This window comes from Plecotus auritus, assembly GCF_963455305.1.
Source record: "Plecotus auritus genome assembly, chromosome: 5".
In the NCBI taxonomy this organism is placed as follows: Eukaryota; Metazoa; Chordata; class Mammalia; order Chiroptera; family Vespertilionidae; genus Plecotus; species Plecotus auritus.
Genome location: NC_137776.1, coordinates 168,213,081 through 168,340,592, shown reverse-complemented (window position 1 = coordinate 168,340,592; position 127,512 = coordinate 168,213,081). Strand labels below are relative to the sequence as shown.

General features: G+C 39.9%; 1 protein-coding gene, 1 long non-coding RNA gene and 1 pseudogene across 11 annotated transcripts; 2 read left to right on the top strand and 1 right to left on the bottom strand.

The window, feature by feature from the left end:
* Positions 1-17,485: 17,485 nt before the first annotated feature.
* Positions 17,486-22,373, bottom strand: LOC308249166. The gene is made up of 3 exons (XR_013960683.1): positions 21,486-22,373; positions 20,698-20,855; positions 17,486-17,764 (listed from the first exon to the last, which is right to left on the bottom strand). It is a non-coding gene; the product is annotated as an uncharacterized lncRNA (long non-coding RNA).
* PTBP3 (polypyrimidine tract binding protein 3) lies at positions 21,789-104,273 on the top strand. Of its 9 annotated transcripts, none has more exons than XM_080670021.1 (15): positions 21,789-22,014; positions 25,059-25,092; positions 46,398-46,473; positions 54,996-55,165; positions 59,224-59,370; positions 75,206-75,370; positions 84,913-85,023; positions 87,051-87,225; positions 93,656-93,733; positions 93,987-94,126; positions 94,380-94,413; positions 97,388-97,480; positions 98,237-98,453; positions 103,155-103,232; positions 103,381-104,273. In XM_080670021.1, the coding sequence occupies exons 1-15, from the start codon at positions 22,007-22,009 to the stop codon at positions 103,511-103,513; spliced, it is 1,659 nt and encodes a 552-aa protein (XP_080526147.1). In that variant the 5' UTR covers positions 21,789-22,006; the 3' UTR covers positions 103,514-104,273. The 9 variants fall into 9 exon arrangements, with proteins under 9 accessions (XP_080526147.1, XP_080526149.1, XP_080526148.1 ...); XM_080670020.1 differs by having other exon boundaries at positions 21,802-22,014; positions 46,398-46,482; XM_080670023.1 differs by lacking the exon at positions 25,059-25,092 and having other exon boundaries at positions 21,794-22,014.
* On the top strand, positions 66,263-67,743 carry LOC308249702 (PDZ domain-containing protein GIPC1-like; annotated as a pseudogene). Its single transcript has one exon. The product of its transcript is annotated as a PDZ domain-containing protein GIPC1-like (transcript).
* Positions 104,274-127,512: the final 23,239 nt, after the last annotated feature.

The window sequence follows — 127,512 nt, the reverse complement described above, 5'->3', positions numbered from 1 at the left end:
CGTTTGAGTCGTGCTTTAGGACCTTGACTCTGCCTTGGGAATGCTTTGACTCCCTGACTTTTCTCCTGCCACGCGCAAACCTGGGCGTCTGTCCGGCTGCACGCCCTCCCTTGGAGGCTGCCTTCAGGAACGATTTTCCTCACAGATACTTCAGGTCCGAAGCCCAGTGAGTGTCGCATTTCGACCTTGCGGGGCTGTAGATGGCATTGGTGAGGGGGAGCTTCTGGATCAGAGCTCTTTGCAATAGTCACACCAAAGAATTCAGTTAACTCTGATTTTTTCACTCTTAGCCTATCTCAGCGAGGCAATCTCCAAACTCAGTGACCGAATAAGGTTAATTCTGGATCAGAGAAACCTAGATCGCTGCATAGGTAAACACCTAAACTGCTGCCTCGCACAACAGTTTCAAAACTACAACTAAAAGACAAAACGGACATTATCCAGAACCACAGGAAGGCTGGCTGAGTGGAAATTCTACAACTAGAAGGAAAGCGAAAAGCACACTGAGACTCAGAGGAGCTGCAGGAGGCAGAGGTACTGAGACGCGCGTGCGGAGAGGACTGGCAACTGAGTGCGGTGCTGGCTTTCTCAAACGGGAGGGAGACAAAAGCTCCCAACTGTGCTGAACTCCAGTTCCAAGTGAGACTCTGGGGACCCAGATTCATTCGGGGAGAAAATGGACTGTCTGGAAGCGGGCAGAACTCGAGGGCGGCTTTCTCTCAGAGGTGCTTGCAGCGATTACCACGCGACACTAAGACACAGCGGCCTATTAGGACAGGGCTGACGGGAAACCAAGGCTGTCTGCTCCGCCCTGAGACTCTGCCCCATTCAAGCTGAGCACAGAGGCTTCTGCAAGTCTTGTCCCATAAGGGTGTCTCCAGGACAGAAGTTCTCCCAGCGTAGACACAGCTGATCCTCACAGCCAATTGGCCTGGAGGTCAATTCCTCCCAGTGATACCAACAACAATCAAGGCTTAACTACAACAAGACTGTGCACACAGCCCAGAAAGGGGTGCACCAAGAGTGTCCACCTCAGGTAACTGGGGAGGCTGAGCCACTGGGCCCTATAGGACACCTAGCACACAAAGCCATTCTATCAACTCAGGGAAGCAGCCAAAATGCGGAGACAAAGGTATTCTTTAAGAAGAGGAAGAAGAAGAAAAAGGTAAAGATAAAAATTATGAACAACAAATACATGTCTATCAACAAGTGAATCCAAAAATCAAGTGAATAAAAAAACTGATGAACAGAATAAACTGGTGAATATAATAGAATCACGGGCATAGAAAGGGAGTGGACTGACAATTCTCAGGGGGAAAGGGGTGTGGGAGGTGTGGGAAGAGACTTGACAAAAAGCGTACACCTATGGATAAGGACAGAGGGGGGAGGTAAGGGCAGAGAGTGGAGTGGGAACCAGGTGGAGGGGAGCTATGGGGGGAAAAAAGAGGAACAACTGTAATAATCTGAACAATAAAGATTTATTAAATTAAAAAAAAAAAAGAATACCTTTCAGCATTTCATATAATACTGGTTTGGTGGTGAACTCCTTTAGCTTTTTCTTATCTGTGAAGCTCTTTATCTGCCCTTCAATTCTGAATGATAGCTTTGCTGGGTAGAGTAATCGTGGTTGTAGGTTCTTGCTATTCATCACATTGAAAATTTCTTGCCACTCCCATCTGGCCTGCATAGTTTCTGTTGAGAAATCTGCTGACAGTCGTATGGGTGCTCCCTTGTAGGTAACTAACTGTTTTTCTCTTGCTGCTTTTAATATTCTCTCTTTGTCTTTTGCTCTTGGCATTTTAATTATGATGTGTCTTGGTGTGGTCCTCTTTGGATTCCTTTTGTTTGGGGTTCTGTGTGCTTCCTGGACTTGTAAGTCTATTTCTTTCACTAGGTGGGGGGAATTTTCAGTCATTATTTCTTCAAATAGGTTTTCAGTATCTTGCTCTCTCTCTTCTTCTGGTACCCCCATAATTCGGATGTTGGTACGCTTGAGGTTGTCCCAGAGTCTTCTTACACTATCTTCAAATTTTTGGATTCTTTTTTCCTTTTTGCTTTTCTGGCTGAGTGTTTTTTGCTTCTTTGTATTTCAACTCTTTGACTTGATTCTTGTGGTCCTCTAGTCTGCTGTTAGGTGTCTGTATAATATTTTTTATTTCAGTCATTGTATGTTTAATTTCTAGTTGGTCCTTTTTCATATCCTCGAGGGTCTCGCTAAATTTATCGGCCTTTTCTAGGAAATTCTTGAAAAATCTTAAAAACTGTGGTTTTGAACTCTATATCCAGTCGTTTGTTTTCCTCCATTTCTTTCATTTGTGATCTGTTTCTTTGTCTCCACATTTTCACTGCTTCCCTGAGTTGGTAGAGTAGCTTTGTGTGGTAGGTGTCCTCTAGGGCACAGTGGCTCAGCCTCCCCAGTTACCTGAGGTGGACACTCTTGGTGCACCCCTTTGTGGACTGTGTGCTCAGCCTTGTTGTAGTTAAGTCTTGATTGTTGTTGGTATCACTGGGAGGAATTGACCTCCAGGCCAATTGGCTGTGAGGATCAGCTGTGTCTACGCTGGGAGAACTTCTGTGCTGGAGACACTCTTATGAGACAAGACTTGCAAAATTGCAAAAGCCTCTGTGCTCAGCTTGGATGGGGCAGAGTTTCATGGCGGAGCAGACAGCCTTGGTTTCCCGTCAGCCCTGCACTATGAGGCCCCTGGGTCTCAGTGTCCCTCGGTAATCGCTGCAAGCACCTCTGAGAGAAAGCCGCCCTCGAGTTTCGCCTGCTGCCAGACAGTCCAGTTTCTCCCCGAATGAGTTGGGATTCCCAGAAACTTGCCCAGAACTGGAGTTCAGTGCAGTTGGGAGCTTCCTTCTCCCTCCTGCTTAAGAAAGCTGACTGAGCACTCAGCCGCCTGTGCATTCAGCAGTCAGTCCTCGCTGCGCGCACACGCCTCCGGACCTCTGCCTTCCACAGCTCCCGAGTCTCATTGTGCTTTCTCTTTTCCTGACAGTCCAGATTCCCCCCAAATGAGTCTGGTTTCCCAGCGTCTCGCTCAGGACTGGAGTTCAGTGCAGTCGGGAGCTTCCTTCTTCCTCCAGCTTTAGAAAGCCAGCCGCGCACTCAGCCGCCCATGCACACAGCCGCCCATCCTCTCCGTGTGCTAGTCTCCGTACCTCAACCTTTTGCAGCTCCTCTGAGTCTCAATGTGCTTTCCTCTTTTCTTCTAGTTGTAGAATTTCCACTCAGCCAGCTTTCCTGTGGTTCTGGATGGTGTCCGTTTTGTCTTTTCGTTGTAGTTTTGATATTGTTGTGCGAGGCAGCAGTTTAGGTGTTTACCTGTGCCGCCATCTTGGTTTCTCCCCAAAAGGTATTCTTTAAGAAGAGGAAGAAGAAGAAAAAGTAAAGATAAAAATTATGAACAACAAATACATATCTATCAACAAGTGAATCTAAAAATCAAGTGAATAAAAAAATCTGATGAACAGAATAAACTGGTGAATATAAAAGAATCAGAGGCATAGAAAGGGAGTGGACTGACAATTCTTGGGGGTAAAGTGGTGTGGGGGTGTGGGAAGAGACTGGACAAAAATCGTACACCTATGGATGAGGACAGTGAGGGCCGGGTAAGGGCAGAGGATGGTGTGGGAACCGGATGGAGTGGAGCTATGGGGGGAAAAGGAGGAACAATTGTAATAATCTGAACAATAAAGATTTATTAAATTAAAAAAATTAAAAAAAAAGATTGTGCTAATAATTTACACCAAGATTTCTCAACCTTGCCATTATTGACCTTTTGGGTTCAATAATCCTTTGTTGTAGGAGTCTACAGTGTACTGTAATGTGTTTAGCAGCATTCCTGGCCTGTATCCACTATATGCTATTATTTTATTTATTTATTTATTTATCTTGTTAATCCTCATCCGAGGATATTTTTTCGTTGATTTTTAGGGAGAGTGGAAGAGAGAGGAAATGACAGATAGAAACATCGATGTGAGAGAAACACATGGATTGGTTGCCTCCTGCACGTGCCCTGACCAGGGCTAGGGCTGGGCCCGGGGTTTGTGCCCTTGACCAGAAGTGAACCCTGTGGTCTGCAGGTCGACACTCTATCCACCAACCCAAACCAACTAGGGCTCCACTGTATGATATTATTCCCCTCTCCTAGTTTTCTTTGTTCAGTGTGGCATAATATACATAACAAAATTTACCATTTTAACTATTTGTAAGGGTATATTTCAGTAGCATTGAGTACATTCACATTGTTGTGTAACCAACACTTATCATCCATCTCCATGCCTTCCAGTTTTAACAACTAAAAATGTCTCCAAAAATATTAAGTGTTCCCTGGAGGGCAAAATTGTCCTGGTTGTTTACACCATCACAGAGTTGAATGAGAAAGCCAAAATGTCAATATCATGGAGGAGGAGGAGGAAGGGGAGGGGGAAGAAAGGCAAAGGATCTGCAATAGATTAAAGAAGACTAAAAAGACATTACAACTAAATGCAACTCATGATCTTGTATTGGATCCTATATAGAAAAAAAAAATTGCTATGTTAACACAACAAATTGGAATATGTACCAAATTAAAATATTGTCAATGATAAATTTCCTGAATTTGATAACTTAATGTGGTCATGTAAAAGAATGTCTGGGTTCTTAGTATGAATATTAAGGGGTAAAAGGAAGTGAATATGTACCAATCCTCAAAAGTGTGTGTGTGTGTGTGTGTGTGTGTGTGTGTGTGTGTAGAGGGAAAGAGGGTGCTAAAACAGGTGCTTTGGGGTAAAGATATACGAATTCTTTAATTATTACAATTCTTCTGTAAACTTGAATTCAAACTAAAAAGTTTTGTTGTAAGTGAATGAGAATGCTTATTGCTGAGATTATTGATTTGTCTGCTCATGCTTTTCAACTCTGGTTCCCTGCTAATTTTGATCATCAATGCTTCAGAAAAGGTAACCATAACTACTGCTCTGGATAGCATATTAATTAGTCTAGGTCAGTGGATCTCAAACTTCACTGTGTACCAGAATCATCTGAAGAGCTTTGCAAAAAATGGATTAATGGACCCGACCTCTGGAGTTTCTGATTCACTAGGTCCTGGACAATAGAGTTGAAGAATTTGTATTTCCAACAGGTTTCCAGGTATTGTGAATGCTGTTGGTTGGGGCACAAAAAAGTGTTGGCCAGAAGTGCCCAGCCTTGCTTGCAAATTGGAATCACTTAGGGATCTTTAAAAAATTCTGATGACTGGATCTTACTAGCAGGCATTCTAATTAAATAGGAAGTAAACTCCCGGGTAATTCTAATACTCAGCCAAGATTGAGAATCACTGATCTTGGTCCATGTAACTTCATTCCTCTTGTCAATGCCTTGTTCAGAAGTGGGCATATTATCCAATGTGACAAATGCCGGGGAAAAGTTTTCTTACTTTTAAGAAAGACCACAGAATTGCCTCTTCTAGATGTTATTTCTGGATATGATGCTTGGAACTGCTGCATCTATTCAGTAACGGTAAGAGGAAGTAGCTTTCCCCTTTCCTATAGCTCCTTCAAAGGTGAACTTTCTTCTATAATATACATGAAGGAAAGGTTGGGGGTGGGGGCAGTTGTCTCAGAATCCTCCTGCTAGTTTTCTAATACACTCACTGCTCCCAGGTACACTGGGTTTTCCTCACTCTGAGGCTGGCCATATCTTTGAATTCCAGGAAACATCTCCCTCAGTAGACAAACCAATCCCTGGCATGAGGGCTTGCAGTGGAGTGGGTGCGTGGATCATGCCACGTTTCCCTTTTTTGCTCTGTTGGTTTATTTACTACACCATTCCCACACAACTCTTTGCCAATGAGTTGAGTTGAGGCTTACAAAAGTGAATTAGTATACATCACTGATTTTTTAGTCATTGTGCTGCAAGAACTTTTAAAACATACAATACCTGACTAGTTAGGGCACTGACCTCTTTTCCCTTAGATTGTCAAATAAAAAAATGACAATAGTCAACACAGCAATAGCTGCCCGGTGTGAACTAATCAAAATTATACCTCTTTTTGTTGTTAGAGGGACAAAAATATATTTTTGTTGGGCCGCAGAATTTTAATTATTAGTTTATGTGTGCCATGGGATGAAAAAGGTTGAAAATCGCTGCTATAGATATAAAAAGTTAACTTTATATGACTACTGCTATGTGAGAGACTACTATTTGCCTACCCATTACACATTCTTCACTTCTTACCAACGTCTATTATTAGAGGTGGCACTATGCCCAGTAAAAACACTGCATCTCCCAGCCTTTCTTGCAACTAGGAGTGACCATGTGACCAAATTATGGCTCTTGAGACATAAGTGGAAGATTTTGGACTTCTAGGGAAGCTTCTTTAAAAAAGCTTCTACCCATTTTGTGAGCTTAAGAATGAAAGCCATTAAACAACAATATTGCCATATGCTCACATAATGGAACAAAAAGAGATTGGCATCTTTGATGAACATGGAATGTCATAACAACCCTGAAACCACTACTTCTGGAATTTTGCATGAGAAATAAAATTTTACCTAATTTAAGGCACTATTATTTTTAGTTTTCTGTTATATGTATTACAATCTAACTCTTAATGATCCTCAAGGCAAAAGTATAAAAAATCATATAAACCATTGCAAGGGTCGCTCCTGAACATACCCAGATCCCTACTTTGCTCTGGCTTCATATCTGCTTTCATCTCTGCTTTCATGCCTGAGAGCATGAATTTTGTTCAAATTTCCTTATTTAAAATGTGCTTTAATATCTCCACCCCCTTTCAGGAGATCCCATGCCCCACTCATACATCGATTGGTTGCCTCCTGCACGAGTCCCAACCAGGGCCCAAGCCGGGGAGGAGCCTGCAATGAAGGTAAGTGCCCTTGACCCAAATTGAACCTGGGATGCTTTGGTCCACAGGCCCGATGCTCTATTCACTGAGCCAAATCACTAAGGCTGAATTATTCATTCTATTTAGATTATGACTTTAGCAAGACAGTCCAAGGTGGGTGTGGTTTCTAAGCCCAGTTCCCTTGGAGATATTTCCACCTAATTCTTCCTGGTGTCCTCATTTAATAGTAACTATTATGTCAAATACACCCACATATTTTTGATATTTCCACCTAATTCTTCCTGGTGTCCTCATTTAATAGTAACTATTATGTCAAATACACCCACATCGCCCAAAGTCGGGCATTAATTCTGAGACACAGTACTCTACTTAGAGTACATGAACTCTTTCCATGCTGAGAAAGAAACATTTGACTCTTCTATCATCAATGTAGCTTCACCTCTGCTCACTATAAAAATAGCATTTTAGCCCTAGCTGGTTTGGCTCAGTGGATAGAGCATTGGCCTGTGGACTGAAGGATCCCGGGTTCGATCCCCGTCAAGGGCATATGCTGGGTGTGGGCTCAATCCTCAGTAGGGGGCGTGCAGAAGGCCAGCCAATCAATGATTCTCTCTCATTGATGTTTCTGTCTCTCTGTCCCTTTCCCTTTCCTTCTGAAATCAATAAAATATATTTAAATAAATAAATAAATAGAATACAAAAATAAAATAAATAAAAGTAGCATTTTATTTTGCAGGACAATGTCAGTCCTCTTATATCTTCTAGCTTTCAAACTGTTCCTACTACCAGGCATTTAAAAAAAAGAATTTAAAAAAGGACATTCAAAGTTAGCTTAAGAATCAGGTCCATGATTGAGCCATCTCTTAATGGCCACTATTTTGCTATACAAAGATCAAGCTTTGGAATTAGCCCCATGTCTTTACTCTGTGCCAACTTATTCTTGAAGGTGTCATCCTCCTACTAACCTTTCCTAAATTAAATTTTATTGTTGAAAGTATTACAGATGTCTCCTTTCTTTCCCCACTAAATTAAATTTTTGATTAAGGTTTCAGACTCCCACTGCTCCCGTTGGAAAGGCTACATGAAGACTTAGGATCCTTTGACACAGTAATCCTCTACCTCCATGAGTGGGGGTAGGATTAGGGAGGAGATGTGCTTTTCTAGTTACATTAATAACATATTCTCATAGAGAAATGTTCCAGATTGTTCTTTAGTATTGTTTTTCTATGACTGACCTTTTGCTTATTTGCCTGTTCAAAGTTAGATATTTGCCTTCCCTGTGGGCTCATCAGTTATGGTAAACATTTTTTAGAACCATATTGGGGAGGGATAACAGCTCTATCCAGTTGTCTGGCATCCCTGGAACCTTTCCACTGACTTTGTAGACTATGATCTGCTTTTTGCATAAGGCTATTGTTTCAACAAAGGACAAATAAGGAAAAAGAAAATAAATATACTCTAACCAATATATTTGGTTCCTTGTTAAGTACTTATGTCAAAAAATTTAGAGGGAAGGTTTGAATTAATGATCACAGTGAAGGCCTTGTTCTAATTGTAAAATAAAATTTATAAAAATAATTAAGTAAATAAAAATAAAAAATATTTTTAAAAAAATCCCCACTTAGAGTAATGAGTTACAATCTCTTCCAATCTAGTTTTTAAATGCTATAGAGTAGTGCTATAGCTACAGAATTTTCTGGGGAAAGATTCTTAATTCATTGAAGTTTCATTTAGAAAAATAACAGAATATATAAAGACCCAGGAAACAGATAACCCATTATCCTTTCTGAAAAGAAAATATTGAGGATGTAATTTTGCCTACTGAAAGATGAATTTTAAAAACAATATTGTCAATGAGAACTCCCCTAAACCAATAATTACATATAAAAATATGAATATTTATAAAATTTAAGGTAATAGTTATAATTTTTGATAAAAAATTTACATAATGTGAAACTAATATTCTGACAAAATTGACAATAAAGGTAAAGGAGAGAGTCATCAGAGTTGGTGTGAGGGCTAATTTTTTATTTCTCAGAGTGTTCATTTTTGCTCCTGAAGTTGATGATTTATGTATGTTATTTAACTCTTAAAGATAATTATTAGTGGAACCAACACTAGATCTTCTAATTTACCAGAGAAAGTTGTTATAATTCTGATACTAAACTTTAAAAAGTAGAAAGGAGCTCTGTTGAACTGTAAAAAAAGGAAAAGTTTTAAAGGAGGAAAAGGGGCAAAAAAAGGAAATTATTAGTAAAAGATGCATTGTCTCAGGCTGGGTCACTCTCCTAAGGGGAACAGAAAGGTTTTATCTGGTAAATAGAGGCCCAGTGCATGAAATTCGTGCATGGGTAGGGTCCCTAGGCCTGGCCAGCGATCAGAGCCGATTGGAGCCTTCCGGCTGCCGACTGTGGCCTTCCTTCGTTCCACACCACCCCCTAGTGGTCAATGCCCATCACAGCGAGCGATCGGACTCCTGGTCTCCCAGACGAACTCCCCAGGGGACACTTTGCATGTTAGCCTTTTATATATAGATAGATAGATTAGATAGATATAGATATAGATATAGATATAGATATAGATATAGATATAGATATAGATATAGATATAGATATAGATAGATTACCTCACTAGTGCTGACTAGGTAATTCCAGGTTAACTGCTTAAAGGTTAAATTCCTAGGAGTGGTTGAAACTGCAATTAGATTAGGATTAAGTCTTGGTTTGCTAATGTGGGGCTTAGCACAAGTGAGTCCATTTTAGGCCTGTTGTCTCTTTTTTAACACTGGAAATAAAAGAAAAGTTTCCCTTTGGTGTTAGTATGCCTTTTACACCCATACTTGGTAATATCCCTTTTTATAAAATGGAGAAATAGGTCTCTGGCCCAGAGTCTTCAAGAGATAATAGTATCAACTTAGAATTTAATATTGTTTGCATTGTATTTAGTGACAGCTCTTATGGCAAATGATACTGGTTTTCCATTTATGATAGTGGTATAAAATTTCCTTTTAAAATAAAATAATTGCTCTGGCCAGGCAGCTCAGTTGATTAGAGCATCGTCCTGATATGCCAAGGTTTTGGGTTTGAACTCTAGTCATGGCAAATACAAGATTCAACCAATGAATACATAAATAAGTGGAACAACAAATCAATGTTTCTCTCTAAAATCAATTTTAAAAAGTGAAAAAGTGATGTTATAAAAAATATTTGAAGAAAAAAGTAAAGTGATTTAGAGAAAAATGTTGAGTAAACAAGAGTAAAGATGATACATGGATAGAACAAGAATCATGGAAATGGTATTGGGATGACCCAAGTTTAAGAAACTCCTTCAGGCAGATGTTTCTTAAGTGGGCCTGTGAATACATTCATGGCAGTCTGAGGGTTTTCTGCAAGAATGTTTCAATTTTTCACATTTGTGTTTATAAAGTTATATAATTATATTCTAGATCATGTGGATAACTATCTTACAATAAAGTGAGGCCATGTAAATTTAGTGCCTACCTTTGTATATACATTTGCTTCCTCACACATTAGTGCCACTTTGTCATGGGCTAATGAGAAAAAAAAAGAGAGCTTGATAAGTAACTGATGTATTTGATTCACATAGAAGGCAAGTGATATAACATTCTAAGAAATGCAGGTATATAGAAAGTTTTTAATACAATTGAGTTATTGTCCCCACTATAATGAAGTTATATCCATGCAGATATTCAGCTAATATACAAAGGTTGGCCTTACTAATTATGGACAACATCTATTTTGAATGGTTGGTGTCCATTTAGTACCAGTTATTAAAAATCTTGAGTATCACCTGTATCATTGGTCAAAGAACCCTTGCTGTAGGAATCAGCACTATAGTCATGTTGTGAGCAAGGATTTTTGTTTTAGCCAGACAATTTTACCTTTTAAAATTAACAACTGTTAATTTAGATTTCTATTGATTTAAAATTTTTACATTTAAGTTAAAAATCTATTTTAGTTTATTGTTTATAAAATCTAGTCTTGTTTCTAAATATTTAACTGCCATTATAAGAAAACTATTTAAGTCAATGCTGAAGAGTATCTTCTTTTTCTTGAAAGTTGAGGTGTAGAGTTTACATGGGGTATATTCTTTTTTTTTTTTTTAATCCTCATCCTAGGGTATGTGGAGAGAGAAAGAGAGAGAGAGAGAGAGAGAGAAACATAGATGTGAAAGCGAAACATCGATGGGTTGCCTCCCTTAAGTGCCCCAACCAAGATGGAATCCACAACCTAGGTATGTGCCCTGACCAGGAATCGAACCCACAACCTTTTAGTATATGGGATGACACTCCAACCAACCCAGCCACCTGGCCAGGGCTGGGTGTATTCTTTAAAAAAACACACAAAACTATAGTTAAAATCTGTAGGAGAGTAGGGCTACAGCTTAAGTTTGTTTTGTGTGTTTTTTAAAAATATATTTTTATTGATTTCACAGAGGAAGGGAGAGCAAGACAGATAGAAACATCAATGATGAGAGAGAATCATGGATCAGCTGCCTCCTGCATGCCCCACACTGGGACGGAGCTACAACTCCGCATGTGCCCTGACCAGGAATTGAACTGTGACCTCCTGGTTCATAGGTTGACGCTCAACCACTTGAATAGCTTGAGTTTTTATTCTATATAAGTTTCAACATGTGCATTTCCACATATGTAAATTTTACCTAAAAAAAGTAGAAAACAAAAATGAGTAGAGTGGTAAAGAAGGGTAAAGTTATAGATGAAACAAGAATGTCAAAATATTGATGTAGACAGTCCTGAAGTAAGACTATCAGAAAACAAGTGAGAAGAAAGAAATTGTTGTAGATATTAAGGTTGCCCATGAGAAAAAGTAAAAACAAACAAACAAAACAACAAAAATGTGTAGGGGCAAAGCAAAAATTCTGTTTCAGTTCTCAAGAAGTAGATGGCCTAAAGATAAATCTGGAAAAGTACATTCTGTGGGCTCAGGTGGCAAAAAAAAAAAAAAAAAAAAAAAAAAAAAGAAAAAGCTAATGGGAATATATTCTACCTTGGATTTAGAAATAAACGTATACTAAGGGTCCAACTCTTAGTGCAGGGGCTGCAGAAAAATCTTAACTCTTTACATCAATGATTCTCAAAATTTGGTTCCCATACTATCATCAGAGCAGCCTCTTTGGGAATCTGCTAGAAATGCAAATTATTTGGCCCTATCCCTGAGTCAGAAATAATCAACTCCTGTTTAACAAGCACTCCAAGTGATTCTTTTGCATATTAAACTACTGCTTACATTGACAATTTATCAGTGATTTTAAATGATCAGTGATTGGTAGTTGGGAATCATTAAATTATTCCATTTATTATGTTTGAAATAATAATAATTCCTTAATAAAAGGTCATAAAATAGAGGACATAGTCACATATTACTTGTAAAATAAAAATGGATCCATATATTTGAGAAATGGTAGAGTAATGCTTCTCCAATTGTGGTGAAGGACCATTTAAAAAAAAATTCCAATCTTGCCCTAACTGGTTTGGCTCAGTGGATAGAGCGTCAGCCTGTGGACTGAAAGGTCCCAGGTTTGATTCCAGTCAAGGGCATGTACCTTGGTTGTGGGTACATCCCCAGTAGGAGGTGTGCAGGAGGCAGCTGATCGATGTTTCTCTCTCATCGATGTTTCTAACTCTCTATCCCTCTCCCTTCCTCTCTGTAAAAATCAATAAAATATATTTAAAAAAAAATTCCAATCTTCTGTGTCCTAATACTTTTGCAAAAATACCATAAAAATAAATAACTAAAAACAAATAAAGAATATTAATCCTACATTTTTATTAGTAGATTCAATAGAAATAATATTTCTCTGTCAAAGTGCTATTAAAGTTTCTACTCACTTATTCTCATATTCCCTTCTTTTCTTGGTAGGGACTAGTAGCACTTTATAGATCAGCTGGTGCTGATTCATGGTCTAGACTAAATACATGATTCTCGAATGATGTTCTGCTTTGTGAGCTCATAATAGTAATGCAAAATAATAAGTAGCCCTCTACCATGTCTGTTCAATGCAAAATAGTAATGCAAAATAATAAGTATAAACATATTGCATGTGCTACTGTTTTTACTTTTTATGTATCAATTCATTTAAACTTTCCAAAAAAACTATCAGATAAGTACTATTTATTATCCCCTCTTTATACTTCAGGAAGCTGCCACACAGAGAGGTTAAGTAACTTGTCTTAGTTCACTTTTAACTAGTACTGGTCTATAAACTTTTTTGTTTTGCTAAAAAATTCTGACAAATCAGGAAATGGGGTTTTAGGAGGGGTGGTGATGCAAAAGAATGAAGCCATGGGGTAGATAACAGTAGTGTCCCCATCCCATGCCTGATATCATCTACTGAAGCGGACAGACTGGCATATTCAGAATGGGTGCATGAGCCCTCTACCATGTCTGTTCAATGTAGATGTTTATCTCATCAAGCAGCTCACTAATATTGACCTCAAAGTGATCCTCCATATCACTGAGGATCTTAGCATCATTCTCACCTGACACAATTATGATGGCCAAGCCTTTAGGGCCAAATTGGCCTGCTCCGGCCACATGATGTGGGTAGGACTCACAATACTCACGTATGTCGTTTTTAAAGGCAGTATTCAATAGCTTCATGTCCATGCCTCAGCCAAATAGGTTGGTAGCCACGGGAATTCATCACTGAAAAATTTTAAACTGCTGATACTGAGAAAGCCTCTCTTCCTGGGGCAACCCATAGTGGATGGCAATGGCTGGTTAGTTCTCCTCCACCAGGAGCAGGGCCAGGGCAATGTAATGCTGCATATTGCTTCACAATAGTTTAAGATTCTAACTGGCAAATCTGGTTCTAGCTCACACTCTTAACCACCATACAGTACTATTCATTTATATTGCCTAGGCAGAGGGGTTACTCTATTTAACTCAAATTATGCCCTTTTTCTAGTTCTTTGATAAATAAAGTTAGTGAATAGGATTCTCTTTTTGTGGGAGTTGGCGTGGGGGATGGGTGTCTCAGCTTGAAATTAAGCAGAATCAAATGTACTCAAGCATATCTGAAGAGGTGTGACGAACTTCATTTCCAGGAGATTTACTTCTAAGTGGGACCCAGGAAACACCTTGATAAGAACCCACTGCCAGAGCAGAGAGTGGGATGTGCCAGTTTTAAGGACAAAAGCTCAGTAGTTAAGGGTACCGATGTAGTGATAACGGCTCCGATTGTTCTCTGGCCTAGCCCCACAGACTCATGCCTAAATATAAAGGATTTCCTGTGAATAAAAATGGAAAGAGCCAAAACCGGTTTGGCTCAGTGGATAGAGCGTCAGCCTGCGGACTGAAAGGTCCCAGGTTCGATTCCGGTCAAGGGCATGTAACTTGGTTGCGGGCACATCCCCAGTAGGAGGTGTGCAAGAGGCAACTGATCGATGTTTCTCTCTCATCGATGTTTCTATCTATCCCTCTTCCTTCCTCTCTGTAAAAAATCAATAAAATATATTTTAAAAAAAAAATGGAAAGAGCTGTTTTATTAGAAACTTGGAGGCACTGGGACATAGTTGGTATAGTATGACAAAAGGACAGAAAAGAAATTCTCCTCTCTTCAGAAAAGTGCTCCAGAAAATTGGCATGGGCTGTCATTTCCTACTATGGACAGTGACAGGAGACAGCACCTTCAGTGCAACATTGGAATCCTCTGAACCAGGCGTTGGACATGTCAGGAGCTTCACATAAAGATGATTATATTAGGGCCACACACAGAATGAGGAAAATGGGCATGACTCATAGTGGTGGGGAGGTCAGTGAGTATGTAGGAGAGGCTTTCAAGCCTCAAATAGCTGGGAAAGACGGTGAAGGAAGACTCATAATTCAACAGACTGGGCAAGGTCTGTCAGACTCAGTGTCAGCTATTATAACTAGTTTGATTTACCAAGGTGCTACAGCGTGAAAAATATGAGTTATAATCCCACACATTTTCCTTGAACCTTTAAAGTCTGTTATTCCTTAACTATTGAACAACCAGTATTGAGAAAACTCTCTGCAAGATTTCTTATTATTGTTTTATTTTATCTTACTTATAGATTCACAGGAAGTTTAAAAAGTAGCACAAAGAGGTCTGCATACTCTTCACCCAGTTTCCTCCAACCCAGTTTCCTCCGATGGTTAACATCTTAATAACTGTAATAAAATAGGAAATTGACATTGGTATGATCCACAAATCTTACTGAGATTTTTCCAGTTTTACATGCACTTGTGTGTATCTAAAGTTCCATGCAATTTTATGTGTAGTAGATGTGTATAATCAAGATATAGAACTGTTCCATTACCACAAACATCCCCCTTGCTATTCCATTGTAGTCACACCCAACACCTTTTCTCCCCATACCTTCCCACTCCTCGCAACTACTAATCTATTGTCCCGCTCCATAATTTTGTCATTTTGAGAATCCTAATAAAGAGGGAATATGCTAATTGACCATCACTCTGTCACAAAGATGGCTGCACCCACAGCTGAGGCCAAGTTCCCATAAGGAGCCTTAACGAGCAATCAGCAGGAACCTGAGGCTATGCCCTCCCCTGCCCCCATGGGGCTTGACAGGGGACCTCAGGCCGCACCCCCCACCCGGCAGGGCTTGACAGGGGACCTTAGGCCACACCCCCCACCCTGGCATCAGGCTGGGGGACCTGAGGCCGCACCCCCCGCCCCAGTGCCAGGCCAGGGAACCTCAGGCTGCGCCCCCCCCACCAGGTGGGGCTTGACAGGGGACTTCAGGCCATGTCCCCCACCCGGCACCAGGCTGGGGGACCTCAGACTGCACCCCCTGCCCGGCGGGGCTTGACAGGGGATCTTAGGCCACGCCCCCTGCCCCAGCACTGGGCCAAGGGACCTGAGGCTGTGCCCCCCTGCCTGGCTGGGCTTGACAGGGGACCTCGGGCCATGCCCCCCACCCAGCGGGGCTTGACAGGGGATCTCAGGTCATGTCCCCCACCTGGCGGGGCTTGACGGAGGACCTCAAGGCACACCCCCTGCCCCAGTCTGGGCTGGGGGACCTCAGGCTATGCCCCCTGCCTGGGAGGGCTTGACAAGGATGGGACTGGCCAGGTCTGGATCTAGCCCAATGCAGGGCGGGGGGTGGGGTGGGGGTGGGCAGCCTGGCTGGGTCTGGGTCTCATGCGATTTTGAGGTGCATGTGGGTGGGCAGGGACTTGACTCTGGGTCCCATGGGGTGCCCCAGACTCTGACAGGAGGAAGGTTTTCATATACATTTTCCTAATTTTCTTTCATGTCTGACACTTCTATTATAGAGAAAGGGCAAGTCGCAATATTAAATTATTTCCTCTAATTAATCCCCTTTTAATGTGCACGAATTTCATGCACCGGGTCACTAGTGTTATATAAATGGGATCATGTGGTATGAAATCTTTTGAGGTTAGCTTTTTCACTCAGTATAATTTCAGATGTTTCTATTTTAGGAAATACAGGTTAATGATTATGACGTTATATTTGTCTTGGATAAAATGATATAAAAATGTCTACCTCCCAGATTTACCTAATAAATGGTCTTATTTCTGACCTATACAGATATTTTTATATTGCTTTTTTGTCTCAAGAAGTCCTAACTATAAATATAAATAGGGTAATGTTAGTTAAATATTAACTACCACTGCATAATGGAATACCTTAAGGGAAATGTTCAGAGGTTGTATTTTGTCTAAACATCATAAATGTGGGGGTATCTTTTGTCAGATAAAGGTGTTTCAGAGGAATTTCTTAGACAAATTAGAATAAAAACACAAGGAAGGCAAACTGTTAGACAATTTATAAACTAAATTATTATGACTGTCTTATATCTCTTTTTTTAAAAATATGTTTTTATTGATTTCAGAGAGGAAGGGAGTGGGGGAAGAGATAGAAATATCAATGATGAGAGAGAATCATTGATCGGCTGCCTCTTGCATGCCCCATACTGGCAGTCGATGGAGCCCAAAACCTGGGCGTGTGCCTTGACCGAGAATTGAACCAGTGGCCTCTTGGCTCCTGGATCGATGCTCAACTGCTGAGCTACACCCACCAGCCAGGCTAACTGTCTTACATTTAAAAAGTATAGAGCAATTAGCAATACAGAATGCTACCTTTTTCACCATTAAGAAACCAGTAGTATACAGAACATAAAGCTTTCATGCCATGTCAGGTCACGTGAGTGATATTTGATCAGTCAGAAACTCAGAAACCTTTACTGAGGACATGGTTTTTCCATGCCTTCTGAAATCTGGGAATAGCCAGGATTCTAAAAGTAGTCTTAGAAGACCTAAATTCCATTCTCTCCCCTGTTTTTGAATCAGATGGACTCACAAACCTATGGAGTTCAGTCCATGAGAAGTCTTGAATTTATGACCAAGAATTAGGGGAGAGAAAGGTTTCACCTTTTTGTTTTCTTTGTGATCTGTTTTCTTGTATCTAGCCTTCTATTGTTAAAACTACATGCTAAGTGGTTAGGAAATGTCGTACAGTTTTGTTCATTTTAGTCAGGTACATTGTCTTTACATTGGAGACTTTTCAGAGTTATTGTTAATAAGGACAATGAATTTCAGACAGACTCACATTTATTTATTTTTATTTTTATTTTTGTTAAATCTTCATTCGAGGATATTTTTCCATAGATTCTTAAAGAGAGTGGAAGGGAGGGGGAGAGACAGAGAGAGAGAGAAACATCAATGTGAGGCACATCAATTGATTTCCTCCTGCTCGTGCCCCAAGCAGGCTGGGGATTCAGCCTGCAGCCAAGGTATGTCCTTGACAGGAATTGAACATGGGACCCTTCAGTCAGTGGGTGGACACTTGATCCACTGAGCCAAATCAGCTAGGGCAACATTTATTTTTTAATATTGAAGCCATCTTAAGGAGTAGAGCTAAGAGAAAGACAAATTTTGTTTTTTAAGTAAAGTATAAATTGACACAGCCTTTTGGGAATCATTTTGGCAATATTTATCATATTTGAAAATGCTTATACTCTGTTCTGCAATTCTACTTCTAGGAATCTATTTTTCAAATATAATCATATGTATGCAAAGATGTTCATACATATGTGATATTCTTTGCAATATTGTTAGTTATTTTAAATAATTAGAAGCAATGAAAATTTCCACTGTTTTGTAAAACGTTAAATCATGGTACATGAAACTATGAAATGCCATGCAAGATTAAAAAAGAATGAAGTGGATGAAAAATATTGATGTGAAAAAAAATCTCCAAAATTATCAAGTGAAAAGAACAAATGAAAAATGGTGAGGGTTTGGAAGGATGAATAGAGAATTGTTGTATGGTTATCATGGGCAAGGGGTGGCCTGTGAAGAAAAATAGTTATAACTTTCTAATATTTAATACTTTGAATTTTTCAAAATGAGCATGGATAATTATATATATACTAGAGGCCCGGTGCACGAAATTTGTGCACAGGGGTGTGTGTCCCTTAGCCCACCCTGCACCCTCTCCAATCTGGGACCCCTCGAGGGATGTCCGACTGCCCGTTTAGGCCCGATCCCGTTTAGGCCCCTACCAGGATCGGGCCTAAACGGGCAGTCGGACATCCCTCTCACAATCCAGGACTGCTGGCTCCCAACTGCTCGCCTGCCTGCCTTCCTGATTGCCCCTAACTGCTTCTGCCTGCCAGCCTGATCACCACCTAACCACTCCCCTGCCAGCCTGATTGATGCCTAACTGCTCCCCTGCCAGCCTGTTTGCCCCTAACTGCCCTCCCCTGCAGGCCTGGTCACTCCTAACTGCCCTCCCCTGCAGGCCTGGTCCCCCAACTGCTCTCCCCTGCTGGCCTGGTCACCCCTAACTGCCCTCCCCTGCAGGCCTGGTCCCCCAACTGCTCTCCCCTGCTGGCCTGGTCACCCCTAACTGCCCTCCCCTGCAGGCCTGGTTCCCCCCAACTGCTCTCCCCTGCAGGCCTGTGTCCCTCCCAACTGCCCTTCCCTGCAGGCCCAGTTGCCCCCAACTTCCCTCCTCTGCCAGCCTGGCCACCCCTAACTGCTCTCCCCTGCAGGCCTGATCAACCCTAACTGCTCTCCCCTGCAGGCCTGGGTCCCCCCCAACTGCCCTTCCCTGCAGGCCTGGTCACCCCCAACTTCCCTCCTTTGCTGGCCTGATCACCCCCAACTGCCCTCCCTTGCAGGCCTGGTTCCTCCCAACTGCCCTCCCCTGCAGGCCATCTTGTGGCAGCCATCTTGTGTCCACATGGGGGCATCCATCTTGTGTGTTGGAGTGATGGTCAATCTGCATATTACTCTTTTATTAGATAGGACTAGAGGCCCGGTTCGTGCACGGGAGGGGGGTGGGTGAGAGGAGGGGAGAGGGGTCCCCTCAGCCAGGCCTGCATCCCTCTCACAATCCTGGACCACTGACTCCTAATTGCTCACCTGCCTGCCTGCCTGGTTGCCCCTAAATGCCCCCTGCTACCAGCCAGGTCGCCTCCAACTGCCCCCTCCCTGCTGGACTGGTCGCTCCTAACTGCCCCCACCACCAGCCTGGTCACCCCTTACTGCCCTTCCTGCTGGCCTGGTTGCCCCGAACTGAACCCCTCTGCTGGCCTGGTCACTCCTAACTGCCGCCCCCCCTGCCAGCCTGGTCGCCCCCAACTGCCCCCCCACCGGCCTAGTCACCCCTCACTGCACCCCCCCTCCACACTAATTACCCCCAACTGCCCCCCCTGCCAGCCTGGTCCCCCCAACTTCCCCCCCTGCTGGCCTGATCGCCCCAACTGCCCCCCACTGCCGGCCTGGTTGCCCTATGCAACCTGCTTGTTCAGTCGTTTGGTCGTCCCTCACTAACCCCCCTGCTGTCCTGGTCATAGACAGCCATCTTGTGAGGGTGTGAGGATCAATTTGCATATTACCTCTTTATTATATAGAATTAAATATATTTTTATTGCCTTTAGAGAGAGAGGGAGAAGAGAGAGAAATATCGATGTGAGAGAAAAACATCACTCAGTTGCCCCCTACAGGGATGAAGTCGGAGACCTGGGCAAGTGCCCTGACCTGAATGGAATTTGGGATATTTTTGTGTACAGGAGGATGCTCAAACAACTGAGCCACACCAGCCAGGGTTCTCATTATGTTTTTTGTGTAATCAACAGACTATATCCCCCATACAACAACAGCAAAACTGTATCAGCTACTTATCTTGCTGATATTTTTAATATCCATCTGGCAATTTACAAATTGCAACTTAATATTTGGATTTAACATACAAAACAAAATATGGTCTGGCTCAGTGGATAGAGCGTCGGCCTGTGGACTCAGGGGTCCCAGGTTCGATTCCAGTCAAGGGCATGTACCTTGGTTGCGGGCACATACCCAGTGGGGAGTGTGCAGGAGGCAGTTGATCGATGTTTCTCTCTCATGGATGTTTCTAACTCTCTATCCCTCTCCCTTCCTCTCTGTAAAAATCAATAAAATATGTTAAAAAAATATATATATATATATTTGACCTTTTTGGAATGAGGGACTGAGATCAGATACAGTACTCTAAAGGTACCTGAGATATTTGAAAATTGTTTTTGGCCAATAAGTAAATAAATAAACAGAACCACAGAATCCATTCAACCATGAAGGCTGAATGGGTACCCCTGCAGTGCTTGACACATAGTAAATACTCAATAAATATTGGCTGAATGATGGGTAAATAGACAGCTTAAATCTTTTTAGTAGCAGCCACTTATTTAAAAGCATACCTGTGCGACATTTGTCTCTCATCTTTATAGCTCAATCTGTATTTCTATCTCCCTTCTTCTCTCTCTAAAATCAATTTTTAAAATTTAAATAAATAAATAAAAGCATACCTGTTACTTGAGCTTCTTGTCACTTGCTTTTCAAATGAGAAAGCAGAGAGGGAGCAGCCCTTCTTTCTGCTTAGGAGGCTAGGAATTTGGTCCAGGACAGAGTTTACTGGCTCACGTTTTGGTGACCTGTGACTTGAAGATATCATTCAATTTCAGAACTAGATAGAATATAAGAGGGAAAATTATATATATTACATAAAATTATGTATAATATACATAAAATTATAGATATACATAATTTTGCTCAAACTAGAGGAAAAGGCGCTAGTGGCTGTGAATATGGGCAAATCACCGTATTCGTGTCTAAATCTTTATCTGAAAAACGGAAATCACTCTCATAGATTTTTGTTGCTTGTTTTTTTACATGGAGAAAAAAGGAAAACTTTTATAAAATGCTGGCATTAGGGTGGTCATTCCATATTGTGCAATGAAAGTTTCAGATAAATTAAATCTCAGACTGTGGGGTCGAAAAGCCCCCGGAGACTAAAACTACAAGAAAATCAAATGTTCCCCAGTTCGGTGGTCTCTTCAAACTCATTCACCTTAATCGCAAACACACCCGGTGCGGGTCCCATAGTCGACTCCCAGCGGGCAACCGGCGGGTCCCGCACTGGCTTGAGCCCCCGCTGGGGTCCCGAGCCCGGGCTTCCTCGAACTGCAGCGCCCGGGACTCCGAGGACGACAGCCCACGCCTGGCCTCCGTGCTTGGCCAGGGCCGAACCACCGACAGTCTCGCCCACCCGGGATAATTACACCGCGGTTCGGAGGTTCTCGCGGGACATTCTTACCTACTCTCCGGAGTCGGGTTCCAAGGTTTTTCCAGCCGGTAGAGGGAGGTATCCAAGACAGACGGCCGAATGCAGAGAAGCCGGCGGGAGGGCGGGGCGGTAAGCGGGAGGCACAAGGCGCGCGCTCCCGTGGACACTGGAGGGAGACGGCGGGCGGGGCGCACGCGCGCGCCGGGACAAGGGGCGGGAGGCGGGGTCTTAGGAAGCCTGCAGGCAGAGGGCGCCCTGGAGCCGGGCTGGAGGCCGGCAGGGGGCGTGGCCAGGGGAGGGCGTCAACGCTAGGGGGCGGGGCGGGGCGAGGCGGGGACGCGCTTGCGGGGTGGGGAAGGCGGGGGCGCGGCGGTGGCGGGAGCGTCCCTGGTTTCCGCCCCTGTTTCCCACTCTCCTTCCACCTCCGACCGCCGGGGCTGTGGACAGGCTCCGCTGGCCCGTCCCCCGGAGCCGCCCTGCTGTTGCCGCTTCCTCCCTCCGCTCGCGGTGAGCCCGGCAGTCTCCGCACTGTGTGCTCCCCCGTCTGGGCCATGGATGGGTAAGTGCTCAGCGGTGCGGCGGTCGTGCGGGGCTGCGCTTGTCTCGCTTCCTTTCGGTTCAGGTCCGGACGCGCCGAGGCCGGGGAGCTGGGTGCGGCACCGGCGGTCGGAGGAGCGGCCCCGGCCGAACCCGACGGCCGGGCTTCCGGGCGCCTCCTAGGGAGCTCGAATTGTGGAGGGGCGGTCCGCCACAGCCTCGCCTTCCCCCATGGGGCGCCCCCGTAATATCCGCCCCTCACACCGGGAAGTGGAGGAAAGCCCCGTGGAGCCGCCGGGGGTTGGGGGCCGGCCTCCGCACCGAGGGTCGGGGAGCCCTGCCCGGCCTCTCGACACTTCCTCTCTGAAAATGGTGCGCGGCGCTGGGGGAGGCGGAGGCGGCGCTCGGGGCGGGCGTCCTCCCGCTTGGGGAGTTGCTGTTTACCGGCGAGGTGGGGCGAGCGCTGGAGCTTCCCCTGGCGGGGAGGCGAGTGGCCGCGGAGAGGCGGACGGCGAGTGCACGCGTCGTTACACGTCTGGGCGGCGACCCGGTCCCGAAGCCAGGGCCCCACGCGGGTTTCGGCATGCGGGGGAACCGGCCGAGGTCCCCGGACTTGTGCTGTGAGCTGTGTTAATGATTGCTGTATACCAGGCGTTTGGAGAACCATGGACGCCTCCTCCCACCCCCAAGAAACTTCGTGAATTCGCTGCCATGTATGCAAAATATTGTATAAGTGCAATTTCCGGGGAGCCTTCAAACGCTCTAAAAGTTAATGAGGTCTGTGATCAAAGTAAAAAGATTTAGAATTATCGATATAAATATTTCTCTTGGGGATTCAGTGTTATGGGGTGGGACCTGACAGATATTTTAATATTTAAGGAAACAACTGGATTAGGATCTTCGTGAATTAAAGGTCGTAGTATATGTACATCAAGAATTTTTAAAATTTTCCAGCTCGATTAGCACCTGCAGATCACTTATTTAGGCATTCGAAGCTTTGTTTGGACTTTTACGTGCTTTTGATGATACGATTTCTAGAATCGGTTGTAGAATATGTAGAACTTGTTTGAAACAGTAAAAGCCGTGTACATGTTGCCATATAGTCGATGATTGTTGTCATGCTGTGTAAAGACGGTGGAATCCTACAACAATTTTTACCTTTATTAGATTTCATTTATCCTAGTTTCGTAATATTAAGTCTAAATGATTATTGGATTAACTCATTTGAATGCATATTGTACACTGCTACAGACATTGGACGAAGTTCAGTTTTACACTTCATTTATGGTTGGATGTTCTTTCAAGTATTTTTTATTTAATTGAAACTTTATTGTTTAATTGAAGCTTCTCTGGGAGATTTGAAAATTCATTTCACATCACCTTACTCAATTACACTTTGTATGTGTGCAAAAATTTGCTATTTTGTGTAATTATGCCACTGGTTTTAGTTAGGGAGGCTGTGAAATTAGTATTTCATTATGTATAGTGAATTGTAAAACGGTTTGACTTGAGATATGAAAGTAGGTTAGCTTTTTGTATTGGAAAATTTAAAAATAGAGGATAATATAGAGGACTGTTGGGTTATGCATTTTGGCTGTTAAATTTTTGGACAACATGAAGTGCAAGCTTACTATTTTGGACAGTGTTTTAAGTTCGGTTCACTCTATATGTGGTTTTAGAGCTAAGAATGAGTTTAATGATTTAAATAAGGGCAATAAGGTACTGAAAGGTAAGTTCATTTGGGAGATCAAGTAGGTGCATGATTTACTATGTAACAGGACCAGTACCACAGTATATTACATAGTCTTTTTTTTTTATGCACAAACATCAGTTATTTATCACATTTAAAATTTAGACAAATGAATTTCAAGTTTCAAAAGTCTATAAGGAAAAATAAGTCTACATGGTTATTGTTTAAAACAATTGAATTTGCATTATTAAACAGTCCAGAGTCATAAATTTGTTTACTTTCATTAAGTAATGATGATATTATGGGTTATTAACAATATATAGCACTTACAGTTTTCTTTTAAGAGATATGTAGACAAACTTAGGTGAAGACAGTTTCTTTGGAGTTAGAAGAGATGGATTTTTGTTCAGCAGAACTTTATAGGGGTTTTTACACCTTGGTGTGAAGGAATGTGGTTTTGACATAGTGAATTTTGGCTTTCAGGAGGCTAATTAAATTTATACATTTTGCCACAGCCTGAAAAAGATCCTTTTTCATTATTTTGAATAGTTAGAAAACAACAAACCACCAGTCAACATCTTTCTAGTTCCTCCTCAAATCCCACTGTCTTGTGTGTGTGTGTCTACGTGTGTGTGTTCATTTCCTCTTGAGGTAATTTATATTTAAAGTTTTTTCCTAGTTAACTTTTATTTAAATATACAATTTATTTTAAGTTAAATTAACTGTTACTATTCTTAAAATTTTATATTTGTTTCAGATGTATATCATAATGGTTAGACAATTATATAATTTACAAAGTGATCCTCTAACACAGATTTGATGTGGTAGATTTTATTTAAAAGCCAGTCTTTGAAAAATTTGATATCTGAAATTTGATGTGTTCTGAGAGACTATCTTAGTTGAATTTTGGTGAGCTCTTTGGGTGCTATATGCAAATTTGCAAAATAGCTACTATTTCTGTAAGTCCACTCACTGGTTTTGTTTCATTTAAAATTTTAGACTGGTCATTTATACCAGTGATTTAAGAGAATGAACTTTGGTGATTTTAAGTTGTGGTTTGGATTTATTAAAAAGAGGTAAATGGATACTCATAATCATTTTATTAAAGCACAACTATACTCTTCTAAATACTAAAAGAGAATTTGATTTATTAGTTGTTTCTTACATTTCTATTGAAGCTTTGCTTTTACATCATGCTTTTGCTAGGCTGTCCCATCACTTTTCTTTGTATTAACATTTCACAACTCATCGCATTCTTATTTTTATTATTTTTATTATAATGCCTTTTCTTTTTTTTCTTTAATCTTATTATCTGTCTTTTAAAAACTTGTTCTCTAACTTTGTTTTCCATTTTCTCTTTTACTTTTTCCATACAGTGTTGTTACAGATCTTATAGCAGTCGGTTTAAAGGTAGGAATCTTTTACTATCCTTTAATAAGCATTTTTAAATTTTAGTTTTGGCATTCTTTTTTCCAATGGTGAAATCATCTCACCTATTCATAAAATGATATGTTTTACTGTTGATAATAATCTCTTATTTTCATGTAGCTCCATACTAAGTGCTCTTATAGCTATTTTTGGATTTTACATATTTATTAAAGAGAGGCCACGATATTATCTTGTATATCTAAAATGTGAACAAAAAGTTTAGCCCAAAGTTTCAGTTGAACCATCATAGTGGGTGTTTATTTTGTTTTGTTTTAGCAGTTACATGTAACCTAGGTTCAGATTTATTTTGCTATTGTGTCCTTTTTTATATCTTCTCTTGGGTATGCTTATAAGTAATACAATTATATAACAGCAGCTGAAGTTTCTTCAATTTATACTATGTGCCAGCTGCTTTACATGTATTTTCACTAATTATCATAACAGTTCTTCAAGGTAGGTATTGATATTCCCATTTTAGAGATGAAAAAATAGGTTCAGAAAATTTGTATTCAAGGCATAGTGCACCAGAGTTCAAACCCATGTCCTCCTGGCTCCAGAGCCTGGCTCCCTTTCCCACCCCCCCACCCCCATTATATCTAGCTGCCAATAATGAGGATTGAGGATTCTGTCTTAAAGGTGAAGAGCAGGAGAGCTGGATAATATTTCACAGTAACGCTTCTTCTAAGTTATAAGTCATTTTAGTTTTATCAAAGTCTTCTCATTTATTGGATTCTAAAGTATAAATCAAGTAAGCAGTGTTCAACAACATGAGGCTTTTACAATATAAATGGGCGTTTTAAGGTTCCCTTTAGCGGTTTGGTGTTTGGTATAGCTGAGTAACTTGGTTCTAGAAGCTACTTACAGTTCAGATCAGTGCAGAAAATAGAAAGAAATAATTCATAGTTTTATTGTATTTTATATAACATTGTTACTACTTTTTATCTATCAACTCTCTCACTGTCAGTTTCCACACTCCCCCCATTTGCATTTATTGGGTTTGTTGGTGGCATTTATATTCTTAAAACCTTAAAAAATAAACATAAGTACAGCATACAGCATTTGAGATTAACAATAGTATGTCCAAGATTACATAATTGGGAACTATTGCTTATATTATCTTTCGAAGTTGGTGGAGTTACTTGCTTTGGCAAATTTTGAACATATTTTATAACTTGAAAATAAATGGAGGAGCCTCTTTTGGTGGGATGTTTCTCCCAGCCCCCCTTTGTTTTCTTCTGATATACTTAAGTCATTTTCTCATTTGGGGATGATAGAGATTAGAAACTGCAGGAAGGAATATTTAAAGTGAATGTTGTTTTGGTCTTATCAGAAATGTAACTTAAGATTCTAGAGTTTGGTAAAAAATGAATACATGAGGCATTTTAAAAACTTAATATATATATATATTTTTAAAAGCACAATCATTTTGGTTTGAGGAATTATGCTTGAAGTATTGTCATGCCTATTTTCTTGTGGAGAAAAATATATCTTGACTAGAATTCCGGTGCACGAAAATTGTGCAGCGGGGGGGGGGGGGGGGGGGGGCGGTCCCCTCAGCCCAGCCTGCACCCTCTCCAATCTGGGCCCCTCGAGGGATGTCTGACTGCCTGGCAGGATCGGGCCTAAATGGGCAGTCAGGCATCGCTCTCACAATCCAGGACTGCTGGCTCCCAACTGCTCGCCTGCCTGCCTTCCTGATTGCCCCTAACCGCTTCTGCCTGCAAGCCTGATCACCCCCTAACCACTCCCCTGCCAGCCTGATTGATGCCTAACTGCTCCCCTGCCAGCCTGTTTGCCCCTAACTGCCCTCCCCTGCAGGCTTGATGGCCCCCAACTGCCCTCCCTTGCAGGCCTGGTCCCTCCCAACTGCCCTCCCTTGCTGGCCATCTTGTGGCAGCCATCTTGTGTCCAAAGGGGGGCAGCCTTCTTGTGTGTTGGAGTGATGGTCAATCTGCATATTACTCTTTCATTAGATAGGATGGTAACTAAAAGAAAAATTTGAATGTTAGGCACAGGAACTGGATTTGAATACATGATTTGGATTTCTGACTACCTTTTTTGCAGCAAGCACTTTAAAAACAAAGATCAGATCCTACTCTGAAGAAAAGATAAGTTGATTAGTTGATTCACTAGGCAGTCTATGCTTTTATAGCCTTAAGTACTATAAATAGGTTTAGAAAAGTTGTGTTTAAGTCATGGTGCTTTGAATACTAGAGATTTCATATATAGAGAGATTTCTCATAAGATGTTCTGCTTTCTTGGTTCCCATCTAAGAAAGTTTAGTTATCAATTAATAGGCCAATAAAGACTCATATTTTATCTAGATTACTAGAGGCCCAGTGCACGAAATTAGTGCACGGGGGCGTGGGGCGGTTCCTCAGCCCAGCCCGCACCCTCTTGCAGTCCAGGAGCCCTCGGGTGCCCGACTGCCATGAGGCGGGAGAGGCCCCTGCTGCTGCTGCTGCGGCCCCTGCTGCTGCTGCTGCCGCCGCTGCACTTGCCAGCTGTGAGTCCAGCTCAGGGCTTTTGGCTGAGCAGTGCTCTCCCTGTGGGAGTGCACTGACCACCAGGGGGCAGCTCCTGTGTTGAGCATCTTCCCCCTGGTGGTCGGTGCGTGTCATAGCGACCAGTTGTTCTGTTCAATCTGCATATTAACCTTTTATTATATAGGATATTATATAAGATGTAAACCCAAATTAGTGAATTTAAATAAGTCTTTTAAAATGTCAGTTATTTATCTTCCTCTATTTGCTGTCTAAATATAGTGACTAAACAAATAGTTGTAGCTAGTGCCACGAGTGGATTCCATATGTTGCTTCATAGGGGTCAAGCATTTGGGATCCTTGCTCATACTTGATATTGCCAGTCTTTACATTAGCCATTCTAGTGGGTTTAACTAGAATTTGCGTTGACCTTTCACGCTTATACCCTTTCATGTGATCATTAGCCATTCACTTACCATTTTCCTGTGACTGTTAAGTCTTTTGCCTATTCTTTTCAAGTAGGTTTCTTGTAGATAACATATAGGTAGGTCTTTTAAGCCACTCTGACAATCTCTTTTAATTGGTATATGTAGACCACTCTTCAGGATATGATTAATTTAGTTGGATTAATATTTACCTTTTACATAACTGTTTTCTATTTATTGACTTGTTTTTATTTTCTTCCTCTTATTATTTTTTTGCCTTCTGGTTTTTATTGAGTATTTTATATCATTTTTTTTATCCTCTCTTAGCATATCCTATCTAATAAAGAGGGAATATACAAATTGACCATCACTCCATCACAAAGATGGCTGCACCCACAGCTGAAAGGAAGTTCCTATAAGGAGCCTTAATGGGCAATCAGCAGGAACCTGAGGCTACGCCATCACCTGCCCCCGAAGGACTTGATGGGACCTCAGGCCGTATTCCCCACCCAGCAGGGTTTGACAGGGGACTTCAGGCCATGCCCCCAACCCTGGCACCAATGGTCTTAGGTGACCCTGCTAGCGGTTCTCAACCTGTGGGTCATGACCCACAGGTTGAGAACCGCTGCTGTAGAGCCTAAGACCATCTAAAACACAGATATTTACATTATGATTCATAACAGTAGCAAAATTACAGTTATGAAGTAGCAACGAAAATAATTTTATGGTTGGGGGTCATGACAACATGAGGAACTGTATTAAAGGGTCGCGGCTTTAGAAAGGTTGAGAACCACTGCTTTAGAGCATTCCCAATGTCGTCTTCTTGTCCTTTATGACATTGTTATTCGTCATTTCATTTAATCATATGCAATAATCATCCAATACATTGTTAATATTATTGTATTAAATGAAGTTATCTTTTAGATCATTTAGGAATAAGTATAAAATAATTTATTTTACCTTCATTTATTTCTTCTCCAACAGTCTTTCTTTCCTTATGTAGATCCAAGTTTTTGATTTATATAATTTTGCTTCTCTCCAAAGAATTTTTTAAAACGTGTTTTGCAGAATCTACTGACAATAAATTCCCTTGGTTTTTGTCTGAGAAAGTCTTTATTCCTCCTTTACTATTTTTTTCATTTTAATTTCTTTATTGATTGAGGTATCACATGTTTGTCCTCATCCCCCCATTACCTTCCCAATCCCCCCCCCCCCCCCCCCGCCCCCTACTCATGCACTCACTCCCCTGTTTTCTGTGACCACTGGTTAGGCTTATATGCATGCATACAAGGCCTTTGGTTGATCTTTTCCCCTTACCCCCACCCTCCCCTACCTTCCCTCTGAGGTTTGACAGTCTGATAGATGCTTCCCTGTCTCTGGATCTGCTTTTGTTTGAAGGATACTTTTTATATAGATTCTAGGTTGGTGGGGTGTTTTGTTTTTTTTTCTCCCTTAAGATTAACTTTAAATATTTCACTCCACTTTCTTCCTGCTTGTATGGTTTCTGATGAGAGAGAAACATTTATAATTCTTATCTATATTCCTCTACAGATACAGTGGTTTTTTCCCCCAGACTTTTCTCTTTGTTTTTGGCTTCCTGAAATTTGAATAATATGCTTTAAATAAATTTAAAATTTATTGGGGTGACATTGGTTAATAGGATCATATATGTTTCAAGTTTACATCTCAATACAAGATCTGTATATTGCACTCTGTGCCCATCACCCAAAGTTAACCTTTGGGTGGTGGGCACACAAAAATGTATCCCATTTTTCTTTGCTAATATAAGTGGTATTTTATTGTCAATATGTAAAATACATTGCATATTGACTTTGTAACTTATGATATTGCTATGTTATTAGTTTTCTTAATTCCTTAGAATTTTTATGTACATGATCATGCATCTATGAATATTATTTTATTTCTTCCTTATCAATCTGAATGAGTTATTTTATTTCTTGCCTTAATGTACTATTTAGGACCTCCAGTATAATGCTGATAGAGATGATAACATCCTTAATCGCATTCCTGCTTTGAAGGGAAAATAGTCTTTGTTAGTTGTACATTTTTCTTAGATGCCTTTTTTCAGGTTCAGAAAATTCTTTTCTATATCTCATTTGCTATTTTTGGGTATCATGAATTTGGATCTTTCAAGATTTGTATATTTCAGCTAAGTTGTTATGGGCATAAAGTTGTTCACAATATTTCCTTATTTTTAATTTCCCTTTGATTTGAAATGATTCTATATTTTTAGTCCTCATATTGGTAATGTGTGTAGTCTCCCCCCCCCCCCCCCCACACACACACCCATTGGTTCTAGCTAGAGGCTTTTCAATATTACTGATCTCTTTAAAAGCCAATTTTTTGTTTTACTTCTGTATTGGTTGATGCTTCTACTTAATCAGTTTCACTCTTTATTATTTCCTTCCTATTTATATTGGGTTTAATTTGTTTTTCTTGACTTGAATTTTTGTTGTTGTTTTGTTTTATAGCCTAAAACAACATTTATTGTTGTTAAGATTTAGCTAACGTTTTCTGTGAGTCAGGAATATGGGCCTGTCATAGCTGGGTCCTCTGGCTCTGGGGCTAAGGCTGCTATCAAGGTATTAGCAGATGTTGCAGTCACCTTCTGGGGACGAAATCTACTTCCAAGCTCACTCAGATGATTGATGGCAGAATTATTTACTAAGTCAAATGATTAATTTATGAAGATAGAATTTTTAGACATGCAGAGCCCTAGAACGTTTACTTTCTTTTTACCATCATTTAGGTAGTTGTTTTTAGGATGTATTCCTGTGAACTAAGAACAAGAAAGACAGAACTTCAAGAAAAAAAATTGAGCCAATCCAGAATAATAATGAAAAGACAATTCAACAGCTTTCTGAAGGCCTAGAAAGCATTCTAGATTGACACAGGAGGAAAGAGGGTTTTAGGAAGGAGATCTTGGGAAGAAAAATAGGGACTAGATCAGCCTTGGGCAAACTACGGCCCCGTGGGCCAGATCCGGCTGTTCTATCCGGTTCTCTTGCTCTCCCCTCCGCTCCTTTACTTTGAATTTATATTAGTTCACACAAACACTCCATCCATGCTTTTGTTCCGGCCCTCCGGTCCATTGTGGCCCTCGAGTCAAAAAGTTTGCCCACCCCTGGACTAGATAGAATGGTGTCATGAAGATTTTGGGTAAAATTTGATGACATAATAAAGGACAATAGTGTGAGGAAAATAACGGCAGTTAAAAATCTCATGGAAAGCAAAACTGAAAAAAGAAAATCATGGTCTTAACTAGGAACGAAATTAGAATGTGGCATGATGTTAAGAAATCATTGATAGAGTACAGCCCTGGCCAGGGTGGCTCAGTTTGTTGAGCATCATCTCATTCACCCAAAAGGTCACTCATTGGTTTGATTTTCTATCCAGGTATAAGCCCAGGTGACAGGTCCAGTCCCCAATTGGGGTGCGTACAAGAGGCAACTGATCAGTGTTTCCCTCTCCCTCTCTCTAAAAATCAGTAAACATTAAGTAAAAGAAATTGAAAGAATTCATTTGATCTTGATTCTAGGAACAGTCTTTTTCAAGTGGTCCTAAGGCTGTGACAGACCATAGAGTAAAAAATGAAGTATTGTCAGGGTTACATTTCCTTACATAGTGATAACAATGTAAATGTTTATTAGTTTTCCACTTTGAGTCAACCTTTGGACAGGACACAAATGGACAAAGCCCAGAATACTGTTGTTGCAGGGCAGAATGTAATAATCATAAAAAGATAAAATCACAGGGAGGAGGGACGAGAAGAGAACAAATTACTGGCACTAATACCTTTGTCTTTCAAAATGCAGAATCAAGAAATAATTTCATATTGACAAAATAAGCAATAAACTGTAAGTATAGTATTTAAAGTTCAAAGATCTATAACAATAAAAGCATAATATGCAAATTAACTGAACAGCAGAACGATTGTCCAGACGACCTTCTGGATGACCATGCTGTGACATGCACTGGTGCCAGGTCAGCCAAGGCGGGTACGATGCGATTGGTCAGGGGGCCCTGCCATCACCCCATGATCGCCTCTGCGGGGTGATCCATGCGGGGGCTCTGTGATCGATTGCCCCAAAGAGGGAGGCCCAAGCCACCGGCCGGTGGGTTGATGGATCAGGGGGTAGGGGGGGCTCCGCAATTGCCCCAAAGAGGGAGGCCCAGGCTCCTGGCCTGCAGCACTGTGGCGGGTGGGCGGGGACTCCCGGTTTGTGGCCACGGAGGGAGGCCCAGGCCACCCGGCTGGTGGTACTGTGGCAGGTGGGTGGGGCCTCCCTCTGCAGGGTGATCGATCTGGAGGCCCCGCAATCAATTGCCCCACAGAGGGAGGCCCAGGCCACCGGCCAGTGACACTGGTGGGTGTGTGGGGCCACCAACGATTGCCCCTCAGAGGGAGGCCCAGGCCATCCAAGTGATTGCACTCCACACCTGTTGTCCTTCTGTGGTGACCGATAACAGGGGGGGAGGGGGGAGGGGGTAGCGCCACACAGATGGCAAGCAGTGACAGCGGCAGGGGTAGGGCCAGCTGCCAGCAGCCTGGGGAAGGAAAGCCCTGATAGGCCCTGATCCCCAGCCAGGTCTAGGGACCCTACCCGAGAGGTCGCGGATTGCGAGAGGGCGCAGGCCGGGCTGAGGACCGTCCCCCCCCCACACGAATTTCATGCACCGGGCCTCTAGTACTTATAAAAGAATTAAAATTACTAGCACATATTTCAAACAGAGAGGACAGAAAAAAGGAAGTGTAACATAAGTTTTAAAGTTTTCATACTAGAGGTTAGTTTATTTTTGAAGTTGATAACTCAGAAGTAGTGTTATAGGTATACATTTGGGTTATGGAGATAACCATTGGATAATTAAGATTGTGTAAAGATTTGTATATGAGTGGAGAGACTTGCTTTTATCATATAAACTCCTTTGTAACATTTGATGTGTTACAGTTTGTGTATTTGATAAAAATAAAAATTAAATTAATAAATAAGTTAAAAGAACAGAAGTAATTCAACAAAAAATAAGTTTAACTGTGTGTATATAGAGAACTTTTGTTTCTAGTGTTATTCCCCACAGGTAGCAATTTTAATCAGTTTTCTTGCTTACCTTTACTTTTTTGCTTACCTTTTTTGCTTACCTTTTGCTTACCTGTCTAGTACCTTTTTAAGGCAAATATACATATTTTTTCTTCCAATTCTAACACAAAAGGCAGCATATTTATACTGGTCTACATTTGGATTTTTTTTCACTAACACATAAGGAATCTTCCTCAAAATCCCCCCATTCTAATTTTTAACAGCTGCAAAATATTTTGTGGCTAACGAAGTTATTTATTAGTTCCTCTATTGATGGGCTCTTAAATTAATTTCCAGTATTCTAATAAAGTTTCTTATGAATAATCGTGTTCATCTGTCATTTTACATATATGCTGGTGTATTTGGGAAGTAGAGTCCTAGCATGGGATTGCTATATCAAAGATTAAAGGTGTTTCTAGGTAAACAATGACAGATATGCCTCCACAAGGTTAGTTCTATTTTGCACAGCACAGTTCTTGCCAAGATTGTCCTGTTGAACTTTTGTTTTTCTTCCAGGCTTATTGGTGAGAAATGTTATCTCATTTTAGTTGCTTTTTTTTTTTTTATGGGTGATATAGAGCATATTTTTATATCTTTAAAGGATATTTTTAATTTCTTGTCTTTGGGATGTATGTTCTTTTTTATTTTTCTGTTGGCTGTCTTTTTCTTTTCAGCTTTTAGAAGCTTTTTATAAATTAGGGAGGGAAGTTTGCCTCTATAATGAATTGCAGATATTTCCCCCAGTATGTCATTTGACTTGCTTATGAAATGTTCTGCCATGTACGTGTTTGATTTTTGGATAATTGAATTTAGTAGTAGTAGTAGTACTACTAGTAGTATAGCTCTAGATTTAGAGTCATATGCTCTCCCATTCAAGGTTATGAAGGAATTCACTGATGTTTTCTTAATATACTTGTATGATTATTTTTCACATTTAGATCTTTTGTTTTTAATCTTTATTGTTGAAAGTATTACATAGGTTCCCTTTTTCTCCCACTGGCCCCTTATTGCCCGCTGCTATTTCCCCCCCCCCCCCCTGCTTCCACCACCCTATTGTTTTTGTCCATGGGTTATGCATATATGCATACAAGTTCTTTGGTTTATCTGTTTCCACCCACCCACCCCCGCCTTCCCTCTTAAGATTTCAGTCTCATTTATTTATTTATTTTTTAAAATATATTTTATTGATTTTTTACAGAGAGGAAGGGAGAGGGATAGAGTTAGAAACATAGAAACATTGATCAGCTGCCTCCTGCACGCTCCCTACTGGGGATGTGCCCACAACCAAGGTACATGCCCTTGACCGGAATCGAACCTGGGACCCTTGAGTCCGCAGGCTGACGCTCTATCCACTGAGCCAAACCGGTTAGGGCTTCAGTCTCATTTAGATCTTGATTTATTTGGGTTTTATCCTAGTGTGTGGTGTGAGAAATGAAGTCAACTTTATATTTTTCCAAATGGCTACCCAGTTGTCCAAATAACAGTTAATTATAAAGTTTATTTTCTCCACTTGTTAATTGATGATATACTCTGGTACTTTAGCTGTTGCTAATGTAGCATCATGACCTTGGGTATAAAACTGGTTATTCTGTCAGTTCACCTGAGATAGAACACTAGACAGAGAAGGGAAACTTCCTTTTAAATAAGAATATGTGTTAAGTCCTTTATGTATATTGTTGCCTGGAATCCTCACAACAATACTATGAGAAGATGTTTGTATTTTTCCCATTTCAGATGTGGAAACTGTGAGACAAAGATAGCAAGTAACTTATCCATCACATAGTAAGAAGTAGAGCCAGGATTTGAATCCTGAAGGTGTGACTCCTTAAGCTGTGCCATTTAACCTTGCAACACTGTGTCCTATCTCTGATCTTATGGAGGCAGCAGGGAGCTTCCAGTTTTTCACTCTTTCAAATCCTTTGCTAATGCAGCAGCACCAGCAACAGCATGGCTGTGGAAATAGAATCTTAACTAAAGAAGTGTGTCTAGGTTCCAATCTTACCAGAGAGCTGCAAATAAATAAGTAAGTAAGTAAAGCAGGGGTCCTCAAACTACGGCCCTCGGGCCACATGCGGCCCGCCGAAAACATTTATCCGGCCCGCCTGGTGCCGCTGCCTGTCCTGCTTAGCAGCCGACTCGTCCCGGGCCCTCAGTGCGCATAGGAATTTGTTCATAGTTTTTTTTTTTTTTTTTTTTTAAATATATTTTTTATTGATTTTTTTTTTTACAGAGAGGAAGGGAGAGGGATAGAGAGCTAGAAACATCGATGAGAGAGAAACATCGATCAGCTGCCTCCTGCACACCTCCCACTGGGGATGTGCCGGCAACCAAGGTACATGCCCTTGACCGGAATCGAACCCGGGTCCCTTCAGTCCGCAGGCCGACGCTCTATCCACTGAGCCAAACCGGTTTCGGCCATAGTTTTTTTTTTAAACTATAGTCTGGCCCTCCAGCGGTCTGAGGGACAGTGAACTGGCCCCCTATTTAAAAAGTTTGAGGACCCCTGAAATAAAGACTACCTTAGCCATTTGAGCTTGGCAAGTGCAGAAAATAGTTAATTTATCAGGCTGGAGATTGTCCTTGGAAAAGCTGCTTATAACTTTACAAGGTTGGCCCTTGGTTGGAATACAGTTTCTTACAATGATAAGAGTGGCTCATTGTGCCTAGACCATGTAAATAGTGTGGTTTATACTTTCTTTCTAGGAGTCTGGAAATTTGGTACGTGCTTGGCAGGGAGTGTCTATGTGACCAGCCCTCAATAAAAACCCTGGGCAGTGAGTCTCCAATGACCTTTTTTAGTAGATATCATTTCCACATGTGTTATCACAAGTATTGCTGGAGGAATTAAGTGTATCCCATGTTCACTGGGAGAGAACTCTTAGAAGCTTATATCTGGTTTCCTCTGACTTCCCCCATATGCCTTTCTCTTTTACTGATTTAGCTTTGTATCCTTCCACTGTAATAAGTCATAGAACACAACTATATGCTAGGTTCCGAGAGTGCTTTTTAGAGAATTATTGAACCTGGTGGTGGTCTTTAGACTAATTCTAGTCACTGACACTAACATGTTTGTTATGATTTGGGCAGTAGGGGATGTGTCTGTGCATGTGAAGCGGTGGAGAGAGGGAGAGAATGAATGAATGTATACAGAATATGAGAGCTCTGTAACTTTGGGAGGTTAGGAGCCACAGTAGCTGGGACTAACAGGAGAGGAGAGTTTTCTTCTTTACATGCAGAGGAAATACTGGCAGTAACTGGTTTCTACTCGATCACTTTGCAGATAGGAACTTCATTCAGCGGCTATACTGCTAGTGATGACATGTTGGAGCAATAGCATCAACAGCCAAGGAGCAGTAGTAGCTGAAGAGAATCAACCTTTTAGACCAAGTTAGCACTCCTGAGATTTCAGAATTTGTCATTTAAGAAAGGGCTTTTGCTTAAGAAAATAAGACATTTTTTCTTGGGTGAAAGAAGAAATAGCCAAGTAAATAATAATTATAGGTTTCAACACCTTTCTCAGTTATTCATAGAATAAGTAGACAGAACATCAACATTCACCAGCTCCCCTCCAGATTTTTTTTAAAAAAGGGATTTTATCTGTATCCTGCTAGGTATCAGTATACAAGAAGTTATTTTAAAAGGAAACTCTGCATATCTATAATAATAAAAGTGTAATATGCTAATTAGACTGGACATCCTTTCAGATGTCCTTCTGGATGACCTTCTGAACGAAGCTGGGGCTGTGAGGGAAGCCTGGGTCCCAGGTGCCTGCCAGCAGCCGGAGGAAAGCCCAGGTCCTGGGTGCCTGCCGGCGGCCGGAGGGAAGCCCGGGTCCCTGGTGCCAGAGGGAATCCGGTGCTGGCAGCCAGGGGAAGGAAGGCCTACTCGTGCACGATTTTCGTGCATCGGGTCTCTAGTCTATTATAACATTAGACCAATTTTGCAGGATATCTAATCTAATTCCCTAGGTCAAGCAGGTGATAAGTGATGGGGCTAGATTTAAATAAATGTTTGTTTCCAAAGCCCATGCTCTATTTTTTTACACCCTGGTTTATTCCCTTAGTTTTATAGTTATTAATTTTTTTTTAATTTTTATTGATTTCAGAGAGGAGGGGGAGAGAGAGAGAGATAGAAACATCAATGATGAGAGAATCATTGACTGGCTGCCTCCTGCCCTGCAATCTGGGCATGTACCCTGATGGGGAATTGAACCGCAACCTCCTGGTTCATAGGTCAGTGCTCCACCAATAAGCCGTGCTGGCTGGGCTGTAGTTATTTATTTTTTAAGCAAAAGAACCCTTTGAACATTGATTACATGGAAAACATTGTAGTAGGTTCTATAGAGGAGGATATAAAGGTGAATAATTAGGAGACCATAATCAACAAGTGTATATAGTATGGTAAAACTGTGTAGTATCATTTTTATTTCTGTTTATGGAAAAACATAGTTAACAGCAGGATGAACATGTTTTCTGTCCTGGGAAGTGTTCACAAAGGTTCACTAGACTATCTGCTAGAATTATAGAGTGAGCAAACTATCTTGGTTTAAATTTCAGTATTTAAGATACTTTTCTTTTAAAAAATGATAGTTATAGGATCATGGAAAAGTAGAGGCCCAGTACATGAGATTCATGCACTTGGGAGGGTTCCTCAGCCCAACCTGTGCCCTCTAGCAGTCCAGGAGGCGTAGGGGGATGTCTGACTGATGGTTTAGGCCTGTTCCCCATAGAAGTGGGCCTAAGCCGTCAGTCGGACATCCTTAGTGCTGCGGCGGAGGCAGGAGAGGCTCCCACCACTGCCACTGTGCTCTCCAGCTGTGAGTCTGGCTTCTGGCTAAGCAGCGCTTTCCCTGTAGGAGTGCACTGACCACCAGGGGACAGCTCCTGCGTTGAATGTCTGCCCCCTGGTGGTCAGTGCACATCATAGCGGCCAGTCATTCCACCGTTCGGTCTATTTGCATATTAGCCTTTTATTATATAGGATTGTGAAGTATTGCCTTAGCTGGTTTGGCTCAGTGGCTAGAGCGTAGGCCTGCAGACTGAAGGGTCCCTGGTTCGATTCCAGTCAAAGGCACATGCCTGGGTTGCAGGCTTGACCCCCAGTAGGGGGCATGCAGGAGGCAGCTGATCAGTGATTCTCTCTCCTCATTGATGTTTCTATCTCTCTGTCCCTCTACCTTCCTCTCTGAACTCAATAAAAACCTATTTGGAAAAAAAAAATGGTGAAGTATTTTTGATAATCTCTTTTTTATACTTACAGTATCTTGACAAAGACAAATGATCATATTTTTTTTAAAATATATTTTATTGATTTTTTACAGAGAGGAAGCTAGAGGGATAGAGAGTTAGAAACATCGATGAGAGAGAAACATCGATCAGCTGCCTCCTGCACACCCCCCACTGGGGATGTGCCCGCAACCAAGCCACATGCCCTTGACCGGAATTGAACCCCCCAGTCCGCAGGCCGATGCTCTATCCACTGAGCCAAACCGGTTTTAGCCAAATGATCATATTCTTGAGTTTCATGTTCATTTTAGGTATGATCTGAAATTTAACCATGAGTTAATGGTTTATTTTCAGAATCTTTATTACATGTTATTTTAGTGGCTATTTCTCAGTTGTGTGGATTGCCTTTTATCATATTAATAATCTCACTTTAATGTTAAATAAAACCACTTCCCGTCAAATTTGATAATGAGATGCTTTATTTGTGCTGCTTAATTACAGTATTCCTTTGCTTTGTTGGCCCTGTGTATTTAATTATTCTTCATCAGGAGAGAGCTTCAATAATTGATACTTGAGGCAGGGAAGCTGATTGGTGTGTTGATTTAGCCAGAGAGCTAACATGTCCACAGAACAACTGTTGTACTTGTGTAAATTTACGACATGTTTCTAAGGAGATTGTTGACCTAGCATTGTTCATGCACTTTCCCTCTCACCCTCACCCCCACCCCTATGATGTCTTTATTATTTGGCTTGTTAAAGCCTTTTATGTAATGGTAATTTGTTGACCTGTGGTACAGTTTATTTTTCTTTCTGTTTTTAACAATTTCCTTCTCTTGGTCATCTACAGTCACTCATCCAACAAGCTTTTCTTTTTTATATATATATATTTTATTGATTTTTTACAGAGAGGAAGGGAGAGGGATAGAGAGTTAGAAACATCGATGAGAGAGAAACATCGATCAGCTGCCTCCTGCACACCCCCTACTGGGGATGTGCCCGCAACCAAGTTACATGCCCTTGCCCGGAATCAAATCTGGGACCTTTCAGTCCGCAGGCTGACGCTCTATCCACTGAGCCAAACCGGTTTCAGCCAACAAGCTTTTCTTTTTTTTTTTTTTTAATGTTTTCATTCTGCTTATCTTCCATCTCTTAAACCATGATCTCTTACAGCAGACTTAGGAGAGAGGTACTTAACTTTACCTAGGTCTGCATTGCCCTTCCTGTACTATAATGGAAAATTACCTTTCAGATACTTTTTGCTTATCTATGAAGGGATGCCTTCTGGACCACCATTGTATAGAAGGACAGTGAGAGGTGATAGTGTAAGATAGGGATGAGCTCTGAGAATGAACTATGGTATTTGACAGCTTGATCAATCTTTTCTGCTCTTGAGGGTTGAACATAGGTGATGGTAATGGTTGTTCTAGGTTAACAAGAAATCTCTCAAGGAATCCTCTGGCTCAGAATGATCTAACCCAGTGGTCCACAAACTCATTAGTCAACAGAGCCAAATATCAACAGTACAACGATGGAAATTTCTTTTGAGAGCCACATTTTTTAAACTTAAACTTCTTCTCACGCCACTTCTTCAAAATAGACTAGCCCAGGCCGTGGTATTTTGTGGAAGAGCCACACTCAAGGGGCCAAAGAGCCGCATGTGGCTTGCGAGCCGCAGTTTGCCGACCATGGATCTATCTCATTATAGTTGTGTGTGTGTTTTGTTTTGTTTTGTTTACTTTTATTTAGAAAAAATAAGAGTTTCACAGCAAGTTGTAAAGATACTATATAGGGAGGTATTGTGTACTGTTCACCATTTCCCCCAATTAAAATGGGTACATCCTAATATATAAAAACCCAGGGTACATAACATGCAAAATGACCGAAGGCTCAACCGACTGGAAGGCAGTCCTGGAGTCAGTGTTGGGTTGCTGTGGTGACCCAGCACTGACTGCCGCTGGTGCGGGCATGGCGACCCAGCACTGACTGCTGAGGGGGCTGCGGATCAGGCCCGGAGAGAGGCCCGAAGAGAGAGGCAGGGTCTGATCCGCAGCCTCCATGGCAGCTGTTGCCTCTCTCTTTCCATGCTTCGCCAGCAGCCACGCCTCTGTTTCTCTCTGGGCCTCTGCGGGGGCTGCTAATCAGCCCCACCTCTCTGATCAGGCCTGGAGATAGGCCCAGAGACGCTGACTGGCATAGAAACAGATCATTCAGAACCAAATCGGGGTGAACTGTGAGGAGCCAATGGTTGCCTAGGAGGCGGAGCTTTTGACACTGACTGGCATAGAAACTGACCAATCAAAACCAAATCTGGGTGAACTGTGAGGAGCCAATGGCTGCCTAGGAGTTGGAGCTTTTGACGCTGACTGGCATAGAAACCGACCAATCAGAACCAAATTGCCCGGCAGAGGAGGGCAGTTGGGGGTGAGATCAGGCCAGCAGTGGAGGACAGTTAGGGGTGATCAGGTAGGCAGAGGCAGTTAGGGGCGATCAGGCAGGCAGAGGAGAGCAGTTGGGGGCAACCAGGCCGGCATGGGAGGGCAGTTGGGGGCGAGATCAGGCCGGCAGGAGACAGCAGATAGGGGCGATCAGGCAGGCAGAGGCAGTTAGGGGCAATAAGGCCGACAGGGGAGAGTATTTGGGCGTAACCAGGCTGGCATGGGAGGGCAGTTGGGGGCGAGATCAGGCCGGCACGGGAGGACATTTGGGGGCGAGATCAGGCCAGCAAGGGAAGAGCAGTTAGGGGTGATCAGGCAGGCAGGCAGAGAGGTTAGGGGCAATCAGGCAGGCAGGCAGAGAGGTTAGGGCAATCAGGCAGGCAGGCAGAGGGGTTAGGGGCAATCAGGCAGGCAGGTGAGCGGTTAGGAACCAGCGGTCCCAGATTGTGAGAGGGATCCCCCCTCTGGGATCAGGCCTAAACTGGCAGTCGGACATCCCCCAAGGGGTCCCCGATTGGAGAGGGTACAGGCAGGGCTGAGGGAACCCCCCCTCTGTGCACGAATTTCATGCACTGGGCGACTAGTCTTAATTATAATACACTATCAAAACAATCATATTGACATTGATTCAGTGCCTTTGCATAATTCTGTTTCATCTCATTGCTTGTGTAGATTCATGTAACTATCACCACAATTAAGATATAGAACTAATTCATTACCACAAATATCTCCCTAATGGTACCCTTTTATAATCATACACCCATTCTCCCCACAACCATCTCTGCCCTCTGGCAACCATAGGTCTGTTTTTTATCTATAATTTATCATTTTGAGAATGTTACATAAATGCAGTCATAGAACATGTTTTTGTTTTGAGCATAAGATCTTTTGCTATTGATATGTACGATTAGGTTTTGTTGTGGTTTTTTAAATTTAAATTGCAGTTTACATTTAATATTATTTTGTATTAGTTTCAGGTGTACAGCATATGTAGTTTAGTTTTTTTAAAAAACATGAAACTGTTTCCAGTGTTATTTTACATTCCTATCAGTAATAGATGAGAGATCCAGTTTCTTGCACATCCTTGCCTACATTTGATAGTCATTTTTAATTTTAATTGATTAAGTATGTGGTGATATGGTGCTATCATTTAATTTTCATTTCAAGTTATCTTTTTGTGGTTTTAATTTGCATATCCTTTAATGACTAATAATGCTGAGCATCTTTTAATATGCTTATTGGCCATTTGTACATCTTGTTTTGGAGAAATATATATTCAAATCGTTGCCTTTTTAAAAATTGGGTTATTTTGCCTTTTAATTATTGAGTTTCTTATATGTTCTAAATACTAGTCCCTTGTAAGTTATAAGATTTGCAAATATCTTCTCTAATTCTCTGGCTTATCTTTTAATTTTCCTGATGGTATCCTTTGCAGTACAATAGATTTTATTTTTTGTGAAGTATAATTTATCTGTTTATCTTTTTTTCTTTTGTCACTTGTGCTTTTGGTGTTAAAAAACCCATTTCTGCAACCCAAATCCATGAACATTTACCTTTGTGTTTCCTTCTGAGAGTTTTATAGTTTTACATTTAGGTATACACTTTCTTGAGTTAATTTTTGTATATGGTGTGAGGAAGGTGTACAACTTCCATCTTTTGCATTTAGATGTATAATTTAGTTTTGACTATATTTTTGAACTCTTTTTAAATGCAATAATAGCATGCATTCCTTTTTAAAAAAATACATTTTTATTCATTTCAGGGAGGGAGGGAGGGAGGGAGAGAGAGAGAGAGAGAGAGAGAGAGAGACATCAGTGATGAGAGCGAATCATTGATTGGCATGTGCCCTGACCTCCTGGTTCATAGGTTGATGCTCAATCACTGAGCGATGCTGGCTGGGCATTCTTTTGTGACTTTTTATGTTTGTGAGATGCATTTATGTTATTGTGTAGAGCAACAGTAGTTCATTCTCATTGCTATAAATTGTTGAATACATTTACAAAAATTTATTCACCTATTTAGGTTGTTTCCAGTTGGCTAGTAGAAATAATGCTGCTGAGAACATTGTCAGATGTTTAGGTGCACATAAGCAGGCAATCTCTTGTGTGTATCCATAGGAGTACAAGAAATGCATAGGGATCCTAGGATAGTCATATAATAAAATTTAGTAGATTGGGTCATTTTTCCAAAGTTGTCCCAATTTACACTCCCTTTAGCAATATGCAATAGTTCTGTCGCTTTACGTTTTTATCAACACTTGATATTTCAGTCTTTTAATATCCTAGTATTTCATTGTGGTTTAAACTTGCATTTCCCTGATGACCAAAGAGGTTAGGCATTTTTTGGTATACGTTTTTGGATATGGTATTAGTCATTTCGATGTGGCTGAGAAAAATACATTTATTTACTTACCATGTTGGTGGTCCTTACGTAGCTATACATGTTTTTGTTCTAGGAATCATGCTGAAAGAGCAGCCCCTGTTTAGGATATATTCTTGTTTCAGAGGGAAAGGGGAAAAACTAGTAGAAAACTACTAATAACTTTTGAAGATTCTGTTTGGATTTAGTGTAGGTCATGTACATTCATATTCCATAGGCCAAGGCATATCTTAAAACCATACTCAGTGTCAGTAGACCAGGGAGGTGTCCTCCTTTCGCAGGAGGCATTAAAAGTCACATGGCCATGGTTGGGGATGAATAGTTTTTTTCACAGAAAAAGCAGAGGGCACAAATACTCTGGAATAGTTATAAAGTCTACCATCTTATTTCTGAGGTGCTTGTTCAGTTTTCTTGTCATGTTCTGTTATTCTTGACTGTTTCTTATTAATTCCTTGTGGGGAGTTTTTCCTCCTTTTTTCTTTTTCTTAGTAAGTTGTGGATATAAATCTTTTGTTGTTTATATATAGTGAAGATATTTATTCTCTATGACTTGCCTTTTTAATCTGCTAATGATGTCTTTTGTTAAATAAAATTTTTTAAAAAAATATATTTTATTGATTTTTCACAGAGAGGAAGGGGGAGGGATAGAGAGTCAGAAACATCGATGAGAGAGAAACATCGACCAGCTGCCTCCTGCACACCTCCCACTGGGGATGTGCCCGCAACCAAAGTACATGCCCTTGACTGGAATCAAACCTGGGACCCTTGAGTCCGCAGGCCGACGCTCTATCCACTGAGCCAAACCGGACAGGGCTAAATAAAATTTTTTAAAGTTGAGATATATTTGACATTTTAGTTTCAGATTAGGTATACAATATAATGATTCAATATTTGTATATTATTATAAATGAAATTCTGAATTTCATTGTTGTCTAGTTTACTGATATTTTCCTTTATAATTGTGTTTTTGTTTCTTGTTTAATAAATCTTTCTCTACTCTAATATTATGAAGATAGCTATTTTCATTATTTTTTAGATTCTTTATTATTTTGCTTTTTACACTTCAATTTGTAAACCACCTAGAATTACTGTTTAGTTGACATTTTAACATACTCCTTTAAGTGTAGAAAAGAGCTAAAATGATCTCTAAATGGTTTCTAAGATCAAATTAACTCAATTTACATATAGAAACATTGATACTACATTCACATATGTGTAGAAGGTATATCTGTTTCCTAATATAAAAACATGTTGGGCATGTTTAAAATTTTTACTACATTTAAAACTGCAAAAATTCACCTTTCCATATCCGTAGGTAGTCAGTAAACTACTATCTGTGGCTACCAATATCACTATTTCTCAGGTGTTATCAGGAACACCTATGCTTTAAGTGAGGCTATAATTTCCATCTTTCTGAAATTTAAGAGTTTCAGTTTTATTTCATCTTTCAAGCTTACTTAATTTCTTTCTCTTGTCCCAAGCTGTCTCTATAAACTTCTAGTGAAAGAACCAACGGGAATAATTTCTAGATGTATAGTACAGAAATTGTTTAAATAATTGTATTTCTATTCAACGAACACATTAGTAGTTTGCCTTTCTTCAGCAAAGACTGAAGTTGTTCCTTGCAGGAGAGGTACTTACATCTAAACATTAAATGTCTGTTGTGGCACTATTGCTACTCTAATATTTGTAGGATAGTTTGGGGATTAAGTTTTATCATCTAATAGACCAGTGGTCGGCAAACTCATTAGTCAACAAGAGCCAAATATCAACAGTACAACGATTGAAATTTCTTTTGAGAGCCGAAAACTGACTTCTGCGCATGGGCCACGAAGTTTCAATCGCACTGTACGTGTGCGCCCGCACGTGGTATTTTGTGGAAGAGCCACACTCAAGGGGCCAAAGAGCCACATGTGGCTCGCGAGCCGCAGTTTGCCAACCACTGTAGTAGACCAAAATATTTGTTCTTAAAAAATGACCAAGTTAAGCAAATAGTAACATTTTAAATAGGTTAATTTTAACACTGTGCACAGAATTTTTGTTGTTGTTAATCCTGACCTAAGGGTATTTTTCCATTGATTTTTAGAGAGAAGGGAAGGGAGGTGGAAAGAGAGAGAGAAACATCAATGTGAGAGAAACACATCGATTGGTTGCCGCCTGCAACTGAGGTACATGCCCTTGACCAAAATCAAACCCTGGGCCCTTCAGTCTGCGGACCAATGTTCTGTCCACTTAGCGAAACTGGCTAGGGCTGTGCATAGTATTTATTATTGTTCTAAAATGGAAACTTAAATCTTGGTTATAGAACTTAGGGTTATAATGAAAAGTCTGTCTGACTTTTCCTTTGGCATTGGCCATTCAGGTTTGGAATTGGTCAAAACTCTTACCTGAAAAATAGAGTTAAGTATTTATTTAAATAGTAGTTTAAGTAATAGTACACATTAAAGATAATTTTAGCCGAAACCGGTTTGGCTCAGTGGATAGAGCGTCAGCCTGTGGACTGAAAGGTCCCGGGTTCGATTCCGGTCAAGGGCATGTACCTTGGTTGCGGGCACATCCCCCAGTGGGAGGTGTGCAGGAGGCAGCTGATCGATGTTTCTCTCTCATCAATGTTTCTAGCTCTCTATCCCTCTCCCTTCCTCTCTGTGAAATATCAATAAAATATATTTTAAAAAAAAAGATAATTTTAAAGATTAATGGATGGAAAAAATAAGCAGTGAATAAAAGGACTTGGCCAATATAGAAAGAAATTACATCTTCGTGTTCAACTTAAAAAAGAAGGTATCGAAAAACCAGAATTCTTAGGGAGTGCTGCACAAAATATTTGCATGCACATACATTACAGAAACTTAACATACTTAATATACTAAATATGCTTAATGTACTAAGTGTAATTAAAAATATACTACAGAAGCAATGTCAGGATGCAAATCCTAAATATGGTTTCTGGTACTTCAAATGTAGCATGTCAGAAGATTGGGTTTAATCAAAAAAGGTTCAGGATTATGCCTCCAGTTATGTGAGGGCCATTCTGTTTTTTAATAACTGTCATGTAGATATTCAGTAATTTTTCTTTTCTGTAAAGTTCACTTCCAACCTTTAGTTTTTGTGATTCTTGAGTACTTCCCCTTAAATGCCTTGATATTCTGGTGAAGTAATATACTGACTTTTATATTTTTAGTAGTAAATATGGATCGTTATTTGAGATTTCTTTTATTAACAGAATATTACTCTTGCTTTTCAGCGGGGATCTGATGAGCTTCTTTCTTCTGGCATCATTAACGGATCTTTTACCATGAACAATTCTAGTCCTTCTATAGGTGTGTATGGTGAGTTTTCTTTTTTTTTTTCTTTTCAAAATCTGAAATGTTTTTTTCTCCATTGGTTTCCTCCCCAATTTTTTACAGTGTTCTTATTTTGCTTATCTTATGGACATGTTGAAGTTCCACTATCTATATATATAAAAGACTAACATGCAAAGTATCCCCTCGGGAGTTCGACCAGGAGACCGGGAGTTTGATCGCTCGCTATGACGTGCACTGAAAACCAGGGGGTGGCGCAGAACGAAGGAAGGCCCCAATCGGCCCTGATTGACAGTCAGGCCTAGGGACCCTACCCGTGCACAAATTTCGTACACTGAGCCTCTAGTTTATGTATAACAAAAACTAAAATTTATTGCAGTAAAGTTCATATACATGAAATTAAGAGTTATAGTTCTTGTAAATTTTAAGGATTAATTTGGGTTTAATTTGATAATTCCTTTTTAGCTTGATGTTCTGTGTGCTACACAGTTGTGATAAAACTATCAATAAGTTGGTGACCCTTCACAATTGAGTAAAAGAACTAGGTTCAAACTCTTGTAGTATTGAATGATGATGGATTTAGAATAGAAGTGTTAAAATTTTAAGATGACAACATGATTTTTAAAAATTGAAACATGCCTTGTGGGGAGGGGAAGGGAGGAACTGGGAAGGGGGGTAAAGGGAAGGAAAATGGGAGATATCTATAATATTATCAATAAAAAATATATATTTTTAAAAAAATTGAAACATAATTCACATCCCATAAGATACCACTTGATTTAAAAATATTTTTGAAATTTGGAGACTGGAGACTGTAAAACAAGTTGGGAAAGTGTAACACTGGAGGGAGAGTGAGCCATTAAGACGCTGTTTGTACAGTAGCAGTAACAGTTGTGACAGAGGGAATTAGAGAACTTACAGAAGGTGAAATTGATAGTTATTGGTGATTACTGTTGGTGATTACTGTTTAAATAAGAGATTCCATTGATGATTTCCAGGTTTTGGACTTGGAAAATTGAATAGATGGTGATGCCATTCTTTATATTAGAAAATGTAGGAAGAACAGAATTGGACAACATAGCAGGTTCTGATTTTTATATATTGAGTTTGAGTTTCTCTGGAACATCCAGATGGAAGTGTCAGGTAGATAGTGGGTTCTTCTGGTCTCAGCATTGTGAGAGACATTTGGAAGTGAATATCATACCCATTGGCAGCTGAAGCCATGAGAATGGAGAGTCTCAGAAAAGGTGAGATTTTTATCTAGATGTTTTTGGAGTTATAGGGAGTTAGGGAACGAGTAGACCTAAATTTCCAGACCCTGAGATACATGGGGTTTGGGAAAGTGAACTGCCTTTATGTGAGGACACACTGAGAGAGGTGGACCAGGTTTACTTAAGGCAAAAGATGAAAAGAAAATTGAATGAAGAAATTAAAAATGTATGGAAATTGGTCAGCCATGATACATTGCTCTGGAGGAAGCGTGTCAAACTCGTAGTGCGTTTGATATGCTTGCTCTAGAGGACTAAATGGAAAGATTTTGCAGGAAGAGCAACAGCGTAGGATTTGTTCATGTAGAAGTATGGACCATGTAATATGGGCATGAGACTAAAGCAGCTTTCTCAAACTTGAGCTGGCATCCGAATCACCTAGAGGGCTAGCTCAATAAAGCCTGATTGCTGAGTTCATCCCTAGAATTTCTAATTCATTAGATTAAGGGTGGGTCCTGATAATTTGCATTTCTGCAAGTTCCCAGGTAAAGGTGATGCTGCCATTTGAGGAACCATACTCTGAGAACTACTGGATAAAGGAAAAGCTAGAATATGAAGTTCTTAAACCTTTGGACCTGGTGGGCTTTAAAAAATATTCTCCCCTTACTCCCCAGAGTTATAGTATATCGAGGGTAGGGCCCATATGTTGTTCTTATTTTAAAAATTGAGGTCAGGTAGTTTGTTTGGTCTTAGTTGATTGATTACTTAGGAAAAGAAAGAAGTAGGAGATCTGACTTTAGCAGGCGGCAGCAGTTTTTTTTATATTTTGAATTTCTTTTTGTATTCCATTTCCTAAGTTCATTGTTTCTTTTCCTGAAGCGCATCCTCTTTAGTAGCTGTTTCAGCAAAGCTCTGTAAATGGTAACCTCTGACACTGACTAAAAATGTCCACTTCACTATTGCTATTGAATGATAGCTATTTAGAATTCTAGGTTGATAGTTATTTTCTCTCAGCACTTTGAATGTACTATTTTACTCTTTTGGCTTCTGTTGTTGAAAAGTCAATTGTCAGTCTATGTTATTACTTTGTAGATAGTATTCTCTGTAGTTATTCTTAATATTTTCTCTTTATTTTTGTTCTGTGGTTTTACTATGCCTAGGTATACATCATGGGTTCTCAACCCTGGATGCTCAATAACATAGCTTAAGAAGCTTTGAAGAAAATACAGATGCCTTGACTTACCTCACACCAATTCTAAAATCTCTGTGGGGGCAGGGGATAGGGTGGGTCTAGATACTGTTTTTTATTTGTTTTTAAAGCTTCTTAGGTGATATATATATGGTGTGTGCAGCTGGAGTTGAGGACCATTGCTGGAGACTAATTGCCTCCTGGATTTCCGTTTTATGAAATGGAAAAGGAAATCCTTCAGACTTGAGGAAAATGATACCAGGTGGAAACTTGTGTCTAAAGTGGTAATTATGTGGACACATGACCCCCTCCCCCCGCCTTTTTTTTTAGTTAATTTTAAAGGTAATTGAGGGAGGATTCTGGGAAGATGGCATAATAAGAAGCATCAGGAATCTTAACTGCCTACCTAGACAACAATTGCATTGCCTAAATCTGTAACTAATTTGAAACTCTTGAGTCTGTTGAAGGCTTGCAAGTTTCAGGAGGAGACTTGGAAGGTAGATTATGGTTAATTTTCAGATCTTAGCACAGTAGCTGATACCTGTCCCCCACCTCCAGTCACATGGAGGCAGCTGTATCCCTGTTTCAGGAGTAGCTTACAACAGCTTGTGGGAGCTCGGAGGGTCAAAAAAAGACCTTGTCCTTTAACTTTTGGGGATCTGTGCTCTGGTAGGTAATTGATTCATCTGATCACACACTTGCAAAAAAAGAGGCAGGCAACCATTGTTCTTGCCTCTCCTGCTTTGTTGCAAGCCAGGCCCCACTCCCCCCAAGTGACTACCATGAGATTTAAAGGGCCAGTGCTCTTCTCCTTCCCCCACTTCATTTCCCTGTTTATTTCCTTTTGGGGACCAAACATTAAAAAAATAACTGTATCTACAGGGAACATTAGAAAGTGGTCATACAGGAAAAGGCTCTGGTGAAACCTGAAAAGACCTTAGTTTACACAGCAGGCTTATCGTTGGCCCAGAGACAGCCTATAATAATAATAAAAAAAGGAAGACAATAAATAAAAATAATCCAGAACCCGGAAAGCCTCGTGGAAGGGGAAGAATCTGATTTCCAGAGTTATCACATTCCCAAATTTGATGAAAAACGTGAATATAAATATCCAAGAAGTTTAGTGAACTCCAGGTAATATTAACTCAATGAGACCCACACTGAGACACATTATAATCAGACTTTCAAAAGACAATCTTGAAAGCAGCAAGAGAGAATCAACTTGTCACATACAAGGGATCCTCAGTAAGAATAAGAGAAGATTTCTCATGAAGAATTTTGGAGGCAATGAGGCAGTGAGCCAATGTATTCAAAGTGTTAAAATAATAAAATTGTCAACCTGTCAAAGAATCCTATATTTGGCATAACTGTCAGTCCAAGGTGTTCTTTGTTTTTTATTTTTGTTTTTTAGTTTAAATAAATTTCTTTCTGCTACAGAAAGAAAAAATTACAGATTAATATTCCTCATGAATGTGAACACAAACATATTCAGCAAGATAGTAAGTCAAATATCCTATATAATAAAAGCCTAATATGCTAACTGTCCGGTCGTCCAGTGGCTGTTCAACCAATCAAAGCATAATATGCTAATGATATGCTAAGGCCACTCAACGGCTCACTGTGACGTGCACTGACCACCAAGGGGCAGACAGTCAACTGGTCGATCAGTCACTGTGACGTGCACTGACCACCAGGGGCTATCTTGCTACTGGGGTCCAGCTGATCGGGACTGAGCAAGACAGGCTGGACACACCCTGGAGCCCTCTGCAGCCCCTCCCCAGCTGGCTGACCTCCCACGTCCTTCCCTGGCCCCGATCATGCACCAGTGGGGTCCCTCAGCCTGGCCTGTGCCCTCTCGCAATCTGGGACCCCTCGGGATGTCTGAGAGCCAGTTTTGGCCTGACGGCAGAACAACCAGTTACTGTGACACGCACTGACCACCAGGGGTCAGCCTCTCAATGCAGGAGCTGCCAGAAGCCGGGCTTACGGCTGGCAAGTGCAGTGGTAGTGGTGGGAGCCTCTCCCGCGTCCGCGACAGTACTAAGGATGTCCAACTGACGGCTTCGGGGAGCGGCCTAAGCTGTCAGTTGGACATTCCCCCAGGGCTCCTGGACTGAGAGAGGGTGCAGGCCAGGCTGAGGGAATCCCCCCCAACCAAGTGCACGAATTCCGTGCACCAGGCCTCTAGTATACATATAATATGAAAAAAAGAGGGGAGATAATATATCATGATCAAGGAGGGCTTATATCTGGAGAAGGCATTTTAAAAAATTCAGTTTCCATTTATGATAACAAAAGCATTAGCTAACGAGGAGTAGAAGGGAACTTGTTCAACCTGATAAAGGTATGTAACTACAACAAACATTATACTTAGTGGTGTAAGACTGTGCTTTCCCTCTGAAATTAAGATTGATGCAGGGATGTCCAATACAAGGTCAACATACCAAAATTATATTTCTGCATACTATCAGTGATTAATTGGTACATGATTTTAAAGTGTTATTTACAAGTCCATTAAAAGTTATGAAGTACATAGGGCTAAATGCATCAAAATATGTGCATGACCATTCCACTAAATACCATAGAACGTTGCTGAGAGAAAGTAAAGAAGGCCTAAATAAATGCATAGATATCATGATGTGTATGGTTTGGATGACTCAGTTATTAAGATGAGAACTCTTCTTAATAAGTACCTGATTTCAAGAATTCCTGTAAAGCTATAGTAATCAAGACAGTGTAGTAATGGCACCCTATGGCTTAATTGAGGAGCTGGGGATTTTGGAAGGAGGACTTGGCTACAAGGGGTACTAGGTCACCTTGTGTGGGATGGTGAAATTGTCCTATATCTTGATTATTGTGTTTATATGGGTATATATGTGAGAAGTTGTCAAACTGTGTAAAATGTGGGTAGATTTTATTTTATCTAAAGCATACCCTAATAAAGTTGAATTTTTTTAAAAAATCCATATTTATAGGGTAGTTTACCTCATACCTAGTAGATTCCTATAATTTTGAGATGGCAATATATAATTTTTAAAAAGCTTCTTCCACTTACCTCTTTGGAACTTGACTAGTAGGCATTCAGTAGTATTCAGTATATTGTTCACTAAAATACAAGATTGATATAAGCTAAGAATTTTTATTATTTTCATAATAAAAATTTTGGAAAGTGTGATATATCCTTTTATACAAACAATGAGAGGCCCAGTGCAGGAATTCGTGCATGGGTGGGGTCTGGCTGGCCTGCCCTGATTGGGGCCTGTCGGGCTAGGCCAGCCACGGGGAGGGGCCGTGGGCGATTGGTGGGCTGGGCCGCTCCTGATCAGGGTTAGGGGGGCTGATTGAGGGCGGGGCCAGCCGTCCCCGGTCAAACTCCCGGTAGAGGGGACAATTTGTATATTAGTCTTTTATTATATAGGATAATTCTTCAAAGTTATGTATTCAGTGTAGTAGAATTTCCTCATTTCCTGTTGACTTTTATTGAATTATGGCTATATGGTTGCTAATATATATTTTCCACTTTCAGATTATTATACTTATCAAATATTTAGATACAGCCATTTTGGGTCATTTAGATATAGTTCTTAGATTTTTTGATTTCATAAAGTAACTTGCCCAGACAGGATTATGAGCACAGGGCATAGCCTATGCTCATAATATAGCTATAGTACTTTTATACTAATATAGAACAATTAACAACCTAAAGTGGTGATTTATAATTTCACATTTTTTTAAATAAAAATTTGTTACCACGTGTCTTTATTTGATAGTGCAGCACAAGCTCAAATAGTTGTAGTATTCATCTTTTTTCTCACACATAGTTTTACAGAGATTATGTATACCTCTGTAAAAGAAATGACCTTAATGTTCTTCCATTTATTTTGGAATAGTCTGGGTAAACTGACAAAAACCTCTTGCTTTTAGAATTTTTTTCCAGTATTTAACAATATTTTCTGGTTAAGAAAACATAAGGTGGTGGTATTTTAGTCTAGCCATTTAGGTCTACAGGGAGGGTGCAAAAAGGCATCCTGGCTTTTACTCCTGTCCAGGATGTGATGTTTGATATTCTTATCTAGTGACAAAATTATAATCCACATAAATTTTCACATACCTTGAAAATTTATAATGTAAATTTGCTTTCTTATTTTAGGAATGATAAAACAAATGCATTGAGACTTAGCCCTAGTTGGGTGGCTCAGTATACACCAAAAGGTGGCAGGTTCGATTTCCTGTAAGGGCACATACTAGGTTGTGAGTTTGACCCTGGTCGTAGTGCATACGGGAGGCAACTGATGGATGTTTCTCCCTTCCTCTCTAAGGAAAAAAACAAACAAAACTTGATTAAAAAGCCACACATATATCCTTGGGTGAAGATTTTTAAAAGGTTACATTTAAATTTTAGTTTGAATAATGCATTTTTCACCTGTTAGCTATTTACAAAAATAAATCATCTCTGAACCTCCATCTCTTCATGTGTTAAAATTAATAAGATTTAACTGAGTATATTTCTCTGTGTCAACTCAAATAGGGCCGTATAAATGAAAACAGTGTGAAAACTAGAAATGAATGGACAGAGTCTTTAGAGCAGGAAAATGACATGATACATTATTTTAGTTAGGTTGATAATGTAGGATCTGAGACTGGGCAAGAGGGGAGTGAGACTAGAGAAGTAGAAGGGAACAAGATCGAAGGTGAGGTTGGTGACATTGAGAGTGGAGATGAAAAATGTAATTAGTCATTTTGGAGGGAAAATTTATTTCATGGTGATTGATGGGAAAGAAGAGGGGAAAGAAGGAATCTCTTGCCTACCAGATTATCAGTATCTGAATGCCAATTATTTTTCACAATCTGGCCTAAGCGTTTGCTATACACAGACACAGAATTGTAAGGACTAATAAGAATTACTAGTCTTTTGGCTCTGTGTAGGATGCTGCCTGCATTCATGAACATAGAGAATTTGGGAGAAAATGCTGGTTTGGTTAATAAGTCAACTTATTCACCTGTAAGCAAGTAGAGTTCCATGCCACAGATACGGGTGTAAAATGTTACCATAATTTTTATGTGGTACTCATGAAATTTATTTATTTAGGAAAACAGACATCTGATTGTAAAGTTCCATTAGTATTGGGAAAATGATCATTTTAGGCCTTTTGAAAGATTATATTTTCTTCCTAATAGTGCTAAGTATGGTATTTAGTATTTAAGAAAAAACACACAAAACTGTAGTGAAACCTTTGGCTTTCAGATAATTTGCATTCAGTTTTATACAGGGCTATATTTGGGGGAGAGGGGGGCATTTCTGGATCTTAAGTACATAAATTTGAGTATTTGTTACAGACTTGTCAGTCTAGTTATTGTCAATGTTAAAATAGTAGGATTTAAATGAAGTTTTCTGTGAACTGGGATAATTTCTTTATTTTACAGCAGTGGTTTTCAAACTTTAAGGTTGCATCAGAATCTTCTGGAGAACTTGTTAAAGCACAGGTTTGCTGGGTCCCGCCTGTAGTAGATTTAGGGTAGAGCTGGAAATTTGCATTTTTAGCAAGGTGATCATGCTTATGTTAAGAACTACTGTTATATAATAAGGACTAAGATTATCCTCAGAAACCACAATTTAGCCTAAAAAAGTAACTTTAAAAAATACGTAACCTCTAAGAAATAGACTTAATTTTCATAAACTTAAAGCTCAAATCCAAATCCCCTTAAGGGTGTAATAAATATAAATTTTTTGTTATAGTCTTCCCTAAAAGCTATCGTTCTTACTTATTTAGCAACAGTACAAATTAGAAAAATAAATTTTAAAATACTGTAAGGACATTATAAATGTTCTCTATTCACAACAAATAGTGGACTATTTAGAGGTACTTGGTGCTTCTAAATATGTAATTAACTTATCCAGTAATTTCCTTGAGGTTAAATATGCTTACATTTTTAAAGATTTTAATACCTGTGTGAAAAACCCAGAAACCTCTTCACTAAAAGATTAATGGTTCTTTTCTCCTCTTACCCCATCTATCCCATTACTCCCAAAATTTCAAAACCTGAAACTCTTGGAGGATCAGTATTGTCACAATACATATGATTAATATAGTATGTCAACCCACATTAGTTTCAGTAATTTTTTAAAAATCTTATTTTTTTAGCTAATGGGAATGACAACAAGAAATTTAAAGGAGATAGACCTCCCTGTTCGCCTTCCCGTGTTCTCCATCTTCGCAAAATTCCAAGTGATGTCACCGAAGCAGAGGTCATATCATTAGGTCTACCATTTGGCAAAGTAACTAATCTTTTGATGTTGAAAGGAAAAAGCCAGGTATGTAATATTTAAAGATTGACCCATCGTTATATCTCTGGGTATTAGTGTTAAAAATGATTTTTATTTTTTGAACTTTTCTAAATTGCATTTTCTAAATTTCATCCTATTTACATAAAGTAGTTTTTAAATTATAATTTTTTGTGTGTGACAAGAAACAACAAACAAAAATGTTAACATTGACTGTTTTTTTCCCTTAATAAAATAATTATATTTTTAATTACAAAATGGCTTATGAAAATATTCTGATTACCAAAAGACCCCAACAGAAAAAGAGAGAAGATATAAATTATACCTCATTTGGCAAATTACAGGACATATAAGTTTTCCAAAATCTGTATAGAAATATTGATACTATTTTAGTTATAGAATTAATAAGTAGCTTCTTTGATAATTTCAGAAGTTAATAGGTTTTTCTTAAGATGAATATGCTTTTTGTGGTGATCATGACAAAAATATAATACATGTCATACTGATTGAATAATCGCATGCTTTCTTATTCCATCTCAGATGGCACTGGGATGAATTTTTTAGTTCTCTCCTAGTTCTCTTTTACATTGAGCATTGTTGCAAAGAAGAGGACGACAAATTGAGCTAGGCCCTAGACATTGTGTAGTACATTGGAATATGTCCCTATGATTCTTACACTTCTCATGAATAAGTTTAAGAAGCACATTTTATTTATTTTTATTTTATTTTTAAATATATTTTATTGATTTTTTTTACAGAGGAAGGGAGAGAGATAGTTAGAAACATCGATCTGCTGCCTCCTGCACGCCCCCTACTGGGGATGTGCCTGCAACCAAGGTACATGCCCTTGACCAGAATGGAACCTGGGACCCTTGAGTCCGCAGGCTGACTATCGACTGAGCCAAACCAGTTAGGGCTAAGAAGCACATTTTAAATGTATTTATAAATAAGTTACTTGATTAGCAGTAGACTTGCTAGAGGCTGGATGATTATGTCTGAATTATGCCCATACCTTTAGTAAGCTATAAACTAACATGCCTGTTTAATTCAGACGAGATTATTAAGATCTGTAGAAGTTAAATAAGGTGTTAGTCCTTGTTGTGTCTACATCCTTAGATCTCTTGGAGATAGTACATGTACTTAGATCTTTATTTTAACACAGTTGCCTTTGTTGAGAATACTAGGTTTGCACGGTTTGAAAGGAGCCAACATGGTCATATCTAATGGTTGTGAGATGTCTAACAGCCATGAATCATGTATATTATCATATTTCAGTAGTATATCCTATATATTATGTCAAATGGCTGCGAGAGGCAGCAGGCAACATCATACTTTCCTCTGTCGCTGCTGTTGGTTCTGGGGTTAGTAGTGCTAATTGACTTAATGTTGATTGCTTGTCTTTTGTTTATAAGTACTATTTGAAAAATATCTTGTCAGTGGTATACTTCAGCAGAAGATTCAGATGTGAGTCACTAGACCTACTTTTAGGCGTAATCTTTCCCATGGTACTTGGAAGTAGAGTGTTGAGGGCATAATGGGGATTATTTGCACCAGTCTTTCTGTGGGTAGTAACTTGATTTTCTTTCCAACCATATTATGAAAATTGATCCTTTTGACTGGATACTTTAGAAAAACAAATAAAACCTTTACTGGACAACCATGTGGAAAATTTATTTTTAAGTATGAATTCTTAGGTATTATATGCTTTTAGGAAAAACTTCTTATGACAAGAATCATGTACTATTCCAGATACGTTGTTTAGTTTTTCCTTTGTGTGACTGATGTTAAACATTGTGTTAATTCTTAATATGTAGTAAAGAGTTGGTAGAAAAAGACCTTCTCCCATATATTGAATATTATTGAAATACTACAATTGTACAATTCTATTTTTGTGGAAAAGATGATTACAAACAAGATAGGAGATACTGCCATAGCTATTTTTACCTTGATAATTTTTATCCTTTTTTTAAGAAATACTAGAAAAAGTATATTACTGATACAACTGGATAGTGGATTTAAAGTGTATTGTGGATTTTTTTAAAAAATATATTTTATTGATTTTTTACAGAGAGGAAGGGGGAGGGATAGAGAGTTAGAAACATCGATGAGAGAGAGACATCGATCAGCTGCCTCCTTGCACACCCCCCACTGGGGATGTGCCCGCAACCAAGGTACATGCCCTTGACCGGAATTGAACCTGGGACCCTTCAGTCCGCAGGCCGACGCTCTGTCCACTGAGCCAAACCGGTTAGGGCATATTGTGGATTTTTATACCTTTTAGACGGTATAACTGACTCAAAGTCTATTTTATTTCTTGAAGATGGAGGAATTTTATTTGTTTATTGTGGATCAGTTAATTAATGGTATTTTATACACTGTTGTGTGGCTAGCATTACTATTTAATAGAATGTTTTTAGTTCATTTAATTAATTCAGTTGTGACATTTGATTAATTCAGTTAAGCATTATATTTAACATTTATTAAGTTAATAGCCTGGAATATTTGCCAAATGGAAACACTTGCCAAGTAAGTAACAAAGTTAAATCTATAGATACTTGCCATTTCCTGTGTTCAATAAATTTTGTTGTTAAATACGTATTTTATAAATAAATTATAACTGTTTTGTACATAATTTGAATTGCTAATTAAATGCTTTATTGTAGTAAAAAATGAATTGAGTTGTCTAACTAGAAATTTGCGTTGATTTAAAATGCATTTTAAGTTTAAGATGTTTGTAAGGTGGTTCTGAGGGTTCAGAGTGGTTAGTATATGTCTATATTTTATCTTCCTAATGAACCATTAAGGTAGGTGGCAAAACCTGCCACCTTAAAGCTTTGTAAGTATCCTATTTCTGTCATACAAGTTACAGGGGTCCTGATAACCAGAAGAAGCCATATATAGAATAAGATATAAATACTAAGGTGTGTCTTCCATCTTAACTCATCCTATGTTACTCTGCAAATATTTATTAGTACAATGATTACAGATAAAAAAAATTTTGCTTGAATGACTTGACTTATTATGGGAAGTCCTTCTATTTCCCTAATTTGAACAGTTGAGCCTATGCACCTGAATGCTCTATTTAATTGTACTCATAAACTGTTTAATAAAAGGGTAAAGAAGAACAGATTGTCATGCCCCATCTCTGAGAATGTTTTAGGAAAGAACTATTAAATCTCAACTCCTGAAAGCATCCATTCATAGTGGTGATGCACACATTTAAAAATATGTGTCTGTGTGTGTGTGTGTGTGTGTGTGTATTATTGATTTCAGAAAGGAAGAGAGAGGGAGAGAAAGGTAGAAACATCAACGATGAGAGTGAATCATTGATCACCTGCCTCCTGCATGCCCTCTACTGGGGAATGAGCCAACCTGGGCATGTGCCCTGACCAGGAATCAAACCATGACCTCCTGGTACAGAGGCCAATGCTCAACCACTGAGCCACACTCACCGGGCCACACATTTACTTTTACCTTTTTAATTACTTCTAGATTTAGGAGAAACAAAAATAAGAGAAAAACAAAAAACTACATAAATCATCTAATCAACTGGCAATTTCTCAATCCCAAATCCTTTACTGAACTTAGCTTTTCAAATATGTTCCCAATTAATATCAGCAATACACATTGAATCAAAAGTCTTTTCATTCTCTTCATCACATTGAAGCAAAATAATCTTTCCATCCCCTTTCATGAGAACAAATATACAATTACTATATATATGCACAGATATATATATGAGTTATTTATTTACTTTTGTTTTTTGGCCTGGTCCTTGCCTTGTGGTGAGTGGCTTGGGTTGATACAAGGTGGGGCTGCGTATGTGTGAGGGGCAGAGATGGATTGGTAACCACAGGATACCTAGTCTGTGTGTAGAACAATTTAGTTACCCAGAGATAACTAACGGACATTTTGCTAAAACATTTTGGTGTGTGCCCCTTCTTTATTCAGATGTATTATTGTCTATGTATATAATTTTATTTAGGTTGACAATGCATGAGTTTAGAGTAAGCTAGAATGACAAAATAGTTCTTAGCTATCTTTCAAAAGCCACAAGCTTTCACTTTATCTTCTTGTGTTTATTGCAGGCTTTCTTAGAAATGGCTTCTGAGGAAGCTGCTATTACTATGGTGAATTATTACACTCCTGTTACTCCTCACCTTCGAAGCCAGCCTATCTTTATTCAGTATTCCAATCACAGAGAACTTAAGACTGACAATCTACCTAATCAAGCTGTAAGTATTAAAGGCATTTTTAAAAATAGCTATAAGCACATATGGTATAATAGCTTAAGATTAATTTTCTGTTTCAGAGGAAAAACAAAAACGTGTTTTTTTATCCATCTTAGCATGATTTATTAGTAAAGATGATGTATGTAAATTTCTAACCCAAAAGGTTAAACATAAGAAAGTGAAGCCATGTTTTTGAAGTTTAAAGTAATGGTGTTAAAAATGGCAGATATTTAGTTTTCTCATGAAACTGTTTTCATGAGAAAAAAGGAAAAAATTAAATTGTTATGTATCTCTTAAAATCTCATATCTAATGGAATTTTAGAAGTGCTTTCTTTTACAGAATATATAACATAGGCATTGAGAAGTTGAGTGATGTTTCTATTGTGATGTTACATAACTGAATTTAAGATGTTAATAAGAATCTGTATAGATACGTTTAGTAAATGATTTATGACTTCAAGATGAATGTGCATTGTAGAATATCAACATTTCTTAGCTATTTTCCAGTTTTTGTTGTAGTTCATGTTGAATCTTTTGTGTCTCTCCAGGTTGATTTTTAAGTAATTTCAAGATTTTTTATTATGTTAAGTGCATAATGTTTGGCCCCTATGCTCTTGCTCTAGGCAAAAAGAACTCCTCCAGCTCTTGATTCTGTGTTGAAAGTTATTTATAATGTAAACTGTTGAATTTAAATTCTAGTTTTCCACATTATTAAAAACTGACATTTCCTGTATACAATCCTTAATTTGTTCTAGGAGATACTAATCTATATATATAAAAGCCTAAGCGACCGTTATGACCAAACGAATGGTCGCTATGATGTGCAATGACCACCAGGGGCAGATGCTCAATGCAGGAGCTGCCCCCTGATGGTCAGTGCACTCCCACAGCCAACCTCCCCCAACTGGCCAACCTCCCACAGTCCCTCCCCTGGCCAGGCCCTGGGCTGGGATAGGGAACCAGGGGTACGTGGCTGCAGACACGGCCCCTTTCCCAGAGGGGCCGAGGGCCGGCTCCCTCTTTGGGGCCGGCAGCCAACCTCCCATGCCCCGTTCCTCCCCCAGGCCAGCAGGCCCTGATTGGCCCGCTGTCCACCTGCTGCAGTGGCGGCATGGTGGCAAGGGAAGGAGGAGGGGGGCGAGGCAGGAAACCACACGGTAGCGGGGTGCCGACATCTGTTCCTTTTGCGCCCGGCCTGGCGACCGTCGCCTCCTCTCCTGACCCAGCCGGGGCCTTTGGGCCCTGATCGCCGGCCAGGCCTAGGGGCCCCACCCGTGCATGAATTGTGTGCACTGGGCCTCTAGTGTCATATAATAAACTATATAAGTTTAATAGTAAATTAAATATTACATATTTTTAAATAGTGTAGACTTTTTAAAATGAAAAATTGCCTTATAAATTATAAATAAGATACATGGTCATAGTAAGACATTAAAAGAACATAGAAAAGTTTTAAAAAAATCAATTTAGTCACTCAGAGATAACTAGCATTTAACATTTTTGTGTGTGCCCCATCTTTATTCAGGTATGTTATTGTCTCTGTATGTAATTTCACAAAAATGGGACTCTAATGTTTTGAAAGCTATTATTTTCTATTATAATATGTCAGACATTGTTTCATGGGAACAATTATAGAATTGCTTTATAATTTTTAAATGACTGCATAATATTTCCTTCTATAGGACAAATATAATTTATCCTGCTTCTTTTTTCCCCCCAAGTATGTTTTTGTTGATTTTTACAAAGAGAGGAAGGGAAGGGAAAGGGAGGGAGAGAAACATTGATTGATCGGCTGCTTTCTGCATGCCCCCTACTGGGGATCGAGCCGTCAACCCAGAGAGTGTCCTGACCAGGAATTGCTTCCTGGGTCTACGCTCAACCATTGAGCCATACTGACTGGGCTATCCAGTTTCTTTATTACAGACATTGAGATTGTTTCCAATTTTATGCTTTTACAAATAATACTATAGTAACATTCTTACAATATATATCTTAGCACACCTGCAACATTATCTTATTAGTTTTCATTTCTGGCAACGAAATTGCTGGGACTGAGCATATGCATATTTTATATTTTGATATATGTTGTATTACTGCTTTCTGTAAAGATTATGTCCCCACTTTGGATGTGACTGATAATGTGTGAGCAATTTTCTTGTCTTTGTTAATATGATAGATGAGAAATTATATCTTATTGTTTACTGATTTTTATTTGGTTACTCATAAAGTATTTATAGCAATTTCTGTTAATGTGGGTTTCCAAAACTCCCATTTTAAAAATTGCGGTAAAATGTATATAATATAAAATTTACCATTTTAATCATTTTAAAGTATGCAGTTCAGTGGATATTAAGTACATTCACATCTTGCAACCTATCACCAACATCCATCCCCAGAAGATGTTCATCTTCCCAAACAGAAACTCTGCACATTAAACACTAACTCCCATTTCCCTCTCCCCTTAGACACTGGCAACTGCCGTTTTACTCTGTCTCTTATAAGTTTTGTCTGCTTTAGCAATATAGTTTTTTAAATATTTTCATACAGCAGTCCTATTTCTTAAGATTGTATTAAAGTTTCTGATTTTGATACCATACTCATAAAGACATAGCTAAGCAAAGTTTTAAAAAATTTCCTACTTTTACATTTTAGTTCTTTGTATTTTAATATGTAAATCTTTATTTTACTAAATATTTTTGGAGTGGGGAATAAGGGTTAGGTTTTAATCTTTATTTCACTGCCAGTGACCAGTTTCACCTTTGTTATTTAACTTAATATATATATATTTTTTATTTTTTAAAATTTAATAAATCTTTATTGTTCAGATTATTACAATTGTTCCTCTTTTTTCCCCCCATAGCTCCCCTCCACCCGGTTCCCACCCCACCCTCTGCCCTTACCTTCCCCCCGCTGTCCTCATCCATAGGTGTACGCTTTTTGTCCAGTCTCTTCCCACACCTCCCACACCCTTCTCCCCAAGAATTGTCAGTCCACTCCCTTTCTATGCCCCTGATTCTATTATATTCACCAGTTTATTCTGTTCATCAGATTTTTAATTCACTTGATTTTTAGATTCACTTGTTGATAGACATGTATTAGTTGTTCATAATTTTTATCTTTACCTTTTTCTTCTTCTTCCTCTTCTTAAAGAATACCTTTCAGCATTTCATATAATACTGGTTTGGTGGTGATGAACTCCTTTAGCTTTTTCTTATCTGTGAAGCTCTTTATCTGACCTTCTATTCTGAATGATAGCTTTGCTGGGTAGAGTAGTCTTGGTTGTAGGTTCTTGCTATTCATCACTTTGAATATTTCTTGCCACTCCCGTCTGGCCTGCATAGTTTCTGTTGAGAAATCAGCTGACAATCGTATGGGTGCTCCTTTGTAGGTAATTAACTGTTTTTCTCTTGCTGCTTTTAGTATTCTCTCTTTGTCTTTTGCTCTTGGCATGTTAATTATGATGTGTCTTGGTGTGGTCCTCTTTGGATTCCTTTTGTTTGGGGTTCTGTGCGCTTCCTGGACTTGTAAGTCTATTTCTTTCACCAGGTGGGGGAAGTTTTCGGTCATTATTTCTTCAAATAGGTTTTCAGTATCTTGCTCGCTCTCTTCTTCTGGCACCCCCATAATTCGGATGTTGGTACGCTTGAGGTTGTCCCAGAGACTCCTTACGCTATCTTCAAATTTTTGGATTCTTTTTGCTTTTCGCTTTTCCGGTTCAGTGTTTTTTGCTTCTTTGTATTTCAATTCTTTAACTTGATTCTTGTGTTCCTCTAGTCTGTTGTTGGGTCTCTGTATAATATTTTTTATTTCAGTCAGTGTATGTTTAATTTCTAGTTGGTCCTTTTTCATATCTTTGAGGGTCTTGCTAAATTTATCGGCCTTTTCTAGGAAATTCTTTTTTTTTTTTCTTAAATATATATTTTATTGATTTTTTACAGAGAGGAAGGAAGAGGAATAGATAGTCAGAAACATCGATGAGAGAGAAACATCAATCAGCTGCCTCTTGCACACCTCCTACTGGGGATGTGCCCGCAACCAAGTTGCATGCCCTTGACCGGAATCGAACCTGGGACCTTTCAGTCCGCAGGCTGACGCTCTATCCACTGAGCCAAACCGGTTTTGGCATTTTTCTAGGAAATTCTTGGAAAAACCTTATAACCGTGGTTTTGAACTCTATATCCAGTCGTTTGTTTTCCTCCATTTCTTTCATTTGTGATCTGTTTCTTTGTCTCCACATTTTCACTGCTTCCCTGAGTTGGTAGAGTAGCTTTTTGTGGTAGGTGTCCTCTAGGGCACAGTGGCTCAGCCTCCCCAGTTACCTGAGGTGGACACTCTTGGTGCACCCCTTTGTGGACTGTGTGCTCAGCCTGGTTGTAGTTAAGTCTTGATTGCTGTTGGTATCACTGGGAGGAATTGACCTCCAGGCCAGTTGGCTGTGAGGATCAGCTGTGTCTATGCTGGGAGAGCTTCTGTGCTGGAGACACTCTTATGAGACAAGACTTGCAAAATTGCAAAAGCCTCTGTGCTCAGCTTGGATGGGGCAGAGTTTCAGGGCGGAGCAGACAGCCTTGGTTTCCTCTCAGCCCTGCCCTATGAGGCCCCTGGGTCTCAGTGTCCCTCGGTAATCACTGCAAGCACCTCTGAGAGAAAGCCGCCCTCAAGTTTCGCCCACTGCCAGACAGTCCAGTTTCTCCCCAAATGAGTCGGGGTTCCCAGAAACTTGCCCTGAACTGGAGTTCAACGCAGTTGGGAGCTTCTGTCTCCCTCCTGCTTTAGAAAGCCAGCTGCGCACTGAGCTGCCCATGCATTCAGCAGTCAGTCCTCTGTGCGTGCGCGCCTCCAGACCTCTGCCTTCCGCAGCTCCCGAGTCTCAGTGTGCTTTCTTTTTCCTGACAGTCCAGATTCCTCCCGAATGAGTCTGGTTTCCCCGCGTCTCGCCCGAGACTGGAGTTCAGTGCAGTTGGGAGTTTCCTCTCCCTCCCTCTTTAGAAAGCCAGCTGAGCACTCAGCCGCCCGTGCACACAGCCGCCCGTCCTCTCCACGTGCGAGCCTCCGTACCTCAGCCTTTTGCAGCTCCTCTGAGTTTCAATGTGCTTTCCTCTTTTCTTCTAGTTGTAGAATTTCCACTCAGCCAGCTTTCCTGTGGTTCTGGATGGTGTCCGTTTGGTCTTTTAGTTGTAGTTTTGATATTGTTGTGTGAGGCAGCAGTTTAGGTGTTTACCTATGCCACCATCTTGGTTTCTCCTTAACTTAATATATTTTATTTCTCCAAATATATTAGAATTATTTTGGTAACTTATACCCCCAAAGACACAATTGGAATTGAAATTATTTTATAGATTAATTTAAAGATAATTAACATATTTCTATTGCTCACTGATCCTTTAAAGAGGAAATTATATTTTGTTTCCTGGTTTTGAGTAGATCTTTTAATTTTCCTTTATGTAAGTTTTCTCATTAGTGTGATTCCTAAATATATTAGTATGTCTTGAAGAAGAAATAAACAATTTAATAAGACTCTTAAAGATGGATTATTCTAAAGGGAAACAGTGAGAAATCCCAGTTGCTTGGCAACCAAAGCCAGCTCAAATGACTTAGTTTATTCTTTGATAGCCTTGATTTCTTCCCAATACCCTTTCTATTTTGCTACTTTTGTGCAGTTTTTATGCATTTATGTTTCATCAAATACAATAATTTTTCTTTTATTCAAAGTTCTCACCAAAGCTGAATTTAAAATTCAAGGTACTTGTTTGCATATATAAAATGTATTAGATAATTTTTATTTTGACAGTTCTGGGAGGCTGATAAATTAACTGTTTCATTCTCTTTTGTTCTCTGAATCAAGATATACCAAAACATGCATATAACTTCTTTTCCAGCTTATGGACATACTTGCCAAAGGGTCAGGTGAATATCAAGTATTTTTGTCCCTTGATTTAAATTAAAATTATAGCTAAAAATTTTATCATATTTTAAGGTATGCATTTGAGAAATGGTTGTGTAATAGCAGTCAATTATTGTATAGACAGTTTTTCTTTACCTTGTGTGTGGAAGTTTATAAATCCACAAAGAGATGACCATGGGAAGATTTTTCTCTAAAAAGTCATCAAACTGAACATTTAAAACCTCTGCTTTTTTTTTTTTTTTTTAAATCTCTGCATTTTTATGTATACTCATTTCCATCTCAATTTTAGAAATGCCTTCATAGAATCTAGGCATGTTTAAATTTTACATGAACTACATTTCTCTCCCATGCCTCAATAAAAATTTGTTGGTTTCATACTGCTGCTATTTCCTTTATTTATAGTTAGTGTAACCATTCTAGAGGGTTTGTTGCAGAACATTTAAATAGGATCTCTTATAATAGGAATTCTGTGTCATAATTTTTTATCATCAGATTCACAGAATCTCTTCATATTAAGAAGACATTTCCCATTTCTCCCCCGACTTTTCATTAGTTGTCAGTAAAGAGTATGCCTCAGTTTTGTTTTTTTACTTAAATGTTTGTGTGGTGGTGTTTTTTTCAGATGTTATTTTCTCAGATATTTGTTGTCAAAAGCATTTCTTGCATGCCTACTACTCAGAGACCTTTGCACTCAGTGCTCAATAATACAGGGTATATTGAAAACTCCAGAATGATTAGGACAATTTATACCATGGTTTTTTATATTTCTCCACTGTGATAATATCAAGTAAAGTCAGTGAGGTTAAGTTTACTTTTGTTTATGCAGGCTTAATTTTGATAAGATTTAATCACCTTACTCTAAGAAGAAAAGGAACCATTATTCCACTTAGAACCTCACTGTGATCTGTGATGATATCTTCCTAGACAAATTTCAAAAAAAAAAAAAAAATCAGGGTGGAGGTCAGAGCAGGGCGCGTGCAGGGAGGCGGCGGCACAGATGAAACTGAGGCCCCTTCAAGTGAAGTGACTTGCTTACAGCTACACAGCTGGATCACTCTGGCTACTGTGTTGACAAGATACTGTGGGGGGCAAGGGTAGAAACTGGAAAACCCGGAGGAGGCAACTGCACTAGTCTAGATCTCCTGAGTGTGCTCCCTCTTCCCACTGCTCATGCCACTGGGACTGGGGCGGCGGAAAAAGGCGCCACCTCTGGTGGGAAATGAAGAAGCTGAGCCAGGCCGTGGTGGGCTGGGTGTGGAGGAGCCGGGCCCCTGGGTGGAGGTGGGGTAGGGGGGGCCCCAAATGGGCTTGCCTCCCCCTCTCCTGGCCCTGCGGCTCCGCCTTATGTTCCACACCCAGCTCGCCCACAGCAGTCCCACTGGTCGCATCGAGGGCTGTACCAACGTCAATGAGCTGTATGGCAAGATTGCGGAGGCCTTCTGGCTGCCAGCTGCCGAGGTGATGTTCTGTACCCTCAACACCCACAAAGTGGATATGGACAAGCTCCTGGGGGGCCAGATTGGGCTGGAGGACTTCATCTTTGCCCAAGGGGCGGCGTAAGGAGGTGGAGGTGTTCAAGTCGGAGGAGGCGCTAGAGCTCACTATCACGGACAACGGGGCCAGCTACGCCTTCATCAAGCGCATCAAGGAGGGCAGCGTCATTGACCACATCCAGCTCATTAGTGTGGGCGACATGATCGAGGCCATCATCGGGCAGAATCTGCTGGGCTGTCGGCACTATGAGGTGGCCCGGCTGCTCAAGGAGCTGCCCCAAGGACGCACCTTCACACTGAAGCTCACGGAGCCCCGCAAAGCTTTTGACATGTGTTCAGGGGGTGGCCGTCCTGGCTCTGGTCCCCCAGCTGGGCACTGGCAGAGGGATGCTCTGGTCCCAGGGCCCTGCCACTGTAGGGGATCTGCCCTTGGCCTTTGAGGAGAAGGCAATTGAGAAAGTAGATGACCTGCTGGAGAGTTACATGGGCATCAGGGACACAGAGTTGGCGGCCACCATGATAGAGCTTGGGAAGGACAAGAGGAATCCAGATGAGCTGGCCGAGGCCCTGGATGAGCGGCTTGGTGACTTTGCCTTTCCTGATGAATTCGTCTTTGACGTCTGGGGTGCCATTGGGGACGCCAAGGTCAGCCGATACTAGGCCTCCCACTGGACCTTGCGATGACCTGAGCCGGGCCTGGTGGGAGCCCCTGGGGTGAGGACACCACTGCCCAGGCTCCGCCATCCAGCTCAGCCTGGCCCTGGCCCAGCAGTCCCAGGATGTGGCGTGGAGGTGGGGCTGAGCCTCTGCCCCACTCCAATCGGTACCACTCCTCCCTAAATCCCAGCCTGGCTGGGGTCCCCAGCTACCCCCCTACTCCCACCCTGTTCCCCACCTACCTCAGCCAAATCAGGCTCTGGGAGGGACCACCCAGATTGGGCAGCCAGACCCCGCCTGCAACACTTTCCACATCAGCGGCCAAACTGGTCTCTCTGTCTCCCTGTGGCCTTGGGTTCTGTTTGGCGGTCCTGACGTCCCTGGTTTCCTGAAAGGGAATTCAAAAGGGGGAGCGTCCCCCCTCAGCAAATGCAATAATCCCCCTTCCGCCATTCATCCAGAGGAGCTCCATACCTTTGCATTTGAAACATGTCTGCTGTGAACTCCCCCCTCACCACCCCACTCCCGTGTCTCCCTCAGCCCAGCCCTGGACAAACGGCATGAGGAATGATGGTGGTGGGCTTTCGTATCTGAATTTGCTATCGAACATAAAGACTCTGCTGTTGGACCTGTAAAAAAAAAATCAGTTCTTCAGTTGCACTAGGCACATTTCAAGTGCTCACTAACCATTTGTGGCTAGTGGCTATCATATTGGACTGTGTAGATCAGGGGTCCTCAAACTTTTTAAACAGGGGGCCAGTTCACTGTCCCTCAGACCGTTGGAGGGCTGGACTATAGTTTTAAAAAAAAACAACTTTGAACAAATTCCTATGCGCACTGCAGGCCCGGGATGAGTTGACTGCTAAGCAGGACAGGCAGTGGCACCCGGCGGGCCGGATAAATGTCCTCGGTGGGCCGCATGTGGCCCACAGGCCGTAGTTTGAGGACCCCTGGGGTAGATAGTGAACATTTTCATCATCATAAGAAAGTCTGTTGGACAGCACTGTATTTTATCTTCCATGTCTCTACTTTTGTATGTGTGTGTGTGTGTGATACAGTTACAGTAACTGCTTTAATCCCTTGTCTGCTAATTCTAGCCCTGTGTCAGTTCTGGGTCTTTTTTGAAAGACCGACACCACCACCACCCCCTTTAATTACTAGAGGCCCAGTGCACGAAATTCGTGCACGGGGGTGTGTGTGTTTCCCTCAGCCCAGCTTGTGCTCTCTCCAGTCTCGGATCCCTCTCACAAACCAGGAATGCTGGCTCCCAACTGCTCGCCTGCCTGATTGTCCCTAACTGCTTCTGCCTGCCAGCCTGATCACCCCCTAACTACTCCCCTGTTACACTGATCGACACCTAACTGCTCCCCTGCCGGCCTGATTGCCCCTAACTGCCCTCCCTTGCAGGCCTGCCCCCCCCCCAACTGCCCTCTCCTGCAGGCCTGGGTCTCCCCAACTGCCCTCCCCTGCAGGCCTGATCGCCCCAATTGCCCTCCCTTGCAGGCCTGGTCCCTCCCAACTGCCCTCCCTTGCTGGCCTGATTGCCCACAACGGCCCTTCCCTGCTGGCCATCTTGTGTGTTGGAGTGATGGTCAATTTGCATATTACCTCTTTATTATGTAGGATGGGCTCAAAATGGTGGAGGTCTGAATCAGTTTTCAAAGTTGAAAGAAGTAGAACCCTGTTTTCCAATAAAATCTTACTGCAGAGCCCAGTGTAAATAGATGGCATAAACCGCCATGTTGAAATGGGATTGTGGTACTCAGTGTCCACATGTAATTGGTTTTCCAAGAGCATAGTTTTGAAAACCAATGTCATAAAATATTCAAATAATAATTTATATATTATTCTCAAAGATGATGATGCTTTGGAAATTGAATGTTTGACAGTTGTTTTAACTGATACATAAAAATTTGTATATGGCATAAAAATGCTATTAAAAGGTATAAATAAAAGGCTTATACAGTTATGTGCCACTTAATGGCAGGGATATGTTGTGAGAAATGCTCATTAGGTGATTTTGTCATTGTGCTAATATTATAGGGTGCACTTACACAAACCTGGATGGTATAGCCTATTACACACATATACTATATGGTAAAGCCAGTCATTCCTAAGTTACAAGCCTGTTTAGCATATTAATGTACTGAATACTATAAGTAATTATAATACAGTGGTAAGTATTTGTGCATGTACTAGTAAACATATCTAAAAATAAAAAAGGTACATTAAAAATACTATATAAAAGCCCTAGCTGGTTTTGCTTAGTGGTTAGAGTGTTGGCCAGTGGACCAAAGGGTCACAGGTTTGATTCCTGGTCAGGGGCATGTATCTGGGTTACAGGTTTGATCCCAGCCCCAGTTGGGGCACATGTAGAGGGCAACTAGTTGATGTGTCTTTCTCACATCAATGTCTCTCTTTATCTCCCCTTCCACTCTCTCTAGGAATCAATGGGGGAAATATCCTCAGGTGAGGATTAACACACACAAACAAAAACTAAGTAAATAAATAAAATCCTATATAATAAAGAGGTAATATGCAAATTGACTGTCACACCCTCACAAGATGGCTTCCTACAACCAGGCCAGCAGGGGGGTTAGTGAGGGACGAACAAATGACTGAACAGCAGGCTGCGTGGGGCAACCAGGCCGGCGGGGGGGGGGGCAGTAAGGGGTGACCAGGCCGGTGGTGGGGGCAGTTAGGGGCGATAGGCCAGCAAGGGGAGAGGGGGAAGTTAAGGGCAGCCAGGCAAATTAGGAGCCAGCAGTCCAGGATTGTTAGAGGGGTCCCAGATTGGAGAGGGTGCAGGCTAGGCTGAGGGGACCTCCTTCACCCCCGCCTCCCCATGCATGAATTTCATGCACCAGGCCACTAGTATCCTATCTAATAAAAGAGTAATATGCAAATTGACCATACCTCCGCTACACCCACAAGCCATGCCCACCAGCCACGCCCACCAGCCAATCAGGAGGGAATATGCAAATAAACCCAACCAAGATGGCTTCAGCCACAGAGAGCAGGAGGGAGGCTTGGGTTTCCCTGGCCATGGAGGAAGCCAAGCTTTCCGCCTGCCCTTGCCGGCCCAGGCCTCCACTCAATGCTACAAAGTTTCAATTATAGAAGATAAATAAATCCCAACAGAAATGGCGGCAGCCACGGAGCTGGAAAGAGCAGGAGGCTAGGGTTGCCCCCAGCGATGGAGGAAGCCAAGCTTCTGCAGCCCTGGCCTCCGCTGAAGGCTACAAAGTTTCAATTATAGAAGATAAATAAATGCCAACAGAAATGGCTGCTGCCATGGAGGAGCAGAAGGCTTGGCTCTGCTCCAGGCTACAAAGTTTCAATTGTAGAAGATAAATAAATGCCAACAGAAATGGCTGCCGCCACGGAGTGAGCAGAAGGCTTGGCTCCGCTCCAGGCTACAAAGTTTCAATTGTAGAAGATAAATAAATACCAGATCCCAGGGCCTCTGCTTGGGTCGCCGGGGGGCATGGTTGGCCTGCAAACCACCACAGGCCCCTCACCCAGGCCACCCCACACTCCAAGGGAACCCCCACTCTGATCCAGGATACCCTTCAGGGCAAACCAGCTGGCTCCCACCCATGCACCAGGCTTCTATCCTATCTAATAAAAGAGTAATATGGAAAATGACCATCACTCCAACACACAAGATGGCTGCCCTCATGTGGACACAAGATGGCCACCACAAGATGGCCAGCAGGGGAGGGCAGTTGGGAGGAATCAGGCCTGCAAGGGAGGGCAGTTGGGGGCGATCAAGCCTTCTGGGGAGGGTAGTTAGGGGTGACCTGGCCGGCAGAGGAGGGAAGTCGGGGGTGAATGGGTCTGCAGGGAAGGGCAGTTGGGGAGGACCCAGGCCTGCAGGGGAGAGCAGTTGGGGGATACCAGGCCTGCAGGGGAGGGCAGTTAAGGGTGACCAGGCCTGCAGGGGAGGGCAGTTAGGGGTGACCAGGCCTGCAGGGGAGAGCAGTTAGAGGTGACCAGGCCTGCAGGGGAAGGCAGTTAGGGGGTGATCAGGCTGGCAGGGGAGCAGTTAGGGGGTGATCAGGCTGGCAGGCAGAAGCGGTTAGGGGCAATCAGGAAGGCAAGCCGGCGAGCAGTTGGGAGCCAGCAGTTCTCTATTGTGAGAGGGATGTCTGACAGTCGGACATCCCTCTAAGGGGTCCCAGATTGGAGAGGGTGCAGGCTGGGCTGAGGGACACCCTCCCCCCCCGTGCACGAATTTTGTGCACCGGGCCTCTAGTACTATATAAAAGGTTAAAAAAATGCTACACCTGTTTAGGGCACTTATCATGAACGGAGCTCACAGGACTGGAAGTTGCCCTGGATGAGTGAGGGAGTGGTGAGTGAATGTGAAGTCCTAGGACATTATTGTATGCCACTGTATGCTTTATAACACTATACACTTAGGCTACACTAAATTTATAGAGTAACATAAAGTTAAAGCACAAGAGAACATGATGCAGTAAACATGAGGTATGTGAGACTGTTTCCAGCATCATATGGCATACTGTTTTTATAGCAAACTTCTTTTTTTTTTAAATATATTTTATTGATTTTTTACAGAGAGGAAGGGAGAGGGATAGAGAGGTAGAAACATCGATGAGAGAGAGACATCGATCAGCTGCCTCCTGCACACCTCCCACTGGAGATGTGCCCGCAACCAAGGTACATGCCCCCGACCGGAATCGAACCCAGGACCCTTCAGTCTGCAGGCTGACGCTCTATCCACTGAGCCAAACCGGTTTCGGCACTTTTTAAATAAGTAGAGTACCCTCTAAAATAATAAAAATTCTAATACATAGATAAACCAGTAACATAGTCTTTTATTATAATTACCCAGTATTATATACTGGTACTTAACTGCATGTGCTATAGTTTTATACTACTGACAGCACAGTATGTTTGTTTACACCAGCATCTCCACAGACACGAGAGTAACATGTTGTGCTATGACATTATGACATTCAAAATGTCACTAAGCAATAGGAATTTTTCAGCTTCATTAAAATCTTATGTGACCACCATCACATATGCAATATTTGCTTAATGTTGTTATGCAAAGCAAAATAGAAGTCCAACTATTAAGCTTACAGAAAGTAAAAGATGGCCAGTTTTCAAAAAGGTACTCATTTTAAATTTTAATGTTATTTATCACTAGAGGCCCATTGCACGAAGAGATTCATGCAATAGGCCTTCCTTCCCTTGGCTTCCAGCACTGGTTTTCCTCCGGCACCCGGGACCCAGGCATTTGCTCGGGCCGGAGTCTGCTGCCTTTGCTGCAGACTCTGGCCAGAGTCTGCCTTCTTCGTCTTTGCTGCAGAATCCAGCCAGAGTCTGCCATCTTCGTCTTCGCTGCAGACTCCGGCCAGAGTCTGCTGTCTTGGTCTTCGCTGCAGGGCCGGAGTGCCGCTCCTGTAGATTCCCTCGCCCCCCGCCCTCCCTCTTGTAGCAGGCGTCCTGCCCCACCCGGCCACTTCGCACCTGGAGCAGCTGGGCGGCCGCCATCTTTGTCCTTCTAATTTGCATATTCCCTCCTGATTGGCTGGTGGGCGTAGCGGAGGTATGGTCAATTTACATGTTTGTCTATTATTAGGTAAGATAGCAAAATGTTGGAAAGCTACTTACCCCACAAAGAGATGGTATAGTAAATAGTAAACATTAAAATCATGAAAACAAAACAGAAGTGCTAATATTACTTATTTTTAATTCTTACCTGAGGATATGTTTTTTATTGCTTTTTTTTAGAGAGAGAGAGAGAAACCTTAATGTGGAAGAAACATCGATCGGTTACCTCCCATATGTGCCCAACCAGGGATTGAATCCACAACCTGTTGGTGTATACGGTGTTGCTCCAACCAACTGAGCCAGCTGGCCAGGGCAAGAAATGTTAATTTAAAACAACATACAACATACTGTGAACTTTAAAATTTCAAGTAACACTGTGTGAAAATGAAAGTAGCTGGGGGTTTTCATTTGGTTACACATTTTATCTTAAGCAGTAATAAGTATGGAACAAAAGATTGATGAAAACTTGCATTTAATTTCAATAATCATTAACTGTGTCTTTTTTCTTTCAATTTTCCCTTCTTCGCCTACTTCAGTTTTTTAAATAATGATTTTAAAATTTCATACAATAACAAAATTAGAAAAGTGTTGAACTTTTGATTACTTGAGGCATTTGGAAATAAATTGCTAATGTGGTCTGTCTTCATTGTCTAACACTTTTATCATGTTTTGCCTATAAACGGGTATTCTACACAACCAGAATACAATGGTTAAAATTAGGAAATTAGTCTCCTTTAATCTGAAACAGTTCCTCAGTTTTTCTTTGACTGTCATGATCTTGATACTTGAAAATTAACGGCAATTTATTTTTTAGGATGTCTCTCAAGTTGGGTTTGTCTGATATTTCCTTGTGATTAGATTTAGTGTATACTATATATCTTTGATAGGAATATCACAGAAGTTATGTTCTTTTTTTCCTCATTGCTTCGTATAAGGTGGGACATAATTTAAATTTGCTGCATTACTGATGTGCTCTTTGATCACTTGATTAGGCTGTTTACCTGACTTCTTTCTCCACTGTAAAGTTCGTATTTACAAAGGCGGGGGGGGGGGGGGGGACAGGGAGAGTATTTGGAAAAAGATATTTTAAGGCAATGTACTAGTAAATATATTCTTCCTTATAACCTGTCAGTTTATATCAGTATGGAGTAAAGGTTTCCTGTTTTATGTAATGGGCTATTATTTGTTATAATCAATATTATTTCATTTTCTGTGTCCTTTTGGCATCTCTCTATAATGTGTATGTATATATATTTTTTCTTTTTTTATTGATTTTTAGAGAGGAAAGGTGAGAGAGATAGAAACATCAATGATGAGTGAAAATCATTGATTGGCTACCTCCTGCACACCCCAACTGGGGATCAAGCCCACAACCCAGGCATGTGCCCTGACCGGGAATAAAAAAACAACAACACACCAAACAATAAAAACAAAAAGCCATGCATTCATTTTTGCTTTCCTTGCTCCACATTGGGAACTTGACTTGGTTTCTTTTAGTGGAGCATGATATTTAGAAAGTTGTCTGCCTATATCTGCTAGGGCTCTAACATCGCATTCCAGGTTGTCTCTCCATTGTTACCTTCTTATGCCATTGAGGCCTTCATAAATCTCTTGTTCACCATACTCAGGCTGTCTTTACCACATTGGCTACTCACCCCATGTGGACCCCTGCCTGGCTCTCCTTGGGCTCTGACATTCCTGGCCAATTTACTCTCTTCTGGATGCCTTTCTTACCCTTTTCATGCTCTTCAGGTTCTGATATCCCCCAGTGAGCCACCCCCACATAGAGAAACCTTCCTTACCTTGTTTGGGCTCAGGTTCCCCTTGCTAGGCAACCAACCCTACCACGTGATGCTCTCCTAATACTGCTCAGGTTCTGATGCTACGTGCCAGGATCCCTTCCTATAGGGATGCCCTCCTTACCTCACTGAACCACAGCTCCTTTCCTCCTCTATATTTACATTTATTATATGCCACCCTAAGGCTTTAGAATTTAATTGTTCAGGAAGAGATAAGGCTATTTGAAAGGTTTTTAAGTGGTCTTTACTATTAATATTATTTTCACATTGTCTTTTTTTCCTATTGTCATTTAAATATTTTGAATAAAAGTCATTCAAATGTTACTTTACATTAACTAATTTTGTAGGATTCGTGTATTGCTTCTATGTAACTAAAGTTCTCATTTTGGATTGTTTTATAGCGAGCCCAAGCTGCACTGCAGGCTGTCAGTGCTGTCCAGTCAGGAAGTCTGGCCCTTCCTGGAGCTCCCACCAATGAAGGCACAATGCTACCTGGGCAGAGCCCTGTGCTCCGGATAATTATTGAAAACCTCTTTTACCCTGTTACTCTGGAAGTTCTTCATCAGGTAAGGAGGGACCTTCTTAAGAAAGCAGAGTCAAATGTGACCTCTGTAACTTCAGATATTTTATGTCTTTAGTTTTTTGGGTTGCTGATTTTGTTTGATGTATTTTTTTTAATTTTTTAAAAATTTACCCTGTTTCATGCAAGAAGTAATATCAATTAGAGATAATTTTGATACCCTCTGTTTCCTAACTTAAATACTTGATTTTAAAAGATGTGTAAGACATTCTTTTTATTTATTTATTTATTTTTATTTTTTTTTTAAATATATATTTTATTGATTTTTTACAGAGAGGAAGGAAGAGGGATAGATAGTCAGAAACATCGATGAGAGAGAAACATCGATCAGCTGCCTCTTGCACACCTCCTACTAGGGATGTGCCCGCAACCAAGTTACATGCCCTTGACCGGAATCGAACCTGGGACCTTTCAGTCCGCAGGCTGACGCTCTATCCACTGAGCCAAACCGGTTTTGGCAGACATTCTTTTTTTTTAATACCTAAACATGAAAATGAATAAAGTATAGAATCTATAAAAAGCACTGGTAGTAGTTATTCCTGAGAAAGTAAGATTGGTATAGAAAGTAACTAATTTATTCCTATTGACTCTTTACATTTGAGTATTTTTCTTTTAAAAACTCTGAAAGGAAGGTATACAACTCTTTACATGTAACATGGAAGTATCATGTTAGTGCTGACTGATGCCCAATGCAGCTTTCACTGACTACCCAGTAATATGCCTAACCTGTCTTGATAAAAGACATTCTACCATATTTTGGCCTACCATGCATATATAGAATTTAAGGATTGGGAGGTCACCTTGTTGTGTAATTTTATAGTGAGTAAAACTGAAACTCAGATAATTGATGCATTATAGAGAGTAATTGAAGAGCCAATTAGAACTCAAGCCTCCTAATGTGAAGTCCAGAGTATTTTGCATGCTTGTTATATTTTTAATACTCCATATGTACATACCTTCAAAATTTAACATGTAGTTATTTGGTAATCTGTATACATAAATATTTGGCATCTAGTCCAAACAACTTCAGTTAGTTTTGTCCCTTTTAGCTGCATATTGATTTCATTATACTTGTCAATCCATGTATTAAAATACTAAAACATACTATTTGCTTATTTTCATATTTATATCTCAATATATATTGCCAGTATAAAACCAGGTCAGTCCAGGATTATTTAACTGCTTTTCTGATCTTTGTATTTGTACTAAAAGTGAAGAGTCATAGAGGTATGTATGTGCATGTGTATTTACAAATTGAAATGCTCTTATTCTATTCTCACATTTTACAAATAAGGAAACAGAGGCCTTCTTTAGAAGTTACGCTAGGTTTCCACAGTCACTATGCTAACTGGTGATAGAGCTTGGATACATTCCTAATGCAGCTCCTGTGCCATGCATATAAATATCAAAGCATACCATTTATTAGGCCCACTGTGATCCCTGTGATAGTTTTCTGAGTACCATTTTCTTAAATATGCATTTGTAAAGCATGTCCTAGGGAGGGCTTTAACAGAGGTATCTATAGCCACTTTTGTTCCCTGAAAGGGTTCAGGAATTGTTCAGGTGATTGCTTTTTTTGTTCTGCTTGATTTTCTTCTCTTCTGTTTATCCCACAAAATGGTACTGAGCACGCTGTGATCCATCAGCAGTGTGTGTTTGTTTTTGGTACTGTAACACTGTAGCTACTGCTAATGTACACTGTGTTACAAAGGATATTCTTGGTCCTGTGGCTCAACATTGCCATCTGTCACGGTGAGTTTAGCCAGGGTCATGTGGTTCGGTCCTGTTGTTCCATTTATCATCTTCATGACAGCATTAACAAATCGTGTTTCTCTCCCAAAAGATCATGGGGTCCTTCCGGTGAAGAGTAGTAATTCTGAGAATCCTCAATAGTAACTTTGGGGGTCGGACTCTCAGCCTTCAGTTACAACACTCCCTTGTTTCGTGCTCCTTCCCATTGTTGTTGAAATCAAACCAAACTCTTTACCGAGGTCCTTAAGGCCCCCACATGCAGACCTCTCCCCATCTCTTTAACCCCATTTCTAACACTTCTCTGCTTATTTAGCACTCTGACTTTTGTGGTCCATTGATCTTCTCCCCTCCCCTCCAGCTTATTCCTGTCTTAGTCCATTTCTATTTTCTATTATTTAAGCTTGGAACACTCTTCACTGAGATAGTCACTGAACTGGATTTTACATAATTGGGTTTTCACCTTATTCACCTCCTCAGAGAGCCTTTCTCTAATTACATTAACGAAGCCCTCTCCGTCTGGTATCCTGTCTCATTAACCAACCAAAGTGTAGTGTAGCCTGAGGATTAAGGATACAGGGTTTGGAGCTGGTTTGAATCCTGGCTCTACCACTTACTACCTCTGTAATCCTGGGCAAGTAACTTACCTCATCTGTGCCTTTTACTTATTTACTAGTATGTAATGGAGGTGAATTAAGATGGTCTCTCATACCTTCATTGTGAGGTTTATATGAGTGAATGCACTTAGAACAGTGCCTGCTACATATTAAGTGCTCAAGAAATTTTATCTGTAATTATCAGATGCTAGTAAATTTCACTGTAAGGAAATGATCCTTGCTTTTGTTGTCTTGTGGGTAAGATGTAATTTCATAAGTAATCGCATAAAATGCAATGAATATTGAGATGGGATCATACATGGAAGTGTGGAGTTGCTTGCACCTGTTATAATTAATTAGAGGATTGTTTTATATTCTTTGCTGAAGAGTTGGCATTAGCTAAGCTGCTCTCTAACATCTGTTGTAGAAGCTTGTGGTTGTTCCTTTAGCTCATGGTAAAGGGATTGAGATGGGAATGGTGCTATTTCCGATGATGGACGTTAAGAGAGATGTTACCAATATGACATTTGCGCAGAGGCTTGAAGGATGTTAGGGTGTAAGTTGTGTGTATGTGGTAGAATGATGGTCCAGTCAGAAAAAGCAGCAAGTGCAAAGTCTTGAACATGAAGGTGTGCTTAATGTGTTCAAATATCAGAAATAAGGTTATGTCAGTGGAATATAATAAAGTAGGGACGTAGTAAATAAGAGGGTCAGAGAAGCAGTTAGGAGCCAGATTATGTAAATAAACCCCTTATTATCTTACATGTAAGATAGAAAACCATTGGAGGATTTGGGGGCATATTTATGTTTTAACAGAATCAGTCTCGTTGCTGTTATAAGACTACAGACAATAATACAGTGAAGGCCTGGGGATGGGGTGGGAGCTGGGTGGAAGGGGTCAATGAAAAAAAAAGGGACACATGTAATACTTTCAACAGTAAAGATAAATTTAAAAAAAAGATTAAGCTGTAGGCGTAAGTGAATGCTCTTGTCATAATCATGTAAGAGGGTGGAGACTGGGATAAGGACGTGGGCACTGGAAGTAGTGATTATGGATATATTTGGAGGATTTGCTGATGGGTTGAGTAGGTGTAGGTTTTGAAGAGAAAGAGAGTATCAAGAATGTCTTTCAGATTTTATCTGTGAAATGTTAAAATAGAGCTACTTATACTAAAATAGTAAAGACTGAGGGGAATAAAGATTTGGGGCAGGGGTGGAAGGTAGGGCAGGAATCAAGAGTGTGTTTTGGACATGTTAAGTTTGATAGATCTATTAAACATTGAAGCAGGAGATGGTGAATAGACATTTGGCAAGTAAACCTACATTGGCATAAGAACTCTGGGCTGGAGATTTGATAATCATCAGCTTATGGGTGGTAATTTAAGGCCATTGGATTGTATGGCATCACCTAGGATAAAGGACTGATCTTTTTGAATTGCAGAATAAAGATAAATAACTTGCAAATCAATTTTTATGAAATTAAATAAAAAATTAATACTAGTAATATAAAATTCTGGTTCTTAAGTCTTACTATTTTGTTGGCTACAAAAACTATTACAAACAAGTTGTGTTTGGTGTGCCTGATATTTTTTAAAGTTCTAAGATGAATATACATTTTAAAAGTGAGTACTAGTGAACATTTTTAGTTTCTGGCAAGTTCTACCTATATAAATATTACCCTGAAGATTAATTTTACCAGAATTTTAGCTTCAGTATTTCTTTAGTCCCATTTTAAAGTCCAAAAGAATACAACGTACAAGAGACATCAAGAGTTGAGTCTATGCCAGGGGTGGGCAAACTTTTTGACTTGAGGGCCACAATGGGTTCTTAAACTGGACCGGAGGGCCGGAACAAAAGCATGGATGGAGTGTTTGTGTGAACTAATATAAATTCAAAGTAAAGGAGCGGAGGGGAGAGCAAGAGAACCTTCCGCTCTTTCGGCTCCGCGGGCCGGATAGAACAGCCGAACGGGCCGGATCCGGCCTGCGGGCCGAAGTTTGCCCACAGCTGGTCTATGCATTTATATTTATGACATCAAAATAAATATATTAGGGAAATAAAGTCAGAGATCTTATAATCAATACTGGAGGCCTGGTGCATGAAATTCGTGCACGGGGGTGTGTGTCCCTCAGCCCAGCCTGCACCCTCTCCAATCTGAACCCCTCGAGGGATGTCCGACTGCCCGTTTAGGCCCAATTCTAAACGGGCAGTCGGACATCCCTCTCACAATCCAGGACTGCTGGCTTCCAACTGCCTGCCTTCCTGATTGCCCCTAACTGCTTCTGCCTGCCAGCTTGATCATCCCCTTACCACTCCCCTGCCAGCCTGATTGATGCCTAACTGCTCCCTTGCCAGCCTGTTTGCCCCTAAATGCCTCCCCTGCAGGCCTGGTCACCCCTAACTGCCCTACCCTGCAGGCCTGGTCACCCCTAACTGACCTCCCCTGCCGGCCTGGTCACCCTTAACTGCCCTTCTCTGCTGGCCTGGACGCCCCCAACTGCCCTCCCCTGCAGGCCTGGTCTCCCCCAACTGCCCTCCCCTGCCGACCCGGTCACCCCTAACTGTTCTCCCCTGCCAGCCTCATCGCCCTTAACTGCTCTCCCTGCTGGTCTGGTCCCCACCCCAACTGCCCTCCCCTGCAGGCCTGGGTCCCCTCAAACTGCCCTCCCCTGCAGGCCTGGTCCCCCCCCAACTGCCCTCCCCTGCAGGCCTGGTCCCCCCCCAACTGCCCTGTCCTGCAGGCCTGGTCCCCCCCAGCTGCCCTGTCCTGCAGGCCTGGTCCCCCCCAACTGCTCTCCCCTGCAGGCCTGGGTCCCCCCCAACTTCCCTTCCCTGCAGCCCTGGTCACCCCCAACTTCCCTCCTCTGCCGGCCTGGTCACCCCTAACTGCCCTCCCCTGCAGGCATTATTGCCCCCAACTGCCCTCCCTTGCAGGCCTGGTCCCTCCTAACTGCCCTCCCCTGCTGACCTGATCGCCCACAACTGCCCTCCCTTGCAGGCCTGGTCCCTCCCCTGCTGGCCTTCTTGTGGCAGCCATCTTATGTCCACATGGGGGCAGCCATCTTGTGTGTTGGAGTGATAGTCAATTTGCATATTACTATAAAGAGTAATATGCAAATTGACCATACCTCCGCTACACCCACAAGCCATGCCCACAAGCCAATCAGGAGCGAATATGCAAATAAACCCAACCAAGATGGCTGTGGCCACAGAGAGCAGGAGGGCGGCTTGGGTTTCCCTGGCCATGGAGGAAGCCAAGCTTTCCGCCTGCCCTTGCCGGCCCAGGCCTCCACTCAATGCGACAAAGTTTCAATTATAGAAGATAAATAAATCCCAACAGAAATGGCGACAGCCACGAAGCTGGAGAAAGCAGGAGGCTGGGGTTGCCCCCAGTGATGGAGGAAGCCAAGCTTCTGCCATCCTGGCCTGCTTTGGCCTCAGCTTAAGGCTACAAAGTTTTAATTATAGAAGATAAATAAATCCCAACAGAAATGGCTGCCGCCATGAAGCGAGCAGAAGGCTTGGCTCTGCTCCAGGCTACAAAGTTTCAGTTGTAGAAGATAAATAAATCCCAGATACCAGGGCCTCCGCTTGGGTTGCCAGGGGGCATGGCCAGCTTGCAAACCACCACAGGCCCCTCGCCCAGGCCACTCCAAGCCCCAAGGGAACCCCCACCCTTATCCAGGACACCCTTCAGGGCAAACCAGCTGGCCCCTACCCGTGCACCAGACCTCTATCCTATCTAATAAAAGAGTAACATGCAGATTAACCATCACTCCAACACACAAGATAGCTACCCCCATGTGGTCAAAGATCCTGCCCCCATGTGGGCACAAGATGGCCACCACAAGATGGCCAGCAGCGGAGGGCAGTTGGGAGGGACCAGGCCTGCAAGGGAGGTCACTTGGGGGCAATTAATCCTGCAGGGGAAGACAGTTAGGGGTGACCAGGCCTGCAGGGGAGGGCATTTAGGGGCAAACAGGCAGGCAGGCGAGCAGTTGGGAACCAGCAGTCCTGGATTGTGAGAGGGTTCCCAGATTGGAGAGGGTGCAGGCTGGGCTGAGGGACACCCCTCCCCCGTGCACGAATTTCATGCACTGGGCCTCTAGTTAGGTAAATAAAGTCAGAGACCTTATAATCAATATATTAGGGAAATAAAGCCAAAAACCTTATAATCAATAAAAATAAATCTGAATATATTGAACTTTCCTGAATGTTAATTTTTTGAAACCAAATCATTTACAATTTAGTATTTTGATAATTATGAAATAATGTTAAAAGTCACACTTTAGACATTCCTAGATTCTTAGATATTGGTTCTCATTTAATTTACTTTATTCAAAAGTATAAGATTGATTTTTGTAGTTATTTGCTCAGTACGTAAATACAATCCAGGGGACTCTAGAAAGCTATCTATGGTTAGCCAGTTAAGTCAATTTATATCCTCTTACCATTTTCAGATAAATATCACATACCTGTCAGTGAGGATATCTGTACATTAGGTTGTTATCCAAGTTAAATGAGAGAATGAATCTAATTAGCATATTATGCTTTTATTATTATAGATTTAAAATTCTATTGCTACTCATTTATTTGGTAAAAAAAAACACATAGTTGACACACTTACACAGCTTGATGTGCGTGGGGTGTGTGTGCACGCAACTCCACAGTATTACCAAGGATGAAAATTAAGAGAATGTAAGTAAGACCTTTTACCAAGAATGCTTATACCTATATCTTAAAGAAAGATACAAAATAAAATTCAAACTGATAAGGTAAATTTGATGTTCTTTTATGAATTTCAAGAGTATTATCTAGGTGTGGTGGATGGGGGTCAGTGAAGTTTAAAAAGGGGAACATCTGTAATACTTTCAACAGTAGAGATCAATTCAAAAAATAATGAAGTAATGACATTTGGGCGGAGGGCTTCCGGGGGGCACAGAATATTATCTAGGACACAGGTTGTACTGAGAAGATACCTCTGACAGGACCAAAATTTTCATTAAAAGAAAAAAAGCAAAATAATTTCCTAATGTTTTAGAAAACACAATTAAATGAGGAATTAAGGTACCAAAGTTCTAAACCCTGAAATATGACCATAATGAAATTAATTACAGTCTTTTAAAAGTTTCTAGTTTCAATAAAGAGCTCTCAGACTATCTAATTTTAAGGAATGGCATTTTCTGGTGAGCCCCTTCCAAGACATTGGTTTCAAAAATCTTGAATGATGTTATTTCCTATAAGAAGTATTTGACTCTAAGCTAATGATATGTTAAGAATGTCTTGTCACAAATGACCATTTGGACTTTAGAATACTTTATTTTAGGGGTGTTAAAATAAACATAAATAAATTTTACCATTTTAAGACATTTTTCATCTTTCCATACTACAATTCCTGTATCCATCCTATGTAATAAAAAGCTAATATGCAAATCGACAGAACGGTGGAACAACCGCTTGCTATGGCGCACACTGACTACCAGGGGGCAGACTCTCGACACAGGATCTGCCCTCTGGTGGTCAGTGCATTCCCACAGGGGCTCAGAGCACTGCTCAGCCAGAAGCCGGGCTCATGGCTGGCAAGTGCAGCAGCAGTGGTGGGAGCCTCTCCTGCCTCTGCAGCACCACTAAGGATGTCAGACTGCTAGCTTAGGCCCGCTCTTTGAGTCCCTGCCTTTAATCTTTTAATCCCAGAAGTGGAATTGTTGGTTCATATGCTAATTCTGTTTTTAAGTTTTTGGGGTTTTTTGAAGAACCATCATAAATATTTTCCATAGTGCACAGGGTTCCATATCTCCACATCATCTCCAACACTCAGTATTTTCCGTTTCTTTGTTTGTTTTGCTAATAGCTATCCTATTGGGTTTGAAGTGGTTTCTCATAGTTTTTATTTTCATTGCTCTAATGATTAGTGATGCTAAGAATTTTTTCATGTTTTTATTGGCTATACAGTCACCTTTTTTTTTTTTTTGCAGAAATGCCCATTCACGTTTTTTGTTCATTTTTAAATTGGGTTTTTGTTGTTGAATTGTAGTTCTTCATTTATCTTCTGGATATTAACCCCTTATCAGATATATGATTTGTAAATATTGTCTTTCATTTTGTGGGTTGCCTTTTCACTCTGTTCATAGTATTTTTAATGTACAAAAGTTTTTAATTGTGATGTAGTCGAATTTATCTATTTTTTCTTTTGTTGCCTCTGCTTTAGAATATTCTTTCTGATAATTAAAAAGCAGAGCCATTTGCCCTATTAACAATACTCAAGACATAATATTTGATAATAGGAAATTTTTACCAGCTTAGGGAATACTTATCTTTTTATTTTTAGAAGCAGAAGACAAGTTTCTGAGTCATTAAGATCCACATTTAAAATGGGATGTCAGAGGAAAACAAAATGCGTTGTAGTAACCCTGGCCATGAACCTTTGTTTTGGTGAAGTAGAACAGTATTGTAAGAGCATTGATAACCAGAGATCTGTCAGGAAACCTTCCCTGCACTCTTGTTTATTCCTCTTCTCCAATACCACTTAAGAGGGGCCTTCCTTGACCACTCTTGGACGTCTCCAACTTTAATTCTCGTTTTCTCTCATCCCTTTTTCTTTTTTAAATTCATAATCTTTTTTACAACTGGACATTGTTATTTATTTGCTTAGTTATCATGTGTCTTTTCTCATAAGGGCAGAGACTCTTGTTTCTGTTTTGTTCACTGCTGACTTTCTAGTGCTTAGAACAGTGCTCTGTGAGTCTTTGAATTAATAGAGCAGTCTCTATTGAACATCTTGTAGTTTGTCTCTCAAATCTCAAAAAGTTAGAGACTCATTCTCAGAATGAAATAGTTGATCAATGTGACTCTTCCATTTCCATTCATATACTTTTCACCCCATTATCTTATAATATTAATTAATTTCTATTGTAGACTCCCGTTTTAGTATTGTGCCTCTTATGACATACTATAAAGTAGGTTAAATATTTGAGTGCCTATTGGGTTAGGCACTGTTCTAAGCCATGCATGAGTGTTGAAACTTTAACATCTTAGGTTTGATTTAACTTATTTTGGTACCAACAATTTTAACAGAGGAAATTATTTTCATTTAAAAATGGGATTCATGAATCAAACTGTATTTATAAAGATATGTTAGTTTAATTTTTTCTTTAGATTTAACCTAATGTGAACTTTTTTTCAGATATTTTCTAAATTTGGCACAGTCTTGAAAATTATCACCTTTACAAAGAATAATCAGTTTCAAGCCTTGCTTCAGTATGCTGACCCATTGAATGCACAGTATGCCAAAATGGTAATTATTAACTTTTTTTCATTTTTCAGTTGTTAATCAGTCACTTCAGTGATACCAAAGGAAGCCTTCATGTCTTCTCCCTTGCTCCCATTTACCATGTGTTTTCTAATTGTAGTAAGATAAACATAATATAAAAATTATCATTTTCAAATATACTGTTTCATATGCTCTTTTTTATAACAAGCTAAAAATTACTTTGTTCATATGAAATGGTTTCAAAGCACCTATTATATCTCAAGACCTCTGGGACTCATTTCTGTTTGTCATATTTGAAGTCTAACATTGAGCACAGTGATCCTGATATAATCTTAACTAATAAAGTAAAATTATCTTTGCCCTTGTGCCTTCATTTATTCTATCAAATTCTCCAAAGATTGATTTCACTATTTTTACAACCATACTCCTTGTTGAATCTTATGAGCTCTGAATTGGTGAATACATTAAATCTTAGGAAACCTGCTGTGTCAACTCATAGTCTTTTTTTTTTTTTTTTTTTTTTAAAGTTCATGAGTGCTTGATTGTTGACAAGATATAAAATTTCACAGTTTGGTTATATTTGATCCATCTCCCATTGAGATCTGTCTCTAACCAGAATTCTGTCTTACATCAGTGTCTGAATTGTTTCTGAATTCTTTTCAAAGCTAGGGATAAAGTTAGTTGTACTTTTGTGTACCATACAGTGTCTACCTCTTGATTAGGAATATAGCCTTTATATTTGTTGTACCCTCTACCTCCACATATATGTAATTTTGTGCCTTTATGGTGGCATACTCATCAATAAACTATTACAAGTCAGGGTTTTTTTGTATATTTTTGTCTTGGTTTCTGATATTTATTTTGATAAATTTGGGCATTTGTGGAAGTCATAAGTGACTACAAATATTCCTTTGGAAAATTTTTATTATTATGAAGGGGGAGGGATTACTGATTTATAGGCTTGTTCCAGAACTGACTTCAAATTTCCCTCAGTTTATTATTTATTTATTTTTATTTATTTACTTATTTTGTTAATTCTCACCCAGGGATATTTTTTCCCATTGATTTTTATTTTATTTATTTTTAATATATATTTTTATTGATTTCAGAGAGGAAGGGAGAGGGAGAAAGAGATAGAAACATCAATGATGAGAGGGAATCATTGACTGACTGCCTCCTGCACACCCTCTACTGGGGATCGAGCCCACAACCCAGGCATGTGCCCTTGACCAGAATCAAACCTGGGACCCTTCAGTCTGCAGGCCGCTCTATCCGCTGAGCAAAACCGGCTAGGGCCCATTGATTTTTAGTGGAGTGGAAGGGCGGGGGAGAGACAGAGAGAGAGAGAAGCATCTCTGTGAGAGAGACACACCCATTGGTTGCCTCATGCTCGCCCCTTGCCTGGGGCCAGGGGTCTAGCCTGCAACTGAGGTACATATCCTTAACCTGGAATGGAACCCGAGACCCTTCAGTCCTTGAGTGGATGCTCTAACCTCTGAGCCAAACCGTCTACGGCCCTTAGCTTATTACTCAAAATGCTAAAAAATAAATTTGTAAGAGAAGAAAAAATGGTATATAATATTTCATGTATTGCTTTTCTAGTAAGTACCATTTAGAAAGGCTTTATTTCATCTTAACCTGTATAAACTTTACTAAACTATACTCATTCTTTAAAAAGAATTAAAATGAAGTCTAAAAATATCTGTAAACATTTTTGTGGACAAAATAATCATAATAACAGCTAATACAATGTACAGTAATGCATAATAGTTTTGCAAGCCTTTACATTCTCCTCTCTAATTTGATCTTTACCAGAGACAAGATAGGGATTATTATCCTTATTTTACAGATGAAAAAACTACAGTTAGACATTTTCTTTTTCTTTCTTAGGTGCACATAGTGACAGAGGTAAAAATAAATAAAGGTCTTTGGCTTCTAATCCAGTGCTCTCTGCTTTATACCTGATAGCCATTCTGTGTCAAAGTAGAGACTACTTGATTTTTCAGTGTTGTTGTCTTGCAAAACATCAGTCCCTTTCTTACATGCTTTAGGCACTGGATGGCCAGAATATCTATAATGCATGCTGCACTCTGCGTATTGACTTCTCCAAGCTTACCAGCCTTAATGTGAAATATAATAATGACAAAAGCAGAGACTTCACTCGCTTAGACCTTCCTACTGGTGATGGCCATCCATCCCTTGAATCCCCTATGGCTGCTGCTTTTGGTGAGTAGTTCTGTTTTGGGTCACAAAGCAAGTTTTCTGAAATTACACATTTCATTTATTAATCCATGTTATATCAGTTAGCCTTTTTCTTCTTATATTCTCCCAGGTGTTCTAAAGGAGAGCAAGGATCCTAGAACAAAATTTGTCCATTAATTAAATTTTAATATTTGTAGATTCTATTAGTTGGCAAAATAAGTGAATATCTGACATTGAGAATTACAGATTTATTTTCTAACATTAATATTATTCATTCTTTATCAGCCATGCAATAATTTGCTTCAAATTAATAGTCTTTTACATATTAACATTAGTTTAAATATGTTGGTTTATAGCCAACAGAATATTGGCTTAAGTGCTCCTGAGAGAAATCCTTTTTTAAGTAGTGATATATTAAAACAAGGATCTAAATTAGTGGTATGTTTTTCCTTTATTCAAACAAGAGTATTTATTTTATTTTGTTTTGTTTTTTAAACATCAGAACTTATATCTTTACCTTAAGTTTGTGGGAAGTTGCATTTTTACATTAATAAAAGTAGTCTTCTGAATTGTCTCTGTAAATGTTGCTCTGAAGGGCTTCCTTCTTTTATTTAAAACTAATTCTCAATACATTTATACATACTTTTTAAATAAAACTTTATGTTAAGGAAAAAGCAGTAGATGGCCCAGTTGGATATATCACTAGGTTAATGTGTGCTACTTTTTGGTTTTGCAACTCTTGAAAGTGTGATTTATATTTAGATAAAGTAATAATTGTATTACCCTCTGTGATTCATTTTTTTCCCAAATGACACCATAAAATATTGTTTATTGAGACCGTAAGTGATATTTAGTCTATCTTCATTTCACAGATGAGCATAAAAACAATCCTTAGCCAAATGGTTGTCTAAAATTTTCAAGAAAATACTTTGTAACTTTATTTTTCAAGTATAAAAGCTTTTTGTTCTTTATAACTGAAAAAGTCGAGTGAACTGTTAAGTTCACGTTCCTAAAGTTGTTGAAGGTTCTGTTTTGGTCTGACCAATTTTTGTGTTTTATTTGTTACCAGCCTTTACTTACATGTCTGATTCTGCAGAGCCAAAGGTTTTTGTAATTACTGTTTCAATAACACATGATAGAAATTGAGGCTCTCATTCAAGTTTGCCAAAACTGGCTGTCAAATGCAGAACTACACTTACTCCAATAACTTCAATATATGCTGTTGGTGTAATTAATGTTCTGCATTGTGAAAAGAGGACATTTAAAAAATACAGTTAAGAATTTTGGTTTCTGAATATAAAGTGTCAGAATGTTAACATCCTTTTTCATTGTTAATAAATTCATAGTTGTTGCAAAGTGATGCCTACATCCTAAGATAAGTGATTCATCAGAGCACAATGCTTTTTTATGTATGTGTGAAAGTTTACTATTCCCTTTTTTCTCTTGGCTTCTGAAACACCTTTTTCCTGCCTCAGTGTGTTCTTTTCTCTTTTTTAAAGGTTGACATTTAAAATTTCTAGGGTTACGTTTTAAGCACTTTGTCCCAGTTTTTAGTGATACATACAGGGTGGTGCAAAGGTGGGTTTACAGTTGTTCATATGGAAAATAATTCAATAATTAATAAATAGTAATACAAGAATAAACTCTGTTTTGTGTACTTACAACTGTAAACCTACTTTTGCCCCACTCTGTATTATATCAATAGAAAAGCTTATGAAACATGTAAATATATTTTAATACCTATGTAATTGTTACCTAGGTTGAAAAATCAAATATTTATACATACCGAAGAAGTACTCTTTGTACCCTTCTCATTAATTGTGCTCCCGCTCTAAAGATAATCAGTCTCAAATTTGATGCTAATCATTCTTTTGCTTTTTAGCTTTTTATTTTTGCTTTGTTGTTGTTTTTACCATTTATTATGCAGCCCTAAGTGCTAATTTAAAAAATGTTTTTTCCTATCTTTAGAACCTTACATAAATGGAATTATGCTATTTGTTTTTTTGTGTGATTTGTGAGACATTTATATTTATATATATGACTGTTGCTTATTCATTCTCAATACTGTCAAGTGTATAGATTCCCATTGTGTGAATATACCACAATTGTGTTTATCCATTCTATTGTGGATAGACATTTGGGTTATTTTAGTTTGAGGCCTATGACCAGTGCTGCTCCTGATTAAGAAGGTTGAACATATTTTTATTTGTTTATTGGTCATTCTCCCTTATGAATTTGTCTATCTCTTTTGCCTAATTTGGTGTTTGGTTTATTGCTTTTTCTTGTTTATTTGTAGGATTTTTTTTTTTAATCTCTCAAAACATTTTTTTGTCATATGTGTTAGTTATACGCATTTCTTTCATTTTTGGCTTTATAGTATTTTTATGTAGTCAAATTTATTTGCCATTTTCTTTATGTTTGTGTTTTTTGTGTGTTGTTTAAGACCGTGGTCGGCAAACTGTGGCTCGCGAGCCACATGCGGCTCTTTGGCCCCTTGAGTGTGGCTCTTCCACAAAATACCATGGCCTGGGCGAGTCTATTTTGAAGAAGTGGCGTTAGAAGAAGTTTAAGTTTAAAAAATGTGGCTCTCAAAAGAAATTTCAATCGTTCTACTGTTGATATTTGGCTCTGTTGACTAATGAGTTTGCCGACCACTGATTAAGAAATCTTTTGTTGCCCTGACATCCTAAAGCTATATATATACTTCTGTTCTAAAATTTATAGTATTTTAGTAACTTTGTTTTGAAATAATTTAAGTTGCAAGAATAGTACAAAGAATTGCCTTATATCATTCATCCAGATTCCTCAATTATTAACATCATGCCACATGTACTTTATCATCTCTCTGAGTGTGTGAGTGTGTGTTTAAGTAGGTAGGTAAGTTTTTTATCCCCCTGAGTCACTGGAGAGTAAGTTGCAGGAATGATGCCCCTTTACTTCTAAATACTCTTTGTGTATTTTCTAAGAACAAGGTCATTCTTACCTAAATACAGTTATCAAAACTAGGAAATTAACATTCATACACTGCTATTATCTAATCCATAAACCTTTTAAAATTTTGACAGTTGTGAAAATAATGTTCTTTTATAAGAGAATTTTTTCTGGTAAAGATCCAAAGCAGTATCAGGCCTAATTTATTTGTCATATCTTTTTAGAGTCCTTTAATTTGGAACACTTCTTTATTCTTTGTATTGCATGACCTTTTTCATTTTTTTAAGAGTTCAAGTCAGGTATTGTGTAGAATGTCTCTCAATATGAGTTTGTGGGGTTTTTTGCTGAAATAATGTGTCTTTCTCAATTTATTATGTCAAGAGACACACGATGCCATTTTTTTCTATTCTTGATGATAGTAACTTTGGTCATATGGGGGAGGAAGAAACTTCCCTTTTCCCTCAAGGTCCTTCCAGCTGTTCTAATAATCAAATCTACGTGAGGCAAATTAGCAAGAAAAAATAGCCAGATATAAGTGCATACTTACACAGGGGAGCCCCACATTCGTGAGAGAGTGAGAGACCCCACATACATGAGAGGTTCAAAGACAGAAAGAGGAAATGAGGTATATATGAACAAATGAGGCAATATGACATTCTGCATTGGGGCTTCAGAAGGAAGGAAGGTCATCACAGGGCGATAAGAGCGGATGTGAATTCAGTAACTAGTAGTTTGCCCCGCCATATAGATCATAAAATGTTATTTCTGATGATAATTCTTACTATATGCAAGGCCGCTAATTTAAATTTTTCTAGGGAGTTCAATGGTGGCAGAAGTTTCTCTTGAGTCTGCAGGGTCTCTGTTGCCTTGATCTCAAAATAATCTGCATACCATAGAGGCCTATCTTGAGGTGACTCATTCTGAACCGCTACAAGCACTTATTAAAGTGGTTTCTGACAGGTTTCTTTTGGGTTTTATTATTATAAATAACAATGATAAACTGATTTCAATGCTGTCTGTTAATTTATCTGGCCTTAATTGCTATTTGGTTCTACATTTTCCAAATGCAAAATATCTATTCTTAATCATTCAGATCTTAGACCTTTTCCTTAAAGGTTTGTATAATCTTTTCATAAAGATACTTACCTATTGCTTAACAGGTTACTTACTTTGCTAAAATGTTTTTTGTTTCTGCTTATTTGAGGAGCACAGAGTTATGGAAACTTAATAAATAATTCTTTTTTTCAAATTTTAGCACATATCCTTATTAATCATTATATCCTACTGGGAAACAATTATTTAAAATTTGACCCTGGTGATTGGTTGCCAGTTCTTGTATTTACCACTATTTTATGTTCTGTGATAGTTATCTCAAAATTTTCCTCATTTTTCTAAAACCTACTGCTGATCTGACTCATACCCCTCTCAGTAGACATCTGTACTGGTCACTTTGTTGTGTTTAAAGAGAATCTCTCTTGTTCCCCCAAATCTCTGGATTTACAGCAATTAACATTTATTTCTCTCATAGCATCAACACTTAGGCAGCTGTGAATCTGCTTTTGCAACCTTCATTCATATACCTTGGTGATCCAGGGCTTGGGCTGAAGATGTCACTCCATTGGAGACATGCATTCTTATGGCAGAAAGTAAAAATAAGAGAGCTGTTTTACGCTATCATGCCTCTTAAAACTTCTGTACAGAGGCAACATGTCTGTCTGTACAGAGGCAGCATGTCTGTGTGTTCCTATAACATGATCAAATGCAGTGGGAATTGCATAGAAATGCATGCTCCTCCCACAGGAGTCACTGCAAGTCACATGAAAGGGGCAAGTGAATATTTGGCAACAGTAATAAAATGTACCATATTTCTTCCTATGTTTAACTTTGTATTGTAAATTTTTATAATTACTCGTATCCATATTGAAGTCCCATTGTTGTCTTTCTTTATGCCTTGACTATAGTTACTCTGTTGTAAAAATGAGTCATTTTACCTATGATCTTCGGTTGACTGGAATGTAAGTTTAGCAAGGACAGAGATTCTTGTCTGCTTTGTTTAGTGCTTCCTTAGCGCTAGATAGGCTTGGCTCATAATATGCTTACAATAAATATGCTTCCCTTCTAATTACATCAATTATTCTGTCAGTTATTTATTTTGTGTTTCCAGTTCTCTCTGCTAGCTCTACCTCTGAAGTCTCAATGACTATATTTTCTTGAATTATTTTAATAAATCACAGCTATATATTCAACTAATTCTGTTAAATCTCTTGCATGAAGAGAATAAACTTACGTAAGCTTTCAACTCCTCTGGAAAATACAGCCTATATTCTTCTTCTATAAATATATTCATCACCCTATTATTAAAAAACAAAACCCTCCCTTTGACTCTTACAATCTTAACTTTTCTCTGCTGCTCTAAAACTGTTTTTTATCTTTCACATTTCTCATTCTTTTTAACCTCTGTTGAACCTCTTCTCCAAAATAACTTTGATTCTCTAGATCCTGAAGAACTAGAATTCACTTTTTTTCCTATTTCTGAGGCTGTGGTTTTTTTCTCTTTTAGAATGTCCCTCTTCTTTCCTCTACTGTTTTAAGTATCCCAGTTTATATCCCCAGGTTTTGTGCTTAGCTCTCTTTGTTTCTTGTCGTGTGCCCTTTCCAGCGGCACTCTCATTCACTCGACTTCATTTATTTCTACATGGATGATTTATAACTCTCTGTCTTATTGTTAGTCTGAGTTTGCCCCCTCGTTTCCACTCTTGGGCATTTCCATTTGAAGGTCTTTACCTCCACCCTGACATGTCCAAAACCAAATTGTTTTCCTATTAATACTGACTCCTCCATTGGAACTAAGTCCTGTTTTTGGTTTTTGGGTTTTTTTTTTGATGATGCATAGTCACCAGGTTTCTGAAAGGAAAGGAAGAGTACCAGCATTAGTTAATCTAGTGCACACTAACCACTGTGCTTTTCAATGCATAACGCCAGGCCCTAGCTCAAGTTTTACCCCCTGAGAAACCTTCTCCAAAAAATCACAGTGAGTCCTCTGTGATCCCTTCTTCTTAGACCACTTGTAGTGTGTTTGTGTTTAAACCACTAGATCCTCAGCATATGAATCTCCTCTAATTATATGTTTAGTTTGTTTGTAAACCTCTCAGAGGCAAGGATTTGTATTTCATATTTCCTTTTTATCAATGCAGCGCCTCATAGGTATACAACCTAATAAGTATTTAATGACTTTTACATAGAAACAGTCCTTTAAATAAGGGCAAGAATTTCAACCTAAATAACAAACTAATAACTCAAAACTAAATAACAGCTAAGCTGTACTCTACACCTTGAACTCAGTTGGAAGGGGTTAGCCTCTGGAAGTGGCAGAGACTCTACATTAGTGATCACCTATTGAATAAATTTTTACTTCACAACAGAATTCTTTATCAATAATATGCCCTAACAGCCATTTTATATTGCTTTGATAACCATATTTATAGAAGGTAATATATTTATTTTAGCTTCTTTTTTCCATTAGGTGCACCAGGTATAATTTCCTCACCATACGCAGGCGCTGCTGGATTTGCTCCAGCCATTGGATTTCCTCAAGCTACAGGTGATTTTTTTCAAAGTTCAGTTTGAAATGATTTTTTTTTTAATCTATATTTTTGATAGAGTGGAAGGGAACAGGGGGAGGAGCGTGTCAAAGGGGAGGGAGAGGGAGAGAAACATTGATAGGTTGCCTTCTGCACACGCCCTGACACATTTTCTTCTTTATTTATTTTTGCTTTTGTCTTAATTAATTTATTTATCAAGTGTTGTAATCTTCAGATAACTAAAATACAAAATGCTCTTGATGTTTTAAAAAGGTCTGTCAGTCCCAGGTGTTCCTGGAGCTCTTGGTCCTCTCGCACTCACCTCCTCTGCTGTCACTGGAAGAATGGCCATTCCTGGCGCTGGTGGTATACCAGGAAATTCTGTTCTGCTTGTCACCAATCTTAATCCTGATGTGAGTCGGAAAGCATTGTAACATAGTCTTTCATAAGGAGGTCTGTAGTAGCTTCTGATCTAGAGTTGTATTCAAATAAAAAATTTTAAGTTTATTTTAAGAATTTTTATTAAAATTCATCACTAGTATATATAGAGGAAATATATAAAATAAATGCTTTAAACAAAGTCAACTGTTATTATTACAAGTAAACTTATTTTAAATTTTTACTTATATTAATCAGACACCTGTATTTTGTATTATCCTTTTTCAGCTTATCACACCACATGGGCTGTTTATCCTATTTGGTAAGTTTCTTTTTTTTCTATTTTTAATATTATCTATGATATGAATTGAATACAGTTCATCATTCAGTAATATTTATTGACTGTCTCTATGTGCCAAGTAGTGTGTTTGACACTGAGGATAGAGTATTAGTAAGTAACTACAATAAAATTTTATTTAAAAAGGGAATGTATAGCTAGGAGTCCTAACCTAGCGGAGGGAATCAGAGATGGTATGCCAAGAGAAATTATTGTTAAAACTGACTTGTGAAAAATCAGTAAGCATTAACCAGGCAGAAAAAGGAGGGCAAATATTCTTTCACAGGCATTAGCAGTGAGAGAGCTTCTGGAGCCGGGAAGTGAAGGAAGTCCAATGGAGCGTATAAGGGACAGACATGTTGAAGCTGGACACGTGGGTGGGACAACATCATGAAGAGCTTGTAAGCTAAATTATGGAGCTTGGTTTTTTAACCTAAGAACCGTGGGAAACAATTGAATAGTTTTAAGCAGGAGAGAGGCATTATGAGCTTCAGGTTTTACCAATTTCTAAACTTCCTAATAGTGTTTTTCTCAGTTAAAAAAAATCTAGCACAGCCCTAGCCAGTTTGCCTCAGTGGATAGAGCCTTGGCCTGAGGACTGAAGGATTTTGGGTTCGATTCCAGTCAAGGGCACGTGCCCGGGTTGCAGGCTCAGTCCCCAGTGAGGGGGGGATTCAGGAGGAGCTGATCAATGATTCTCTCTCATCACTGATGTTTCTATCTCTCTCTCTCTCACTCTCTCTCCCTCTCCCTTCCTCTCTGAAATCAATAAAAATATATTTTTTAAAAAATTTAGCACATACTCCTAATTTATATATGATTAATTATTCATACACTTCATCTATATTCACTGTATTCATTATGTATAGTGTAATATGTACAAATATATGAGCAATTACAAAAGCAGTATTTAATATCTTAAAGATTTTTATTAATGATGAAACTTTCATAAAAACCATTACCATTTAGTGAGCAATATGATATAATAGGCTTCATTATTTTCAGAAATCTTTTTTATTTTCATTCAGTATTCTAAGGTCTGATTCTAAATTCACTTTATTTTAGTATTTGATCTTAATGGTTGTCAAACTGAAAAAAACCTCATAAATATATGCGGTATAAATGGAAGTGTTTCATTGTTGCTATACCTAATTAATTATGATACTAACTTTTTCAGTTTAATTCACTAATTTTTGTTGTACTTTGAAAAATTAAATTTTTCCTCTTGTTAAATTAGTTGATCTTGAAACTATTGCATGAGAATATTTTTAACAAATGGAATTAAAACTCACTTCATTTAGAAGAATTTTTAATACGATAAAAAATTGTTTTAAATTTTTGAGTGGATGATAGGTGTTTTAAGCTGTGTTTCTGAGGTGTCATTTGTAGGTACACAACAATACGGAATTGTGCAGCCATTATTATCAAAGCCAAGTTTTAGAACATTTTGATCATCCCACAGAGATCTTCCATGCTCATTTGCAATAAAAGTTTTTATTGATGACACATTTCTGTTAGTTTTCAGTAATTAAATCATGTATTATTGGTAAATTTTTATATCTCTTTAATAGTCCAAGCACATTTCTTTCTAAAAGTAGTTAATTTCTCATTTAAAAAAATAACACCCTCAGCTTGAAGAACAAATTGTGTGTGGGGGTTTGTTTTTAAAAAAATAATATCTATTTCAGCCACTTGTCATTTCTGAAAAGAACAGAAAATTTGGAATACTTGTCTTTTTCTTTTAAAGTTTAAAAGTACCACTCATCGCTAAGTTCAGTTGCTCTTAGGTGCTTGCCTGCAAGATAATCAGCACCCCTTTGTGTGCCTTGAAAATTTTTATCACATTGCAAAGTATGGTAATGATGCAACTACTTAGGGTCTTATTTTTGTAACATTGGTGATACCTATTAGCACATAAACTGCAGTATATTTTAATATGCGGAATAACAAAAAGGAGAGAATGCCCTTTATATTATAGAAACTTCTGCCTATAATTTTATATATATGTTAAAAATTAGTAAAATGTAGTGTTTCACATTGGTTTTATATATAAACAAACCAGTGTTTAAAAAAGTTTAATTACTTTCCTCCCACACCCCATTGAATCATTTTGCCTGTCCTTTGAGATGTAGGACCCACTATGGGGAATACCAGTGTAGAAAACTTGGATGTAAAAGATCAATTAGGAGGCTGTTGTGATGATAGCTTTGATGGTAATGAGGATGGGAGGAAGTAGGCAAATGTGAGAGATATTTAGGCCATAAAATCAATTAGTGCTGAAGATGGATTGGATGTAAGAATCTAAGGAAAGGCCTGGCCGGCGTGGGTCAGTGGTTGAGCATCAACCTATGAACCAGGAGACCACGGTTCAATTCCCGGTCAGGGCACAGGCCCAGATTGTGGGCTTGATCCCTAGTGTGGGGCATGCAAGAGGCAGCCGATCAATGATTCTCATCATTGATGTTTCTCTCTCTCTCTCTCTCTCTCTCTCTCTCTCTCTCTCTCCCCCCCCCCCTCCCTCTCCTTTCCTCTCTGAAATCAATAAAAATATATTTATAAAAAAAAGAATTTAAAAAAAGGAAGTAAAAAACTGAATCCCAAGTGTCTGACTAGAGCAAGTATTTGGATGATGATGATAACTACGAACAGAGTTTGTGAACACTGAAGTAGGAAGAGGAAAGGGGAGATTCGGAACACAGAAGGGATACAAATTTGGGAGCATGTGTATGGAATAGCTCAGGGAGTATATACAGGGTCAGGCAAAAGTAGGTTCATAGTTGCTCATATGAAAAATAATACAGTAATTAGTAATAATACAAGAATAAACTGTGTTTCATGTACTCACAACTGTGAAGCTACTTTTGCCCCACCCTGTATAATGTGGGAAAAGAAACCTTTAAATGTATTAGTAAATACAACAAAGACATTAAAAATTGTTTTGTTTTCTCTTTCTAATTAGGAGTATATGGTGATGTACATCGAGTGAAGATTATGTTTAATAAGAAAGAAAATGCTTTGGTTCAGATGGCAGATGCAAATCAAGCTCAGCTAGGTACTGATTAATAGTAATAACAGTGGTGACCTCCCCCTTTTTATGTGAATTTTCCTGTAAAATGAGCAAACTTATAGCTAGTAGGAATATACTTTACCAAAAAGTACTTCTTTGTGGTACTATCTTCATTATTTGGACCTGCTTATATTTTATAAAGATTAAAAATATTTATTACTCTTTGAAGTTTGTTTTCTACTTGTTGCTATTTAGAACTTTGATTCTAGGGTTTTTCTCTAAGTTTAAACTATTAAACATCACTTGCTTTGTTTAATTTTATTATATTTGATTATTTATTTGATTTTGTTCCTAATTAAGTTTTCTAGAACTGTTGCATGGCATAAAGTTTGGGCAAACTTCATATTGATGATACATGACAGTGTCATTCTGTGGCCTCTCTGTTCATTGTTATAGTGGCTATTTAAAATGTTACTACTCGGAACTTTTGTAAAAAATACTTTGCTTGAGATTAAACTGATTTATTCAATAAACGTTTCCTGAACACTTGTTATGTTCCAGGCACTCTGGAACTCTAGGAAGATAGTTGTTTTTTTGTTTGACTGCTTTTCTTTTGTTATTGTAAAATAAATCATCTAATACATTTCTGTATGTAAGAGTTTTAAAATTTAAAACCATTCTAACCCACAAACTGACAATATAATTTTAAATGACTAAAAAGATTTTATGATAATTTAGACAAATTTTATAGAGGCTCTATCTTAATACCCAAACTTTCCTTATTTTCTTCCTATGCACCAGCAATGAACCATCTGAATGGTCAGAGACTTTATGGAAAAGTGCTCCGTGCTACACTGTCCAAACATCAGGCAGTTCAGCTTCCTCGAGAGGGACAAGAAGACCAAGGTCTGACTAAGGATTTTAGTAATAGTCCTTTGCATCGCTTTAAAAAGCCTGGCTCTAAAAACTTCCAGAATATTTTTCCACCGTCAGCCACTCTACATCTTTCCAACATCCCGTATGTATCTAACTAGTTATTATCCTACTGTTAGTTAATAATATAATTATTATTATAAACAATATGTTTTAGGAGAGGTAAAAACTCTGAAATTAGCTCTAGCTGGTTTAGCTCAGTAAGTAGAACATCAGCCTGGGGACTGAAGGGTCCCAGGTTCGATTGCGGTCAAGGGCACATGCCCAGGTTGTGGGCTCAGTCCCTAGTGGGGGGCGTGCAGAAAGCAGCTGATCAATGATTCTCTGTCATCATTGATGTTTCTCTCTCTCTCTCTCTCTCTCTCTCTCTCTCTCTCTCTCTCTCTCTCCCCCCCCCCTTCCTTTCTAAAATCAATAAAAATATATTTTTTAAAAATTCTGAAATTATTCTAATGCAGTAGTTGTCCTACTGACTAATTTCTTGTGAGAGGATTCACTTACTATTATGTCTTAAGAAGGTTGTATCTTCAGTTGTACACAGCAAAAGTAAAGGATAACAGTGCTTAAAAATTTTTTTTTGCAAGTAAAAAATTAGCAACTAGTTACTTTTCAGTTATAAAAGGGCATAAAAATAAGTTTATGCAGAAATATTTCATTAGCACATATTTGTTTCTTCTTTTGCATAGATATAAAGACTTAAGTAACCACCATAGCAAAGTTAAATAATTTATGTTGTTCTTTCTTTTTTTTAATCATCCCGAGGGTATGTTTAGAGACAGGAAAAGAGAGACAGACAGACAGAAAGTCAGAGAGACATTGGTCAGTTGCTCTGGTACCTGTACCGAGGGGTTAGAACTCAAAACTTAGGTATGTGCTTTGACTGGGAATTGAACCCCAACCAACTGAACCCCCCAACCAGGGCAAATAATTTATGTATTTAAGAATTTGAAGAATTTTTAATTTTTTTATCTATAAGCTGCAAAGCCATATATAATTATTAATTGTTATTAATTATTTTTGTGTGTGACCACTCTATATTAACTGGCATTGTAGCAGACTTGTTCTTTTTAAAAAAATTTTTTTTTATTGATTTCAGAGTGAAAGGGAGAGGGAGAGAGAGATAGAAACATCAATGATGAGAGAGAATTATTGATCAGCTGCCTCCTGCATGCCCCCTACTGGGGATCGAGCCTGCAACCCGGGCATGTGTCCCTGACCAGAATCAAACTGGAACACTTCAATCCGCAGGCCGACGCTCTATCCACTAAGCCAAGCCAGCTAGAGCCAGACTTGTTCTTTAGTTGTCTTCTAAGTCTGGGATTAATAGACTACCCATGGTCCAAAACCATCTGTTTTGGTATGGCCCATGAGCTAAGACTGACTTTTACATTTTCAAATTGGGGGTGGGGTGGGGAGGAGGGGCAAAAGGGAAATAATTTGTGATTTGAGAAAATTATAAAATTTAAAGTTCACATTCCATAAATAAAGTTTCATGGAGCACAACCACACTTGCTCATTTATATACTATCTATGGCTGCTTTTGAGCTATAACATTAAAGGTGGAGTGTTGCAACAGAGACTGTATGGTCATCAAAACCTAAGGTATTTACTCTGTGGCCCTGTATAGAAAACATCTGAGCCCGGCCTTGGTGGCTCAGTGGTTGAGCATTGACCTATGAACCCAAGAAGTTATGGTTTGATTTTTGGTCAGGGCACATGTCCAGGTTGCCGGCTCAATCTCCAGTGGGGGGGCGTGCAGGAAGCAACCAATCAATGATTCTCTCTCATCATTGATGTTTCTATCTCTCCCTCTCCCTTCTGCTCTGAAATCATATCCTGATTTAAAAAACAACAAACAACCCTGTTTTGTTTGTTTTAATGATAGCAACTCCTGTTCTAATTCTTGAATACAAAGATGGCAGTTTTGTGTAATTTAATCAAATACATGAAGGGGGAAAAGCTTTGGAGAGAGAGGTAAAAGCTATGGGAAATGGTTATGTGTGTGCGTGTGTGTGGAAATTTAAAGACTGAGGGAATGAAGGATGGTGATATTTTGGACTGTTATTAAGAATGAGAATAGGAGATAAATAAGTATAGAAAATAATTACTCAAAATAGTATTGAATACTCAGGCTCCAAAGCTAGTCTCCAGTTAGCCTACTTAGAGAAACCTTGAATCTGAATTGGGCAGGGCTCAAACCTCATGCCCACTAGGAAGCTAGAGGAGCCACTTATGAAAAAAAAACCTAGATTTGTGGATCTAGAAATTTAGCAGCTCATCACTATAAAGTCTGTAGAGTGGCAACATATTTAGATACTGAGGCAGGCTCTTGTTGTTGTTACCTTTGCCATTACCTTCAAGCTGGTCTCAAGTTGCAATATCAGAGGACATGTGGGTGGAAAGAGGGAAAGGACATTAATATTTTTTGAACCATCTACCAAGTTCTGGGCACTATGATGCTGTTTTACGTGTATTACTTCATTTAATCTCCACATTAAACTTTTTAAAAATTGTGATAAAATATATATAACATAAAACCACTTTAACCATTTTTGAGTGTGAAGGTCAGTGTACATTCACATTAAATACATTTATATTGCCCTGACCAGTTTGGCTCAGTGGATAGAGCGTCGACCTGCGGACTGAAGGGTCCCAGGTTCGAGCATGTACCTTGGTTGCAGGCATATCCCCAGTAGGGGGTGTGCAGGAGGCAGCTGATCGATGTTTCTCTCTCATCGATGTTTCTAACTCTCTATCCCTCTCCCTTCCTCTCTGTAAAAAATCAATAAAATATATATTATAAATAAATATATACATACATACATACATACATTTATATTATGTAACCATCACCTTTATCCATCTGTGGATCTTTGTCATGGTCCCAAATTGAAACTCTATCTATTAAACAATAGCCCCATTTTCCTTTACCACCCAGTACCAAGTAAGCACTACCGTATTTCCCTACTTTTGCAATTTGGGGCCATTAATAAGTAAAACAAGGGTGACTTGAAGACAAGCACTGGAATACTGTGATCAGCGATCTGAACACCGAGAGGGGGGTACTAGTGACTAACAGGCATGTACCGTATACTGTTTGGAAACACTGGACAAAGGGACGATTCATGTCTTAGGCACAGTGGAGCAGGATGGCAGATTTCATCACACCATTCAGAATGGCACCCAATTTAAAACTTAGGAATTGTTTATTTCTGGGATTTTCCATTTAATGTTTTTAAACTGCTGGTAGCTGAAACTGTAGAAAGTGAAACTGTGAGTAAGGGGGGGCTACTGTATTCTACTTTTTGTCTCTATCAATTTATCCATAAATAACCTTTGAAATAAGGTCATGAGTTTCATTTTATCAATGAAACTGAGAGGCTCGGGTTAAGTAACTTAGTCCAAGTGACATACCAAGTGAGTAAGAAATAGAATGTGAAGACAGACCTGTCTCTCTGCAGAGCCAGTTATTTTTCTGCTATACCAGCCTTGCTGGCAATTATGAAGTGAGTCTACTTTTAGTCAGTTGACTCTGGAGCGATAGGCCACTCACTGTATTGGTCATCTGCTTCATAACAGATCACCCCAAAACAGAACACAATAATAAACGTTCATTATCTCATACTGTAGCTGTGAATCAAGAATCCAGAAGTTGCTTAGCTGGATGGTTTTGGCTGAGAGTCTGTCATAAGGTTGCATCTGAAGATTTAACTGGGGCTAGAGGACCGACTTCCAAAGTGGCTTATTCGTGTGCCTAGTTATTGACAGGAGACCCTCAGTTGCTTGTCACAAGGACCTCTCCCGTGGCTGCTTTAGTGCCCTCATGAAATAGCAGCTGGTTTCCTCCAAAGCTAATGATTCAACAGAAGGTGAGGTGGGAACTGCAGTTACATGTGTAATTTCTACAGTACCTTTAAAGGTTACAGAGGGCATCCCTATTCAATGTGGCAAGGGTATATTTGAGGGCGTGAATTCTAAGAAGCGAGAGTAATTGGGGGCCACCCAAGAGCCTGGCTATTACACATATTCATAATTACCCTGAAAGCAGTTTAAAATGTAGAACACTGGCCAGCTGGAGTGGTTCGGTTGAGTGTTGTCTGGTGCACTGAAAGGTTGCCAGTTCGATTTCCAGTCAGGGCACCTCTGGGTTGCAGGTTTGATCCCCATTTGACAACCCATCTCTCTCTCACCTTTCCCCCGCCCCCCCAAGCATGTCCTTGGGTGTGAATTAAAAAAAAAATAAAGTGCAGAACTCTGGACTACCGTTGGTAAGTCAGAACTAGCTTTGGAAGTACTAGAGTTAATTACTGAAGTCTGTGGTAGTACTAATTCCTTTGAAAGAATAAATACAGGGGTGGGCAAAAGGTTTATAGTTGTAATACAAATAAATAATACAATAGTTAATAAATAATAAAACGAGAGTAAACTTTGTAGCCCTTTGTGCGCCATAAGCATCTATAGACGCAAGGATGGATTCTCGTTTTGGATGTGTGGCAGTTAACTGGCTACTTTTGCCCACCCCTGTATAGAAAGATTTTCTCGGTCTTCATGTACCTGTCCACATGGTTTGCAAAAGATTTGAGACAAAATTCTGTTGTTTGAGAACATGTATGTGGTATGTGTCAACCTCGAACATCTTCAGGGCAGTTCCAGATCATGTTTTCATTGCATGGCTTTAGTCTATGAAATGTGAGCTGCTCTGGAGATTTAACGATTGCAAGTTAATCTTTGCTTCATTTGAGAATTAGGGCACTAAGATATTTGGTTGACTCTGATGTTTTCACAGACCTTCCGTTACAATGGATGATCTGAAGAACCTTTTCACAGAAGCTGGATGTTCAGTGAAGGCTTTTAAATTCTTTCAGTAAGTCCTTGCTTTTAAGAAACACATTAACCTTATTTAATATGGTATGCAAATTTTAGGGTTATTTCAAGAAGTCTTCTAGGGTTGGAGAGAGTTTATAGACAAAATTAATTCTATTCCCTTTTCATATTTCTTATCCCATTTTTAGGAAAGATCGCAAAATGGCCCTTATTCAGTTGGGATCTGTGGAAGAAGCGATCCAGGCCCTCATTGAGCTTCATAACCATGACCTTGGAGAAAATCACCACCTCAGAGTTTCCTTCTCAAAATCTACAATCTGATTTTCTGTGAATTTTTCTTCTAAGATTGGACCATATTAGCAGTAAAATGTTCAGACATAGACTGAAGCAACTCAAGACCAATTCTGCCTCTTTTACAAAAATGATTTTTTTCTGAGTTTGCTGTTTAAGTATATTGAAAAAATTAAGGAATGTTTTCCCCCCTGCCAATCTGTGATCAAAGGGGTGTTTTTCCTTTATATCATAGTTTCTATGAAAATAATCTTCAGGAAAAAAATTTTTTTCAGTAATTTAATTCCCCATATTAAATTGGATTTCAAAAGGACAGACTCTTTTAGTTTGGGACCAGATCAGCCTTATACATTTCTAAACTCCTTTGTACTTTAAAAAATTAAATATAACAACTTTTAAAATTACTTGATATAAGTAATTTCAATTTCTTACAACCAAGTTTTTAACTTTATGATTCAGAATTTGTTCATGTATAAATTACATCAATTATTTGGCATATATTGATGGTTATACATAAACAAATTGGTTTGTGTTGGAAGCAGATTTATAAACTTCATGGTTTTCTTTCAGTCCCCCCCCCCCCACTGGTAAGACACTCCTATGAATATTGCATATCTTTAATTTTTTAAGAGTATTTGGAGAAATGAAGCATCTCAACTGTCCCAAGAAAATTAAGTGGAATCCAACCAGGATCAATTAAGGTATCAGAATAATCAGTAACTTCCTTAGGAAAAATCATGTTTTAAATTTCAAAATGATACATTTGCTGAGTAATATAATATGATCTTAGAAAACTAAAAAAAAAAATTCTACTTATAAACTACTTTTTTATAATTGTTTTCAGAAAAAAAGTTTACAGACTTAAGGAAAATATTCAGGTCTATCATATGGTTTGACAGATTTTTAAAAGTTATTTTTGGTAAGGTCTTCTTTTAGAAAAAAATTAATCTCAAGGGTTTTTTGTACCACTATAATCTGTAATACTTATTCAGAATTACTGTGTATTTACTTAATTTCTAATTATGTGCCTTATTATGTGCTTATGATACAATAGGTTAGAGTTTTATCTAAGTATCTTGGAAGCTATATTGTGGGCTTGGTGAGTGTTTGCCTTTTCTTTCCCTGTTTTGGTAAGGATTCTAAAGGTTTTTTTCATTGCTATTTTAAGTGATTTTCAATAAGTAATCATTTTTATCCAAATTTATGGTGCTTTGGTACAGAGATGGAGCGGGGAAGGGTAAATGGTTTGGACAATAATTCAGTGTACACCTGTAGGCCTCTTCACATTGTGACCAATAGCAGTCATTGCCGTTACAGCATACTGATTTGGAGCAATGAAATGCAATCTCAGTTTCTAGATCTTGTCAAATCTTTATCATTCATCAGATTTTGTCTCAGGATTACTTGATTTCTCTCAGTACTCAAGCAGAACTTGCTTTTCTTTGTTAATGTAGCTTCATTACTGAGTGCCCACGTATGTGGAGTATGGCAGAGTGAGTTCCTTCTCATTCTCAGTCCCATTCCCTTTTTTGGTTGAATGTAAGAGTGCATTTTAATGTGGCTTCAGTGATTGTATAATGTAAAATTGTTTCTTTTTAATGAGAAACTTTGCTTTTGTTAATTACTCCTTCAATGCTTGATCAGATTTTTTAAAAGCGGGATTTGTGAAAAGGGACATTTTTGTCCACCACTTTTACACTTCTCAGATTCTCAGAGTGGCTCATCTCACCTTTAAGAGGAATATCTCAATCTCTTTGTTATATTCCAGCCATTTATTTGGACACAGGAAGGGTTCTACAAAAGAAATTTTACAAAAAATTGGAGACACAGGAGATATTACAGGTTGTTAAAAAGCAGAATTCACTCAACACTGAACAACAGAAGATAGGTAGAATTGGAAGGAGAACACTAAATTGAGACCGTTTGGGTGCATCAATTTAGCATTGGCTGAATAGATAGGTATAATCACTTATCAGATTTTTTATTTTTTTCACTTATGAGATACATTTTTAGCTAAACACTGAGCAAAGGGGAAGAGGAAAATGTCTTTGAGACATCTCCCAAAATTTACTTCCTTTTTCTCTCCATACAGGCACTATTAAAGTTTTCAGTGACATGTTAAATTGGATTCTTTCATTTGCTTTGAGTTAAGAATTTCTGTGTAAAGTCATGATTCTCATAATATTCAGCGTGTAAGTGTAGCAAAAGTGTAGCAGAAGGGAGATCATAAGGGTGTTGAATGTAATTTTGAAATAGAGCATGGCCTTGAAATCTGAGAGAACGTTTAAATCCTTTTCAGGGATTTGTGTATGGGTGTGTATAGAAAGTGTGTATGTATACACACACACACACACACACTCTTCTGATGTTGTACATACATATACACGTTACATACCTTTTAATTTATTGACAAAGAAAATCAAATTAAGATTTGGAAAAGTGAGATATTCTTATTTAAAGTAGTGTGTTTGAAACAATCGATTTGTCTCTAAAATTAGCTGTAGCACATGGATGTTATCCATACTGGGCTATTTGCTGTTTGACTTCAAGAAGTCTACAGTGTTTGTGTTGGCATAGTTTATGTAAAAAGATTTTAAAATATCAGGGTAGTGGAAAAATTAGATCTTTGTATTTTTGTTTTTGGCATGCATTTATTAGATACCTTCTAAGTCATGTTTTCACTGTTCAGCTGACAATAATATTCTATTTTTAAGCTTATTTACTTTATTTTAAGGAGTATGTTTTATCACTTTTGGAAGTATCTTCACTTTTACACAAAATATATATATTTAGGACTTTAAAAAAAATAGCAGTACATGTTTAACAGTAGCAATTTATGCCAAAAATTTTTTCTTTGAGATTTAAGTAAGTTGCAGAGCAGTAAAACGTGTTCTGTGTGAAATACAAATAGAAAAATGACCTAGTAACTTAATTGATAACTTACCAATTAAGAATATCAGCATTTTACCCAATAGCTCCTACAGAATGCCATTAAGTCCTTTAAGACTAAATATTGTGATCTTTTATTTCTAGTAATATATTTCTGATTTTTTTGGTCAAAAGATGCAGATATCATCATTTTTAGAGACATTTCTTTCTGCTTGCCTAATTCCTTATGGGAGCAGAGCAATGCCTTCTTTGGCTCTACCTACAATAGTAATCTAGGTTCTGCCTCAGTTGGTTAGAAGTAACTCTCATGAATGTCTCTGTTCAGTTTCATGTAAACGTTTCGAAGCTTCCATGTCCTTAGGCAGGGAAGTTTATATATACATTGAGTAAATTATCATGTAATTTCTCTTCTGTTCCCACTAAATATTTTTGGACAAAAGATAACAAGCTCAAAAGTATGTGCCCCTCCCCACCCCCAATGAGTCACTTAAAAAACCTGAAGTTTGCCAAACTATTAGCCTATCTCTTAGAAAGCTTAATGTGTACTGCTATTTTTAAAACCAAAAAGACAGCATGACTATACGTAAAAGCATTTTTCTTAGCCTTTCCTTTGTCTTGATCTGTTGTTAACAAGAATACTGCCAGACTTAAAATATTCTATTGTCCTCAAAGAAATACAGTTTAGATCACACAAAACTTTTCCTTTAAAGACAATATAACCCAGCTGTCTTTTAAAAGAGCTGTGTTGTTATCTAACTATTTGCAGTCTTTTTTCAGAGCAAATTCTAACAGTTAGTTGTGAATTGTTTAAAAAAAAATAGAAAATTACTAAAATATTAGTTTTAGGGGTTTTATAGAGGGAGAAAAACTAAACGGGACCAAAGTTTATGTGCCTTCTTCAGTAGTCTTAATTGACCTTTTCTTCCTATTCGAGACTGAGGTAGTATCAGTATTCTGGTTTTCAGGAAGTATGTACTATATAGTTTTAAAAGAATGTTATCCCACAGACTGTTCATACAAGCGAAGAATTGTAACTGTGTAAATGAAGCCTCAGTTACACTTTTGCCTTTGTTGCATAATATTTATTATATAGCATTGTGCAGGTTCAAGAACAGAACTGCTCGCTCTAGATCTTTGTGGTAGTCATCTTAGTTTCTGTAACCTGAGGCATGTGTTCCAGAGAACAGGGATATTTGTCTGGTCCAGTGACCTTGGTGATACTAGTCACAATTGAAAGCTGCTTATGGCAAGCTCGATTCAGCACTGTAAACAGATTTTTGTTCTTGTGTTATTTTCAATTTTTGAATCTATATAGTAGTTGTAATAACAAATATTTAAATAGCTATTTTTGATGTCAGACTCTGGCCTTTTTCCCCCTTTTCCATTGTTACCCGGGTATTTAAAAAATTCATCCCACATCCAGAAAGTACTAATTGTAAAGATCGCTGACCAAGCAAAGTTTTGCATCAAAATGTCACCTCATTGCTCTGACCAAAGACTGACTTCTGGTTGTAACTCCTTTCTATTAAGCATTTTTCCCCAAGCTCCTTTCTGAAAGAAGACCCAGCGCAGAGCGGCCTTTACTTTCTATTTCCTATTGGTGAATAGACTACTTGATATTACTTAGAGAAAATGGGAGTTTAAATGTGAACAGAGTGGGTTAGGATGACAAGGGTTTGATGGGCATTTTCAGTACTGTACTTAAGAAAAAAAATAGCACAGCTAGGAGCCTATGACATTGTCTCGTGTTTTGCGTGGTCTGTTCATAAGATTCCCTTTTTCAGTTTATAAGAATGTTCATCTAACAGAAGAAGATGCTGTAAATATTTGTAACAACATTTTTTTTAACAAGGCCAAAAAAGAAAAAAAAGGGGGGGTTTGGGGAACAAGTTAACATATAAAGTGGTTTTATATAAAACATCGATTATCTTGTATATTTTGATAAGCAGCAGTACCAGCTTCATTTGTAACAGTTTGTGGCATTGGGGAAAAAAGGATTCTGTTATTGTTGATGTGAACTATGTTATAAATGCAAAGAGAAGATAAAATATTAAAAAAACACATATTTTCTAAATGCGTCGTGCATGGTTAATTCAAGCTTCTGTACACTACAGTTTGTTCCATTCTCGTTCAGTTTGTATGTTTGCCAACTATTACTTGATATCTCTAATCTCTTTTCCTAACAAGTATAGCATTGTAGCATGCCTTTTAATAAATGTCATGACATCTGTACGCTCTTAAATTTTTTCTGTGTTCTTGTCTGTACTTTGGGTTTCCCCTTGTCTTACCTGTAATTCTAATGATGTTATATTCTTTAAATTTTTTCATAGCCATCCATCTAAACTTGTCATATTTACAGAATAGCAAGCACATATCTATATAACTTCAAAAACTGAAAAACCTTAAGTCTGCTAACCACCTTTTAAAATTAAGGAACAATGCCCTAGCCGGTTTGGCTCAGTAGATAGAGCGTCGGCCTGCGGGACCAAAGAGTCCTGGGTTCGATTCCAGTCAAGGGCACGTACCTCTGTTGCAGGCTCCTTCCTGGCCCAGGCCCTGGTCAGGGCTCTCGTGCAGGAGGCAACCGATCAATGTGTTTCTCTCACATTGATGTTTCTCTCTGTGTTTCCCTCTCTCTTCCACTCTCTCTCTAAAAAAAAGGCAATGGAAAAATATCCTCGGGTGAGGATAAAAAATAAATAAAATTAAGGAACAATTCTCATTTGGGGAGCAAACTGCTTTTCTAATTGTCCTGTAGTGCAACATTCTCAATGGCTTCCCCCTTTAGTAAGGTGCACGTTGGCACACTTGCATGAGTTCTCTCTCCCCATCTCTCCATCTCTCTATCTATCTCTTACACACACACACACACACACACACCTGTTTTATGTGCAATACCAAATAAAGAGTTGGAACACTTTTTCTAGTCTAGTTCAGTTTTTGGCTTCTTTATGGGATTAGTATCCATAAATTTTGAGACAGGAGGTGTGATCTCAAACCATGTTTGTGTCCTTTTTAATTAAAGAGTAATACAGTTATCAGCTGCCTACATATTGCTGTCCTTAGATAAATGTTTTATGTCTGGGTTCTTTAAAGAAATATTGGATTGTAGGAGTCTAGAATCTTTTGGAAGAAAATTTATTTTTAATGGATTAGAAAATTAGGTAAACCTTAGTGATCTTTGCTGGCTCACCTGTAAGCTCTATTATCTCCATAAATGTAACTAGACCAAAAATTTTTTTAAAGCATAAGAGACGGTTTTATCAGGAAAAGATAAAGGGACCCGATGGCCAAGTGAGGTTTTACAAACTTACTTGATGATGAGTGCTATTTACACAGCACATTGCTCATAACCATCACTTAAGAATCATGCATTTTTTTAGGATAAATGGGTCTAAGCTCACCTAGTTCAGTTTCCACTTTTTACAGGTAAGTAGCACAGAGAAGGAGGTGACTTGCCCAAGGCCACGTGCCAGTTCATTACCAAGTCTGGACTAGAAACCAGATCTCCTTGAGATTATATTATCCACTACACTCCATCACACCCAGGTATTGTGCTGCAAGGGTTACTACCTTAAAGGTCTGTGCATGGAATTGGGATGTTTGTACTACCATAACCAATCGAAAGACTGCCTAAGTGGTGGTGGTGGTGTTTCTGCTGAAGGGTAAACATGCCTACCTACTTCTGAACATTTTAAATGAAAATGTAATTTCAAGTTGTACATTTGAGAAAACTGATTTTAAAAAATGTAGTTACTATTTGAGTTTGCTAGGGCTGACGTCACAAAATATTCCAGACTAGGCAGTTTAAATATCCGGAATTTATTTTCTTAGCAGTTGTAGAGAATAGAAGTTTAAAACCAAGGTGCCAGCAGGGTTGGTTTCTTCAGAGGCCTCTTTCCTTGGCTTATAGATGGCCCTCCTCTCCTGGTGTCTTCACGTGGCCTTCTCTTCTCTTTGTGTCTGTGTCCTAATAAGATACACCAGTCATATTGGATTAGGGCCCACCCATCTGACCTCATTTTATCATAATTACCTCTTTAAAGACACTATCCCCAAAGATAGTCACATTCTGAGATACTGGAGTTTCGGACTTCAATAAGAATTTGGGGGGGACACGATTTAGCCCATAACACTAATAAAAATTATTCATTCAGCTCCCCTAGTAGTGATTGTACCAGCAATTGAGCTAGGTGCTGGGAAAGATATAAAGAGTTAATATGTTGACTTACCTCTTAGGAATATGTTATATAGTGGAAATGTCCATCTAAATCCATAAATCAAATAGTCTTGAACTTTTGCCTTTGATAGGAAGCCCCCAAAATGTTACCACGAGGTCTCTAGGCAATTCGAGTCAGAATATACTAGTATATGGCTAGCGCTATCATACAGCTAATTAATGTAGGAATACACACCGTTCTACTCCACTCTTAGAAATAAGCTATTTCAGCAATGATCACTTCTAAGACATATTCCATAACTTGGAACAGTGCAGGAATAATCAAGAAGACACCATCAAGCGAGCTGTACCCAATTTTTAATGCTCAACATTTGTTGATAAGTGAACTGGGGTGCTGGGTCAGGAATATTTAAGTGTTAAATCCACTGTGCTTACAATTTGTATGATTGTTCCTACATCAATGATTTTTTTCCTGTTGTCCTATTTCAACTTATAATGAAAATTTGTCACTGTGTGTTTCTATCAAAACAATTTATGCTGAACTGATATGATTCTAATAACAACTTTGTTGGAATCACTGCATTCATAAACTATTGGGTTTGGATGTAGACCTTCCAATTTTGCTAGTATAAAGGAAGTATAGTTAACCAGGAAAAGTTAATGATACTAATGTTTCATGAAGATTTGTATATTTTCTTTTATTCCTATGTTCCAAAGATATATTCATGGTAATGAGGAAAATTCAATGGTTCTGTTGGAATAAATTGCCCTTGGATTAAGTAAACTATGCCCCAGGTTAATTATCTGCTAAATCCTTGATCCTAGAGAATACATATATTAGATTCTGACCTGTTAATTATCTTTAACCAAATGAAAACTGGTATTAATATTAGACAAAGTACACTTTTAGGCAACAGGTACTGGTAGAGATAAAGAGATTTTATAATGATATTTATATAGTAAAATATAATTATGCAAGTGAACACAATAAAGCTACATGGAAGAATCTCACAGATGTGATGTGATAGGTTTCTAATAACAATTTTGTCGGAATCGCATTCATAAAACAAAGGAAGCCATACACAAAAGGATACATAATGTATAATTCTATTTGCATCAAATTCAAAAATAGGATAGTGGTTACCTTGGGGAAGGAAGTAGTAGTTTGAAGGTATGAGGAGAGGTTTTTACTGTGTGGTTAATGTTTTATTTCCTAACCTTTGTACCAGTTACCCAGGACTGTTTACTTTCTGGTAATTTATTGAGCTTGTGCATTTATCTGTGTGCTCTACTTCATTTATGTTTCGTTTTGAAAACTGGTTGTAATTGAACGAGGTGCAATAACCAATCCTCCTTTTTTTCATTTTTATCAAATGTTTTGGGGTGACATTGGTTAACAAAATTATACAAGTTTCTGGTGCACAATTGTACAGCACATCATCCGTACACTGAATTGTGTGTTCACTACCCCAAGTCAAGTCTCCTTTTATCATCGTTTATCTCCCCTCTACCCTTCCCCATCTACCCCACTACCCCTCCCCCTGGCAGTAACCACACTGTTGTCCACGCTTGGCAAATCAGCTGATTATCCTACCCAGTCCTTGTTACAAAGTACTGAAGATACCATGGACTGAGCTTCACCGTGAAACTCTCCGACACATGTATGTGGTATTGCATTTCTCTGACCACAGCATAACTACAGGGAACATGTTTCCCTAACAAAACAAAAACTATTTTCCAGTAAATTCTGTATATTTTTAAACAGTTTTAAACCCAACTAAATTCAAAAAAATAATTTCTTAATATAGGTGACCCTTGAGCAGCATGGGTTTTAACTGCGGATCCACTCATGTGTTTGTGGATACAGATTCAACCAGCTGCAGATTGGGAACAGTATTTTTGATCTGTGGTTGGTAATGCATGGATATGGAGAGCCAACTGTTCATTGTTGTGTGCCATTTTGTTTACATAAGGGGCTTGAGCATCCCAGATTTTGGTATCTGCAAGGGGTCCTGGAACGAATTCCCCCCCACCCCTGCCCCAGACACCAAGGGATGTCTGCAGATAAGCTTTGGTGAAATAAAAGCTATACTCTGATTTTTGTTCAGAAGGTTGGTCCCCCTAACCCTGCATTGTTCAAGGGTCAAATGTACATACTAGTTTTGTGTTTGCAGCTATCAGCCTCATCTGGTGGGCTGTTTGATGTCTGACCCCTTATATATTTTCATCACGAAAAGCCAGAAAGCCTGGCTAGTGTGGCTTAGTGGTTGAGCGTCGAACCATGAATCAGGAGGTCACGGTTTGATTCCCAGCCAGGGCACATGGCTATGTCCCCAGTAAGTGGTGTGCAGGAGGCAGCTGATCAATGATTCTGTATCATTGATGTTTCTATCTCCCTTCCTCTCTCTGAAATCAATAAAAACATATTTCAAAAGAAAAGCCAGAAAGACCTACTTAGATCTCTAGCATCTTAAGAGGAGAGTTTTAAATAAAAGGCATAGTGAAACTTGTCATTAAGATTCTTAAATATATACTAATTAGTATAGTGTAATGAATTTCCAGGTACCCAATACCCAACTGCAACTAGGGGCCAATCTTGTTTAATCTGTTCTTCCTCCCTGGATTATTTAGAAACAAATCCTAGTCATAAGTTCATCTACAAACATTTCAGTATGTTTAAGTTCATAACTGCAATTGTTGATAAAGCCTTTTCATATATAGCTTCCCTTTGCATCTTCCCCCGCCCCCCGCCCCTTGCAGAAACTGAGCTATTTGCTCTGTAAAAATTCCCAACAGCCTGGATTTCACTGATTATGCCTCCATGATGTTGTTTATGTTTTCCCCACCTCAAATTTTAAGAATCCTTTGTAGATGGCATTGGGCACTTACATTACGTATCTTTTCTTGTGATGGTAGTAGCCATTGATGATCGTTATTTAGATCCATTCATTTTTAGGGATAGCAAAGTGATGAAGTTCTGTCATTCCTTTTGCATGTATTATTTGGATTACTTTTATATAATAAGAGAAACTTCTTTTTTATTGAACTTGTTGGGGTGACATTGGTTAGTAAGGTTATATAGGTTTCAAACATACAATTCTGTAATTCTTCTGTATGTTGTATTGTGTGTTTACCACCCCAGCTCAAGTCTCCTTCCATCACTGTTTATTCCTTTACCCTCTTCCACCTCCTCCAGCCCTTTTCCCTCTGGTAATCTCCATACTGTTGTCTGTGTCTGTGAGGTGTTTTTCCTTTGCTTAATGTCTTTCCCTTGTTCACCCACCCCTCTTCCCCCGACAGGCTGTTCTCTGTACCCATGAGTCTGTCTGTTTTGTTTGTTAGCTTATTGTGTGCACTAGATTCCACGTATTAGTGAAATCATATGGCACTTGTCTTTCTCTGACTGGCTCACTATTGGGTTACTCCGAGGTATAGGCATGTGCTCTGACTGGGAGAACCCTGACCTGGTTCATAGGACGACACTTAATCACTGAGCAACACTGGCTGGGCTGCGTATTATCTCTTATTTTAAGATTCTGCATCTAATTTTTTTTCAAAAGATATTTATTTAAAGATATAGTTTTTTAGAGCTACAGAATAACCTATTAGCTTTTGTGCTTGGTGAATAACAACTTTAGACTAAAGTCTCACAAATAAAGGCATAAAGACTAGAGATTCTGGGGTTCTAATGAATACGTTCTAATGTTCATTGAGCAGCGGTCTTTCCTTAGGAAATAAAGCTCTCATGCGGAGACCAGCATACAGTACATTATCTGTTAAAGAAATTAGTATTTGCCATTTCCTTGCAGCTGGTAGGAGCTTCTGGTGGAACCAGGCCCAGTTGTTTCACTCGGTTGTCCCCCTCCTCCACCCTGGGAGTAAAACTGCTGAGACATTAAAGATAGAACCCTGTTGCTTCCAGTGACTTTGTGGACAGCAAACTGGTTATTACAGAGCAACTCCTGGTCTAAACCAAGCTGCAAGCTGATCCGAGAAATACACAGAAAGCTGAGTGAGTACTCACAGAAGTAAATAGAGGCTCTGTCTTAACCTACAAAAACAACCTACTTTCTGGTTTTGGGAATTTGGTGACCAATTCCAGTGGCACAGCTATCTTATATTTATTTTTTTTAAATATATTTTCTTTTTTTTTATTAAGGTATTATATGTGTACATATCTTACCATTGCCCCCCCCCCACCCCACTCCCATACATGCCCTCACCCCCCAATGTAAAATATATTTTCATTGATTTCAGAGGGGAAGGGAGAGGGAGAGAGAGGTAGAAACATCAATGATGAGAGAATCATTTGATCGGCTGTCTCCTGCAAGACCCCTACTGGGGATCAAGCCTGCAACCCAGGCACGTGCTCTTGACCAGAATCGAACCTGAGACCCTTCAGTCCGCAAGCTAATGCTCTTCCACTGAGCCAAACCAGTAAGGGCTCCTAATCTCTTCTTATAAGGACACCAGACACCAGTCTTTTACCTTGATTACCTTTTTTTTTAAAAAAAAATTTTTTATTGATTTCAGAGAGGAAGGGAGAGGGAGAGAGAGAGAAACATCAATGATGAGAGAGAATCATTGATCGGCTGCCTCCTGCACGCCCTCTACTGGGGATCGAGCCCACAACCCCAGGCATGTGCCCTTGGCCGGAATCGAACCTGGGACCCTTCAGTCTGCAGGCCGATGCTCTATCCACTGAGCCAAACCAGCTAAGGCTTGATTGCCTTTTTAAAGGTCCTCTTCCATATACAGAAAGTGAGTTATCCCTCCCACTAAAGCAGGAATGTGAATTAAATAGGGTGTTGCCAGCATGATGGAGCCTCTATGCCCAGACAGCAGCTCTTCTTCATGTCTTTACCAGCGTCTTCATTCTCAGCACTATTCTTTTCCCATCTAAAGCAGTTTTTCTTAACCCTTCTTGACTCTCCTTTAATAAACCTACAAACCTCATTGCCCCCCTTTGTGAGGGCCCCAGAGAAGATTTCTAATAATGTAAACAATCATGGCTAAAAACGAAGCAATGGCAATTTTTGTGAACAAATGTATTTTCATCTTTTAAAAATCCATGTTTTTAGCCTTCTGAAGGCATTATCCATGTGACACTGAGTATACTAGTTGCCACAGTGAGCCTTGTGTCTTATGCCGTGTGCATGGCCCAGCAGTTTCAAAGTCAGCGCTGCCACTGCTCAGCTTATGAGCCAGAGGTGCAGACAGATCCACTTGACAGTGGACATTGATGAATGATAGGGCTGCGTACAAAATCGGGTCTCTTCTTCGACACACGGGGAACTGCTCCATCCCTAAATTCTCCAATGTGCTTTTCTATAGAAAAATGTTTTCTTATGCAACTGACTCAAAATTGTGTCACTTAAACCCTTTTTGAGGCTTTTTTTTTTTTTTTCCTGGCAAAGCCTGAATATCAGGAAGGAAGAAGTTTCCCCCCAGAGTTTTGCAGCGGAAATTTGGGTCTCCCCCCCAACATAGGAAAAGTTAGCCTGAATTCATCCTGCAGCTGGACTAGATTGGAATTGGTTTTTCTTGGAAACCAATCTCAAGATCCGTCCTTTAGAGCATCATCAAGATGAGCAAATGACATGACATTTTAATATCAGCGTGAAGGATCTAGAAATGGATTTTTGTTACAGATGCTTAAAGAAGCAAATAAGGTTGGTATTTGCGCCAAGTGAAAGTCTCTTTGGCCTCCCACAAACTTCAGGATGGAACCGAAGGAACTTGTACAAATTGGCTATCAGTGTTCAGATATTCACAAAAATGGGCAAATAAATTTAGTTTCCTAGCCAGGCCCTAATTGACTTGGCGGCCTGCAGTTCTCAACCTGCCAGGGACTCTAAACTTAGTGCAGCCACATGGACTGTTTCTCCTTTTCCCCTCCTTCCCTCGGGTGTTCAGGTTCTCATCCCCTCCAGAGATCTCACTCTGTCCACCAGTCATTATCTCTCTTGTCCGTCCTCTCCCGCTGCTTCCGCCTTGTCTGTTCTACTGCGTTTTCCTATCAGCCTTTTAAACATGCTCAAGTCTCTCCAATCTTAAAACAAGGAATAAAATCCCCAAGGCTTCTTTGTCTACCTTTCTATTTCTTATCTTCCCCGTTCACAGCCAAACTGCCAAACAGAATTGTCTCTGCTGCCTCATCTTCTACACTCTTCAAAGAACTCAAAATCAGCCCTAGCTGGTTTGGCTCAGTGGATAGAGCATCAGCCTACGGACTGAAAGGTCCTGGGTTTGATTCCCAGTCAGGGCACATGTCCGGGTTGCTGGCTCGATCCCCAGTGTGGGGCATACAGGAGGCAGCCAATCAATGATCCTCTCTCACCATTGATGTTTCTATCTCTCCTACCTTCCTTTCTGAAATCAATGAAAAGATATAAAAATAAAAGAACTCAAAATCAGAACTTACTTTTAAATAAAAACCTGCACTCCCCTTAAGACAAAGAACACTTGCTTTGTGTTTGCAGTAGGAACTTGGGCACAGATGGTGCCAAGCATGCAATACAAATAACACTCTGGCAAATGTGTGCTGAGTGCCACATTGGTTCGGCAGCTTGTTCTGAATGCTTTCTTGTTCCATGTTCTCCGCAAGCCTATCAGCCCGGCATGTCACGCTTGAATCTCTGTACCTTGTATTAGGAAAATGAGGCTTTAAAATAAAAATATATATATTTTCTATGCGTTCCCCCATTCTGAGATTCGATATGTGCCCTTCCCACCTTCGGTTGGGAATCACTGATCTAGAGTAAACACTTCGGGACATGGTCATTCCTTCTTTCTCCTAAGTAGACTGTGGACCCAGACTCTGCATCAGGGCAAGACTTTGGGGGAGTATAGTCGATTAGCAGGCACACGCAGCCTTGCGATGAGGGCCTGTGATGCCAGGCGACCTTTTCTCTCATAGTGGAAATGCCATTGTCATGTTTCCCTTTTGGTTTGTGACTAAGAATGAATGTCACCACCCACAATCTCTTGCTCTTCTGATTACCAGCCAGTACATAATAACACAACTACATGTAATTGAATTTCCCAAGATTGCAGACCTGTTGAAAGGGAGGCTATCCTTTAAGGAATAGAAGACAGAAAACCTGGAGGGTTGACATCCTTGGGGAGACCAAGGCGAATTGGTCTTGTGGTTTTTTGTTTTTGTTTTCATCACCATTTATCCCCTCTATGCCCTCTTCTACCCCCTCTCCCTTGCAATCACCACAGTGTTGTCCATGTCCATATGTTTTTTCTCTTTTTTTTTTTATCTTCTTTGCTCAATCACAGCACCACCATCCCGCCCCCCCAAGAACTGTCTGCCTGCTGTCTATGAGTCTCTATTTTGCTTGGTAGTTAAGGCAAATTTGAAGCTAAGTCCTGGCTCTAAACTTGGTTAGAGAGAGAGAGATAAATGAATAAGCGTTTATAAAGCATTGTAAGGAGTGTGTGTGTGTGTGTGGGGGGGGGGGTCTGAAAATACCAGAGGAGCACAGCGGCAGGAAGGAGCCAGAGTGAAGTCTAGGCAGGTCTTGGATGACATAATAGTCAGGAGAGTCTAGGCCAGTGGTCGGCAAACTCATTAGTCAACAGAGCCAAATGTCAACAGTACGACGATTGAAATTTCTTCTGAGAGCCAAATTTTTTAAACTTCAACTTCTTCTAATGCCACTTCTTCAAAATAGACTCGCCCAGGCCGTGGTATTTTGTGGAAGAGCCACACTCAAGGGGCCAAAGAGCCGCATGTGGCTCACGAGCCGCAGTTTGCCGACCACTGGTCTAGGTGATACTATGGCAACAGATAAACCCTAACTATCCACAGCTTCCAACAAGGAATAAAATTTCATTTCTATGGGTGGGGCAACTATCTTGCATCTTTTATTTGTGTCATCTGAAACACATAGCCTCCAAGTCTCCTCAGCAGGGAAAGAGCAATGATTCTTAAATGTCCCTGTTATTAAACGCCCCATCTGAGATGTGACACATGGGGCATATTATGCAATGTAATTGCATGATTAGTTATAGTGAAACAGCAGTTGTTGTGCATCTGAAATTCAGATTTAATAGGGCATCTGTAATTTTATTCACCAAATCTGGCAACAGTTAAGGAAAGCTTATCTGACATGTTGTGAACGGTTGCCATAGCCAACAGCCGAGATGGATGGGACCTGAGGTTTTGAGCTGCACGGCCACCATAGGCACTTGCTGGCATGTGGGTTCCCAGGGGCGGGCGAGCAGAGCCCCGGCAGTGGCCGGAAGACCACAGCTGCTGGAGGAAACGCAGGGCAGCTGGGGCTGCCGGGAGGGCCTTCTCTGCGCGGACAGTCCCTCGGGAGCTCTTCCCAAGACCAGAGCCTCCCACACGCCTTGGCCTTCACATGGCCTTCTGGGGCCCAAGCCAGTCCCACTGGTCCGTTCCAGAAGAGGAGAGGAGTCCTTCCAGGCACTGTGTCTGCCCAGCTGTCCTCGTGGCCACCCAGCCTGAAGCAGGGCACAGGGACCATCTCTCCAACCCTCACCCTGGCAGGACATTGGCACATTTCAGGGCACACACTGGCAGGCCTGCCCCCATATTTGCAGAGCCTGGGACGAGAGTAAACATACCTCCTATTAAAAAAAATACACCTTCCACCCTAACCAGTTTGGCTCAGTGGATAGAGCGTCGGCCTGTGGACTGAAGGGTCCCAGGTTCGATTCCGGTCAAAGGCATGTATCTTGGTTGCGGGCACATCCCCAGTAGGGAGTGTGCAGGACGCAGCTGATTGATGTTTCTCTCTCATTGATGTTTCTAACTATCCCTCTCCCTTCCTCTCTGTAAAAAATCAATAAAATATATTTTTTAAAAAAATAAACCTTCCTAAATACAAAAATAAAAACTATGTTAAGAGCTCTGAGTTTTATATGGCTGAAACTTGACAGGCTATTAAAGGTGAATGAATTTAATTATTATGCACGTGTCTGGTGGTGGGCCAGATTTGATTGTGCATAATTAAAAATAAAATGTAATTGTCTTCACAGGGCACAACACTTGAACATATTTTATCAAAAACAGTAAATCAAAACCAAAAATTTAATTATGTAGGTACATTTTCAAGATGTCTTCTAAAATATTCAAAACACTTTGCTAAAATTATGAGTAGAATGCACATTATACTTAGTTAATATTAACATTTTAAGTCAAAATAATTTCAAAAAGCTCACTTTTAATTGAATTTTGTCAAGATTACATCTTATTAAATATTTTATTTTTTTTTTATTATTTTTTTTTTTTTAAATTTTTATTAAGGTATTATATGTGTACATATCTTACCATTGCCCCCCACCCCCACCCCACTCCCATACATGCCCTCACCCCCCAATGTTTTGCATCCGTTGGTTACTCTTATATACATGCATATAAGTCCTTCAGTTGATCTCTTATTTCCCCCACCTCTCCCTAACCTTACCACTGTAATTTGAATTTATTAAATATTTTAATAAAAATAAATCTGTTCACAATTTTAGCCTTGAGGACTCATTTTTTTTTTTGCCAACATCAAGAACTGGTATTCTGCTTCCTCTGCATTCGATCTAGACCTATGTATTCACAACTTCAAGAGTCACATGAATTGTTAATGTTGTAGATGTTCCTCAGCTATCGTGAGTAATTATTGCAAAAACCGTCCAAGTTGTAACTACGTAGAGCTACGAGTTAGCTAGAACATGAAGAAAAACAGAAAGTGGACACACTGCACTGCTAAGAAATGTGCTTCATCCTCAAAGAATCTGCTCCATTCGTACAATCACAGAGAAGAGATTTCATCAACCAACCCGTCTGCTCTCTGTTCATGGGCTTTCACTTCTCAGGCCTCCCTACATTTTGAAGCACCCACCTCTGCTGTGAGCAGTGACAATGAGACACTTCCCGGGCATTTGGGAGCAGCCACCTCTCATTTCAAGAATATGGGTCAGATACACCTCCTGAGCCTAGATGGGGTTAACCCTGGGAGTAGCTGTAGAGCGACAGGCTGCTATGCCAATGCTAAGCATAGAATTCTGAGTGACAGGGCACTTGTGTGGTTTTTAATTATTGAATTTTTATGTGTATGCCGTCTTCTTTACAATGTTTCTGTATTAAAACATTCCACTTTGCCAGCCGATGCTGGAGAGGGGCAGTTCCCGGTGCTCAGTGGCCCAGCCGTCCATCTCCCTGCCCCTGGCAGCCCGTCATGGCCAAGCAGCTATGCTGGGCCTGCAGATGGCAGTTGCGCTACTTTGTGCACAAATAAAATTTATTGTTAAGAATATGTTTGTAGCCTTTGTGGCTCAGTTGGTTGGGCGTCATCTTGTGCACTGAAAGGCTATGGGTTCGATTCCAGTCAGGGCACATGCCTAGGTTGCAGGCTGAATCCCTGATAGGGGTTGTGCAGAAGGCAGCCTATGGATGTCTCACTCTTACATTGATGTTTCTCTCTCTCTCCCTCCCTTTCTCTCTTAAAACACACACACACACACACACACACACACACACACACAACAATTAATATTTTTTATTAAAAAGAAAAGAATATTGTAATATGCAGGGCCCTGTGAAAAGTGGGGTTCAGGGAAGGGGCTCCTCTTGCTACAATTAAAGAGCATTCTGGCTTAGAGACATTTCCTGGGAAAGCATGGAGGCTTAGGGCTGGGCACAAGCAGGATTTCCTTTAACTTCCTTTTCATTTCTGACTTTCTTATCTGAGTGCCTATGGCAAATTAAACACCTCTGTCCATTAGCAAATTAATGTATGCACCATTTTTTCAGAGAGAAGACCTTTTCTAACTATCTTGTGTTCCCTGTGGGGTCCCCATTTTCACCTGTTGAAAACCTATCCATCTTTTAGGCCTTAGCTTGAAGGCCTCTTCCTTAATGATAACTGTCCTTATCTTGGCAGCTGGAAGGCCCTTTTCTGAGGCCTCATTGGCCTCTGTTTAAGCCAGACAGAAATGCTTCTTAAAAACCAGGTTTATCTAGATCAGGCGTCCTCAAACTACAGCCCGCGGGCCAAATGCGGCCCGCCGAGGACATTTATCCGGCCCGCCGGGTGCTGCTGCCTGTCCTGCTTAGCAGCCGACTCGTCCCGGGCCCGCAGTGCGCATAGGAATTTGTTCATAGTTTTTTTTTTAAACTATAGCCCGGCCCTCCAACGGTCTGAGGGACAGCGAACTGGCCCCCTGTTTAAAAAGTTTGAGGACCCCTGATCTAGATGCATAGTCCTTCCTACATCTTTGCAGAGGCTACAATGTACTGTGTGGTATACGGAAGCCATGGAGTCTCCTTGCCCGGTACTTACTTCCCTTTTCAGACCACCCTAGAGGGTCCTGGGAGCTAGCCCAAGGTGACTTCAAGCTCATTATTCCTGAGGGGGGGGGGGGGGGGAAGGAGAGTTGCTGTCCAGAAAGCCACTTATAGTGCATTCTGGAGTCATCATATTCTAAAAGACCAATGGGCACATGCAGTAGACTGCATTAACAGTGTAAAATGTAGTGGGTATGCACTAAGGACCTTCGCTTGAGTTAGACAAAATTTGAGTATATTGCAAGGGCTTAGTATCAAGACCCGCAGGAAAAGATCCACTTGATTCTACACTGGTCAGACTGTTTCCAGAGTATTGTGTTTCGTTTGGAGTATAAATAAATACTTCGGAAAAAGAAGTCTGAAACAACAGCACAAGAAGGAGTCACCCAGAACGATGAGAGAGACTCAAAGCCTTGTCGGAGAATGCCACATGGAGAGCAGGTCCAGCCCAGATGAGGTGGGATTTGTGCAAAGGCGCGCTAGTTACCATGAGGAGGGAGGGATTCTGCACAGCCAGCATGTGCACCGGCTGTCGCCACAGCTGCTGGTCTGGCTGCCTCGCACCCTTCACCCTCCTGAGAAAACAGTACCCTGTCTTTCCTTCGGGACCCTCTCCTCCCCAGCTCGGTCCCTGGGCTTTGGGTGAGGCTGACCCCACCCTGAAGGTGGGCCCTTGTGGCTCTAGGCTAGCAATGTTCAACCTTTTTCATCGCATGGCCCACATAAACTAAGTCCGAAAACTCTGCAGCACACCAAGAGGTACACTTTTTGCTGATCTGACAAAAAAATGTGTAATTTTGATTCATTCACACTGATCGGTTATTGTTATTTTGGCTGCTGTCATTTTTTTAATCTGACAATCTAAGGGAAAAGAGGTCAGTGCCCCTGACTAAAGAGTCAAGTATTGCATGTGTTAAAAGTTCCTGCCCTAGTAGTCCCTAGTCGGGTAGCTCAGTTGGTTAGAGGATCGTCCTGGAATGCCAAGGTTGTGGGTTCGATTCCCAGTCACGGCATAAACAAGAAGCAATCAATGAATGCATGAATAAGTGGAACAACAAATCGATGTTTCTCTCTCTCTGTGTCTCTCTCTCTCTCTGTCTCTCTCTCTCTCTCTCTCTCTCTCTCTCTCAAATCAACTTTTAAAAAAACCCTGCAGCAAACCAGTGTGCCTGCCACAGCACAGGCTATTATGGATTCTAGTGCAGGGGTTTAGCAGTGGGCATTTGTCCCCAGGGACAAATAGGCTCAAGGCTTTTGTGTCACTCTTGGGGAAGAGAAGCTTTCTCTGTCCTCTAAGTTTGAAGCTGAGAGGACACTGCAGCCTCTCTTCTCACCGTGAGGGGAAGTCTGAGACGGGAGCGGGCAGAGCTAAGAGAAGAAACTGGAACCCGCGCACTGTTTGTCTTCGGTCACGTCACACCGTAAGTCACATCTGCTGGGGAACCTTTTCGGTTATAGGAGCCAGTACATTCCAGTTTTGCTTTCAACATGTTGGGTCATTTTAAGTCACTTAGAACCCAAAGTCTCCTAAATAGTACACAGCAGGGTTATGAAGGAGAGGGATTTTGAGAGCAGCTGGTGAGTTGGTAAGATGGAGAGCTAGTCTGTCTGTCAGGGGCAAGTGGCTTGTTTTAGGTGATGTGTGACAATCTGTGTTTTATGAGCATCTAAGGTTTGTGGCCTGTCAGTCTGGTATTGTGGCTGACATTGGTAAATTGTATTTAAGAAGTAGCTACCGCCCAGTCAGTGTATCTCAATGGTTGAGCGTAGACCCAGGAACCAAGAGGTCACAGGCTCAATTCCCAGTCAGGGCACATGTCCAGGTTTCAGGCTCCATCCTTAGTAGGGGACATGTAGGAAGCTGCCATATGACGATGTCTCTCTCTCTCTCTCTCTCTCTCTCTCTCTCTCTCTCTCACCGATGTTTCTGTCTCTCTATCCCTCTCCCTTCTTCTCTCTTTAAAATCAATAAAAACATGTTTTTTAAAGAGTAGCTATGATGATGGGAAAGAATAATTTGATTTAAAAATTACCTGTGAGTGCTTAAGGTTTATTCTACAAACCTGCCAGAGAAAATCAAAGCATAAGAAAGCTTTTGAACTGGCCAATAATACGTGCGTGCTCCCTTTTCTATTACCCCTTTGGCACAGAGTCAAAGTCTTTCTCTCATATTCATTTTAAAACAACTGCGTGAGCAAGCCAGGACACTGTGGAGCATCATCAGAGTCCTGGAGGCAGTGTGGGAGACAGTCATCTGGGGACATAGCATCTGGTAGCCACCAAGCCCTTAAATGAACAGGAAATAAGACAAGTAGGGAGATGACTAATCTGAAGCTTTTCTACATCAGCTTGCTCCAAGGATGTGCAGCTGAACTGAATATTAACACCCACTGATAACCTAGGATTGACAGTGACTGACTCCGTTCCTTTCTTCCTTCCCCAAATAGGCAGAACACTTACTAGGTCCCTGGAGTTTTGCCAGGTCTTAGTGATGGGTTGGTTAATGTGGCACTGATCATGACCTTGAGCAACTAGTAGTCTAATGCAGTGGTCGGCAAACTCATTAGTCAACAGAGCCAAATATCAACAGTACAATGATTGAAATTTCTTTTGAGAGCCAAAATTTTTAAACTTAAACTTCTTTTAATGCCACTTCTTTAAAATAGACTGGCCCAGGCCGTGGTATTTTGTGGAAAAGCCACACTCAAGGGGTCAAAGAGCCGCATGTGGCTCACAAGCCGCGGTTTGTGGACCACTGGTCTAATGGGAAAGACAGACCAGTAAGCACTAAAAGTGATATGTGGGGGGACTTTGGAAGGAGAAATGTACACTTAATGTTTATGTACTTCACTGTATGTAAATTATACCTCGATTTTTAAAAATGGGAAGAAAAAAAGAATCACTTGAAGGCAGCACTGGAAATTCAGGCAGGGTATTCTTTTCAGAGCACTAAAATAGAGATGATCTGTGGGAGATACAAAGCACATGTAATCAGATTTCATGAAAGAGCTAAAGCACCTATAACCCCACAAAAGCAGAGAGTATCTCCAAAAAAAGTGAACTTTCTAACTAGAACTCCAGAATAACCTTAAGTTCAGAGACAGCAGAAACAGGGAGAAGGTACTGGTATGATAGTGAACTGGTAAGTAATTCATGAGGGGCAAACATGTTCTCTGCACACATGTCTGCTTTAGAAGTTATGAATTTTTCCCCCAACTGAAAATTTTACGTAAGGCTTGCTGCTTATCAACTAAGATGAGAATCATGATACAAGAAGCTCCCAGAGAAGGCATTGAAGTGGAGAAAGTAGCCACTACCCAGTGTCCCCCTCCCAGTCCCAAAGTGATTGGAGCTAGGACCAGTGTCACCAAATTTACTCCTAAGAAAATAGGAATTTTCATCTAGGTTGAGGAAATATATCCAAACTACAAATTCTAAACATATAGGACTTTCATGTAAAAAATAAGAATAGGCAGTCAACAATCATGAAACACCCAAGGAAAACCAGCAGAAGACCCATCAAATTCTATAAATAAATGATCAACCTCCTGATGAGCAGGAGAGGAAAGAACTTTGAAATGCAATAGTTGGCATACTCCAAGGAATTCAAGAATTTATCACATTTACAGAAATAAAAAGCATACTATAAAAGAAACAGAATTCTTAGAAATTGAAAGCATGATTTCCCAAATTAAAAAAAAAGAAAATCAACAGATGGAAGAGCAGAGTAGGTACAGATGAAGATCACATTAGTGAACAGGAAGATCAAGTTAGGGTAGTCTTCCCACATTCAGTGAATAAAGGCAAAGAAGGGAATAAGATAAATATTGAATCAGGAAGACTAGAGGCAAATTTTTAGGAACTGCCACTCATAAGTTCCAGAAGTAATAAATGGAAAGAATTGAGAGAATGGGATTATCAAAGAGCCAAAAGGGAAAAAAGTCTCTGCTGAAGAAAAGCTCAAATCTGCAAACTGAAAGGGACCAATGAGTGCTGGGCAAGAATAATGAAAAACTATATTCTCATGAAATTTCTGAATTCCAAGGATAGAGAAAATCCCCAAAGCTTGGTGTGGGAAGCACGGGACACACATCACTGGAAAGGAATTCATAACCAAATAAGCCTGTGATCCACATCTGTAACGCTAGTGCTGGACCACAGCATCCAGAAAGAAAATTATTTTGGGCCCAGAAATCTAGACTCCATTAACCTATCCTTTAGTTATTTTAAATTCAGAAGTCCATACTCAATTAATCTATAATTAAATTATGAGAGCAAATTCAAGATATATTTGGACATGCAAAATTTGAAAATTTATCATCCAGACATACTTTCTGAAAGAGATACTCAAAGATGTACCAGAAAAAGATGAAGAAAGAGGAAGAGGGGAAAGAGCAGAATACACACACACATACACACACACACAAAACCAGCAGCAAGCAAAGAAACCAATACAACCTATAGCTAAGTTCCATTGTAAAATAACTGAATAAAGTATATTTTGAAGATTGCACTGTTTGCCAAGGTCAATAATATGGGTCACTGTCAGCTAGTCTTTACCAAGGAAAGTCTAGGTCAATCAGCCTTCACAGCTGTTGAGGGATTCCTCAGCAATTGTGTTGGTCATTGCTGGGTGTGCCCCATTTCTCCTTGGGCCTGTGGGTAGCTGCAAGGGTCCTTGAGTTGTTTGTGGGTCCGGAAATGGGCTGTCAGCAAGGCTTCCTTTTAGAGTTTGTGGAACAAACAGACCAACAGCTGAGGTTTCCTCAAGTGAGTCAAGTGACTCTGTGTGTGTGTGTGTGTGTGTGTGTGTGTGTGTGTGTGTGTGACAAATTGGGTGACACAGCCTTAGTCTCACTTGGTGTTCCCATCTCCTGAGGTAAGGGGGAGGACTGGTGAGTACTATGCCAGCTGCTCCCTGAACCTGAGTCTGTTAGAGTGTCTGAAGTTTTCTCCCAAATCCAAATCTTCTGTTCTTCCAGCTTCTGCTGGTGGGAGCAGAGGGTGTCTGTGAGAAAGTGGGGAGGGCTAGGGGTCTTTCCTGCTCTACTGAGCTGGCACTTCCCATCCACGTTTGTTTTACTTTGCTGAGAACACGGGTGTTTTGGGTGGGCTAAATGTTGATAGCACTGCTTGTAGCACAGCCATGTGCAGGGGCCAAGAATGGTATTTGCTACCCAAGTTCTGCAAACGAACTCCAGGCAGGGCGTTTGGTTTGTGTCTTTGGGAGAGGCATGTTAGAAAAGGCCGAGTAATCCTATGTTTCTCACATGTCTGGGAGTCATTGAGCATCTAAGAGTGAGAAGCATACCTTCACTTGACTTAGAGACGGTCTTCAGTGGGGCATTTCTCTGTGGTCCTTAGGTCAGTGTGGATAAATCTGCTCCAGATGAAGACTCCATTGTGGAAGGGTCAACGTGGTCCTTTCATGTCAACCAGGGAACAGATGTGTGTGAGCATGGAGTGGGCTATTACCCAGAGAGACTCACTTTTATCTATCAAACAGTTTTTCAACCAACATGATTCAAAGGCTTCAAACATTTTTTCCCGACTTTAAAACATTTTTTATTATTTTTTCAAGGGTTTCAAACCTTTAAATCATTCCTCTTAATGCAAACTTCAAGCCATGCGTTCAATACCAGAGCA

Excerpts from the sequence above, each read along its gene's own strand:
- PTBP3 (XM_080670018.1), top strand. The coding sequence starts at position 22,704 with ATGTATGCAAAATATTGTATAAGTGCAATTTCCGGGGAGCCTTCAAAC. Across the intron at positions 97,481-98,236 it reads TGCAAATCAAGCTCAGCTAG|CAATGAACCATCTGAATGGT; the intron begins GTACTGATTAAT and ends CCTATGCACCAG. Across the intron at positions 103,233-103,380 it reads AAGGCTTTTAAATTCTTTCA|GAAAGATCGCAAAATGGCCC; the intron begins GTAAGTCCTTGC and ends TCCCATTTTTAG.